This window comes from Seriola dumerili, unplaced genomic scaffold (assembly GCF_002260705.1).
Source record: "Seriola dumerili isolate Sdu_G_001 unplaced genomic scaffold, Sdu_1.0 BDQW01000040.1, whole genome shotgun sequence".
Classification (NCBI taxonomy): Eukaryota; Metazoa; Chordata; class Actinopteri; order Carangiformes; family Carangidae; genus Seriola; species Seriola dumerili.
Window position 1 is genome coordinate 293,216 of NW_019174295.1, and position 143,506 is coordinate 436,721.

Sequence of the window (143,506 nt, forward strand, 5' to 3'; positions counted from 1 at the left end):
ACCACAGTGGATATCTGAAAACGTCAGCACATAAACCTCAAACTGTCTGCAGTAAGTGAGATAAGAAAATTTGGCCAACATTGACCAATTTCTGTAATTTTGCAAGGTCTTTTCTAAATTTTTGCACAAGATTTCTCAATAGGTAAAATGAAATGAAAGGATTTGTTCCACTTGTCAGGTCAGTAGATTTAAGCAGACACATTTTTGCTTGTTTACATCGTCTCTTTTGTGGGGCAGATGTGTACAATAAAATTAAGCTGTGGTGGAAGAAGCAGATATTTTATCTCACTAGAAATAGTAAAACCGTATTGTCGAAATACTCTGACCTGCGTTTAAAGTTTCACTTAAGTGAAAATAAATATGCAAAGTATCAAAAGTAAAAGTGAAAAGCAAAACTAAAAGTACAGTACATTAGGGTGTTGAGTGGCTTAGTGGTCTAAGCAGGCGCCCCATGTGTAGAGGCTACAGACCTCGCTGCAGTTGGCCCCGGTTCGAATCCTGCATTGGACGGCCGTTTACTGCATGTCATTCCCCCTCTCTCTGCCTCCCCACTTCCTGTCTCTCTATACTATCCTGTCCAATAAAGGCACAACAGCCCAAAAAAAAAAAAGTACAGTACATTTACTCAAGCTCTGTTTATATTACACATTCATGACAATGTTTTGTCTGTACATCATAATGTATTTGTTTATCATACTATTAGTTATAATAATCTTAATCTGAAAAACCAATAACTTCTGCTGTAAATGTAAATGTAAACAGATGTAATAGTAAAAAGTACAATACTTCCCACTGAGATGAAGTGGAGTGGAAGTATAAAGTGGCATAAAACAGAAATACTAATATACTTAAGTAAAAAACTTATAAGTAAAGTTCTCAAAATTGTACTAGTAGTTGAGTAAATGTACTTAGTTACTTTGTGATGCTCATCACTTTACATTTCTCTGAACAGCATTTGTTAAATAAAAAGTCCTAAAACCTTGAATCCACTGCAGGTTACCATTTCAGTTTCTATATGGTGGTTTTTCATATATACATTATATATATATATAAATATATATATATATATATATATATATATTATAATACATCATAGAGCACATTTTTGTCTGGATACAGTTATAGAAGATATTAAGTGCAGGCGTCATGATTCCAGATTTCCCAAGGAAAAAGTCCCAAAAGTGACCCCAAGGAATTTTCCCACATTTTCTGTACACTTTATTACACTTTATATTTATTTAACTCACCTGCTCTGGTTATGCACTTGTTGATGAGAAAGAAGATGAAGCCGATGACCAGACTCACAAAAAGCATCCCAAATATCACCCAGAGCCAGATGTATTTGCGTAAAGGATCCATGGGCACTCTTCTCAACACCACAGAAGATTAAAGGCAAAACAAAAATATCACATTAAAGCCGGAAAAAAACGAACTCCTCACACTTTGCAAACACAGAACACATCTGAACAGCTGCTTTTTAGTATACAGCCCTGTGGATCGGAAAGAAGACCATTCACCACTTCCCCTTTTAGTGTGTTGACTAAGTCCCAGGGTTATTTTGGTATTTACATTAGCATTCTGAGAATCAAACAAGCTTCTTGACAATCTCTAGGGACATTGTTCTCATGAGGAAGTCTGTCTTCTGCACTGGCAGCAATTGAAATGTGATAGTTTTTATTTTGAGTTGAGACGTTTACAGATAATTCTCTGCTCAGCTGAGGCGTCTGAGCCTGAACTTGATGCGATCTTGAAACAGGAAGGCAGCTTTCAAATGAATTGTCTGTGTTTATTTCCTTATCTTTATGAACAGAATGATATAAATATAATTTTTTTTACTTATCTTTGTGCCCCACATCCTCTCTTTGCAACAGCTTCCTGCCATTTACCGACAAGTCCCACAAATAAATGCTGATTCAGGATTAAGTCTAGCTGGATATTATGATGGTTCGTCTTTGTTTTTTTTTTTTACACATGATGCAGATAATAGTGTAAAATCACTTATACTTTCTTTTTTTTCTATTGGTTTCTCTGTTAATCACTTAGCTTAAATAACACTACAATGCTGTTTATTATAAACAATTTATGATGATAGAGTCCAACATGTTATTTTACCACATATCAGCCTTTTCTTTCCAAATACTCAGAATGTGCCTCACCTTTTCGGGAAAACAGCTGACGGCTTAACATGGAGTGATGATCTCAGCGAATGGCAGATGAAAGAGGATGGTGAGGTATGAGACAACAAGAGTCATTTTGTGCTGTATTTGCATGACAGTTTCTAATTTTCTTAGTTAGCTAAAGAAAATTGAGGGCTGCGCTATCCCCACCCACTGCCATGCTCCAGTGACTACACTGTGTGTGTGTGTGTCTGCATCTGGAAGAGTCAAAAAACTTTACCAAATATGCATTAAGACTTAAAGGTTGAAATTTTGTCATGTGTTTGTGTGGGGTGGTACATCCCCACTCAGTCTCTGTAATGACTAATATGTCATGTTTGTTTAAAATAGGTATCACTGAACTGTTTCTATGTCAAAAAAAAGAACTTCAATTTGAAAGTTGAAATTGATACTTTCTATTTGTCAGAAAAAAAAGAATTTATTGTAAATTGCTTTTATTTTGAAAAGTGACGCCGGAATTTTCAAAGCTACCTAAAATTAGTAGGAATATTACAGGAAAAGGCACGTTGCCTTCAAAATATCAGCGCAAAATATTAAATTGTGAAAAAAATGTGGCTGTATGACGTTATAATTGAATTTAAAATGGTTGTTTGTAATGGTTTATCCATTGTTATGCTCTTTATTTTTTATCTTACATTGATACACTTTATGAGCATAGATGGATTATGAAACAAAGGGCCACACATGACACAATTTTGTGTTTCCTTTTCCTCATTTTGTCTCTTTGTGGTTGTGTTTCTTATTAATCGTTGTGCCTCTATTTGTTTTCTATCTATTTTCAGTCCTTTTGTGCCTCTTTTTATGTGGCTTGAGTGTCTTTTTAGACATTTTACATCTTGTTGATCATTTCACATCTATTTCTAAACATTTTGTACCTTTTTGTGTCATTTTATTTCTGTTTGTGGTGTTTTTGTTTGTCCTTTCATCTATTTTCAAACTTTTTTGTGTATGCTGTCAATTCTTTTGTGTCTCTTTTGAGTTGTTTTGCATCTCTTTGTACTTGTTTGGCTAATATTCCATCAACAAATGTTAACAATGGCTTCATAGAGAGCCTCTGGTTCAGGGGCCCCTGTCCCCTTGGGGCCCCTGGGTCTGTGCCCCTCCAGTGATTCATCCAAGGCCAAAAACAGACCTTGGCAAGCTGGCTATAACAATATGGATTTTATTTTGAAAACCCAGCCGGAAAACGCCCCTCTTTCCCCTCGCTAGCTTAACACACAGCAGTTGTGATGTTAGCCTGTTTTCTTGGACACTCCTAGCTTCTTATCCCACTGCCCTGGTAATTGCTTCAAGCCCCCCCTCAGGAAACCATGGCCGAGCAGGCCTCGGGATCCCCTCTGTCGTCCCAACATGACGGTAAATTTCTTGTGTCTGTGGAGTTTTGTGGAGGGGGTGTTGAGGGCTGGGAGCACCGAAGGCAGCGGCCTCTGCATCCTTGACAACATTAGCTAGTTAGCATCATCAGGGCGACGTGTCACTGGCTGTCACTGGCTCATATTGAGCATTTAACACCACGCTAATTTGTTACGAAAGCTTTATGTTGCCGAATTATTTCATACTCATATGACTACGCTAACGTTGTTTTCTGTTTACCATTCGCACCACTTAGCAGGTTAGCTCGTAGCTGAGGCTAGTCTAGACTAATTTGAACTAAAGGTCGGCTCTGGCCTCTGTTCGCCTGGCCCAGCCTGGTCAGACTTTAACACGGGTCATATGGGTCTTATCAGCCCATTACTATGTGTTGTGTGTGTGACCTGCACACTCACTCAGGGGCTGGACCATAGTACAGGAGGTTGATCCGGCAGGAGGTCTTTCCCTCTGGTTCTCAAACAGCGGTCCGGGGACCATCCTGGGGTCCTGCAGGGAGTAGCTGTGAGTGACTGCAGATTTAATCTTATGGGAGATAACAAGAACCAGATTACACTTCTCAGCTGGTACCCATAAATATAACTAATATAATCGTGTATGGATTTTTTGGTGGGCAATTATGCATTAAGTATAATTATAGGATGTCTATGTATAAGAATTAATATTTAGATTTTTAGTATAATCGTTTATAATAATTTTGAAGCAAAAAATGCAAAAACTCTAGATGGGTGCAACCTCTCAAATATAAGGATTTGAAGCCTTTCTGTGTCAAACATGACAGTGAATAGAATATCTTTGGATTTTGGACTGATGACCCTGCAAAACAAGATGCCTGAAGATGTCAGCTTGGGACTTAAGAGAGTACAATGGGCATTTTAACTATTTTTAAGAGAAAATGATCAAAAAGTTATTTGAAAAAATGATGTGCAGATTAATCGATAAGGAAAATAATCGTTAGTTGCAGCCATATTTTGTTTATAGGTCTAATTTTGGTCTCTGCTATCTAGATCTAGATTTACAGACACTGCTGCAGCAGTAAAGATCTTTGCACATGCATCTGTGGGACTAAAGTCCTATTTTCATCCTGCAATTTCACTGCTATGGAAACACAGAAGAATTATGAGATTATGTGATTTTAATGGTGACTTTTCATGCATACTTTTAATAGTAGAAATCACATTTTCAACCTGCTGTGACAGACATTCTTCATTTGTTAGTATCTGGGGTTGTTAAACATTTTATGTCATGTACAGTTTCTCCTTTAGATCATCTGAGTGTCAATCTTATGACTGATTCATCACAGAGTTTTATCATCACATAAACTTTGACAAACCTAAAGCATCCGACCCTTGACTTATTTTGTAATCGCTTACCTCGACAACTCTGGAGATAGAAGGAACTTGAATGAAAGGGTATTGGATTTTTGGCCATTCAGATCAATATTTGGAACTGGAGCTTGTTGTAATAGTAGAGTGTAATGCACATTGTGAGGATGTGTTTGGTTATTCAGTTTATAAATTTAATGATTAGTCCATCAGTCAATTGCCAAAAAATACATCTAAAACTGTGCTGATACCCGTTAAAGTCATTTATCCAGAAAAAATGCAAAATATTTTCTTCTTCCAGCTTCTCAGTTTCACAGATTTGCTGATTATGTAATTCTAAATCAAATTGAATGTTTTTAGGGTTTGAAGTGCTGTTTTGGGAAAACAAGCAAGTTGATGACGGCACCTTGGGAATGGCAATTAGGAGTCGCCAATTAACCTAACGTGCGTGTCTTTGAACTGTGGGAGGAAGCCAGAGTAAACCCAGGAGGCAACCCACTTTCTAATATTTAACTAAACAAATAAAATGCTTTTTATGCATAATATTTTGTAGACCCAACAAATAAAAAATTCTGCAGATTAATTAATAGAACGGTGTTAGTTCCCGGCTCTAAATGATCTATAAAGGTTTAAGAGTTTTGAAATGATGCTGCAGAAAAAAAACTTGCACTATGTTTCCTCTTTCCAGATGATACTGCAGAAAATATCAGCATAGTTTGCAGTTGTATTGCACATAAAACTAGTGTTTAGAAGTAAAGTCAAATCTTGATCAACTGTCAATCAGCAAAAGAAACAGTGGAAGTGTCTGCACTGACGCTGATGATATGTGTTGATCTATATCTTATCTAGGCTTCTCTTATTTGGTTTGTCCATTGTCAATAAGATTCAGCATATTGACCCAAAATGTTGCCACATTTGAAAGAGGATTGAGATTGTGCTTCATCCATTTTTGCATCTTAGGTGAACTAGTGTTGACACTTTATTGATTAATTACCAGCTTTGTTTACATAGTAATTCATGTGATGTTTGTGCGTTCCTAAACTGAAAAACTGAGTATTCTTTAGGCCAAAACAGACATCATGACAAATTATCTTGTTTGCTATTATTTTGAAACTATTACAATACCATAAAGTTGTGGAAGTGCAGAAGAGCTTAACATACTGGATGCTAAAATTCATCTGGAAAACATTTGAATATGTGTTGAGCTTATGTGATGGTGGAATTTGTGCTTTAGAGTCTGTTGAGCTGTCACATGATCATGGTAGTGTTGTGCTGAATTGGCCTGCTGCTCGTGCTTGTAAATGTTTCCATGCATGTTTTTGGATGTCTTTGCTTAGATTTAGGAAAAACCTGTGACTTGAAGCCAGTTTGGAAGACTTGAGTGCATCAGTTTAAGCTCAGGAATGATAGGAAAATAGGAAAAAGAAATAAAAATAAATAGATATTCTTCTTTATGCCTGGTGGAATTTAGATTTCCACCCAAATCTTTAGTATTTCTTAGGAAAGACTGACAAGTACTCTGTTATGCATTGTTATTACAAATGATATCATATGACTAGCTCTTCTGTCAGCTTTTACATTGAGAAAAAATGATGCATGGAATGAAACAATGATACATACTTTTTTTTTTGTTTTACCCCATTGTATATTTATTTATTTATATCTGTCATTTATTTCCCCTTATTGTATCGTATTTTTCTTCACTGGGCAACAAGTTTTGCTGACACCAACTTTACACCTGTTTCTTTTGTTTTTTTTTAAATGTGTAACTATGTCCATTGCAAAGCAAAACAGTAGATTTCGAATGTCTTGTTTTGTCCAAAAGTGTTTTAATAGTTCGACTTGAAAATTTGCTAAAATTCATTGTTGTACTTTCAACATACAATTAGTTAATTTCTGTGCTGTGTTATTGATTTGTTTTTTTTCTTGATCATCCAGAGGTGCTCCAGCAGCGAGTGGCAGCTCTGGAGCAGGAGAGGGCCGAGTTCATTAAACTCAAGCAGCAGCTGGAGGCCGAGTTCAACCAGAAACGAGCCAAGTTCAAAGAGCTCTACCTGACGAGGGAAGGTATGGATCCCATAATCATACAAGCTGTAATTTTACATACTGTAGATTCCTTCGCTCTATGAATCATTAACTGCAGCGCTCAGATAGGCAATATGGGCTTGGTAAAGATGGAAGTCTCTATCTGAAATGATCATAATGCACGTCTAAACCTAAGCAGCATTGTGTGGCTTTTTCTTGATCTGTCCCTTCCAATGCTGAGCTTCTGTGTGTATGCTCTTTCGCCTGCTTCCTTTTCTTTCTCTTCTTGCACATTTGCTTCCCCTCCATCATTCATTTCATCTCTGATCCGTCTTGTCCCTCTCCAGAGGAGTTGAAGAGGCAGACCATGGCTCTGGAGGGCGCCCAGTCTGAGCTGAGCTCTGTCCAGACTGAGCTGGCTCAGGCCCGGGCCGAGATAGAGACCATCAAAGCGGTAGCCACCGTGTCGGAAAACACCAAGCAGGAAGCCATCGACCAGGTCCGCAGCCAGTGGCAGGAGGAGGTGGCCTCGCTGCAGGCCATCATGAAAGGTAAAACCAGCGGCTCTTAAATGTGCTGTTCAGTGAAAACGTCTGTTCCTAATTCTACAGTATCATATAGCAAAGACCATTATTAAGTTATACAAAATAGCAACAATTTACTATAAACATATGAGTGCTCTGATTGCATTGTTAATGAAGTTGTCTAGAGCCAGACGAGGCTAATTTTGCAGCAGTGAACTGACTGTTTCCATCCATTCCTGGCAAATGCTGTTTGCTCGTAACGTAATGTAGCGCAACGTAACGTAGCATAGCGTAGCGTAACACAGCATAACAACATGACATAACATAACAACATAACATCCTGAACATAACATAACATACTGTAATGTAACAAAATATAACAACATAACATAATAACATACTGTAACGTAATGTAACGTTGCTTGATTCACATGGACAAGAAGAACTGGTCTGTATTTGGGTGAGTGAAGGAAGCAGAGAGAAGGGCAGAGTATTATGATCACTCTAGTTCGTTTTATTTGATGTGACATGAAGAGAGCAGAGAAGTGGCTGAGTGGAGGAAGTAATGGAGAGTGAGACACAGACATGCGTCACTGAAGACATATTTACTTGCTATAGTTAACAACAACAACAACAACAACGATGGCTGCGTTCGATTCAGGCCAGCAAGACATGACACTAAGTGCATTTCCATGTGACAGCTTTTATGCAGTGTGTTTTCAGTGTGTGTGTGTTTGTGTTTGTGTGTCATCGTGGCAAAATGTGGTCCTGGAGAAACTTACTGTAGCAGGAACCACCACAGAGGAGGTTTTGTTTACTTTGGCAGGTGTTTAAACTGTGTGTCTGTGCATTAAAAACCTGAGTGGGAAAAAAAAATGTTGAAATTAATAAAAAGATTTCACTGGAAAAAAATTGATAAAAAGAAAATAGTTAACTGGACTGGACTGCTGTTTATCTTGACATGCCAAAGTCCTAGTTCTTTAATTTGCATTTTCTTTTACAGATTCTCTGGAAATTTGGTTCAAATTTGCGCTAAATTTAGACAGAGGCTAGGCTAGTGTGACAGTGAACCAGCATGCACCGTACCACATCCCTGAAACCAAAGCGGCTACTTGAATGTCAGCCATAATGTTATCACTTACAGCTGTGCTTCTCCTACTGTGAAGTGTCAAAATGTCTTCTGTTAAAAAGCCTTTTTAACAAACACTGTCAGGATCAGTGTCATTGCCTGCCAAGTCTCCTCTCCACTTTGGCATTTTAGTCCGTCCACGATGAAAATGAACAATGACAGAAATACTGGTTGTAGATTATTAGAATTCCACGGTGGTTGAGTTTGAGCGTCTGCAACCAAACACACGCTGTTTAGACAGTGACATCTCTGCTTGCATCTGTTTCTGTCTTTCGCATTTACTCCGTAGCGCTACGATCCACCAGACGTTCATCGTACCATCTGACATGGATTAAAGTAGATACTGTGATCTGACGCACATTCAAACCAAGATTAATTTATTAGATTAGATTAGACCAGATTATTAGACCTATCTTGCACAATGTGACATGCAGTGAACTTGTATTAGCACAGTCTGTATGTGCCTTCATCAAAAAACGAGATGATACTTGTGTCTGAAATGAGTGCAACATTTTTTTTTTGGATCTTGTTCATTTGAAACTTGATGAAATATAATCAGATGCAATTTTGATAATTAACTAATCAAATAATTCCACGTGGAATAAATGGCAAAAATATGATGGATCCAGCTTTTAAATGTAAAGATTTCCTTCTTTTATAGGATATCAGTAAGAAAATTAACTGAATATGTTTCAAATTGTTTTTTGCATAAAACAAGCATTTTAAAGAAATCATCTTGGAGATTTTAAGCATTTTCTGATAATTAATGGATTAATCAACAAAGTATTTGACAGATTAATAATAGTTAGTTTAAATAGTTGGTGAAACTTATACACATTTATTCATCTTGCATATTGAATTGTATACACTGTAAGTGAGTAATATTCAGGTATAGACGTCTGCAGTGAAACGTAGCCTCAACGATTTGTTATATGTATATTATATGTTCTTTGTTTTATCATATGCTTCCTCTCCGTCATCCCACAGAAACAGTGTGCGAGTATGAGGTTCAGTTCCGCCAGCGCCTGGAGCAGGAGCGAGTCCAGTGGAACCAGTACCGCGAGGCAATGGAGAGGGAAGTCGGTGACCTGAGACGCCGCCTCACTGAGGGCCAGGAGGAGGAAAACCTGGAGGACGAAATGAAAAAAGTAGGCCTTGTTTTATTTTACGTCTGACTTCAGGAACATACTTGTATCTTGTCTGCCGTGTGTGTGTTTTTGTTTGTTTTTTTACATGAAGCTGTAACAGTATTCTTCACTACTGTACTCTGGCAAATTAATTTTCTACGGTTTGGTGGAGCTTTTTGTTGTGAAGCTGATATTTTGTGCTGATATGGAGTCTCAAGTGTCTAGCGTCTCCCCTCGAATTTCCCCCAGCAAAAAAAAAAAAAACAAGATGAACGCCAGAGAACAACTCACAATCTGCCAGATGATACTTGAGCCAGCTGGACCCCTTCCTAGGTGTTGACCAATATTGAATTTTACAGGTTGATGCCAAAATTCATTTTGTAGCTTTTAAGATTTTGGCTGCAGATGGCTGATACTCACATTATACTAATTTTAATAACAATTTTAATGGCCAACAATAAGTATAAAATGGATTTAGATTTCTCATAGAATTGAAAGCAATAAACATTTTCCAGCCGAACTGAGCTGGAGATGTGAAGAGCCACCAGACTCTTTTACTCTCATAGTCCCAGAGAAACAGCAGTTGAGTGTCTTTATCGTCTGTAACGTGACATATTTCAGATTTCAGATTGAATACAAGACGGATTTAACTCAGATCTTTCAGATTTGATTGGTTCGTTCAAAAGTTTGCATAGCTTAGTGAATATAAAGCGAATATATAAAGCAATGAGCTGTAAAGGACTGTTGGCCCCCCTCCTGCACCTCCCTCACCTGTGATGTTAGATCAGGACGTGGAGGTCGATGGAGAGATGAATAAATCGGATTGAAATCATGCTCTTTGGAAATGTAAACAAAGCTTTTCTGACTAAGATGATTTATATGACGGAAGGATAGATTGGAGCTGCACTGACTAAATTGATTAGTCATTCAACAGAAAATGAATCAGCTACATAATTCCCTGATTTCAGCTTCTCACATGTGAGGATGTGATGTTTTTTGTCATATATGACAGTGAACTAAACATCTATGAGTTTGATTGGTTGAATTAAATAAAACAAACTATATGAATACCTTGAGCTGCCAGAAATTATAACGAGCACGTATCACTATTTTCGGACATTTTATTGACCAAATTATCAATGGAATAATTGCGAAAATAATTAAAGCCTTAGCCTTAAAATGATTGTACAGTTCAAGATAAGTCATCAAAGATATTTTTTATGTTTTACAGGATATATTTTGATGTATAGGTGCAAAATGTCAAAAGGATTTTGACAGAATCCAAGAGATAACTAAATGATTATTATATTGACAAGGATTGAGATTTAAGATTTTGTCTTTAAAGAGATCCCCTGAAAGTCTTGTCTACTATGCAGGATTTGTCATTTTGTACGAGTCCATACATTGTTTTTCAGGAAAATCCTGCATAGTTATACCTTTACCTTCTCACCTTGCTGAATTGATGCGCAGGTATACCCCCAGCACCCTGTGATATGAAACTGAATTATTTTCATATACAGACTGAATCATACCAGCACAAATCTCCCTTTATTTGAGTGTTATCTGACTATAATTCAGTCTCAGTCTCTGTAAGAATGTTATATTATGTTGTTGAAACTGTAAAATGAGAAAAAGGCACATAAAAGAATAGTAATCTGTGTATCTATAGACATGTATACATGTGTAATGAGGGTGTGTGAAAACCCTTTAAAGGCCCAGGAGGATGCAGAGAAGCTGCGCTCAGTGGTGATGCCCATGGAGCAGGAGATCGCAGCCCTGAAAGCCAAACTGACTACAGCTGAGGACCGGGTGAAGGAACTGGAGGCGTCTAAGGTCAGTCTGCACTAGATCAATGATTCAGTGTGGAAACTTAATGCTTAAGATGTTTAACTGGCTGTGATATTGACCAGGCACGACAGCTGCTCTTTTCAAGTAAATTGAATGGTTCATTATATTATTATAGTATATTAGAAAGCCTTTCTTTCACTTCAAATCTTCTATGCCACTTCATTATTACATTGCACATACAGACTGCAGGAGTAAAGGTTTTTTTATGCTATGTCATGATTATGGAAAGACATTCAGAAAGTACCTTCTACAAAAGAAAAACAATCTTATGTAAAACTAAGAGGCATTAGTATAAAATATTTCTGGCTGCTTCATTTTTAATCAGCTTCATCATTTTCTGAAAGCAGGGCATGTGCAGGTCTTAAAAAGCTTTTTATTCTGTTTCCTTAAAAAAGAAATAGAAGTTATTAAGAAGTCTTAACTTTAATTTACAAAGGTCATTAATAGGTTTTCTTGCCTTTTTAAAGGTCATAATGTTGGTTATAAAAAGTTTCAGGCTCTCTGTAGCTTGTGACGTACACATGTTAAAGATTGGTACAACAGTGGATTGTGTTTGAACATTGCCAGGGTGATTAAATATTTACTGTCAGTAAAAAGTTAAAACACTTATTACATTTCTGTATCACTTGTAAGAGTTTTATGGTTTTCTTACAGTATTAACCCTCCCAGTCAAATAAAAAGTCTCGTAACTGGGCAGAAAATCCCTCAATCTGGCAACTGAACACGAGTCTGAATGAATGTTAATGTCCAGTGTTGTGATTACAACTTCTTCTACTGCCCCCGAGTTATAAGGTGAAAGAAAACTCATCAGCGTTGCGTGTCTCCGGTTTTCTTTTACAGGTCAAAGAGCTCAATCATGTGCTTGAGGCGGAGAAGTCGTGTCGTACAGACCTGGAGATGTATGTGGCCGTGTTGAACACCCAGAAATCTGTCCTGCAGGAAGATGCAGAGAAACTACGGAAAGAGCTCCATGATGGTACTTTATGTTTTTTTATGAGAGTGGCAGGGTGGGGGGGGGGAGAGATGTCAGAAGAGCAGTTTGTGAAGAGCTCCACTCTCCGCTCTGTGTTATCTGCCTTAATGTGATATGGTATGGGGCATCTTGTAAATTTGACATGTTTATAATCTGCCAAACATTTCCTTTTTAATTCATTTTTCCATAAATATAAATCGTTTGAACTTTAACAGCAGCTCCCCAGAGTTATTTACATTATTGAAGTAGACCACTTCAACTGTAGACATATTTACATGCGGTGATGTGTTACTGTTTCTGGCACATAGCTTTACTACACTACGGTAAACCACAGCCTCAACCTTTGCTCTCTCTCGCCCCAGTCTGTCACAAGCTCGAGTTGGAGCGGCAGCAGCACAATCAGCTGAAACACACGTGGCAGAGAGCCAACGACCAGTTCCTGGAGTCTCAGCGCCTCCTCATGAGGGACATGCAGAGGATAGAGAGCGTGCTGTCATCTGAACAGCTCCGCCAGGTGGAGGAGATGAAGAAGAAAGACCAGGTACACACAACAATGTAACACCACTCTAGTTCACTGTGTTTTGGAGTGAGAAGGTGTCTGCTCTGGAGAAACTATAAAATGTCGTTGATTTTTTTTTTTTTCCAACTAAGCGTTATGATCTTTTATTTTCTATCTCCAATTAAGAAAGAAATCCCCACAATAATGACGATAAACCAATAAGTAATTTTCAATAAATGTATCTTCTACAGGAATAGGGTTACATAGCGGACACGTGTAGGGGAAAGAAAACACATGCTCAGTGTTGGAAACGTAAGAGTGAGCGACCATGAGGAGACTCAGAAGTCTGCGCAGGATGAGGGAATTCACTGATTTGGAAAATGGTTCAGATTTCCACAGCTGGATAAACATTAACAGCTGAGTGATGTATGTTGCATGCAGGTATGAAAGGTTCCATCAGAACGAGTCCACAGACCGGCACAGTCCCAAACTGCAGCACTAGCAGCCAAAATTAAAGCATCATGTGGTGATGTTGGTACAAACCCCAGCAGTAGTCGAGTCTTTGATAGGAACTTTTTATTTTTTATTATCATGTGGCTGATAAAAGTAAACACAACTTGTAGTATGTGTTTAGTATAATACGTTGATCTTTTGTGTGTTTTTGCTGTATGTTCCATGGTTGTAATGGATGACGTGTGGTGCTCAGAACCAAAACATTATGAACTCCAAAATATGATATATTCCAGTTCAACACCACTGCAAACTACATCCTCCTCAATAATAAAAATATAGTTAAATTAATACCTCTCTGAGGGTGTCAATCAAAACTGAACATTATTCTCTTTGTGAAAGTAGAATTTGTGGCTGATGAAACATTTTCTCTCTATCCAAGGAGGAGGATGAAAAAGAGAGGCTGAGCCAAGTGAAAGAGCTGCACGAGGACGATGGGGGAGACAACACCGAGCCTTTGGAGGATTTATTCCTCGGGCTGAGCGTTGAGGAGGTATGAGCATAATGTAATTCAATACGTCCCTCAGAGAGAGCAGAGCAGGCTATTATTGTCTTGCATCATATTATATTCCCTTTGAGTAAAGCAATCTTCAAACAGGAAACATGGCACCTTCACTTTTGTCCTTGTGTATCGTGTTTTTAACAGTCATAAACTGAAGAGCAGTGATGATTTGAAATATATAATTGTGTTACTTTGAGCTGTACCTTAAAATTTCAGATATTTAAATCTTATGCTATTTTGTCTTTATCTTTAAGTAGCTGGGATTTTATACTAATATGCTTTTAATTGAAAAGCTGAATGGGAGAGGCAATTTGAGAGTTTTTCAATATTAAATATACAATAGTACAATATACAATTTAAGCTGCAATCTTAAGACAAGAAAATGTTCAATTACACTTTAATTTGTCAAATTTTACCGTGCACACAGTGAGGCAACTATTTAATCTTATCACTAAATATTGCAAATTATGTTCCTGGTTTCCTGTTGCCTATAAAGTATGTGTTTAGCAAGACTTATGACTTAAATCTTATGTATAAAGGATGTCATAATTTTATGACTGATAGTTGCTTTAAGCAGAGCAGACACTGTACAGACTAAGCCCAATGGTCCCCTTTGCCCCAGTTTGAGGGGGGTCACGATGCCTGATGAATTTCCCGGATGATCGACAGTCTGGCTGTCAGACAATCGTGATCAGTTGGGTTTCTGGCATGTCAGAGATTTAGACCAGCTGTCTTCAGTTTGAGCAGATCCACGGTCCAGTTTCCCACATGGCTTTTGTCTAAAGAACTGCTGCTATAAACTGCAGTGAGCTGGTTTTAATATTAGAGTAATATTTTACACGTTGTGTCCTCCTGTAGTCTTGACTCCGACTGTGCTGTCATAGAAATAAACCTGAACTGTGCCGCAGGACACGCAGTCGACATGTTCCAGCCATCTGCGGTTCCATGCTTTTCTTTTCCTATTTCCGTTCTTAGGAGAGTTACACAAAGTAACACTGAACTTTCTCTTTTTGTCAGCATCGTTGAGGACATGTCTATTTGAATGGAAATATATAGGAACGGTCATTGGACAAAATATGTTCAGTTTGAGCATGTGGTGATTGGTTAATTGATCTGGATCTGTACAGTGTGAGCACAGAGGTTGTACATTTGGACTGTGCAGAAAGAACAAGCCAAAGTTACATTTACATTCAGTGTTATTCACCACTGTGATTCAGTGTATTTCCTTCCTCACAAAACATCTTCAGTCTGCATTTTTTTCCCATCCATGTTGAATAGCTTTCCTCTTCTCTGCTTTTGTTGCCACATTGTTGTGTTCCTTGGTGCGTTACCACCACCTGTAGATCATGTGCTCGTGTGTGAAACCACTGGCAGGAATGTGTACTGTCACCCATGTGTGTGTGAGTGTCCTCGTTCTTGTGTGAACAAGTACAAATAAGGCGAGGATCCGCTCATCGAACAACTGCTCGATTCTGCTACTACAGGCTAAAAACTCCACAGGCTACCTTTTAAAAACATGTACTGTTTACTGAATGCAGAAGCACAGTGTCTGCTCAGCTTTTAAAAGAGGAAGCCCTTCTGCTTTTCATTAAGCTCATTCTCAACATGAATGTGAAATGTGAAATGGTGATAATAATTTCTTGTCTTCTCAGGACTTTATTTGCTCTTTCTCTTTCAGCCCCACACCAACCACAGCGCCCATGGCTCAATGCACTCCTTAGACACTGACGTGGGGGCCGGGGGCCCCATGGACCCCTACAAAGACAACCTGCGAAGAGTTCAGTCGACAGACAGCCTGGGCTCCTCGCTGTCCGTCCAGCAGGGCCTCGGCGGCCAAAACCACAAGGCCAAGTCGGCCAGCCACCTGGACGAGTCGGACTTTGGGCCCTTGGTGGGGGCCGACTGCGGCGGGACTGACAGTAGTTTTGGTGAAACTTCGTCCATCAGCTCGATCAAGCTGACAGCGAGCCACTTCCTGCTGACTAAAGACCAGGAGAAGGCCATCAAAGCCATGACGCCTGAACAGGAGGAGACGGCGTCGCTGCTGTCCAGCATCTCCCACGCCCCTGACACCGCCTACTTACCGCCTGCTGGCTACCGACTGGTCAGCGACAGCGAGTGGAACCTGCTGCAGCAAGAGGTGCATCCTCCAGGCTTTTTCAGAAACATTTAATAGGTCGAACACCCTGCTGGGGTCAAATGTGGCTCAGAGCATTTACTGGTTATGGGAGGACATCACATTTATACAGCACTAAATAGGTGTTAAAAGTTTTGTTTGGGTTTCTCGCCATAAATTAAGTTTGATTTTAATAACAGAACCTCAGATGATTAATCATAAAATGAGATTTATTGTGGACAAATTTTCTGATTTGTTCGATTGTAGTAATATTTATTTAATAAAGCAACATTTTTTCTTAAAAGTACACTTATGTTTGAGGTGGCACCAACCTCATAGAATCATTTGATCCTCTTGTTTTCCAGCGTCTCCTCTTCACAGTTTTATGTCTGAGCAGCTCTGTCGCTCTATCTTTACTGACTGTCTGAGTTTATTATTGTGTGCAGTAACAGGGAAGGAAAATCCATCACATGCAGCTATTTTTGCACATTATTTTGTAGTTTGAGAAACGGGAGCATATTGTTTTTATTGCACTTGACTTGATGCTTCCCCTATTGAATGAGATCAGATATACCGCTCTGATTTGGGGGTAGAGGTCTGCGTGTTAGATTAAGCCTCTGTTAAACTGTGCATAGTTTGCATTTACAGAGTTTATGCTCTGCTGCGTTGACGTAATCTAAAAAATATTTTGCCACCCAGCTGAATTGCAAACTGCCAGCCTAGCTCTAAAATTAATTTGAAGAAGTTTGTAAAAGTAGATTCAGCCGTTCATGTTTGGACCGTATCTATGTTGTCAGAGACAGTGGAACTATTAATGAGGTTTGGAAATGGCGTCTTTTTTCCTTGGAAACAAGACCAGGATTCCTGGAATTCAGTCCTAGTACTAGAGGAAGAAGAAATATTTCATTTCATTCATTGATGATATTTTACACATAAAGATTAGAAAATGGAAAGTTAAGAAAAGTATGAAGTTTCTGTTAATGAACATGCGATTTAGCTGTTTTAAAAGGTCTTTCTGTGTGTGAGAGAAATCTTAAACCGAAAACTTTTCATTATTGTAGGTGTAATACGTTACATTATCAAATAGTTATCATCAAGTGTTAACGTGGTTTTCTTTTTACGTCTGACACCAGGTGAAAAACGCTGGCAGGAAGCTCGGCCGACGTTGCGATATGTGCTCCAATTACGAGAAGCAGCTGCAGGCCATCCAAGGACAAGAGGCCGAGACACGAGATCAGGTTTATGCCTTTGCTTTCACTTCTTCACATGATTTCAACTGATCAGAAGTTTGACCAAAAATGTTAATTAGCGGGATTCCTTCTTTCACTCTGTTCCAGGTGAAGAAACTGCAGGTGATGCTTCGTCAGGCCAATGATCAGCTGGAGAGGACGATGACTGAGAAACAGAATTTGGAAGATTCAGTCAAATTAGGCAACGAGGAAACTGCTGCTAAGGTCTGGACACAGTGAATGTATTAATAACCCCAAAGGAATGAAAATGAAATTCTTATGTTGATTCACATCTCTGGTTTAGTGCTTGATGTGCAGCTGTGTGGACAACTTAGATTTGATAGTATAGAACAATTGCAGGAAAAGAATTGGTAATTAGGTTTATTATTTTTTCTGTTGCTTTCCACACAATGTGTTTATTCTGTGTCTCGCAATGTTTGACAATGTCAAAATCTGACACTGTGGGCTCCAGCTCTGACATTATTGAGATGACTGCAGTGGTGGAACTGCTGTTGCTTAGGTTGCAATGCTTTTGGGGGGGATGTACACAGGAAGTACAAATATTGTCATGGGATTAGTGAGCTACAGTGTGGGTTACAGCTCGATTGTCATTGCTGGTATCATTTTCACTGTGTGTGTGTGTGTGTGTGTGTGTGTGTGAGAGAGAGATAATGGCAAAATGTAGTCCTGCAGACATCTACTGTAGCAGGATATACCACACAGTCTCTCTGTCTAGTTCGAAGATGGGTGTTGTCTGACCCATGAAAACTGAGTACTGTAGCCTGTATTCGTTTGCATTTTGGCAAACTGGAACCATCAAAAGCTGAATGCGTCATTAGCTGTTCCTATTTTTAATGCACCATTGGATCTACAGACATCTGTCACCAGATTATTTTGATAGTGGAAAAAAAACTTAAAACGTGATGATTCTGAGGGAGGTTCTGCCTTTTTTCTGTGATTTCCAAGCAGATTTTTGGGAGTGTGTGTTGGCATCAGAGATATTGATGCCTAACAAATAATCATGTATAGATGTACTGTATAGTCCCTGACATGTGGCTGTTTAGTTCAACACTTAGTTTTAGTGTCATGAACCCTGGTTCCTGCTTGGTCATTGTTCATTATGCTGCTGTCTGCAGCTTTATCCTTTTAAAGGCTGTTTGCCTATGTTAGTGCAAGTGCAAGTGCTGACTCAGTGGAAAGGAGAAGTCATCTAACAATATTTTGAAAGTACTGAAGGTGTTGATTTCCTGTTTCAGAGTGTGTAGGAAAATCAATGCACAGGTGCATTACCTTAAGTGCAGCTTTGCACCAGAATAGGTTCACTGAGTTTCTGCTTCTCCCCTGTGCTGGTTTGGTATTTCGGTAAGTTGCTGCAGCGGGTGGAGACGTGTACTGAGAGGGAGTTTAACTGGTAATAGAGCAGTGCAAAGCAATTTGGTGGTAACAAGATTCAGTGTTTAGTGCATTCGACCATGCCCCCACTTGAACCAGCTCAACATTACATTCTGCACAGAGCATCCATTCTCTGTGCTGTTTTTGTCAGTGCAGTTGGTGGAAATCCACATAGGCCTCTCCAACTTCACACAAAATCCTTCTTATGTATGCTCTGCTAATCTAGTCAGTTTCTCATTAAATTTTAAACCAGTTGGTGTATTTAATTTACAGAAAGAATACAGTTTTATTCCAGTTATGCAGGGATGCAAATAGCATTTATTTTATAATATATATTTATATAATATATGATATCGGCAGAAATTTTTCTTTTATTAATTGTTCTGTCTAATAAATGTCAGAAAATTGTGAAAACATCCCATTACGGTCAAAGTGACAGTGAAAGCGAAAGTCACATTTGAATAGCTTATTGTGTTCGACAGTCCACAAACACAAAGATATTCAGTTATATGAATATCTTTGTCAGTTATGACAAAGAAAAGCAGAAAATGTTCACATTTAAGATGCTAAGAGCAGAGAGGTTTTACTTGAAAAATAACTGAAATGATTGATCATTTATGAAATTTGTTGCTGATTAATTTTCTGTCAGTTGACTTATTGTTTCAGCTCTAAAGTTATGGCAGTAGAGTAAAGATTTACGTTGTTTGGCGGCCTTCTCTTCAGCTGATTAACTCCCTTTACAGCCATCTGAAAGCAAAAGGTGTGTGTTTCCGCTGCAGTTTCTAATTTCAGTGATTTGTAGCATTGTGAAAGTGTTAGTACTCATCTGAGACCCACTGGTTACCTCTATTTAATCTTGAGCAGCTAGATCCAAAATAATTGCAGAGTGACCCTGCAAACGTATGTTCCTTTGTAGTTGTAAAAAACAGGATTCACAGGGAAAAAAAATCATAATATTAATGAAAAAATCACATTACAATATAAAATTGTGCTTCCTCTTTACTGTACATCACTCATGACCATCCATTCCCATCAGTCCTCCCTCCTTACGCAACAACAGCAGGTTACCAGGGCAACAGCTGCATGAATAATCCTCTTTCCAACATGTCTGACAAAACTTTAGCCTGAAACATCACATATTTTATTATTAGACCTGTGGGTGCGATGATGAGCAGAATCATGACTGTTCATAACTGTGTTACTTTATTGTCCCACTGTTTTAACCAGAAACAATAATTTGTTAGAGAATTATTTGTTGATGGTTAACAGGCTTATTATTATGAGAAATTGTTATTTAATGCAGCTGTGCCACACCTCACAGAAGTTACTTGATTTTGGCAGTGAGTGTTGCAGTAGTGATATTATTCTTGCATAGAAACACAGCTTGGCCTGCAGCTGGAAATTATTATTGATTTGTCTTCTTATAATTTTTATCAGTTGACCGATTTAAACTTTGGACTATAAAATGTCATAAAATAGTGGAATAATGCCTTCAAATTGCTTGTTTTTTTCTGAGCAACTATTCAAAACCCAAAGATATTTAGTGAAATACCACACAAGACATAGAAAAGTATCAAACCCTCACAGTTCAAAAGAAGGAACCAATTCATTTTTGGTATTTTTGCTTGAAAAAATGATGAGTTAAACCATTAATCGATTATCAAAATAGATGCTGATGCTGATGTTTTGCAGTAAGAGAATATTACTAGACGGCTGCTCTTAAATGGGATGAGCGGAGCTGATGTGATTTGCCCTCATTTTTAATAGTCCCTGATAAACTGATACCGATACCGATAATGGATTCCTCCTCATCCCACACTTTTGCTATGTGCACCCCGGGTGCACTGCAGAACGCTAATATAGCAAAAGTGTGCTGCCATACTTGATGCACTTGTCACTCTGCACTTTGAATCATGAAAATACAACCCAGTTTCTGCTTAGGAAGGTGTTTTCTAGGTCTTACTTCTGAAACCTGCACAGTGTGACACCCCGTATAAAGCAGCAATCTCACTGGCAGAAATGAGGAATGAAATAAATAAATAATCCTTTATGATGCTTTATGGACTGATATCAACCTGCAAGGACTCTGCAGTGCACCTGAGAGCAATATGTTGGCTCTGCAGTGTCAAATCATAAGCTGCATTATTTTTTTGCACTTTCACATTGAGCACAGACTTTTTCAAAAGTGTGAAAACACCTCATGTCAGTTCACACACGTCAGAATAATTATGGACATATGTGTGTGGCGTGTGACCCACAGCGTGCAAGAGCTCTCACAGTCACAGTTTTCACCAACAAAATTAATGTCATAGAGCACAAGCTCACACAAGCTGTATACTAACATTTCTAGTATATGGATTAAGACGTGTCATCACCCGGCTCCTACGCCATGACAAATACATGAATCCACACAATAAGATGACGGTAAATTAGGATATTTGTTATACTAAAGTAAACAACAACATAACGTACATGTGTGAGTGTGATGGGATGTGGGGGTGTTGTAAAGTGAAAGCAAAACAAGAGTCAAACAGGAAAGAAGCATGCAAACGCTGGCGGGGATGAGTCCAGGTGTGAGACGGAGCGAGGGCAAAGCCTGGCTGGGGCTTTAATCCTCCAGTAGCACTTGGTCCAGGTGCTCCAAATCCAGCTGGCTGCGTTCCTCTGTTACCTTAAAGGACACACAGTAAAACCACAACCACCCACATATGAGCAGGTTGGGTGGGGGCCACAGTGATGACCACAGTGTATGACCAAGCATATGCCCTGAAGCCTTTCTCTTGTCTTAGTGATGTTTTGCTTTGTGTTGTCTTGTAGGTGTCTGCTCTCATGCAGAGAGTCCAGGAGTCAGAAACGCTGCTCAGCACACTACAACAAGCCTTCGGTGACGCTAAGAGGAACACACAGGAACAGATGGTGAGCAGCATATTCTCCTGTTCGCCTCGTGTTGCCTGTTCTTGACAGCTGTGTTTGGCTCTCTTGTTCCTTCTAATGCCGCAGAGTCTAATATCAAACAGGGTTTTGGTAGTGCCGGCAAGAATTTAGCTCTTCAAATAAGCATATCAATTTTGTTTTGACAACAGGCTTTCGCTCTGTTATCCGACATGCAGCCCATCTGAATTGCAGCTCATGCCTCTGTGGCAGTAACATCACTGTTGCTCCCTGCCCCCAATATTTGTTAATACAATGATGAGGAGTTGTTACTAGAAAAATTAACTTAAATATGTCCAAAAGTTGCTCATCCGCCACAACAGAAATGTACAGATGTGCACCCTGTATATGCATATGCACTGTAGTAAAATAAGTCTAAAGTACTATATTGTGAAATTACAAGTTTTGGGACTGTTGAATTATATTGCATTATACTGACACGTGCTTCTAGTTTGTCCGTCCCATTTGTATTATTGAGGTTGGCTGAATAACATAAGCACCTCTCTGTATGATACAATACAGTGCAACAGCACCACAGACTACATCTGAGTTGAGTCAACACCTCTCTAAAGCAGTTTCAACAAACATGAACAAGAACATTATATTCCTCAAGAAGGATGATTTTTTTTGCAGGACTGTTTTATTAGACTGCATTCGTTTTAGCTGGATGTACCTAATAAACTGACAATGAGTGTATATCGATTATATAATGTTATTGATTCACTTTCTGTTGGTCTACTAATTGATTATTTGCCTAATTGTTTCAGATCTAGTTTAAACCTAAAAAATCGTAAAGTGGAACCATTACATAACGTCACTGTTTCTCATTACCACAAATATTTGCTGACACGATGGAGCTCTTGGCTGCATTTAAGTTAAATATGCTCAAAAGTTGCTCACCCACCACAATAGACACAAAACAAATGTACAAATGTGTAAACTGCACATCACTGCGGTGCATTGCTAATTACTCACTTTGCCTGGCAGATTATTGCCCAAATTGAGAAGTCAAAACAGGAAGATGTGAGACAAACACTCTGAGTAATGGATATGCAGCTGCAAGCTTTATCAGCACATATGACTTCAAGATCTTTGCAGACAAACTTGTTTGCCAGAGCAATGAGACATTCCTTTTGCTACATGTGGATTTGATATAAAGAGGCATGAGTCTTAATACTGTCACGAAATGAGTCATATTGCTGCACCTAGCAAAACTAGCTCCACAGGGAGAAATGGATGAAGTGTGGCTCAATAATGAGACACTGGCTGGTGAGTCACTCCTCACCCTGTTTTGAAGTGGTGCTGGTTCCATACGACAGGAGGTTAAAAAAAAAAAAAAAAAAGGAGAAACAAACTGACACATGATGAGATGGAGTGATTCATTCATTTATTTATTCTTTTTTTTTTTTCCTCTCGTTTCAGGCGGTGCTCGTGAAGTCGAGGGAGCAGGTGGCAGACGAACTAAGCCGACTACAGAGAGACAACGAGAGCCTGCAGGGAAAACACAGGCTGCACGTAGAACTACAGCAACAAGAGGATTTCCACATGCCCAATACTGTGCAAGTATGTGGAGCCTCAATCACACCTCGACCGCAGCGTTAGCATCAGTGGTAGGGCTGCTATTGAGCCTCAAAACTTCCCTGCATTTAACTGAAGTCACTGGTATCACTGTACAAAAAGCAGGAATTGAAACTCTGGCCAGCTCCATAACCTCGTTTACTTATTATTTGATCAGATCGTTCCAGATTTAGATGAAAATTTTTGCCAATTTTAGACTGTTTTTGTAAAGCTTCTCTTACAACATTTGAGATCTTTGTCTTCTTTTGTTAAATGTAGTTAATGTATAAATTGAGGTTTGATTGGGTAGTAAAAGGAAGCAAAAATAATACAATAAAATAAGAATTTCAAGCTTATTATAAGATAAAAGTATGATAAAGTGCAATAAAACCAGGATTTGCTTAGCTAAGTGGATATCCTTTCCAATGCAAATCTGGTCACGTGCCAGTATTCACCTCTGGTACACATAACAATAAAAGTAAACAAATATTATCCTCAAACTGTACTTAAAGCATAAATAAATGCAGAAAAATGACCCACAAGTGTCATATTATTATATATTTCCTTACTCAATCATTATTAGTAAAGCATTAATTTGTACGTAGCATTTTATTGTCGTGGTTGGTCGGGGGTAGAGCAAATTTTTATGTTTTTTTTTCCAAGTATGTCTTAAAACAGTATTCACATGACATGTCCATAAAGCACTGTTGTTCTCTTTAATCGTTCCCTCTGTCCATGCTGAGAGATCCCTTCTTAAGGCGATTTCAATGGAAGTGATGCAAAACAATCCTCATTCTGTGCTAAGATTTATTCTTTTACATACTTTATATTGTATTTGATAGTTTAATCTACATCATATTTTCATGTTTAGGTTGATGGTAAATTAAAGTAAATAGTAACTAAATCTGCCACGTAAACATAGTGGAGTAGAAGTGTAAAGTAGCGTTTAAGTGGTGCTCAAGTGAAGTACAAAGTTGTACAAATTGTACTTAAGTACAGTACTTGAGTAAATGCACATTCCACAACTGGTCAACAAACATGGGTGATCCAGGTTCACAGTGATACAAGTGAATGTGACAAAATAATCTCAGCTCGGTACTTAGTTGCTTTGCACAGCATTTCACAGTCTTCTTCAGCGACTCGAACACAATGTATTGAAAGCTGTAAAGAAATGCTGAAAGGAAGCATTGAAAGGTCGAGCTGGAGTTGAGATTATTTTGTCACAGGCACCGACCCCAAGGTCGAGCATGGACGTCCATGCTCAAATTGCTTCAGTTTAATATGGGTTCATTAGAGGACATGCTTCTGGGTGTGCTCCATCTGTCACTAAACAACCCGCTGCTCTCCATTTATAACCTATTACAGCATGAGCAGTGGTTATCCCCATTCATGCCACATAGAGAGTGGGGGAAACTGACACCAAATTATAGAGAAAATAATCTCTGCAGCGTCGCGGTCAGAGGCTAATTGCCTCAGTGGTAATGCCTTTGTGACTCCTCCAGCTCATTTTCAGTGATTATTGGCACCAGTGCTCATTTTTGAGCCAAATGACAAGGTGAAAATCCTATGATTTTTACAACTTTATTCTGTTCTCCCTGTTTAGGAGGTTCCCCTCCAACACACACTTCTCCTCCCACACAGTGTTACTCATAGCCTCTTGCTGAAGTGTGCTGCTGCAATGGTATAAAAAAAAGAGTGGGCCTGTGCTTAAGTGGAGGTGGAGAAACAGTGACATTTTCAACTTGTTGGTGGTTAAATAAGCTGCACATATAACATTTATATCTGTATCAACATGCAGAAATCATTCTAATATGAAGGAGAACAGATACAGTGTAGCTTCTCATTATTCTCACTTACACTTTTGGATCTGTATTCGATAATGTATCGGTAAATACTTTGTGTATAGTGTAACAAACCTTTATTTTAGTTTGAATTTGTTTCTGCATATACATATAGAAGTGTGTGTCATCAGCGTACAGATGCGTTTTCACCAAACGTTTAAATGAAGAAAGTCACAGCCCTGTCTGTGAACTGCTTCCATATTGAGTTTCTTTTGCTTTGTTCTTTATCTTATCTATACGATGATGATGATGATGATGATGATGATGGTCCCCCACATTGATGCCTGTAATGTAGTTTGATTCTTCTTCAGGAGCTCCAAGGCCTGGTGGTGCGGTTGCGTGAGGACATGGTGGCGTTACGGACGTCTGCTGATCACATGGAGGAGAAGCTGAAAGCTGAGATTCTGTTTCTGAAGGAGCAGATCCAGGCTGAGCAGTGTCTGAAGGAAAACCTGGAGGACACTCTGCAGCTGGAGATCGAGGGCTGTAAGGAGGAGATAGGTGAGACTCAGCGTGAACTGTCGAGTTTAGCAATTGACTAACCATTGATCAGCTATGTGGTAAATATCTAACCAATCATTTTTAGTAAAAGTTTAAGCAAACAAACTTTTCAAAACTCTTGAATTCTGCCAGCACACAAATTTTCTGGACAGTTTTTACATTACTCTGTTTCTGCTTTTGTTTCTTCTCCATTGATCACTGTCATTCAGACATCTTGGAAGGTATGACGAACGCCTTGAACGAGCTCACTTCAACTGCTTTTATGTTTGTGTGTTAATGGCATAGTTGTCAGACTAATAACTGTAGTGAGTCTTCAACATAGCGCTTTCCCTCATATATGTTTGAACTGTTTTGGAATGGCTAAAATGTGCATTAATAGATAATTCACCTCATTGTATGTTGTCCCACACCGCAGATTAGTCGTCATGACATGTTTCACTGTAAATCCAGATTATATCAAGGATGTCTGTGAAGAATCTCTCTCACCCAGGTCATGGTTATCTAAGAAGAGTTAAATCAAGGGCAACTGGACTTGTTTGTAGATACTTGTTTAAGAAATGTTTAATCTGTCATTGAAGACTACATCCACACTACTACGTTTTCATTTCAAAACGATCTCCGTCCAGACTATCACACCTGAAAATCTGCAATCGCGTACACTGGCATGCACAAGCCGGTGTGAACAGGAGGCAGATTATCTACTCTGCAGTTGATTAGTTGCAAAAAAATACTACAAAATAAGGATCAGTAAAGCCAGCTGCAGTGTTAAAATGCAGAATTTAACTCCTCAACAGCTGCTAGCAAAGACAACAAGGTCAGTAATGCTTGTGATTTGTTATCCATGTTGCTTTCACCACCGGTAGTCGAGGCAGATAAAACCCAATCAGGGAGTGACTGTGGATGTCCCCGTCATCGTTTCCAAAAGTCTCTGTTTTTGCCCGACCAGACAACAACACAAACTAAAACGAGGCCAGCAGTGTTTCCAAAACACTCAGAGTAATGTGGGTGAGAGGTGAAAACGTAGCAAAAAGAGATGGCGTTTTAAAACGAAAACGTAGTAGTTTGGACGTAGCCCAAGAGGCTTCTTCATTTGCAACTGACTGGTGAGGAGTTCCAGGTATTTAACCTCTGTGGGGCTGTTACCGAGGCCATCCACATCACTAGGGTCATTGTTTGTTGTTGTAACGACGGTTGTTAGTCACTGAAATCACCTGAGGCCAGGTGTGAATGGTTGTTAAATCTCATAAGAAGGGTTGAAAGAACAGCATCGTAGGTGGGGGATAAGTGGTGTCGTAACGACTCTCTTGGGTGAGGGGTGAGAAATCTTTAAGTATCTACAACCAAGTCCAGTTGCCCTTGATTCAACACTTATCAAGGATGATTGTGTCCTGCTGATGAGTAACACTGTTGTCACATCCTGGGATGGGGTTCAATAGCATTTTCAGTTCCCAATCCCTTATTGAATCCCTTTTAGATTGTTTGTTTGGTGGAAAATTAAGACATCTTTGTTTAAAAAAAAAAAAAAATGTACAGTTTTAATTTCTGGGATTCTGCTTTGTCACTGCTCTGTGACATTCATTAACCCTGCCCTGAGTCACCTTTCCTTTTCTACATTTACTCCTCAACGCAGGGCTGTGTTTCAGCTACAGAAGTGCGCTTGTATGTATCACAAGGGTTTTGTTCTTTGCCGATGCTTGTAGTGTCACAAAGAGGCAAAAGAGAGAATGAAAGATTCGATAAGGGATTCAGCTTAACGAATCTGAGTGTTTCACCAACTTGTAACTGCATCCAAAACAGATTCAGCCAGCAGAACCCGTCTCTATGGGCAGCTTAGTAAAACAGTATTGTTTGTACGATTTGATGTATTTTGCACTCAGAACCTAAACCTTACGAATGTGTTGATGTTTACTAAAGAGCTACACTCACTTGTTTGGAGCTTTAGTTTACTGGTCACCTTCGCCAGTACGTGAGAGACTTGGTGTCGACATCGTCTCTACTTTTGGTTAATAGTTCTGTCTGGTGTAACACTAACTTAATGTTTGACCTATGGCTGCAACTAATGATTATTATTATATATTATATATTATTTGTTATATATTATTAATATATGAAACTCTGATGAATTAGAAAACTTTAACATTTTAGAAGCTGGGACTAAAAAGATTTATAATTTCTGCTTGAATAAACAACTAGAACATACAGTATATTGAGTATCAAAACTACCAATTAATTTATAACAACCAAATAATCGATTAATCAACTGTTTCGGCTCTAGTGTAATCCATAAATAGTTGCTTTTTGGTGGTTAAAAGGAATGGGAACGTTTAATTGTGGAAGATTTCTCTTTCTGGGGCCAGAGGAAGAACATAGTTTTTCCATTTACAATGAAAAATGTACCATGTTTGTATTTCTCTGCTTGGTACCTGTTCTCTCGTCTAATGTTTTAGCGTTTGATGGTTGCTAGTGTTCATCTTTAAGTTCAACACTGGTTTGAAAGCTGTCAGTCTGTTAGTTTTTAGAGTTTGTCGTTTAGACCTCGTACTGTCTGTTTCACACGAGCCAAACGCGCACATCGTCTCAGAAGCAGCTTCGCCTTCACTGAAGGTGCAGCTTTGTTGCATTATTCATAAATTGTCAAATAATTTTCAAGGTAGCACATTATCGTTCCAGAGGGAATACGTGGGCTTTGAGATTCAGATGAGCACTGTATGATCCTCTAATGATGTCTCCTTCCCACAGCTTCCTTCTCCAGTTTGAAGACGGAGCTGGAGCGAATAAAAGCCGAGAAGGAAAAGGTACTTACTCTTTGCTATCATGCAGTATGACACCGCAGTGAGGAAAGACAATTCAGTTAGAGTGCCACTAAACATGTTTAAAACTATATTATACATATGTAACCGATGTATGAGCTTTTGTTGATATACATGCCTTTCATTTCATCCTCTGATAAGAGGATGAAATGAAAGATTCTTGCTCCTGATTCTTGCTCCTTATCCTGTTTTTCACTATTTCACTATTTCCTTTATTATGCACACTCTGCTACTTACTACAGATGAAACTACAAAGTTAGATTTCACACACTTTTCAGTAGCATTGTTATTTTTATCATCGCTGTAGCGGTGTAAAGTTGCACAACTGTAATTTTCACATTCGTAAAAAAAGGGACTTATCACTTTGTGGGATTGTTTGCAGAAGTTATTGTACGTGCTGTGGACACTACATTTTTCATGTTACTATGGGAGACACAGTATAAAGAATAAATTTCACAGATCATTTCAGAAACTGGACACAAAATGGTGGAAAATATACACATATAGTGCATTATATAGTAAATAGCTGGCTGGCTTTAAGTTGTAAACTCTTGGTGGTATGAATTACTTGTAGTGCCTCTGTGTGCTGATCTGTTTTACCTTGTCTATGTAGTTGGAGAGAAGTCTCGCAGAGAAGACTGAGACACTGGAGAGCATCCAGGGCCTGAGGATCAGCCTGGAGCAGCAGCTCAAAGAGCTCACCACTGCAAAGGTCAGAGTTTGACGCTGTCTCACGATGCATTTACCTGTGCCACACAAAGCTCTACCCAAACTTACTTTAACGTGGCCAATCATATCAGAGCCGAGCAGATGTCTTATCAACAAATGCCCCAGTATTATTTACAGTAGCTCTTAGGGCATTACTTTCTGTTTGTCAGGATCTACCAGCTTATACAACATCAAATCCTCCAAACGGCTCATATTTCCACAATATTTTAACCTCACTTCATCGTCTGTCACAACAGTAGATTGTACAAAATGTTTTAATTAACGTTATAAGAGTGAGGGATGTAATATTTGCTGATTTAAAATGATGAAAAGATGATATCGAGCATTGAGGTTCTTTCCATGCAAGAGAGTTCACATTCTGTATTTGTTGTAAAAAAAAAAATAAAAAATATTACAGCCTTTTAGAAATATCCAGAAAAGTCCAGAACCACTTGTAAACCGCTTTTTGATGGAACTAAACCAGTGATTCAGTCACTAATGCACAGTCTACATCATTTTGAATTATTCAACAAGTGAAGCAGTGAAATATTTATTCCAGTTCTTTAGATTTTTTTCTTGCAATTTACTGGCTCCATTTAGCCTTTCTAATCGAATTCGTCTGTGTGTGTGTCTGTGTGTGTGTGTTCGCTGCAGAGTGCACTAGAGACTCAGGTCCTTGACGAGAGAGGCAAAGCTCAGCGGCTGCAGACAGAGCTGGATGTCAGTGAACAGGTTCAGAAGGACTTTGTCAAACTTTCTCAGACTCTTCAGGTAAGAAGGAGTTGGGAGGTTCAGAGCGAGATACGTTATCTAAACTTTATAAACAGCGCTCTGCTTCATTTATGGTTGAATGGAAACTCTGATATTGTTGTTTTCTTGGGGGGAAAAAAAAAAAACAATTTCTGTTGCCAAACATCTGTGTTTGTGAGAGACGAAACAGTTTCCATTAACCGAGCTAAAGCTTTGGAATTGAACTGTTTGAATTCAGTGGGACCTTGTTTTTCCTAATATTTACCTGTGTTGTTATTACCTAATCTTCTGATAATTAATTGTTCAAGACTTTTTTGTACAAAATGCCAAACATTTCAAATGTTTTTTTAAAAATCTTATATCTAGTTTATTTCTGTTAATTTGTTTGCAAATACACATTTAGAATAACACGTACAAATAAAAATAAAAACATAAAATATGCAGGGGGGAGGCAAAAAATTCTGGTAACTAAAAGATAAATCAAAGTTCAATTTAAATTAATAAAAGGTACAATTACAATAAGCAAAGTTATGGTTGATATTTATGTGGTATTGAATTGAATATATCTGAGTTTGAAATGCTGATCAGACAAAACGAGACTGATACACCTCTGTTGGTGAGTGTGTGTTCTCGTAATAAAATCATTTGACTTCATCGATGGCTGTCTGTCCACGTCCTCAGGTACAGTTGGAGCGAATACGACAGGCGGACTCCTTGGATCGAATCAGAGTGATCCTCAACGACACCAACTTGACTGACATCAACCAGCTCCCAGAGACATGATACCACTGAATGAAAACTGCCTTCAGTTTCATTCCCCTCTTTCTCTATCACTGGCCCAATAACATTATTGATCTGACCCGACCCTTCCTCCTCCCCATAACCACCGTGGAAGAGTTTGGAAGGACAAGGACGGACGTGGCATGAGGAGGTCATGTCCCTTTGTGTACATTATAAGTCATGGAACACACCGCGGATAGAGTAATGAAGAAGAACACTACTAAAAAAAAAAAAAAAAAATGTAAATAACTAAATGTCTGACTGTGGACGGAGGGAGCGGAAGTCCATCTTTGTGTGGGTCTGTCTGTGTCTTGTTTCTACTGTAGATATGACTGTCTGTATTAGCTCAACCAAAAAGGTTTGTCGTCTTCTAAAGCACTTTTCATCTGCAACTTCTCTCTCCAGGTAAATAGAAAACAAATGGATGCATAACCTTTCTCTTTCGGTTCTCAAAGCGGTTGATAATCGCTTCCTTGTTCCACTGGCTTGTTCTTTCCCTGTGTTTGTTTGTTTTTGTTTTGTTTTTTCCCCTCCCATTTCTGGCTATTTTTCTGTGGCGTTTTCCACCATGTTTTGGTCATTTCACCCTGTGCAACCTATGATAAAGACACAATGAAGGAACTAAAATACTTGCACATAACTTAACTGGGATAAAAAAAAAAAAAAAAAAAAAGGAACATAACACACAGCGAGCAATACCCTCCATTTCTTAAACATCCTCTACTCTTGCTTTGGTTTTTGCTCTTAACTTCTGACAGAAATCTTTTTTTTTTTTTTTTTTTTTTTTTTTTTTTAAAGCTGCAAAAATACAGTGAAGAAACATTGACATTAGTCATGTTCAAAGTTATGGGTTTTATTTTTTAACTTCCCACTTGTTTTTTGATTGTCAGGAAAACACTAGTTCAGAAAGGAAAGAAATAGTTGGAGGAGGAGAACAGAAGGATGGGTTGTCAACATTAAAATGTAAATGGAAAATAACAGATTTTAATACAGACTTTGCTCCTTTTATTGATTGCCTTTTTGAATTGACTTTCTTAATGAAATTCTAAAGCTCTTAAATGACAGTGGGCGGCTTTTAAACTATAATGGAAGAGCACACCATCACAACGCTGGCACAAGGTGTTTCTGTCCCATCGTTCCCAGTGAGGTCAGAGGTCAGGTTCAGGTTTAAGCCGTGCTCGAGGACACCTCAGGGTGGTGGGAGGTTTGGAAAAAACTAGCCTCTAACTAACAAGCCACCGTGCCACTCTCCGACAGGTGAAGAGTGGAGTCTTTGAAAAAGAAATTTTACCTGCCTGAGTAGGAAGTCACGACTCAAGGAAAACTGACTTTTCATATCTCTGTGAGTCACAAAGCGGTTCATTCATCACTACAAAATTGTTCTGCTGCGAAGCTTCTGGTGGATTTTTAGAAATAACCTGAAAGCGTCAGGGTCAGTGAGTTATGGACGCACCCCCTGAAAACGCAATCCAACATTCACACACACTCCACGCAGTGATTGGCGCAGGGTTTGAACTTTTCTTTTCTTTTTCACGTCGTACAAACGAGCATATTCGAGCATAATCCAATCCTAAGTGTCGACCAATCAAAGTTTTGGACAGTTAAAATGCCGCAAAGGTCTTGGTATGAACCAGAAACAAACCAGGGTGTCCGACGTGTCATCTAACCACGTCTAAAGGCGCAAGCGTTCATGTACCTTTTCACGAACTCTCTCGTCTTTTGGGTGTCTCTGTCGTCTCAACATGATAAATTGTACCAGAGGGAGAAGACAGAGAAGTTCAAACCTTGCCTACTATCACAGCTTTCACTGTAAAGGAAAGTTTCGCAAAATTACAAAAATCGTTGGATGCAGCAGAGGACGCAGATGAAAAGGGAGTTTCAGACTCTGTTAGATGATCTGACAAGGGCTTTGTTCGAAGCTTTGACTGATACTAAAAAATTGGATCTGAACCCCAGGGTGGCTGGGAGAGGCAGGAAGACACAGCAGCGACACTGGGACTTTTGGTGCATCAGTGTTTTGAGGTGTAAAACAGGGCTGCCCATTCCCCTGAAGACCTTTTTTTTTTTTTTTGTTTTTGAATGGAAAAAATAAATGCAAGAATATTCATAGGAAGTTGATTCTTGATCAGTTTGAGTATGTGGCTTCATGTACTGTGTCAGGTTTTTATTACATATTTGACCAATTGAGGCAACCACAACTCGAGAGGTAGTTCACTATCAGCTTCCAGCTGCCACTGTAGATCCTAGAAATTAATTAGTTTGATAAAAATGAGCCCAGAGAAATATGATTTTGAGTATTTATACGTAGAAAAACACAAACTACTGAGTGAAAAATTTGTCAGAAATGTTAAGCAATAGCACCAGAGAGATTGCACCAATTGTTGTGAAACTTTCTACTTTGCTTTGTAATGTACAGATAGAGAAAATGTATGATTTTTGAGAACCCCAATTAGTAGTTTCAGTGTTTTCAAACTAAGTATGTGAACCATCTCCCAGGCACTGGCAGCCACAGTGTGCTCTGAATAAAGATAGTGACTCAGAGTTCTGCGCTCATTTGAAACAGTTGGACACACCAGGCTGCAAACATGGTTTCATGGAAAATATGAGGCTGAATGAATTTTCTCCTGTTGTAAAAAAAAAAAAAAAAAAAAAAAAAAAAAATCCTCAAGGGGAGGGAGGGATTGTCTTTGCATTGCAATTCAAACAATATACAATATATATATATATTTACTGTACATGCATACAGCAGCATTGTATGGTTTAAGGACATGTTGATCACTGATTGTTTGTTTTTTTTTGACTTGCATGTATTACATTTCCTTATGTTGCATATGTCTATACTGTAGATATCTTGAGTTGATATTTATGATAGATTCATGCAATGTGTTATGAGATAGTGTGGATGTGTGGGCAAGCCAGCCTGAGTTGCACTGACAGAAAACTGTATGTCTTTTGGCTTGTATGATTGCGGGCTGACGGGTTGTGTTCGGCCACATACTGAGAACTGGTGAACTCAAAGTAGAAATTCCACAGTGTGAATCCCGGACACTATTTTCTCGGATGGCCTTATTGCATTGGCTTGGTGTGTTTTTAATTTTGTGACATTTAATTTAACGTCCCCCTCCATCACTGTAACAAATTTTACTTGCCGCCCATTTGGCATTAACGTGAGGGTTCCTCTCTGAAGATTCTCCCCAGTCACCGCAGACATTCACTCATTCACTGTGGTCATGGTCAAGAGTCGAATTTTATTGAATAATTTCTGATCTAACATCACTGGATTGTTTGCAAAATGTATGATGATACCCTAAAAATGATTGGAGCACATGTTAAAACGAGATGAATGAAGAGTGTGCTCTGAAAGCTCTCACTGTGTACTACTTACTACTTGGTTTTTAGTATAATTACAAATTCACTGCAAATAAAGCACATTCGAAGCCCAAATCTGTTTGTGCAATCTAAATATTAGGTGTAACTATTTGTTTTTGAAGAGGATGACCTGTGGAAATTTTTGTAAATTTTGTAACCCATGTTTACTGAAAACACAACTGTAGTCTTTTTAGCATCTATCCATGAAATTACACAACCTACAAAAATGTAATAAGCTGTAATATACCGTAAGTTCTTGCATCATGCGCATTGACAATAAATTACTTTAAAAGTTGTTTTCCGATAAATCAATATTAAAAATTCAACTGAAAAGTGAGATGAAGGAGCAATGACCTGAAATGTGGGGAAAAAAAAAAATATATAGTTTTTACACTTAATTATTAATTAACATTTTTGTTGCCACATAATAACTGACTCACGATTGCACAGTTTGAGCTTTCAGAGGCAGCTTTTATCGTTTCATCTCACTGTCATGAGCCAAAGCATTGTTCCGATATGTTCTTCATTCGATCTACACGAGGATTAGACTGAGATTTTCTTTTGATATTTAGCAAAAATTGCAACATTCAGTTTAAATTCCACAATCCAGTTAGATGGAGTTTCTTTAATATACTGATATTTAAGCGTTATAATAAATCAGCTAGAGGAGTTGCAGTTAGATTAATTTCTGGGTTCCAATTATATAATTTAGTTTTGATTACCAGTACTTTCAAGGGCTTTTATGCCATAGTGAAGGTTCAGTGCTGAGTATTGTCTGTTAGCGCTCCAGAAATGTCAGCATCAACACTCAGAAACTCGTATCAGTCGAATCCTAGTAATGTGTATACCTGAAATTCCACTTGTCACATTTTAAACTGTCCAAGAAGAAAAAGGAACTGTAATTTTACTCATACATGAAAGAGAGGCATGAGCAGCACGCTGAATGATGAATACCATGAAATTTAAACAATATTTGCTATAAAGTACTGCCCACTGACTTTGTGTCCTGACTTCCCTTCATGTTTTAACATCATGACACCGGAGGAGGATTCGTGTAACACGCATGGCCGTTTTTAACAAACCACTGGTTCTGCACATGCAGGCGCATTTTGAAAGATTTGTTAAGATGATTAGAATAAATCATAGATTTAAAACTTTGGTCACATATGCTCTTTTAGGACTTCACTGGAAAGCACATATTGCACGAATGACATCAGTCAGGGTACCACTCACAACAAGTGAAGAGATTATTGCAGACAATAATTGTCAGATGTATTGATTGAAAAATGGAAACAGTTTGATGAAACACACTTTTACAATAAACAAACTAAAAATAGATTTTGATGCAGGGACCCTCTAGAAGACAGATGGAGGATGAGGACCTGTCACAGCTGATCTTCTACCTAAGTGGTGCAAATTGGACAGTTGTCCACTTTCAGTAATCACAATCAGTAATCCAACCCTGCAGCAATCATAAATTGATAATTGACAGGATGCCCAATTTGTCAATGTTTATTTATTTAAGTCCATGGTGCTAAAATATCCGGTTAATATGATACTAAGAAGAGGGCCCCTGGGATCAGACACCCCCTGTCTCTCCTTCATGTTGGAAGAGTAACAATTTGTTTTGTTTATGGTTGTTTTGCATCTCATTTGTTAAACTGTCTAACAAGAAACTTCATATTAAGGCTCCGTAACCCCTGACACCTTGAGGCCCCTGGGCCTTTGTTCATTTGGGCCAGCCATTCATTTTTTAATTTTTTTTTTATCAAGGAAATGTACAGTAATTAAAGGTGATACAATGGCACAAAAAAACTAAATTTAAATGACACAAATACAACAGGTGAAAATAAAATGAATGAAAATGTAAATTGATAAATTCTTTCAAAACAATTTAAAAAAAAAGGACAGGGGTACATAAATACTCAAATAGTTATTTATTCAGTCGGGGGTCACAGGGAAAAAGTTTCTTGCCGGCCATTAATCCGTCCATGTGCACTGTGCTGGCGCTGTCACGGCACCTGTAAACCTGCAGGGGGCAACAGTCGCACAGAACCGCCGTCGAGAATTACCACGAAGAAGAAACGACTTTAGACGAAGGAGGGTGGAAAAAAAGCAGAGGAACTACTCCTGTTTACAACAACATAATGGAGCCAAAATGGTCAAATACCATCTGCAAGCGTGTTCTACTGACTGGATTTACGCTATATGTTGTATTAGGTGAGTGTCGACGCCCACGCTGGGTTAAGTTTCAATTTGGAAATGTTTGATTTTGAGCTCATTATTTTAGGTAGGATATCAGGTTAGCTAGCTAGCGATGTTATCTCGCATCTCATGTACGGGAGACACCTAACTACACCCCTAACCTCTATCCACGATCTTTCTAATTAATACACCTTTGTTCACCCTCACAGCTACGAACGTGATTCAACTACCGAAAACATTTTTTTCTCTCGGGAACATTAGCTCGACCCTCTTTGTACACACACACCGATATAACGTTAAAGACAATTTATTAAAGAATGGTTAAATTGACTAAAATCTGAACAGGGTTTGGTGCAGAGGGGTGGCTGCCGCCCTTGATAGTGCCGCTCTGTCGGAGGGGTAGGTGGGACAAACCGTGGAGGTAGAGAGGCTAACCGGCTGATACACGTTAATATGTAGCTGAAATGCGGATCACTGGGTGTGTTGGATGTTGGCCGATTTGAAGAATATCCACTAGTGATACAGAAAAACGTCCCCACATCTGTACTACCCTGCAGCTGCTGTGGGCGATAAACAAATCGACGTTAAAGTGCCAGACTTTACAATAACGGTTTCGTAGTAGAGGCGTGAGTCTCTACTACGTGTCGCCCATAGTCATTTGCTAAGCTGCCTCGAACACAAGGTTACAGTTATTAACAGTACAGTGTATCTTTATCATTTACTAACAGTTACTATATATTTTTTTATTATTACACACAGTGGCTTTTAAAATCGTGCCAACGCATCAGCTGTGTAGATAGCCAGACTTTCCATCCTGCCTAGCTTAGCGTCCACTACCAAAAGACAACAACTAATTTCCTCGTTGGCTAACCTTTTACTGACCCAGATTGTAATATTACCATCATATATGATTATGCACTTAATGATCAAAGTAGCAACACAAGTACATGCATGTGATTTGATGCAGAGTCTGTCTCAAAATAACCAGATTTACTTTAATATTTTGGCAGTAAGCATAATAATGGCCTTGTCTTTTAACTTAGTGTTACAGCTGCTGTCACTAACGTTACTGCTAATGGCTGGCTTTTTTCATAATATAGATATACATACTTTTTTTTTTTTACCTTTGAAACAGACTAAGACCATGCAAGGATCACTCAGCTACTGTAGAATTAGCTGTAGACTCTTATAATTTAGAAAGGAACTGCACAATTTTCATAAACACACTGTCACAGACCTGTTGCTGAAATAATACAAAATTCTGCCAGTTTGAAATAATGGGTTACAATATCCTGAAGTTTGGAGAAGTGGACTGGACTGGTGGTTTTCTGCTTTGAATCTCAGACTATAACATCTGACTGGAGGAAATGGAAGACATACGCTTCCTTCTGTTTTATATTGTGAAATTAATTTCATGACTGGCTACTGTCATATCAGTTTCCCTCTGTTTTTAATGTACAATAGTTGCTGGAGTTTAAATCTCTGTCACTGTTCATTAGATAGAATTAGATCTCAGAGGACAGGGGGTCTGTCTCTGCCTCTTGTTATTGGAGTAGATGTTAAAATAAGGTGTGTGTATTTGCCATGGTTTTTCAAAGATGTTTATAATTTTTTTTTTTTAATTTAATAAGGCAACATAAAAGTGAGTGTAATGTCAAACATTCCCCATCCAGAGCTTTCTTGGAAGTTATAAGTCAGTAAGCTGAGCAGTTGGTACTTTTATTTATAAACCCAGTCTGGTAAGAGAGGGTCTTTTTCTGTCTGTTGCACACGGTGTTGTTAGAGCTAAAATTACTCAATTAATTGTTTAGCTGATCAACAGAAAATTAATCTGCAGCTATTTTGATGATAAAAAATAAATGTTAGCCTTTTCTTAATGCAAAAAGCTAAACATTTGCTGGTCTGACCTCCACTGTGTATTTTGCACTGCACTTCACAATATGATGCATGCATTTAGCACACAGCCGGCCAGCCGAGAGCAAACAAGAATTACAAAAAGCAAGTCTAGATCAAACCCTAGTGCTGTATATGGGTGGACCGCGTATGGTCAGTGTATGAAATTGAAGACATAGTTGAAAACTGTAAACAACTGACATCATCGTGTCCTATTCTGCCTAGTGTCAGCCAGTTTATCACTGTGGCCTTGCTGTGGCGGTTCAGCCAGAAACATCCAAGGCAGCAAGAAGAGACGAGGATAAATGGAGCAAATGCAATAAATGAAATATTAATTTGTAGGAATTAATTCATTAATGCAAAGTCAAAACAACACCTCAGTCCTTACCGCTGCAATAACTTAATGCTTCTTGTTGGAGGGAATGAATTATGTAATTTCAGTGCACATTTTAGTGAATCAAGGCACATGTTAATAATTCAAGGATATGAATTATTAATCTGTGCAGACAGATTTTACACTTGTGCAGCTGTTTTGTTCACACTTGGTGAACACCATTAAACTGAGAAATGTTCATTAGAGCTGAAATGATTAATTGATTAGTCGACTGGCAGTAAAAAAAATATCTATTTTGATAATGAAATAATAGATTTAGTCATTTTTGAGACAAAAATGGTGAAAACATTCTCTGGTTTCAGCTTCTCACGAGAGGAGTTGCTGCTTTTCTTTGTTGTTTATCTGTAGATTTTGGACATTTGCTTGAACAAAATGAAACTGTTTGTCTCACTGAGCCCTGGGAAGTTTTGATGGGAATTTTTTCACTGTTTTTTGATGTTTCATAGGCTAAAAGATTAATGCAAAAGTCAGCCGGATTAATTGAATGAAAATGATTGTTAATTGCAGCCCCAATGTTGATTCATCTCTTTACTTATTAGTCGGTCAGTTGATTGACAGAATCTGCAACAATTCTGATAATTAGTTGATAATTTAAGTGAAATTTTTAAGCATATATGCCAAAAATCTATCCATTAAATTCATTTCCAACACTTTCTTCCACCATTATTATTTCAACTTTTCTAGTTTTAATCTCTGCTGTTCAGTCCTTTCCGTCCTCCATGTCTGTGCTGACCGCGACCCCTCCACTCGCTCACGGACTCACTTCCTCTGTCAAGATGTGACATTTAGCCTGCAAACGTCTAGGGCTTATGGGAATTCTTTTTGGGAATGAATCAAATTGTTAAAGGCCACTCAAAACACAAATCGTTGTTACAAATGTCAATGTGATTTTGAATTAGGTTTTCTCGCTTCTGCAACAAAACCCAGAAGTTGTGCAACAAACCATTGTGCGGTGTTTTGGTGTGTGATAAGCGTTAAACACATTCATCTGTTTCTCAAACTAGACTCCCTGGATCATATTTCATGGTCCCCCCCGCCAATGCAGCCCCCTGCAGGGGCTGTTGTAATACGTTGAGGCTGCATTCACAGTTTTGTTGTATTGCATACTGTTACGAGGAACTCAGACCAGGGTGCATTTAAAATTGTAACTTATTTTTATTCCAGTTACAAAACCTACATCGGCGATCGACATATACGCCGACTCCGAAGTGATTATGCAGAACGGCACCACAGGAATCCTCCGATGCACCTTCAAGTCCAGTGAAGTGGTCAGCAGTTCCACCTCAGTGACCTGGAGTTTTCAGTCGAGTCAGCCCGACAATCTGTTCTACAAAGCTCCGTACGTGGTAAGTCCTCGCCGGTCGTATCCGCTCGGGGGAGATTTCCCACAGCTCCAGGATGTTTTCCTGCGATTGTTTTATCTGCACTGACAAATGAAGAAAGGCCTCAGCTGCTGCCCGGGGTTTGTGCTCATTATAAAGACATGGTTTCAATATACAGCAATCCCTGTGCCAGCCATTAAGTTATACAGTGTATTAGATATTTTAATGACACTTTTATACTTCTCTATATATTTGTTTTAATTTGTATTTATTTTGTGTCTCTATCTTGCTTGAGCATTGTAATTGTATCTCATGAGGTGTTTATTTCTTACTCTTGTAGCAGACTGACAACACAAAGCTCTGTGTAAACACTGGGTTTCAGATGAGAGCTGCAGAGTCTTTGTACAGTATTTATATTTGACTCGCCCACTCACAGCGAGGAAATCAATTTGTTTCTGGCAAAATGAAAAATGTGGCTGGCGATTATCACAGATGTAGTTTTCAAACAATTGAAATGAGCTGTCAAGTGCTAAAACTGTCTCAGCTTCAGTGAAAATTAATAATTTCGCATGTGAGTCTGATGCCACTAGCCAGTACTAATCTGAGACACTTGTACTTACTGTATCTGTATAATATTTGATATATTAATAACAGTAGATGCTCTAAAAGTTTTGTGTTTAACTAAGCTTCAGATCACATCTAAGGATTTCTTTCATTGTGTTAGACTTGGAACAAAATGTAAACAGTCTGTAGAAAGCGAAGCCTGCTGTACCGAATCCAGAAAGTTTGTGGGGCGTGGAGGACTGCTGATCATGTCCCGTCCACAGCGCCTGATCCTTTTTTGTTTAGGGATCAGTCTTGCCGGGCGGGGGCCCACTGTACCTGTCTGCTGTGATCTTCTGCAAACAAAAACGACAAAGCCTCTGGGTTCTTAATTTGCAGAGCAGTCATGTCACAACAGACACATACGTTCAACACTTGGCGTACGTCCACACTGAGCCGGTTAAATTTCATTTTCTCTCAGTGTCGGTCCTTCGTCCCGACTTAAACTGAACTTTTCCAAAATGTTTTCTTGTGAACAGAGAAAAATGCAGAGATTTTGCAAATAGGACGACGGCAGCTGCCACTGAGCGACTCAGGGAACTGTCTCTGTGAACTCATTTTAATGTCAATATATCTGTTATTAACCTGGATTTGTCATGATCTTGTCAAAGTCGCAATTATAAACTTCAGGTTAACTCATCATTAAATCACTGTTTCAGTTTCAGTTCAGCAGCCCTGAAAACAGACAGAAAAATATGTAGATGAGAACAACCACATTGTGCGTTCAGCTCAGTATGTGGCAGTGTGTGTGGCAGTGAAGTTAAGAAGACAACTTCTCGTCTCCAACTTTCTCTGAGATCACACATGTTAAATAACATCGTAGCCGATCGTACGGCGCAGCTGTGCCCATTAATCTGCGTTTGTGTTGATTTTGTCAGACAGTGTCACGACCATGAAATAATGATTCACTCGGCCGGACTCCGTCTGTCTCACTCCTCTCCAGAAGTTGGCTGTGTTGCACAGTTTTGCTGTTCGCCAGCTGAACAGCTGACGAAGAAGAAGAGCGCTGTGGCTGTGTTTTTGTTGTTCAGGTGTGTTACTGTGGACAGAGGTCTTTACAATGACGACCTGGAAATGCTAATTGTTTTCACACAAACATAGCATTTTAAAATCATCATTTTATCCTCCTCTACCTTCTGGTTGAAGGGGAAGTCCGCAGTTTTCCTGACGACCGGCGGCTTTTCTGGGAGTTGTGGACGTGACTCCTCCGTTCTCCTCTCTGTCGTTTGCTGCAGTGGTGTTCGTAGTCTTGTGTGTATGAATATGTGGTAGTATGATATCCGGCACATGAATAAGGCACTTTCACTCTCAGTATTCTCCCTGTTACAGTATTGTGAAAGTGATATGGAACCGCTTTGCTGACTATAGTTATCCTCAGTCTGTGGGAAACAAACGATGACAATAGAAGTCGCTCTTCCTTTGGAGTTGTGTTTACACAGCTGACACTGCATAAAGTAACAAGACCGCGGCTTCACAAAAACTCTGGCTTCTGTCTCCACGTATGAACCAGAACCAGATCACTCTTGAGGACAAATCAAATGTTTTTATTTTTAACCGGCTCACTCACTCGGCAGCGGTAGGTGTGTGAGAGCGCTGTGTAGCTGTGTGAGAGCGCTGTGCTCAACTAGTTCAAAGAAGAAGGAAGAAAATTCTGACACATGTTTTTTTCCCAACAAAATGTAAAGTCAGCCATGTCACTTGACTTTCATGTGTCTGCTGTGACTCTGCTAGGTGTGAGCAGAGATCAAGAGAGGATACATACGGCACGTTTATTTTATGCTAAATTTTCTTGATTTTAGGGCTGAGCAATTGAATTAATCTAAATATTATCCAACTATGACCAAGTGCAAGATCCAAATGGCAGAAGGTGCAGTTGTTTTGATAAAGGTAAAATGTGTTAGAACACACTATGAATGAAGCATTGTGGTATTAGAGAGACTACCAGTCCTACAAATCATATTTTCCACACGTAAGGCAACATGCTCATGTGATATATTTTTTTAATGTTTTCATTTATTTTTTTATACAATTTTTTCAGTGAAAATCAAATGCAATCAATCGCAATATGATCTTTTTTTTTGCACATCGTTGATTCCCTACTTTGTTTTGAACTTTGTTGATGACGTCCGTGTGTTTTTGAGTTTTTGGGAAGGATTTAACAATTCGACACGTTTGGGAGGAAACTGGAAACTGGCTTTGATGGTTCCTCGCACAGAGCTGAATGCTGTCGTGTTTTTCAGCTTTGACATTCTGACACGTCGCAGCAGGAAAAAGCCCTGGTGTAATCATGAAATTAAACATGGCGGACTTTCTTTTAGCTGCTTCAGTTCAGTTTCAGGGTCCTGGTGTTGTGCATGCTGTCACACTGTCACACTGTCATGACTTAACTGGGACACTTGAATAAAATGGAGCCATTGTTAAAATGTCTGCTATAAAAAAAAAAAAAAAAAAAAGCAGGTCCATAAAGCCAGAGCCTGATTGTTTTGACTGTGACAGTATAAGAATATTTTCATTGTCCAGTGAGACTAAAATTATTAATTATATTCATGATTAATCTGCCAAATATTTCTTCGATAAATTTTTGCCACAGAATAGTAAGAAATGAGAGAAATGTTATAATTTCTCACAGCGTGAGGTTATGTTTTCATATAGTTTGTTTTCTTTGAGTTTACCTTCATATACGACAAGAAAAGCATCAATTTGAGGAGCTGGAACCAGGGAACTGGTTTGGTGTTTATGCTTGAAAAATAATGAAAAACACTTGTCAGTCGTTGGACTTATCTTTGCAGCTCTAATAATAAATGCAATGATACAATTCGTCATAATAATTTATAACTATAAATATTTGTTCTGGCCCACAAATCCAATTATAAAGTCATTAGGGAAAGTTGAAAATATAAAGTAATTAGAAATCCTGTCTGCTCAGTGATCATGCCACTGCGCTGTCCATCACAGATTCATTACACAAGACGACTATCGCACTGACCACGGTGAGTTATATGAGAAGTGTTGATGGTTCATCTCTGGCACCTGTGTCTTCATCACATCATCATCCTCACTTGAGGTCGGAGCTAAAACCGAGAGACACCAGATCGCAGCGTGGGTTGACTTTAAAAGTTTCAGAAACCAACTGTGAAACAGGGAAGACTGGTTTCCAGAACAATGCCCCTCACTATGGAATGAGCCTCTAATATTAGTGAGACAAAAATGGTGACTTGTGTGTATGAATAATGTGTGAATTATGCTCTTCGTTTGGAGTTTGGAGTTTTAAGCTTGTAGATGGTTAAACCTGATTTTCCATCCTTCCGTCCTTCCTTGCAGATTTTCTATTTTTCCCACGGGAAAGGATTCCCAGGACCAGTTGAGTTCAAAGAAAGAGTGCAGTTTATTGGAGACGTCAACAAGAGGGACGTCTCGATACAGCTGAACCCGGCTCAGTTCAGCGACAATGGCACCTTCTTCTGCGACGTGAAGAACCCACCAGACATCATGGGAACGCCGGCTCGAACAGAGCTCAGGGTCGTTCTGAAAGGTGAGTTTTTTTCTATGATGAAAATCAGTTTGAGGCTGTGTGTTAAGAGATAGAGGAAGAGTTAAGATGCTTTTTTTATAGATGTAGCTGCTTGCTTGGCCTTGACCAGCCTCTTGTCAGTCAGTCGTGTTCATCCACCCACTGACTCACTGCACACACAGCATACGCTACACACACGCTGATTGGACAGTGTAAGAAACACTGTAGAGCAGTCAGTCAGCGTCGACAGTCTGCCTCTGTGTGCTGTTTCCAGGCAACTTTTCCCTGTCAATGTGGCTTTTTATTCCAAGGTTTATTATTCACTAACTACAATCAAATGTAATTGACTCGGACACAGTGAGTGGGTGGCACCATTTGGGATGAATGAAAAGCATAATGGTTTATTTTAAAATGCTGCAGCGGCACACTTTAAATCTATATGTAAGCCAAAGAGGATTAACGTTAAATCTTCCTTAAATCTCAGTTTAGTCATCTGTAAACTGAGATCTCGAGGTGTGGAAAAGTGACAGGCCCACATCTCCCAAAACTAAATGTCAAATGTTGAAAAGAAAAAGAAAAAGAAAAAGAAAAGCCGTGGTTCTCTGGCAACAAGTCAGTAATAATCTTTTTTTATTTTGGGTTGAGACACTGTGATTTTGTGATGCTCGAGTATCTGCAGGTGTTGAAATGAAACGCTGAATCCAAAGACTTTAAAGGGTTTTAAAAGGTATTTAAAAAGCCTGAAATCTAATTTATAAAAACAGAATATTAGCTCCATCTTGAGCTAAATGTTGCTGTCTTTTCCCACAGTTTATTATTTCCATGTTAATTTTGAACTGCAGACAAACACCTGTGCCATGGTGTCTGCTTATTATAAATTAATCCGCACCTTCCAGCCAATGAGAACTTAAAACATCTCGACTCCTCACGCACCTGGTGGTGTAACGGCACCGTGAGATCTACTTTCCACAAAATATAAAAGGCGTTCCAGCTCACAGAGGTTGCACAGGTACATTCTTGTTATTTGTTTTCAGTTACACGAAGCCCATGTCTGCATGTCACGGCTTGTTATCTTTTGTCCCAACAGTTGTAGCTCCGCCCCTTCAGGTGGGAGTTCGTTCCGTATCAAAGATTTATGTCTGGAAAGTAGTGCAGTACCAAAATAAGACACGTTTGTGTGTCTGTCAACATTTGTTTGACTATGACACACAATTTTCTTAGTATTTTCCCTTGACTGGCGGACGGCCAGGTATCAGTGACACTCCCAGCTGTGGACTGTAATTGGAGGGGGAAGATGCCTCATACCTGACCGTGAACTTAAAGTTCCACTTAACCCTTTTGTCGATGTTATTATTGAGGTAACCTTATTTATACGGCATGTAGAGACAAGCTTAGGAGCCTGATTGAAAGTGCTGATGTGGGGCTTTCACACAGTACCTCATTTACCGTAAAAATGTATTTTGAAAGACATTTTTTAAAATGTAATGATTAATATTTTCAGTAATTCACAATGGCAGAAATACACTTTCAATGAGAAATGCAAGAAAACGTATTTGGTTAAAATCACTGTACCTTTTTAAATTGACTGTAATTGATTTTTCTATTATATTTAAAACACTAAAAACAGTGAATATTCTGAGTGATTATCACTGATTTGTAGGTAGGTAGGTGTCTGTGTCGTTTTTCTTGTATTTTGGGTTTTGGTTTCTGGCAGCTTTACACTTATACTTTAGTTAAATTGAGAAAATGATCAGTCAGACTTATAGGTGAGTGTTTTCAAAATAAAATAGACCATGCATTTGCAGAATGGACAGTTTAAAAAGTGTCAAACAAAGACACAAATGAAGCAAAATGAACACAGACTCCAGAGAGTTTTAAACACATAAAATCAGACGGTACGTGCTCTACTTCAACACAGCAGTAACTGCTCCTTGCTGTTTGAAATGTCAGCTCGTTAATTAAAAATTAACCCTTGTGTGTGTTTGTTGTGTTTTGTCGTGTCTAGAATCGTTTCCTCAGAGCAACACTGCCCTTATAATCGGAGCAGTGTGCGGTGCTTTAGTCCTGCTCGTCCTCGTCGCTGTAGGTGCCTGCGTTGTCATGAGGGTGCTTCACAACCGCCATGATTATGAAGGGTGAGTGTCCTCTGACTTGTTTCCACTGTTGCTGATTGCTGACATCAACACTGCTACGGTAACACCCCAGCAGAATAAGAAATGGGATTCAGAAAGAAATTTGACGTTCACAAGAAATTTGCCGACACTTTACTTCAACCCACTTAGTGCACCATTTAATGAATGGTTTATAACACTCTGTAATGTAGGTATAAGCAGATATAAGTCTTAATGTGGATGTTGAAGTATAAACAGATATAAACGACAAAACACAGTCTTTACATGAGAAGTTAAAATTGTTGACAACTTGTTAGTAAATTATTATTATTAAACACTTAAAAATGCCCCTTATGTCTGTGTACAAGTACAATATAGTGTGTTATATAAACCATTTATTGAATGTTTGTATACTGCGTACAAATGCGTAACAGGAGACTCAAAGTTAGACGTTACCAGAACCACTTTCTAAATGTTTTTACTGCCATTGTAATTATTGTAATATTTGTTCCACTGTTAAGAAGGCATTCATTTCTAGATAACATTTTGTATCTTCCCACTCAGAAAAAGCAAAGTGGTGTTGTGTAAAAGGTTATGAGAATCCACTGTAACTGTGCTTACTGCTACCAAACAGGCAAAACTGATTATCATTAGTTATTTCGATACACGAATTAAGAGGAAAAGTTCACAGCAGTTACAGTGATCTAAAAAAAATAATAGAAATAACACACATTAACTAGTCTGATTAGTGGAATTATTATTATTGTTATTTATTCTCCAACAAGTGCATGAAACCAAGATGAGTAACATCTAAAATGAGCCTTTTCCTGAATGATGAGTATTGAATTAGAAATGTGATGAGGAGGCTTCATCAGAGAGCTGTGCTGTTTTCTGAAAGTCGAAGTGAATCTCATGTAGAAAAGATGTTTTTGTTGTTGTTGTTGTTGAGATGTGAGGTAAGTTCCTCAGATGGATTTTTTTGATCAAACAGGTTTCCTGAATGTTTTTTTTTAATTTTTATTTTCCAGTAATCTTTTAGTCCTTCAGAGATTCAATCATCCACCTGTAACACCTAGCTAACTCTTTCTGCATAGGAGCAGGGTTCACTCTCTCTGTCTCTCTCTCTCCCTCTCTCTCTCTCTGTGTGTTTACCTGTGGTCAAAAAGCTTTGGGCTCGTTTTGGGCTGCTTGGATGACCTAGTGTTTTTACTAATTATTAACACGTTTGTCAAAGACATAAACTAGACTGTGTGTGCTCGAGGTAGTTTGACCGTGTCTACCTCGTCGCATGCTCCAGCCACTCTGTTCATCTCAGTGAGAAAACCCACACGTAGAGCCGTGAATACTGGAGGGTTAGCATTAAGACGCTGGCAGCTCCCGCTTGGCTTGTTTGGATGGTTTGAGCCTGTGAGCCGTAGAAGCAGCGGTCTTTGGGGTTGCTGTTTTTCACTGGTGCCAGTCACTTCCCTCCATCACAGTTTGTTAACACAACTAATTTTCACAGCATCACTTTGTATTAACATCTGTTAGCTTGTTGGCAGATTTACAGAATGTTGTCTGGTCATTGTCCATCGTCTTCTTCCACTAACACCCAAACTAATCACTGCCTTCCTCACCTGTTTCTATCAGACTAATATAACCTCCATCACCAGCTTTTATTTTTATTAGTATTATTATTATTAAACATATTCAGTCAACAAAAATGTGTGGAGGCTTTTTGTTGACCCTGTTCAGTCGCCTTGAAATGACAGAACAAATATAGCCAGTTTCTCAGGTGAACAGCTTCTCTCACTGTATATACTGTTGTAACGTGTCTTTAGTAGAGGTGCACCGATGGTAGAGTCATGAGCAGATGTTAACCAGCTGTTAACCAGCTCTTTGTTATGTTACGATGAATATCTAAACTCTTTTTAACCCTTTCACGTTTATTCTAATCAACAATTCTTAATCATAAGTCTGAGATCTCTTCGTTTTTTTCTGTTTGAGGCATGACTTAATTGACTGGACTCCAGGTTTATTAACTCCTGACTCCAGTTAGCTTTATTTATTAATGCTGATGTCTTCAATATGGAGAAGAACGAGTCAATGCTTATTAATTAGAATAGATTGTTTGTTCATAACTGTAACATGGACGAAGATCTGAACATACGTATTTCAAGAAAGAAAAACCCCCTGGTTCTCTCCGCCAGTATTTGATCATTTATGTTAGATTCATTTTATGATTTGAGAGCGAGTACTTACAAGCTGCATCAACGCCAGTTTGATATCACTTTAAATCCTGCCGGTGCACCTCTAGCCTCCTCCCAGGGTCGGTAACTGCTTTCATTATCTCTTGACAAACCGCCGGGAGCTGCCATTCACTTTGTTTGCATCCAGTGCTTTGTGTGCTCATCTCTCATTGTTTTATTTTTGTCTTGTGTCCCATTATTTGTGTTGACTGTGCACCAATGGTTGCGGCAAATCGTAAACCTAAACTAGATGTACGTCCTTGGAAAGCGTGAGCTCTCAGGCTCCGCAGCCACGAAAGAAGGTGGAGTCTGGCCGGGAGGGCTCCAAGAGTACCATTCCCTTGGGTCCACTACAGGTAGGAGCTGGGGGACGGAGAAATCCACTGGCTGCCACCATTTTACTGGGAAACTGTTGCATTTCTGTGGCCCTGTTGTTTATCCAAACACACCTGAAGCATTCTCCTCTATCCCTGTGCTCTGATGTGATGTAATAAACAGTATCTGGTTCGGATCAATCATAAAAATAAATATAAAAAAAAAAAAGATTATGTATTTTGCAAACATGAATAATATAATAGAAAAGATAATAATACAATAGAACGAGGAATAAGAAATGAAATAGAAATAGCGCAGTAAAAAAACCAAGGGGAATATGAGAATTGACTGCTAACGTTAGCTTCACGCTGCAAACCAATATGTCGCAGACGGTGTGATCCCGCTCTGTCTCAAAAGCTAACGCAGGTCGTCATGGTAATTTTCACTGTTTTCTGAGTGCTTTCTTACTTTTAGGCAAGTCGACTCTTATAAATTTTAATTCCCGTTTAATCGACAGGGAAATCGTCCCTTGATGTCATGCTGCAGAATGACCTTGGGACCGATCAGACGGTCCTGATAGTTTTACATGATGATAAGAATCTAAACATCCAAAGTGTTTAAACTTCTGCACAGTCCTGAGCTCACGTTGCACAAGGTGTGAGTTGTTTTCCACGGTAAAAAGCGGAAGGAGGTTGACAACTTTTTAAATGTATTTTAAAAATCCATATGAACATTGAAACAGGTTTTGCTTGCTTGTAACCGGTTGTCCTGTTCATACTTGCCTCCTAATGCACTTCCAGTGTCAGAATCGGAGACGAAATCCACAATGCAGGAAGGAGAAACTGTCCAGGGAAACACAAAGGGGGAAATTCTAAACTGAAGAGACGATAACTTTGGCAGATATCCATGTTTAATGTTGGAATGTATTTTTACACAGAAAGGCAGCTGTGGATTTTGTCTTATCTCTTACAATGAAAGCACAATAAGAAGGGATCTTTAAAAGGAGAGTATGAAGAGGAAGAAATGAGTACATTAGACATACATGCGTGCTTTAATGGTCGCATTAAATGGTAATATTACTTCTTCAGTAGACAGTGCGGGATCAGAAACCAATAGGTGGAGATTATTAGTGGAGATGACAAAGATAGACGGACTGTTATACTACAAATTTCCACTTCTCAGATACTGTTTTACCCTCCAAGTTGTTTTTTTTATGCTGCACGTTCATGGAAACATAGAAAACTCAAAATAATCACAAATCTTCACTCAAGTTGAAATGCATTCAACTCAAATGGACACGTCTTTGTCTCGGCTTATGGCGCCACATGTTCGTCTCTGTTCAAATTTGTAGATGAAATAGTAATAAATTGCCAAATACAGCACATACAGTACACGTCGACAAAGATTTCCACAGACACGAGATGGACAATTAATATCTAATCAAAATAGTTGCCCATTTATTTTCTTTAATTGACTAATTGATTAACTAAACTGATTTCTTCAGCTTTACACAATCCCCCGTGTGCATGAGAAGCTTAATGAAGTTACACAACAGAGTCGAACTCTCACTATTAAAAACTCTTTCATTACATAAAATTGCAGAAATCTTCAGTTCAGATGTTTTACTGGAAAAACACAAGCTGCTAATTATAGACTCTAGATATATAATTTATCAGCAAATGTTAAACCATGAGTTAAAAGATGATGCATCTCTTTGTGTATGAAGGTTCCTCTCTGTCTGATTTATCTGGACGTATTTGTGTCTTATACTGACTTTTTATTTCTTTTCCATTTTCTTTCTTCTTATTTTCCAGGGCCCGGTGATATACGCCCAGTTGGATCACTCAGGCAGCAAAAACTCGTTCCATAAGATGGAGCCAGTGGTCTACGCTGACATTCGTAAAAACTGAAGAGGAACTGGGGACCAAAAAAGAAAAATAAATAAAACACAGTAAAGTATCAGACCTCTTTATCAGCTGCTCTTGGGATGGGTGGGATTATTTCAACAGGGACGTAATTGATGCAGTTTTATTTTTATTTTTATTTTATTTTTTTTTCATCTCTTGTCCTCTGAAAGCATGATGCTGTTATGATAAAGTAATGTCTCCATGTACTTTATTGTAAAGACAAAAAAAGAAACACCTTAGTGAACACAACAACACTACATCATTCCATCACATCAGCCTTGAAGTTGTTCTGCAGCACAGGGATCAAAGTAAAAATAAGAATGCCTTCATAGATATCATTCCACGTGCAAAAACACTTCTCCTTAATCATTGTAACTTTGTGCCTAAAAAAAAAAAAACAGAAAAGGTTCTGCAGGCTGTTGCACCAGCTGAAGTTTGATCGTAACGCCAAAACGCAAACTGTCTCGGCTGCAGGCGTGTTTAAAAATAAGTAACATCACACGGGAAGATGTCGACGTTGTCAACACGTGTGAACAAGCAAACAAACATTTGATCATCTTTGATGACAGTGCAAACTACGGAAGCCCAGAGAGGCAAGTGGGGAAAAAAAACTGTTTGTTTTTGTAATACTCATTTTGGCCACAAGAGGCGGAAGTGCATCGCTACCCCGGTCTCTACAGGACTAAAAGCATTAATGTTTTCTTCCAGGTGATTTTAAAGTTCCTAATGTACTGTAAACACAAGGTGCAAATATTATGTGTTAGCAAGTTATGTAACGGTACTGTTGTGTCTTTCTTGTGGCTAGAAATGTATTTTCTATGTATTACAAAAACAAACACAAATACAAACTGACCAAATAAAAGTTTTTTTTCACTTGCCTCTCTGGGCTTCCGTAGAGACACTGTATCAAAGGTGATCCAATGTTTACTTGCTCATATATGTTGAGAAAGTCGACAGTTTCCGCGGGATGTTACTTCATTTTTCATGACTGTAATTGTGTCTTAACAGTAATTAAAGCATCGTTGCAGAGCGCCACTCAAACAAAATGGGAGAGAAAACCACTACTAACGATAGTATCCTATCACATGTGAAGTCGCTACACGACGGGACGTGCATTTGTTCATTCATCAGTCGCCTCTGCTGTAATTTGGCGTTTTTTATTTTACTCATTAAGACAAACTCTACTAATATCAACACGAGCAAACAAAAAAAACTTCTAAGATATTCAACTGACACCTAAACTTTGACAAGTTCCCGTTACAAACAACATGTTGGTGGCGGCGGAAAAATACCCCCAAATACCAAGTATGCATTTGAAAGAAAGAAGAGTCTGTCAAAATTAAGTTTTATATTTGTTACAGCACAGTCTCAGTCAAGACTACAGTCATCCACAACCACATCCCAATACTATTAAAACAAACTCACTTCAGTTATTGTCAAAGAAAAGAATCGAGCTCACCAGATCTCCGTGTCTGTCCAGCCCGAGGACGGTGCGTATTTGAACTTATATCTTAAATCTCGTAACTAACTTAGATGTCGAAGCCTGTTGCAGCTCCGACTCTTAAAAACACATCCCGACGTTTTGAACTTTACCTGCAGCTGGTGCAACAGTGAGCTGAAGCCACAGGTCATCTCCACCGCGGGGGCACTTCCATTCGCAGAGGCGGATTAACGTAGAGTTAGATTTCACATTGCCTTCAGTAACTTTGCATGTAGTTTAGTAACATCTACGAGCTGAACTTGGTACTCGTCAACTAGTTGTGAAGCAGAAGAAAAACAGTCTGACGTTGTGTTACTGTGAATGCTTCAGTTCTCCGTTAAAAACAAAAAAACAAAAAAGAAAAACAAACACTCCTGGCATGTTGTTAAGGTACCTTTTTAAAGACACCGCCTCCATTTTGAGTTTCACCTCAGTTGAACATGTTCTTTTTCTGCCTATATTTTTTAACTAACTTTTAGTTGCTCTGATTGTCTGTATATGTTTAAAAAAATAAAAATAAAAATAAAAAGAAGTGCAGATGAACACATGGTCAGTGCAACCCAGAGAGTTTTTTTTTTCTTCTTCTGCTTGGTTAAGTGTGATTTTAAAGATCAAAAAAAGCAGTTTGCCGCCGGTGAAAACTACCTGGGCAGTTTATTTTTCATCCTAATTTTGAGTAATTATGAATTATGCATGTTAAAAACAAAATGTTCAACTGAGGTGAAACAAGTCTTCCTGTGAAAACACGGGAGCTTTTCATTGTTGGACAAAAGAAATGCTAAATACACTGTTTGCATGCAATTTACTAACATAACACTCATTATTATGAAAATATCCATCCTTTTTTTTTTTCATCTATGTATTATGTAAAGCTCTTTTTCCTTCCAAAATAATGGGCCAAATATCTAATATCAACAGTAATATTAGGTAAGTTCTTTTTCAGATGCTTTTAAGCTTTAACATGCATTCCACATTAAAAAGCCAAATTTATGTTATTATTTTTGTGAACGGTTCGGTTACCTATGAGAATGATAATTGTGTTGCTACCAGTCTTAAAACAAAACGCCTTCAGCTTCAGCTTGTGATTTCAAATGCAGTAATTTTTCCACGTTGACCAGTATTTGTATATATTTCTTGCTCATGTAAGATATAGTGCTGTTTACTGTAACTCATTCCAGTGTGGTATGGCTGCGGGTGTCTTTCCAGAGAAGGAAAGTAGTTTGCTGTAGAGGTCTAGAAAGTTGGCGGCATGCGTAAATGTTCTCTCTTTTTAGTCTTAATTATTTGTCACCGGACACTATCAACGTATACGGTGCCTGCAGGAAGTGTCGAGCCTGGTAGTTGAAGATGGCTCGAATTCAACTTTTCTTCAGTCGAAGGGTTGTACAACAAAAACAGTAAAATAATGTGACGTTTCTTGAGCTTTAACTCCATGTTTGTTTCAAGAAACGACATGATAATAGTTTTAAAAACAGTCTTTATAACACAAGCCACTCGTCCTAAGGTTGAGTCATTGTGAATGTCACTGATCATGTAGATTTGCATTGCCTTTGTCTGCCTGTATCAGTGGGTTTATCCACTGCTGTGCTCACAGTTTGTACTTTACAGCTCTAAAAGTCTGTAACTATAATGTCTGTAAAGCCTGAAAATGCAAACCAGTGAATAGAGTGGAACTTTATAATCACCACCATGACAGGAAGTATGTCTTCCTCTGATCAAAGTCCATCAAGAAAAGAACATAAAGTCAGTAAAAATAATAAAATAAAACAACATGCAGCACAAATAAACAGCCATTATGTGCAAAAGTTGATAAATAATAGATGAAAAAGGAAGAAAAAATCTTTAAATCCTGTAGATTTTTCTCCGTATTCTAACGTCATGGTGCAGCCTCGCCGTGCGTTACATTACTAAACAAGAATGTGAACATGCTGACGCTGATGCTGCATTCACGTCATATCATTTAAACTGTAATTACAAGCAGCGGAGCGGGGGAAAAAAAAACCAAAACAAAAACCATTCACTTCACCCTCCGACGTTTTATCCCGAGTCTGGGCTTTTGGGACTTTCTGACACATGATGTTGTCATCAACAGGCTGTCGGCAGAATGGCTGTGAATGCACAACTGGACACGATAAAGTCCAACAGTTAACACTTGCACAATCCTGTCAGCTCATTTTATAGGATGAAGAAGAAGCTAATTCAGGCTCAGTCAGAGTATGGTGCATTTATCCTGTTTAGTGTGTTGACAAGCGCAAAGAGTAACTTGATATCATGACTCTTGACTCTTGTGTTGGGGCGTGGTTGCAAATGTTGCACCTGTAACCACACCCACTGCTGATGTCACGGTGTACTGGCACACCCTGGAGTACGCGTCCACATCGCTGCAGCGAGATGTGACTTTATTTTCAGGTGCTGCTAAATACCACGTGCAAACTACACGACTACGTGACTCTCATGTCCATTTTACATCTACATTGTGCTTCTACATTGTGACTGAAGAAAATTTGAATTCAGTCCATTTTGACCTGACCGTGGCTTCGACACCCGATACTGCAGGCGCCGTGTGCTCTTCCATGTCTGTCGTCTCTTTTAATGTTCGAGCCTTTTCTGTTGGTTCATGTTTGTTATTTTATTAGTTAGCATGTATTTCAGTGTATTCAACAAAATGAAAAAGAAAACAACCTTTATGATACCGACAAACCTTTACTGCTGGTGGCTTTGCTCCTGTTTGTGACGTGTTGCCGTGTTTAGTGCTGTTGTAGAAATCGTGATGTAAACTATAAATTATGAAAGATTTCCGATCCGACCGAGCTTCACGCGCAATGTTTGGTTTGTTGGGGTCTTTAAAATGTTGTGAGTGAGGGCGGGCTGCGGCGTTCACTCCACTCACGGCGAGTCTTAAAGTGCGTGCTTAGTGTTTTTTGATGGTAAATAGTTGTGTGTTATTTGAGAATTGTTTGGTATGTTATGTTGTAAAATCTGCACTATGTCTTGCATATCAAAGACAACAAATGCCCTGTGATTTTATTTTTTTTTTTGTTTTGTTTTTGTTTTCGTTCATCTCTGAATGACCTTTGGCCTCTGTTTAACGTCCTTAAAACTGGAATGTTGTACATTTAGTGCCTTTTACATTTCATCAGCTAACTTGAACATCTGCTCAAAAATAGAAAAAGATAAGATTCATTTATTTTCCTTTTATTGTATGTATTTTTTTATACACATAATATCGCCTCTGTATCCACTGTTCAAATTTTATATAAAACTTATTCCTGGCCAATTATTCATGTGTTTGTTCTGATTGTTGTATTGTAGTAACCAAGCTGAGAACGTTTTCTTTCCTTTGAATCAGACAAAGACTGAAACATCTGCTGCATTATTACCTTGTTATTATGATTTAACACGTAAAGACTCTGGGAAGAGCTTTATATTTTGAGTCATGTTGCATTTCGCTGAGTATTATAATCTTCCTTTGTCTCCTTTAATACATCACATTAACAAATAGTCTAAAAAAAACAGATAAAAGTTTATTTTGAAAATTGGAAAAAAAAAACAAAATGCAGTGGTGGAAAAAGTGCTACAAATGCTACAATGTTAAAATACTCAATTAAAAGTAAAAGTCCTGTATTCAAACATAAAAAGACATAAAGTATTTATTAGAAAAATGTACTTAATGTGAAGTTGAATCTTTAAAAACAAGTCTGTAACTCAGGTACCGCCAAAATAAACTCTTCCTGGTCCTTTAGCTTCAAATCTACAGTCGACTCCTCAGCAGCTGGACTGAAGGGAAAAGTAAAAGTACACAGGTATTATCAGCAAAATGTACTTAAAGTATCAGAAAAATGGCCCCTGTGATTGATAATATACATGACATCATTAGATTGTTAATATTGATGCATCAGTGTGTGGTGGAGCGAGTCTTAACACAGTTGTCTGGTGTGTTCCAGTGGATCCCGGCTTATTGTTTCAGCTCTACTTCTTTATCCTGTTGAGAAGTTGAATTTATTACAAAGCATCATGTTTTATAAGCTCTTTATATGTTTTGTCTGCAAAACTTTAAATATGTAAAAATACTAAATATGATACAATATATTCCCTCTCGAATGTAGTGAAGTAGAAGTATAAAGTAACATGAAAACAACACCTCCGATTAATCCTTAAGGGCAGAGCTTCAATAATGTTCTAGGTTATTGTTTATTGTTTATTGTTTATTGTTTATTGTCCACCGCTGCATAATAACACGTATAAACAGGCCGCGAGGCAAATTACTGGAAACGCTCAGCTGCTGGTAAAAAAAAAAAAAAAACAGAAATGCTGCATTGTCTGTGTGTGAGCAGCAGGAGGCAGAGTGGGTCTTAGGTTGAGATGTGTATCATCATCCCTTCTCCTCGGCTCCCTGGTTGAATTACTGATTAATGTGTTGGAATAATATCTCACTGATCTCACTGTTTCCCTCCAGGAAACAAAACTCTGGAAACAAACCATGAAAAAAAAAAAGAAAAAAAAAAAGAAAACAACACTGCACGCTCTCAGAGCTGATGTTGAGCTGCATGGAAAGGGAAACAGAGTCTGGGAATCCCGGTAAACAAAAAGGGGGCAATCCCCCAGGAGAGCATCATGTGGTGTGCTTTGTTTGTAATATGAAGCGGTGAGGTAGGTGTGTGTGTGTGCGTGTGTGTGTGTGTGTGTGTGTGAGAGAGAGAGAGAGGGAGAGGGAGAGCTGAACATGACACCACTGATAAACATAATGAAGGATGAAACGATGGTGAATGTGAAACCAAACCTGCTACGAATGTACGAGACACTGGAGACAAGAGACCAGGTGAGGCTGCTCTTTATTCACCTTCTTTATTATTTACAATATTCCTTTTTCTTTTTCACCTGTTTCTAAAGTAACTTACTTAGATACTCGTACTTCTTCCTGCACCACATGTATTTGACAGTTACTCTTCTGAATTAATATTTTATTTGAAAAAAAAACAAACAAACATCAACATTAGGACATATGGGGAATTATTATGGATTAAACCAAACAACTGCGTAAAGTAAAGGATCGAATTCACTCTTGGCAACAACGTTTAAAAAATGTGGAAATTTGCCCAGTTGTCATGGAGATGGATCTGTTGACTGAAAAGTTCAGTAACTATTCTGATTTGGATCCACAACGCTTTAAAAGATTTAAATGTCAGACTTCATTCTTGACTGTCCCAACTCAAAGTCCTCTTACTAGCTTTTACCAGAGCTTTCATCCATATTAAACAGAAATGGAGAATATCTTGAGCTTCAGTGGGATGTTGTTTAAGTTTAAAATGAGTGGATGGAGTATTTTTTGTTACCTGCAAACAGTTCTGAAGGGTAACGTAGTATATATACTCATGTACTGTACCTACAGTTTGTACTTTTACTTTACTTTTACTTTAATTCCTCCTTCACTACAATTCAATGACAGATTTTTACTCCACTACATTGTACCTACATTTACAGCTGATTTTACATTTAAATACACTTATAAAATATGATTTATTTAGAGATTAAATACCCAAATAACATGTAGAGAAGTTAAAATTACACTACAACACAAAAATTACTGCTGATACATTAGTAATAATTTGATAGTGTAATATAATAAAGCACCCTGACACAGTTCATCCTGCATAACGAATACTTTTGGTACTTTGAATACTTTTGTTCTTTTACTTACTGGTAAAATTTTAAAAGCAGACTTTCAGCAGCTTGTAGAAGAGCATTTTGTTAATTAAAAGTTAGGTTAATTAAATTTAAGTAAAGGACTTCTTCCACTACTGGCTGCAAACACATGTTCATTATTGTGAACCTGCCAATATAATTGAACAGGACAGAAAATCACTTTAGACTTCTTGTTAAAGACATTTGACTAAACAGAAAGTCCATAAAGAGTCTGTAGATCATGATGTTAGTGAAGTAAAAGGTGAAGTGTTGTGTTCGTGGCCTCCCGCTTCAGATCCGCACAGTAAAGTCGAACAGCTCCACTGAAGCAGTCAGAGTTTTACTCATTCACTCTCCCAGCCAGGAGAGACATTCATACACTTGTACAGTGATTTAAAACTAATTGCCTGTGTGTGTTAACTGGCCTTAGTCATTGAAGTTACAGTGATGTTTGTTTACAGCAAACCAGAGAAGAAGCCACATGACAAATCCAACTGCACTCCCACAGTCTTGAAAAGGATGTGTGAATTTTCAACACGCCCACATGTCTCCGATGGGTGGACTACTTCTTTCCAAATCCATCAATAACTGCTGCTGACATTTTTTTGTTCTGTCTGGGTGGAGATGTGGAGAATGAAAACATTGTCTCTTTTCAAAAAATGTATCCATAAAAGGTTGTTTAAAAAAAAAAAAAAAAAAAAAAACCCCAAAAAACTTCCAGATTCAAAGATAATACAAACATGGAGAGCTGAGATCAAATATATTAAAATAACCCACATTCCTAATGGAGATTGGCCTGTGAGAAAATTTAAACTATTTCTAAAGAAATCATCCAACTTTAGGATTAAAAGGGGGAGAGGGGGGGGGGTGTTATGGAGTTTGGGGGTGGTGTGTGGGGGAGGGTGTGCGTGGGAGTTGGAGGGGGCGACTGGACTTCCCAATCCCCTTATAAGGCATTTCCCTGAGAGCAGTGGGAGGGGGGAAGAAGGCCGAGCGATGCAGGATATTCTCACAGGATGTGATGGCTGGACAGCAGCCGGAGCTGTGCGATGTGGAGGGAAGAGTCAGCTGAGGGGAGCCTCTGGCCTCGCGGTGCCTCGTTTGGTTACTATCTACTTATCTGTGAGTGTGTGTGTGTTTGTGTGTGTGTGTGTGTTTGTGTGTGCGCGTGCATGTGTGTGTGCGTGCTGAGGATGTGAAATCAGGATGATCAGGAGATACTGCCACATTAGTCATCAGCTGAAAGTGAGGTAAATGTTCAGCTTTACAATAAGTTTTAAAATGTGTTGCTTGTTGTTGTTGCTGTGGGGTTTTGGTCTGTGGGAGCTCTGGACTGGAGCGAGCAGATGCTGCTGTGTGTACATGGTTACAGACGGCAGAGGTGGAAGAAGTACTTAGATCCTTTATTGAAGTTCCAAAACAACAATATACAAAGTAAAGTAAAAGTAAAAGTACAAAAGTGTTCTTATTACAACTTTGCAGGGAATTTACATATAAAACATATGATGTAAGTGATATCTCTGGATGTTTACATTTTGTTATTGCTACTTTTACTTAAGTAAACAATCTCAATACTTCTGCTTATGGTTGTAAACACGTGTCTCAAGAGGATTTTGAAAAAATACATATATAATAGAAAATCTGCAGTTTAGAGGTAAAAAATATATATATTTTGTGTGCTCAGAGTGAAATGATGTCATGTGTAAACAGGATTTTTGACTACATGTTAAAATTGTTTTATTTTGTTAAGTAGAATCTTTAAAAACAAGTCTGTAGAGCATGAAACCGCCAAAATAAAGTGTCTCTGGTTCTCCTGCTTCCAATCTGTACAGAGCAGTTAAAAAAACCAATACAGGCGTTATCAGTGAAATGTACTTAAAGTAAACGTGTAAACATGTGCTCTCTGACTGGTATATTATTATATATGACATTATAAGATTAATACTGATGCTTCAATGCTTCAGTAGCATTTTCCTCTTGTAGCTGCTCAAGATGGAGCTAGTTTTAATACTTAATGTACATTTCAGTTGTTTAGTCCAGTGCTTCCCAACCGAGGGGTCGTCAGAAAGAAGAAAAAACTCATTTGAATTATTAAAAAAAAAAAAAAAAAATCCCTAACTTTTACTTAATTTGAAATATTGGATAATTTTACATATTTAGGGGCTCAAACATTTATTTAAATAAAACCACGTGAGAAATTTAGAGGAAAAACTCAATTAAACTTTCAATTCTGAAACTTGACCAGGTTTTGTTCTATTTTTTTGTGCTTATTGTTTGTTATATTTTTATAAGTTTATCACCTTTTTAATGCAAAGTCATAATGTGAAAAGTAGCCATTGCTGTTAAATTCATGTTGTGGGGTAAAAAGTACAATATTTACCTCTTAAATGGCGTGAAGTGGAGGGAAAAACCTGAATTTAATTGGAAATACTGAAGTAAAGTACCTCAGTTGACGGACCATTTTCCTGCTCCAGACAGACAGAAAGAGTGTTGAGCTTTCTGGCTGCTGATGAAAAACCACAGTGTTTTATCAGATTGTAAATGTTTAAAAGAGTTCTGCAAGTAACTTGTGTGATAAACCTCCGGTATTTGCCTTTGGCCATCAGTACAAAGAAGCCAGGCAGTATCTCTGATCACCCAACGAACTGGCTTATTGAACAAAATGTTTTATTTTAACACTTTTTTTTGAAAAAAAACTTTTATTTGTTGATTGCCAACAAACCCAAAAGCTTTTCAGAAGCTCTAAACACATGATGTTTGTGTGTTTTATGCAGCTGCTTCGAGTTGGCATTCGCTCACAGACATCACAAGGGTGCAGTGATTAATGTCTTTAGTGAAGCGAGTTTGCTCTTGAATCTGAGAGAAAATGTGTGTAGTGAACATTTTACATGAGCTGGACTCAACCTTTGTCACGTTTAACACTGAACTGAACAGCAGGTGAGTATTTAGGGGCGACAACTTGTTGCATTTCTAATTTAAAAACCAGATAGTTTTTTGTTTTTCTCTTCACTATCTGCTTCACTATCTTTTTTGTGGTGCCATTTTTGTTTCACCTAGATTCCCACGTGCTTATCATCCCCATGGGTGTTTACCATTACAGTGATACTAATTACTCCCACATTGTCTGCCATGCAAGGCTGCATGTTGTTTTGTTCTGTTCAGGGGAGCCTGTCAGGAAATATTTTAGTTTAAGTTTCCACAAAATAACAGGCACAAACCTTGAGTCTCATAAATGATGACTCACGAAACAGTCTCTATGCTTTTTCTGTTTCCAAACAATAACCTACAGCAGTGAATCGATTGCATTTACCCAGAGCCAATGGAAACGCTTCAGCTTTGTTTGCTTAGTCATCCCCTCTCAGCCCCGCTAGTTCTGCAGCTGTATATTTTATCTGCATACAAATAACAAAAAGCCCCTTTTTGCACTCCATCACAGGGCATAAATAGTGCTGTCATAGGTCAGCATGTCACATAGTAGGTAGGGCTACTTCCCTCTTCCTTCCCTTTTCGAGTCATATCACCTCACAGCATGTTTCCTGCATTCATGTGTTTCTAACTCGAGTGATCTGGACTCCCTCTCTCTCTCTCTCTCTCTGTGCTGCAGCACCATGGCCGCCTTCCAGCTGCTCTTCCCGCTGTTGGTCAGCTGCGTGGTGGCATCCGCAAGTCCTCCCCGACACCTCCCTCCATGCCAAGTTGTAAGTAAAGCCTGGTAAACAGACACACACACACACACACACACACACACACACAGCAGTGGTTCAACAGTGACACTTTGGTATCTAAATTCATGTTTTATTTGTGGCTTCTTCTCCAAACATTCCTCACATTTCCACTTAAATAAATACAGTCCGCGTGGGTTTTTTGCACCTGATGTCCGTTTGTTTTATTATGGGTTGCCCACGGTAACCGAGATGAGACACCCTAATCCATCAGGTGCTTGAGGTATTTTCCGATTAACTTTAGGCAGATGGTTTATTTGAGCAGATCTGGTTTATCAGTTTTAGCCCTTGTACCGTGCTGCCAACAAAACTTAACAAAAATTTGGCTTCACTGGAAAGACACACTGACTGAGTGTTTTTTGTGACACACTAAACTGCAGAGTCACTTGTCAGTCAAGTGCGTAACTGTGTACAGTACTGTGACATCTTTTCCTCGGAGTTTGTGGTGAATCATGATTCAGTTTGAGCTTATCCACGCAAACTGGCTGCAGTGGTTCTTGTTTAGTTATGTAACAAACTGGAGACGTGACGTCCATCAATTCCTCTGTGCTGGAGGAGTTTTTCTTTTTCCCACGAAACACCAGCCAATATGTAAAAAGAGCTTTTGGCTGTAGGTTGAATCACGACAGAGCTGGAGCAGTTGGTGCGATAAAAAAAAAACAAAAAAACAATTAAGTGATTTTAGGTGTCACTACAAGTGTCCACAGACTCAGCTGTGGTATCTGGGTATATTACACACATCTGAATCCAGCCAGAGATCCAACATGACTGACACACGGAGGATGATTATAAAAACAGGAGCCTGGATATGAAACAGCCTCTCACTCTGTTTCAAGTCATCTTTCTTTCTAAAAATACCCTGATACTGAAACCGAAGGTGCGTCACTTTTCTTTGATGTGGTGGTTGCAAATGCTATAAATATCCTACCATCAATGAGAGTTTCGCTGTTGGAATCCGCTCTGTGTGGGAGGAGGTGTGTGTACCCTGTCCGTAATGTATTTGTGTGTATACATGTATTTTATGCATCACAAAAGACATGCAACTCAAGAACTGTGCACATATTCATTTAAAGGATTATACATTTTAGGATAGCTGTATTTGTTTCTTCCACAAAGGAAGTTCTGTTTTCACCTGTGTCGGTTTGTTTGTTATTTATTATTTATTTGCGGGATTACGCAACGAGTTCTGATACAGTTTGTACCAAACTTGGTGACAAGCCTTTAGATTTACTATGAATTTTAATCTTTTTTGTTTTTTATCTCTGAAGTCTGGTGTATGTTGTTTGACACTGGCCTTGGGGGAGGTACGCATACAGTACACTGGAAGAGTTATGGGTTGCTGTGATCGTTCCTCCTTTCCTTAGAGTATCTGAACTCATCCCTTCCTACTGTGATTCCAACGTACAGGATGTGGGAGAGTCCAAATCAAGTGTGTATCTTCCAACGATATTGTCTTTTTTTTTGTTGTTGCCTCAGAAACAGGTTTATTACAAACTCACATACAAGGAATTTGGAAAATGGTCAAAATATACAAAGTAAGAGAAAACTGAAAGGAGAGACAGGACAGGAAATGAGAGGACACAGATGGGGCTTGACACTACAGTAGTAAAGGTTGTCCAGCCTGTTGACCTTTGTTGCATGTTATTCCCCATATATATCTGTCATTTCTGTGCTTTCACTACCTAAAAAAGATATAAAACGGCCAGAGATAATAATAATAAGAAGAAGAAGGAGAAACAAACAAAAAACAAAGATCTCCAGCTGCACTTGAACCACAGATGATCCAGTTCATGGTTGCCGCCTTAAACCCTGAAGCCACTGGTTCCTGAAGTGAGTGCTGCAGCAAAGGCAAGGGGAAGGATTTCTTTCCCTTTATTTTTACTGCACATTTTAATAAAGTTTTACTGCATAAAAAACATTTACGTTCAAACGTATGAAATAGGGAAGACGTCAAGCAACAAAGGCTGAAATCGCCACATTAAAACACAGTTTAATGAAATGATGCTGCAGCTATGAATGAACATGAGTGAGAGAAACAGAGTAAGAAGAGTAAGTCCTCTCAAACATGTTATATCCATCTCCACTGTCCATTATATCCACTATGAATGTCCATGCAAATCATAATCATACAAAGTGTTGTACTAAAAACTTAAACTTAAACTTTGGCGGATGCACACTTGATGTGTCTAACTAAGCGTTGTATCACCCTCTGTTGAATTTAGGAATATATTTTGACTTGATTTGGATATGGATTTGTCCACCATCTTTAATCCTGGAGATCCAGTATGGAGAGGAGGAATGACCAGTAACTCTTTAACTGTACATACGGCCACGAGAGTGTTGTTAAAAAAAACAAAAAACATCCTGTAACTTTCAAATGAGGGTTTTCCTGTTTGTTTCCACCTACTGCACTAGTAGCCGTTTGTTTCAGTATCACTATAACTAAATGTGCCGTGAACCACTTCACGTATGAATCACATGTTGTGCACACTAAGATTTAGGTTTAGATTACCAAAGGTCTCAGGAATGTAAGCAGATGCAGACGGTCCACATGGGGCCGTGGAGATATCACTGATAACACCTGTGTTACCTGCAGAATTCACAGAGGAAAGATCATCCCTCCGCTGATGATTCTTCTTTACAACATGCCTGATCTGCTCCTCAGTGCCTGGCAACAGATTCGAGATGTTTTTGCCCTGCAGTAGTTCTTGAATAAATCAATGTGTTTGTTTACAACCGGCTTGTAAGCAACAAGGAATGCCACTTTCAGCAATTACACCAAGAAGCCAAATGTACACAAGCCTCGGAGAGAAAACAGAGAACAGAGACAGTTTTATGAGCTGTTTTTAGACAGGGGGGGCGGGGGGTCTCGTGGCCATGTGGTTTCAATTATAAACTACACTTAATACCTTAAATATTTGAATCTATTGGGGGAAAAGGGGGAGAAGATGATGAAAACTGTGGACTGGTGATAAACGTGTGAGGTGTGTTTTCTTCAAACTGAAAAATCTTTCTTTTAAAAGTTTCATCTGGGTCGAAGAGCTCGAGGAGAATGAGAGTCATGTAATTTTTCATTGAAAAGCAGTTAATTTTTCAGTTTAATTCAAAGAGAAAAAGCCATAGTAAAAGGTTTTTTCGTCATTAGAACAACTCACCATCATAAACCTCAGAGCACTGTCTTGTTGCCAAGAACATGCCGTTGATACACTGACTCATAAATCAACCCAATTTAAACATTTGGTCTCTGTTGTGTCATGGTCAGGCAATCCTGGCAGAGTGCCGACATAATCAGACTTGTGTGTTTGTCTTTGTTCGTAGGTCCAGATGGATGCGTTTTGCAGCGATCTCAGCCTCAGAAGTGCACCGCCCAACCTTCCCCATGGCGTCCAAATGCTGGACCTTTCTCGTAACCAGGTGCAAAACCTCACCCAGGAAACTCTAGCGTACCACACCGGCTTCCATCATCTGAATCTTCGCTCTAACAAGATCCACTTCATCCAGCCGGGGCTCTTCAAAGACATGACTGATCTAAGAGTTCTCGATCTGTCCAGGAATCACCTGAATGTTTTTGCTCTTTCCAAAATCAACATCGGGCCTCTTACAGCTGTAGAGTCACTTGATCTTTCAAGCAATGGGCTGTACACAGGGATGTCAGACTATTTCCTGGCTGATTCTCCGTCACTGGCGAACCTTTCTCTGAGCAGCAACAGCATCACTAAAATAGCACAAGATACGTTCAGTGGATCCTGGTCCTTGAAAAAAATCAGCCTCCACAATAACGTAATCTTGGAGATTGAAGATGGCGCTTTTGACTCCTTGCATAATCTGACCGAACTCGATCTGTCCAAGAATTCAATCACGTGCATCACAGACTTCAACCTCTATAATTTAAAAGTGCTCAATCTCAGCAAGAACAGCATGGAGCTTTTCCAAAGCGTCGGCTCAGCTCAGTCGTATCAGCTTCTCTCTCTTGATCTGAGTGAAAACAAAATGCCTTACTTTCCATTTCTGCCCAGACAGAACGTGCTTGAGTATCTGGATGTTTCACGAAACCACCTTCGGAGCATCAACGTCTCAGCAAGTTCTGAGAGAAGGACATTTTTAAATCACCTTAGATACCTGGACATGAGTTACAACCAACTCAAAAGCATACCAGAGTCCTTTTTCTGCTTCATGGGATCACTCGAGGTCCTGAATGTGAGTAATAACTGTATTGGCTCGTTTTCTATCACTAACGAAGGTCTTCTACCGAAAGTGAAGATTATCAATCTCAGCTATAACTCACTGCAGAGTCTCACATTTAATGAAAACATTCTGCAGTCGCTGGAAAAGCTCTTCTTACAGGGAAACGACCTCACCACCTTGGACCATCAAGTATTTCAAAGACTTCCAAGTATCAGATACCTGCAGCTCCAGCAGAACAACCTGAAAATCTGCGCCTCGGAGCAGAAGCAGCAAGAAGCAGCGCTGACAGACCAAAACCACCAGCATCCTCCCGGTTGTGTGTCCTTTTCTTCTGTTCATAGCTTGCGCTTCCTGTACCTGTCTGAAAACAATCTTCAGACTCTGCCTGCGAACGCATTTGCCAACACCTCTCTGAAGTTACTGGACTTGTCCCTGAACCCAGGCTTGGACATGGACAAAGACTCCCTCTCCGGTCTCGAGCACTCCCTGGTTCACCTCCTCCTGAGGGAAAACAACATTTCCAGGCTAAACACAGATCTGTCCTTGCTGAAGAGTCTCAAAAACGTTGACCTGTCCACCAACCAGTTGACCTCTCTACCTATGTGGGACAAAGAGTCCTCCATTGAGTCCTTAAACCTGCAGAACAACAACCTGGTCACCGTGGAGTACAGCACCATGCTCGCTCTGGAGCGCTCACTAAAAACCCTCTACATGGGCTCCAACCCTCTGAACTGCTGCACCAACCTCGGCTTCCTCCATGTGGTGCAGCGCTCAGCCGTGGTCGTTCCCGACATCGAGACCGTGACCTGCGTTCACGAGGACTTTTCACAGCCGGTCAACATTGAGAAGCTGACTGAGGGAATGTGTCAAGGATCGGGAACCCCGATGTATATTTCCATTGTACTGGTATTGTTAGCTGTGATGATCATGTTGGGGCTGCTGGCTAGATATTGTCACTTGAGGAAACGAAAGCGCAACAGAAGCTTTAGGGCGTAACATGAATGAACAGTACAGTGCACAAACAGGACCATGAAGAATTTATATATGGAACATGAGAGGGTTGGTGGTTTTTAACCAGATACACGAATGTAGTGTCTGTGGTGTCATCTGAAGGACAATTTGAAGCCTTGATTTGGGTTTACCATCTTTTTTTTTACTAGAGTGAACACATCCAGATTTCGGCAACGTGGAAGAAGCTGAGTTGGTGGTTCACTGATGGGCTGAGACACCTGTCAATCAAACAAACACGTGCCTTAATATCCTACTCAAAGCAATGGCTCGGAAGAAGAAGTGAAATGGACGAACTATTGAAACCAGAACTTCTGGAAAATATAATCACCTTGTTTTCTAAAGAGAAGTTTGGACTTTTTGGATGGACTTCTAAATGTCAGAGTTTCTTGCAGCATCTTGTGACTGTTTGAGAAACTGCAGCTTTGGATTCTTATGGTGTGTTCAGACAGAACATGAAAGCCAAATTTAAGAGGGGTTATTGCAAATATGAGTCTACGTTACCAATGTACAAAGACCAGAAGAAAAAGGAGAGCAACTGGAGGGAAATAACGGGAGTTTCTGGTGAGTTCAGAGATCAGTAAGAGGGAGTTATCTAAATACTGTGGTCACAGTGGGTCCAGTATTCAAAGTCCTGCAAATGAAGCGAGGCGAAAATTACTTTTGCTTTCTGTCTGAACACACCATTATGACAGTGTTTCATGCTTGGTTTTAATATCAAGCTGCATGCTGCACATGAGTTTATTGAATGTAAGGGGAAAATCTGCAGTAAAAAAACCTCATCACTGTTGAACATTCAGCCTTAATGAAATGTTACTCACTTACTTTCAACTTTATTTGTCCCTGGAGGGCAATCAGTTTTGTTAAAGTTATAGTTTGACTTTTTGGGAATTCCTCTCATTTGTTGAAAGTTAGATGAGAAGATCAGATGAAGATTGGTATCCCATGTCTGTAATGTAAATATGAAGCTACAGCCAGCAGCCAGTTAGCTTAGCTTAGCTTAGCTTAGCATAAAGACCATAAACATGGGGACATAGAAAACCTGGCTCTGTCCAAAGGGAATAAAATCCTTCTTCCACCACCTCAGTCAAACAGTCAAACACATGACATATCATGTAACTCGTACAACAAAACCAAAGTAAAAACAAGTTGTGGTTTTATTGGGGAGGGGGGGTCATGTGTCTGACTGTTTGTTGGCCACATGCAGTAACTTCAGGAAGCCGCAAAAAAAAAAACAAGCAAAATATAATTTGTTCATTTATGATGTTGAACTTTACAGTCAACACCTTAAACCTAGGACCCCATTGCTCATATTAAGAGGCTAGTTAAGACAGTGTATCTATTTTGGGTGAACTGACCCTTTAAAAAGAATCACGATTTATAATTAATCCGTACAAAAAGTGTTGATGAAATCAAGGTATAATGTGTTAATTAGTGGGCTTCAGAGGTTCTGGTACAGTGGGAGGATTTTGTTACTTTGGACCATGCCAGTCTTTATGCTAAGCTAAGCTAATCATCTCATATTTACCATGCATGTGAGTGTGGTGTCGATCTTCTCGTCTAATTCTCAGCAGGAGTATAAATAAGTTTATTTTCCAAAATGTTCAACTATTCCATTAAAGGTTGAATGAGGGGCTTTTAAGAAACAGAATACATCAGTGACAGATGAAGATAAAACTGACTGAAGGAGGGGTGGGTGGGGGTTCAGATAACAAACAGTGTAAGATTATCTGAGAGTGGAATTTTCCTTTAAGCTAAAACTAAAGTACACAGCACTACGAAAGGTCATGAAACAAAATGTTCTTTATTCTTGGATGATGAAGTGTGATTAGAAGATGAAGTAGAAGCAGACTGAGAGTCATCTGAGATGACGCCGCAAAAAAGTCTATTTTTAAAAGCAATACAAACCGTCCTTTACCCTTCATGTAGTTTGCACTTTATATTTCCCTTTATTTGTGTGACTGTATCTTGTTCTTAACACTAAGAAATGAATACTGCTAGAAGACCAAGCAGAGCATATGTTGATATAATTTATTATTTTTTTACTATAATAAAGATTAAGCTGGACATTTTAAACATTATGTTTTCTGTACTGATCCCAGGTCTGTGCGGCTCCCCCCTTGACACAATATTGATGAATTTGACATGAACATGTTTATATACCCTTCATGGGTGAAGTTAAAAGCTGGCCTGAGCACTGAAATTAATAACTGTGATACTCCGACATAGAAGTACAATATATATACTGTATTGTTTTATCATAAACCAATGAATATGAACTCCAGCGCTGTATTGTAGTGGGCTACACTGGGATCCACAGTTTCATACGATTTTAACGTGCCTGATCCTAAAACTATTATTGTTATTATTTTTATTATTATTTTTTATCTGCAAGTCAATTTAAGTGATTTGTAACTTTTCACGTCCTGTGAGCGATATTTTGTACCAAATGAAAGACTTTTCTACACTTAAACATTGTGTGAGAAATTATTTGTGTGACAAACAACATGTAAACCTCTGAACACTGTAGTGACACCAGCACAGGGTATAGGTTTAAACGCACATTATAGTAATATTTTACTTTACGTTTTGTGCTCTCTTGCTAAGAGTTAGATGAGAAGACTGACACCACCCACATATATAATACATTTGTAGCTAATCAGAGGAAACAGCTTCCCTGGCTCCGTCCAAACATAAGAAAATCCTCAAAAAATCCTCATTTTTTATCATCGTCATATTTAGATCGGTTTTCTCATCGAACTCTCACCGAGAAAGAAAACTAATGCATTTCCCAACATGTTGACCTGTTGTCGAGTGCACGAAAACACTTAACACAGGATTTAAGAGGTTTCTGAGAAAAGAAGATGAAGACATGACATTAAATTGAATGTCATTTTCTAATTCTTGCCCCTTGATTATTGAACAAATGTTTTGTCTGCCTCTATGTTTATTTTATATATGATTTTATTCTCTTACTGATAATGCACCATCTTCATCTATGGTTAATAAATTATTTATTAATGCTTTATAGATCAGTTATAAGATATTAGTAAGAGCAACTACTGGGTTGCCAGATTGTGGACAAATCCTCCTCCAGCACAAACACTTGGATTGTCTGTTTAGATTTGTTTGAGCTGGTTTGACGACTGAGCTGCAGGAAATCTGAGCCAAAATCCATTTATACAAAATATATAATATAATAATATAACAACTTTTTTTAACATTTACAACAAAATCTGAAGATAATGCTATGATATAAAACACATCTTCACATTTGAGAAGCAGACGCTGATTAATATTTAGTGTTTTTGCTTAAAGAAACAACTTAAAACAATTAATTACAGATTCAATCTGTCAATTCACTAATTAGTGAACACGCCGATGTAAGTGGAACACTATAATGATCATAATGATAATAATATAGAGTATTTCTTCATAGAAGCGGTTATAATTGCTGACAAATGCTGTGTGTTAATAAAAACACTTAAATATATTCAAAAATAAAAATGCTTACAACTACATTGTAGTATCTTATATTTATTAAATGTCGGTTACTGCTTGTGAAGGCTGATTAACTACGACACGTGCTTGGAAAAAAGCCTGAGTGTCACAGCTCAGTTCCACATGCAAGGATAAGCAATGCAAATTTTGACTGATACAGTGTCATATTCAGGACATGCAAAACTGATAAAGATCGGGATTCCCGATTCCTCACCCCTAAACTAAGCTCACCAGCTGCTGGCTGTAGCTTCACGTTTAACAGTGGTGAAAGACGTATTGAGATGTTTTATTCAAGTAACAGTAGAAAAAGTAATTTATAGATTTCTACCTACAGGTGCCCAGCTTTAATACTGGTTAAGAAATCAAGAAAATGGCCCCATATTGTTAAAATACCAAGGAAAGTCATTTGTTATCGTTTATCAAAAATGATCAGAAACTAGTTTGGAAAACTGATTAATTGTTTGAGTCATTCAGGAAAAAAAAAAAGCCAAAATAGTTCTGTTTCCAGCTTCTGAAAGATGAAATTTCTGGTTTTCATAGTCGTCTGTTACAGTAAACTCACCGACTGGATGGTTAGTCGGCTAAAACAAGACATTTGAAGACAGCACTTGGACTCTCTACTCTGTTTTCAGATATTTTACAGACTAAAAACTTCTATCTGTTGAACTTCACTATCCAGAAATTCTGTCAGATTGTCATTAAACTACTCAGAGCACACTGATGCTCATATAACAACATGTCAACAGATGGTGACAGATGGTGCTCTACTCTGTTGTACTTTCACTTCGTAACGGTGCATTCGTGTGGCCTCTGTGAAGTGGGAAATTTCTAATCTTACCACCATAAATTTGTCTCAAACTGTCAACAAAGTGGTGAATTCCCGAGGTAATTGTGGCCAAAGTTTATGGTACAAAATTTCACTTTAACAGGTGGTGAACATGGCAGTCTACCAGGTTATTAATAATTATATCTTCATATAACTTCCCCTTTTCTGTCATAATGTGTGTAAATGTATCAGTCAGCATAGGCAGAGCTACTCATACTGGCTGGTAACAAGAGCAAACATTTTAGGTAATACTTGAACTCTGTTGTTTGCGTTTTACATGTATATAATTATCACTGACCGATGACCATCCGAATGCAAACAGGTTAAAAATATGCAGTCATGTTATAGAAGAGGAGAGAATGGGCATAGTTCAGGCTGACAATTTGGGTGTATGGTTGTATAATTCAGGAAATATGCTTCTTTGCTCTCTGGAGTCTTATCATCTCGGTGAAGGCTGTTCTGCAACCAGCAGACTCCAGAGAGTCACTGCACCCAGCCAAGAAATAGTCTGATAATTAGTGAGATTTGGAGGTAGATGGATTTTGCTGTGTTGGAAGATGTATCTGGATCATTCACAGTAACATTAGAACTGTGCAAGAGTTTAGACGTTTCGATGTTTATCCATCAGGGAGGTGTCTGATCTCTTTCCAAATTCATTCCGGAGCACAGCCAGAGATATGAAGAAGTATCTTCAGAGACGAGAAGAACGAGGAGGCCTGCAGCAGATGGTCTGGCCTCCACAGAGTCTTGATTTCAACATCATGGAGTCAGTCTGGGATCACATGAATGACTGAATGAGACAGTTCACCTAAAATACAATAAGGCTTCTGTTCCATGCTTAGAAATTAGCTTTGAGCAGGGTCTGTGAAACTACCTGAACACACACACAGCACATTTGTTGAATGTTGTGTGAACTGAGCCCTTAAAGTCCACATGGTGTTGTTACATTTGATCAAACTCTTTCATCCAGCGCTGAGGCTTTTAATTTGATAGTTCTGACCTGAGCGCTGGTCGCCTGCTTTCCCCCCGTGTTTACGTTTGGATTAAGGCTTTAAGGTTGAGAAAATGCTGCTCAGCATGAGAAGCTTTATCTTCACTGTTTAACGAAAGCTTTTTATACTCAGTGAGTCAGACCCTCCATCCCCTCCTCCTCCTCCTCCTCCTCCTCCTCCTCCCGCTCCCCTCACAGTCAGTGGAGCTAATTGACTGTCCTGGGTGGTACAGGAAGTTGTCGACGGGACGTCCTGTTTGACATCAAAGGGGAAAAAGCCTCTTTATCACTGTCAAGACAGAACGAGGAATCTCACGGATGCTTGGCAAAATATTCACTTAGAAATGGGCTTTTGTCTCAATAATGAAGCAATGCAGTCGTCTTCTTTATTTTTTAACATGTCACTTGGTGTTTGTGTTTAACTTAAATCCTGCCCCCGAAGCTCACTGTGAAGCTCTTTAAACACAGTGAAGTGTTCGGTTAAGTTAAGCAGATCCTGTCAAACTTGACTTTTCAAGAAGCTCCTCCATGCTGTTAAGCACGTATTTGCTTGAATTATAAATATATATCTTTGCCTATTTTTGTTCGGATGTAGTTTAGGCTGGGGTGAACTCCATAAATAAATACATAAAACATTATCTTAAGACAATGAATCATTAAAAGACAACCAGCTTCTGTCTTTCGCAAAAAAAATTAACTGCAGTCTTTGGATTTATAATTGAGAATTTGTTTATTTAACCTTCGCTCTATGGAGTTTGTAGTTAGCGGAAACCCCAGAGGTACTCTACACCATTTTTTTTTTAATCTAGAATCTGAAACTGATTCCTACGTCAGATAAGTACAATCAAATGTCTAGACTGTGTTTATGTTGGTGAAAATTATGTCTGCTTAAACTGCTTTAATTAACAAGTGCAGTTCTTCTGCTGTGTACTTCCAAGTTACATAACTGATGAGAGTGAAGTGTGTGTCTGTGTCCCCGAGTAAAAAGCAGCATTTGAATTATCACATTTTGATCCTTAAATGCTGATGTTACTGTGTATTAGTGAGATATATTTTCAGGGTCTCTTATTACTCACAGTTACAGCAGTGGTCTAGGATGTTTTCAGGTCAAAGTGAGAAGTTCCTCAAAATGATTAAAAATACATAATAATATAATTATTAAAGCAACAAATTCTCAATTTGAGAGGCTGGAATATTTTGTTTTTTTCTGTCAATCGACTCATTGATTAATTGACTAATCATTTCAGCTCTACTTTGTGATAAAGCATCATATTTTATAAGCTCTACATATGTTTTATATGCACAAATCTTAATTTGTGAAGTAACTGGTAACAACAGCTGTCAGATAAATGTAGCGGAACACATGTACCTCAAAACTGTACACGAGTAAATGTACTTGGTTACTTCCCACTGGTGAATTTCAGTTAAGTTGACCCTCGAGGCTCATGCAATGTGGAGAGCAAATCTCATGGCAAGCCGCCTATTAAATTATGAGATCTTGTGCGCAAAGTTGAGACTTTGGCCCGATGAAGCCCCAGAGAAAAGCTGCAGTCTCTAAAATGGAAAGTTTACATCCTCTAGGGAATGTGAATGTACTCTGCAAAGTTCATGGAAATCTGTCCTCACCAGAGACGTGGCAGAATGGTCATTGGATGAAAAAAAACCTTCCTGACAAGCAGCCATTGTGTCCATGCAATTATCCACGTATCAATACCGTCCTCACAAGAAAGAAACGACAGCATCATAAATGCCCAAGAACGACAAATGTTACAAACATCAACAAATAACATTAGTTACAAACATCTCTAGCAGATTGTCGGTTGGGAGCAAAGGAAGAAATAGTGACGTTGTTGTAGAGGCAAAAAGGCCACAGAGGGAGAAGGTCACAGTGAATTAATTGGTCAACAAAACATCTGACATTGACTCTGGAGACTGCTGTTTGCTCCTTATTTTCTACCATGACCTTTCCCCAACCATAACGGAGATGTGTTTGTGCCTAAACCTAAATAAAGCAGTGCAACAACAGAAAACTGCTTTAGTTTTGCAATGTGATTTGCAAGACTTTCAGTCAATGACAAATGACATCCTTAACCAAGTAGTTTTTGAAAATAGAATTTACCAAACTTGAACCATAGAGGTGAGAGATCACAACCTATTTTGACTTCTGTTGTTGTTTAGGCAGAAGAACCCAAGGGCGGAGGTACTATACTATGATGTTTTTATGACTTTTTATGCCTTACTATACTTTGACTTTTTTATGACTTTTTATGCCTTACTATACTATGACTTTTTTATGACTTTTTACGCCTTACTATACTATGACTTTTTACGCCTTACTATACTATGACTTTTTTATGACTTTTTACGCCTTACTATACTATGACTTTTTATGACTTTTTATGCCTTACTATACTATGATGTTTTTATGACTTTTTACGCCTTACTATACTATGACTTTTTACGCCTTACTATACTATGACTTTTTTATGACTTTTTACGCCTTACTGTATTATGACATTTTATGCCTTACTATACTATGAATCTTTTTATGCCAGTAGCAGGGACATACTTCCCCACTTTTCAAAAAGGATAGCCAACTACAGCCGTGACAGTCTTTTCTTGCCAGTGTTTATTTGCAGTCAAACAGTCGGTCTACTGATCTGGCTAAGAATGAGACCACACATATTCAGGTCTGGATGGATCATTGAACACAAATTACAAATGACTGAATTACTTAAACACTCCAAAAATTCCCCCTTCACCTACATGGTTCCAGGAAAGTGCTCTCCTGGGAGACTACTACTCTAACTTTATTTATTGTTTCATGGTATCGCCTCTCCACAGCAAGGTAAATAATAGACAGTAGTGGAAGCTTCTTTTCCTCGGGGAGAAGTGGGGTCAGGATCGTTCAGTCTCAGAAGGGATACTGGTTTCCTCCCAGTTCAAATCGATGAAGTCTATGTGTATGCACCACATTGTAGCTTCACCCCTTCTCGACCCAAAGACAAAACAATGTTCTGGTGGACTCCTGCCAGCCCTCGCAGCTGTACCACCCTGCTGAAAGGCATCATTTCCTCTCAAAGACTTTTCCTGTTCTCCTTTTGTAAAATTCCACCGTGTTTTTTTTTCTTGTTTATGAGATGAGCACAGATAGAACCAGTGGAGGGCTACGTGGAGTGTTTGCGGTTCCTTAATTGGAAGCAGACCTCTGTCACTTTTCCTCTTCTCTGTGACCAAGCAGTGAGTCATAAATGAACATTAACCTGCGTTTATCATAGTTTAGTCACACTAAGATAAAAGAAAAGTTTTTTAAGAGGAGGCTTGACCAAAATAGTCACTTAGTCATAGAGGAGAAATCAACAGGTTTTGGAAAAGAAAGTGAAAAGAAGGGGAAAACGATATTTGTCCTGTATTGTCTCTTCCAAGGGGAAAGTCAAATATAAAGCCTCATTCCCAAAACATGTACATATTGCTTTAATGAAACTCTTGAAAAACCCATTGGCCCAGTCACAGAAATACAGGGTTTGCAAGTTAATGTTAAAGCTGATTATCTAAAATATTACTACACTGTCAGATGCAGATATGAAGAAGTGAATATGCGTGAGTGTAGGACTTAACAGTAGAAAAATGACCTTTACATTTGCTTTAAAAACTACAAATAATCCAACCAGAAATAATTCTAGAACAAAAATGAAACATTATTTTTAAAAAACCCAATTTAATAGCCATAATACCTGCAAAGAGTAAATAGGTTATTGATCAATATCACTGACTTAACGATTACTTGATCAAGGCCTAAAAAAAGTAATGTGATTTCTAAAGTACTGAGCTAATTTAATAATTGCCTCAGATTATCCCAATCACAAAATACAGTATATTCTAGTCTTGATATTGTTTGTGTGAAGTGCTGTTAAACATATATACAAAAAGAAAGAAATAAACAGACTTTTTGGGAAATTGTGGTTGTAAATAACTGTTTTTAACTGTTTCTTAATTAATCAGCAGGTCAATCAATAAAGGAAATAATGAAACAGCATTTAGAGAAACGTAACATTTACAGACACTATTATTGAACTGTTAAATTAATGAACATAACATGATTAATACTCAGAGTCTACACACCCACAGTTGGCAGGCTAGTGTCGGATAATGACCTCTTCCATTTTTCTGCTGGATCTGCGATGATCTGTTCAGACGTCATACTGGACAACTATAATGTAAACACATGAGTGATAGTGATTCAGCCCCGTTTCCATCTGTTTCAAGTCAAGAATCTGTCTTCGGGAGAGTATCAGCAGAGATGGGTGTGAGTTCTCTGCGTGATTGGCTGTGCTTTGCTCCGTGAGCTCCAGGTTGGCAAAGTGAGAGCAGACAGCATCCTATTATTCATCCACTGTAATCCCAGCGATCCCACACACTGCTCGCTATCCCGATTTATCGCCAAGCACCATGGGAAAGGTCAGAGGTGACTGTTTATTTTCCGTAGTAACATGAATGTGATGTTTCTCTGTGTATTCCACATTAAACTTTCTGTTGTCGTTGTTGTTATATTTTGAGTCATAATACCACTAAACAGCTGTTGTGCTGTACGTCTGTGTTTAAACATCGAGGAGGGCAGCAGACAGCAGAACACACACACTCAGGACAATGGTATCAAACATCCTGCATCTGCTGTTTGTAAGAAGAAACAACAGGCATATTTACTCCACCTGCTTTGAGGTCTTTCCAATAACACTGTGTGTCTCAGAGGCCAGGTTGTTTGTGTTATGAACAGGACAAGATCTTAGGCATATGGCTGTGAGATAAACACAATGTCAGGCCAAATTTCCTACTTTATTGTTCATGCACATATGAGGAGTTTATTTATTGACTGACGTTAGGCTGCGATTAAAACTAAAGGCGAGAGGATAACGTAAGTTTGCTTGGCAGTTGAAGAGGATTGTTAAAGTTTCTCTCAGCAGGTAACCTGAATGTTTTCTGGTCTTAAAGATAAGGTTCACACACATTACAACTACTACTAATAACTTTCTTGATTTTTTAACTTTTTGTCTAATGGTTTTCTCACACTCAGCACCAAACGGCATAAAAGACCAAGTGAGCAGCTAGCTGGTGAACATAGTGGAGCATTTAGCAGACTAAATAAGGAAAGTGAATGACGGTCTCATATTCACCAGGTGGCCAAAAACATAACTCCAAACTGTTGCTTCATGTCTTCTGGACGTGTAAACAGTCAACTGTTTACTAAAACATTCAGCATTTTAACTTTATAAGGTGATAATATGTCCATGTTTTGGTTTTAGCACTCTGCGCTGCCCCCATGTGGCTTAAACAAACAAAAAAAAAGAATCAATTAATGCATGTTTAATTGATCACCACTGAATTCCAGCACCTGAACTCCAGCTGCTCAGGTCCAACAAAGAAGCTTTTTTTTCCGACTGATGTGCTCAGGAAAAAAATTCTCTTCAGACTTTCAGGTTGTGGTTCTACACTGAACCACAATGACTCAAAGAACTCTCCGATTTCATACAAGCTAATCAATCACAACAACAGCTCATTGTGGCTCTTCTCTGGCAATGGTTAAAAAAAAAAAAAAAAAAAGTATTAACCTTTGGGAAACATTTCCCGATGGTTTTATTTTTTAAATAAACCCTTTGTTCTGTTCAGACACTTGTATATATATATATATATATATATATATATATACATATTTTCTAGACAGGAGGAACCGGTTTCTGAGGAAGACTGTGAGCCTTCCAAAAAAAGAAACATTCAAAGCGAGGAGTCAGTCTGACTAAGGGGCAAAAAGAAATGAAATCAAGTAAACTCAAGCTCAAGGAATGCTGCTCCAGCCCCCGTGATAGATGACAGACATGTTGGAGGAAACTCCTCCCCGGCCCTTCACACCCGTAATCTCTCCTACAGGGTTCAACCGACTTTAGAATAGTTGACAACAATGCAAACAAACCACCAAACACAACGTCTCTGGGTGTAATGCGATGAGGAGTCTTAGTCATCGGATCCAGGTCATCAAATATCTACTCTCCAAGTCAAAAGCAGCTGGCCTTGCTTGGTTTTGGAGGATGTTTCATCACTCACCCAAACGGTTTCGTCAGCGCTTTTTCTCCTGAACCGATGAAGGATTGATGAAACCTCTAGATGAGAGCATAATGGTAAAATCCAGGAATATGTGACGGCTCACCAGCAACTACCCTCTCCTGAAAATGCTGCACTGCAACAATAAATCCTCCTTGCTTTTTTTTTGCTGAAAGATGAAACTGAGGAGGCAAAGTTCAACTAAACTGAACTTTGACCTCATGTATGCAGAACTCCGACCTGATTCTGGCATTAAAATCACGCAGGCAACAATTTTACTGAACAGAATAGTGACAGAAAAGTTGGTGCTTTTGTGAGTCGGACTTGGTCACGTTCTGATTTCGTGCAGTTAAATTTCTTCCTTGTGCAATTTGATGGAAATACTAATTAATTTAAAGCATTTAACCGTTACAAGTTCAAATCAATCATGAAACGCTGTTGAATTGTACAATGACAAGAACATGGAAGTCGTGTCATTGCTCAAGACGACTGCAGACAGTCGTATGGTTGCAGAGTGGACATGAGCAAACTACATTCGTTTGGTCAACAGGCACTTTTGTGTTTCAGAAAAATCCCTGATGTAATAACGACCTGGATGTTGTATAAACAGCTTGTAGAAGCTGCAGAATGGTAATTGCAGTAACTCAAATATGACTTGAATCTCGCTACTGTATAAAACATCAGAGGTCATTAGGGTTCATACTCTGGGGAACGCAAATATCTGCTTAGTATTTAAGATATTTCACTCTGAGTATGAGGATTAAATCTTCTATCTATACGTAAAACACAGGGGTGATACGACCGTTCCTCTCTCAGTCAGGTGAGTCAGCAGAGCAGGGTAAACTGTGCTATCCTGTGGGACTCTGACACCATTATCCAAGCGGGGGTGCAGGGTGGAGGGACGGTAAGTCAGCACGCTCCTAAACAGAGCCACATGTCCTTAGGTCGAGGCCAACCAATCAGACTCCATGGGCTGGATCTGCGCCCCCCAGGAGCCCGCTGGATCACTTTCAACATGGGGAGGAACAGCGCCAGTGTGGAGCTGGACTCTACCAGGGAGCGAGCATTAAGGCATTTACAAGTGTGCAGAGCCAACAGAAAAACCTCCAACACCTCAGCACAGTGTCCTATAAACATGAAACCTGGCTCAGATTCTCATTATAATGCAATAAATATGGTTTTATACTTGCCAGTAGGAGCCACCATAAATTCCAGACATGTTTTTCTGGCTGCCTGAGCCAATGTCAGGCCAAGTGTAAGTAAATATATAATAGTTGTACATGGCCAAAAAATAGCTCCCAACACTCATAAACCCCTGATATATATGTTTTTAAAAACTCAATATGTTGTAGTTCAAGAGCTGTGCAGTAATGTAACTTTTCTTTTTTTTTTAAGTGGACAAAAAGCAAGTTTGATCCCAGTGACAGAAGAGTCCTGTGAAATATTAAAAACACGCTACATACATCATCAATAACAGTGACTAGAAGGGCTTAAAGACCAAAGCTAATCTGTATGACATGTAAACTACAGAGGAGGGTGGGCTGATTAGCAGTTACCAGAACATACAGTAAAAATTACAATATTATAGTTGTGAATTAACACGGGGGTTTACTGATGATTCCAGATGTTGTTCCGTTTTTTTTTTTTTTTTTAAAAGGATGAGTCTGTTTCTTCAGATATTCTACACGTTTATTTTTGTCAGGACATTTTGTGAAAAGACTGAAACCAGCAATGACTTGTTAACTTTGCCATTGTCGTCCAAAAACTATAAAAGACACATGGATGAGCCCACACAGTTGCACCGGGTGAACACGGGCACCTTCACCATCCTGCTGCTGGAAATACTCACTGGAGCACCAAAGCCAGATGTTCACTGAAAACTGGGAAACTTGTTTAGAGCTGAAAGTCTCTATATTTCTGTCCTGTTGTTGCAGGATTTACTCCGTCAGTGGGAACAAATGAACTTGGAGCCAAGTGCCGCAAACACAGCAGGGAAAGATAAAGTATTAACAGACAAATTAAAACACTGTCGGTTTCCGTCTTTTCATGGGATCGTTATGACGATAACAAAAATATAGAATCTTGCCTATGTTATACTTTAAATAGGATCATTTGGGAAGTTCACTGCACTCATGACACAATGCTAAGGTGTAAGGAGGCCAGAAAAATACGACATAAAAGCGGCTGACAGCTTCAGGTGAATCTGAGTATAAAAGTACATGGTGGCTTCTTCATTTTCTCTTTCTACAATTCAAAGCTTTTAACCAATAAAACTATATAAACTGACGTTTCTACTCAGCCTCAGATTTATTGTGTAGATTAAATGATTTCTCTCAACTAGTCCTCTAGTTTGAAAAGGTATAAAAGAAATGCATAGTTTAAACACACTATGACATTGTTAATGTTTCTTAGTGAAACTCCCACAGCAACTTTTTGAACTCCAGAATATATCTTACAAAAAAAAAAGTTACATTGCTTAATTCATTTTTTTTTTTTTTACATTACACTTACAATGAGCAGTAACACATATGTTGGACTCCATCCTTCCTCCAGGACTCTATGTTTCACAGAACAGTTCAGTCTGCTCCAGCTTTCTTCTCTCTTCTCAAAACTTAAATCCCATAAGCATCTGAGTTTTCTCTGTTACAAAGTCGATCAAAGGCGAAACAAAAACAGTTCATCCGACGATAAAACCTTCAAGTCATTAAAAGACGTTCATATGCAACAGGAGAGTCACTCTGTACAAAAATCTGTGTGACCGAAGTTACTGGGAAACATGTATTTGAAACGCTCTGGACAAGATTCAACATATATGCAGGCCTGTAAAAACAGTGTGTTTTGGAAATGCAGTACAGCGGCACAAGGCACAGTACCAAAACTTACAGATAATCTATTTCATAAATGTGTAAATGTCTTGCAAAGTCCTTTAAGTAACAATGTAAACATACTGGAACAATTAAAGATGTTTTGAGAGGCTGCTGTCCAACTGTCTGGAAATGGACTACAACTAATCCTTTCACCTCACTCCCACATTTTACATCCAGCACTCCTCGCTGGCAATAAAAACCACATGTGCCATTAGTTGTGGGGAGGAAAAAAACACTAGGTATATTATGAACAAACTAATATTTTACACAACTGAAAACATTCTTGCTCTTGCTCTGTAAAAAAGCAACCAGAAGGTCTTTGTCCGCTGGGTCCGAGGCCTCGAACAAATCGCTACGTCTGCTCGTTCTGCTCCCGTCGGTGTCTCTGACGTGGAGCGGCTACGGCTGGTCGGGGGGGCTGGCTGCCGCCGCCTCGTCGTTGCTGCTGTCCACCTCCTGCTCCATGGGGCTGTCCTCCTCCAGCTGCTGGCTGGTGTAGTTGGTGATCTCCAGGAAGCCGCTGGGCTCCACCACCACGTTGGACTGGCTGGAGTCCGGCAAGATGGAGTACTGAGGAATCACCTGCAGGTTGTTAGTCACATCAGGTTTTCAGTCAGTTCACCTTTCACTAGCGTTACACGTGTGAACTGACTATAGAGCTGAGCAAATTTGATCCGATCACAAGTGGTAATCTCTAAGTTGTTGGTGTGAACGCACCCAAGACGCACTGAGGAGGCATTTGAGATCCATTCAGAGGTGGTCTGGACCACATGTGTCCACTTTCTTTTAGCAGTGGCCATAGTGACAGTCTGAATAGTCCCAACACAGTTTGATAATGAACCCAAAATACAACAACAACACATACTGGTTCATTTGCAGATAAAGCGGGGAAGTGAGATCCCATCACAAGTCGTCAATCGAGAGGAGACGCATTTTAAATCCAGGTGTGAACCGACGAACTTAGAGCTGTCCACTTGTGATCGGATGTTAACAGCAGGTCTGAACAGATCATGTTTGATGTGAACATTAACTGAAGCTCCTGACCTTTATCTGCACTGCTGCCACATGTTTGGCTGATTGGATAATTACATGAATAAGCAGGTGTACAGGTGTTCCCAATAAAGTGCTCGGTGTGTGTATATTACAATATAAATGAAGCGAATGTTTCTGTTCTGCTTAAACATACTGTTCACCAGCTAAGATCTCTCGTTTTTGAGTGGTTTGTTCCGGGGATGGGTCTAACTGCTGGTATTTGAAACTGCGATGTGCTTCAACAGGTGAATGTTGGTATTTTCCATCTGTGTTGAGACACATTTTCAGCTTTGAGTTTCAGGAATAGTTTCACTGGGGGAATTTGCTTATTGTCAAGGGACAGACGAGGAGATTATTAATACTCTCATATCTGGAGTGGTGCCATGTGAACTGGTTAGACAGAGCTTCATTTCTGTGACGTGATTGGTTGTGAGTGCACCGTCGAGCGATGAACTTCAGTCAATATATCAAAGTTTCTCATTTTCTTGTGTCATGTAAGGCTGAAAATGAACTGTTTAGTTGACCTAGGAATATTTAAAGTGAAGGTTATTTAATCTAAATGTTTATGTACGTCTATGTATGCCTTGTATATTATCAGTGAAGTGTCATATATCTGTAAGCTACCATCACATTCAAGGTTCACAACAATGATTTATATATTTTAGATTTTCTATATATTGTTTTAACAAAGAGGTCAATAAGTCAGAGTCATACTGACGAAGCTCTGTGATTTATTACCTAGATATTTCTGTAATAAACATCTTACCTCAATAACCTCCAGGTCTTCTTTGCTCCTCTGTGCAGTGAGGCCCTGCATGCAGCTGAACTGCTGCGCCTTCGTGTGGGAATGGTGCATGGCGGCCCCGGAGCTGCTGATGAACTGGCCAGAGTCCAGCGTCCCCGACACGGCCTGGACCTCCAGAGCTTTCCCCAGGGGGCCGCAGTCGCTGGAGGAATCCACCACCATGGGCTCCGTGCTCGGATCGATCTCCGCCTCCATCATGGAGATCTTCAGGATGTCCGACACTGAGGGCTTGTCTCCGGGGGGCCCAGAGCTGGACTCGGGGATCAGCTTGGCGGCGGCCTCGCCGCTGCTGAAGACTGGCGACGTGTGGTGGGAGCTGCCGAAGGTGATTTTGGTGACGGTAGCGCTCTGTGTGATGATTGGCTGCTGAGGTGAAGATATTTTAATGAGGGAAAAATGCAAATTTAAATTCAGAGAACTAATGGAAATCAAATATTTGACATTATATTTTATAGCATTTGCATGTGACTTTAAATACTTCTCAGGAAACAAATGCCAAGTTGTTTATTTCTTGCTTCCTTCCTGTCGTGTTGATGTTGAACCACTCACCTGGCTGGATGCAGTCTTTTCAGTGCTGATGGGGTGGTGCGCCTGCAGTGGAGGAGGGTGGGACATGGGTGTGTGCAGGGGCCTGTGGTGGGACGTGGGGGCTTGCTGGAGCTTCGGGAGCTGCGGCGTCACAAGGTGCTTGGTCGGTGTGCCCGGGGTCGTGACCTTTGGCGCGGCCTGCACCGGTGCAGCCAGCGGTCTGTCTTTGGGGCTCTGGGTTAAGGCCTGGGGCTTGGGCTGACTCTGCTCTCGTAGCTTAGGGAGTTTCTTAGTCAGAGGTGGAGTGGAGGGGAAGGCGGTGGAGGAGGAGGAAGGCTGGCTAATCTGAGGTTTGCTCTGCAGCTGTGGTGGTGGCGGTGGCGCCTGGGTGGGGGTGGAGGTGGAGGTGGAGGTGGAGGTGGAGCTGTGCCGGCTCTGCTCCGCCTCGGCCTGACTCACAGGTGGTGGCTGAGCGCCCGCGGAGTGGGTGGTTTGCTTCACGGGATCTGCAGCTGGTTGGGTGGAGCGGTAGAACAATCCCGTCTGGGGGTCCAAGGTGTCGCCTTCCAGCTCGCCCGCCTCTAACACGGTCTCAGTTTTACCAAGGCTGTCAGACGGCTGAAACAGTCACAGAGGACACCAACAAGGGAAGTTATCAAGAGGAGAGGAGGACACTTGACTCATCCACAGTGAGTTAAAGGAGCAGAGGGAGGGAAACAACAACACAGATACTATCACATTATTTCTGTTCAATATTTCTGTTCATCTTTCAATAAGTAATATGACCTCATGCTTTGGCAACTGACTGTATGTTTCTGTCTGCTTGTGCCGACGAATGAGACTGGAACTGGGGAAAAAAAAGGTTCTTATAAACAGAAACTTCCCTGTCATCACTGGACGAGGTACCACATTATATTACCAAATTATCTCGGTGATTTATAAAAGGTGATTTCAACCAAATTCCCAAAAGAACAGTCTCTCTCCCTGTGTACAGGTGCTGATGCAGAGACCTCGCTGTGAAGGGTTTTCATTGAAACTACGCTACTTTCGACTAAAGAATTAGTTCCTGTCACAGCGTGTTTTGTGGTACTGGCCCTTTAAGGTTGATTCTTGCTTTCAGCAACACTGTTAAGATGAATAACAAGGGTCAAAATTTTAGATCCGAGTATCAGGAGCCTTGGCAGACTCAGAGAAACAGATAAAAACAAAACTGACACAATGTGATTTGTCTTATCTGTATATGTGGGCTGTGTTTGGATTGTGCGCAGCTATCTACTGAATTTATTTACTTATCGGCTAATGTGTCGGAGCTAATACTGTCAATTATAGAGAAGGTCAACTACTTAAGTTAAGAGTACAAGAGTATTAAACTGAATCACCACTTGGCTGACGTGAGAAGCTGCGGCTGCAGACGAGATGGCAGCCGGTTTGTAGGGCTTCCCCAGCTGCTGACTGGAGGACATGACCACATCATCATCCTCCGAGGACACTCCCACTCTGCTGACTTTACCTGGCAGGGGAACCACAGTCATGCTGTCAGATAATCATATCACATATAGTTCAGGCTGAACAAACACACACACGCACGCACACACACACACACACACACACACGCGCGTACACACTGTTTTTCCGGTCGAAGTAGCAAAAAGAGAACCGTGTTTCATCATGCCCAATTTGCGGTTTTAGTGTGAATTTAAGTTACTTCCACTGAAATTGAGAGCTGCCAACCAAAAACAGGAAGTGCACAGTGTTGAGTCATTTACATGTCACACACAGTAGGTCAGGTAACAGAGCGGAGAGCCGTACCTGCCGTGATGTACTCGGTGCTGGGTTCAGCCTCTGAGGTGGAGGGTCTGGGGGACTCCGGGCTGGGCTTCTTCTCCTGGGCCAGCTGGATGGGCACGGCCAACTGGCTCAGGTCAATAGTGTGCTGCCTCAGTTTGGACTCTCCTTTCTCCTTAACTATTGGGAAGGACAACACCCAAATTCAACATAACGTATCAGATCAGCCATAAACTCACACTGACAAAGTGACTATATGAAGGCCCCTGTAGGATTTGTTCACTAGTGTCACAACAGAGCAGTGTTTTTAAGACCCACAGTCCTGCCAGTGGTTTCCCATAATCACATCCTTCTGCAGCTAGCGACAAAGTGCCAAGAGACGCTACAATACATAACCAAAGGCAGAGCAGAAGAAGACCATGGAGAGTAACCATGGATGTAAAGAAGGTAGGTTTCAAACTGTTAAAAAAATAAAGATAAATCAGCTTTGTGTTTTTTATGAAGAAGGAAACGCATTCAAGGATTCAAGGTTTTTTTTTTTTGTTTAGGAGAAAAAACAAACTCCACGTTGCACCTTTACATTTCCAGAAGATGTTAAAAGTGTTTCAGGAAATGAGGGATGATTCCCTCCGAGTCGCTGGTTTTTGACAGATCAAAGTAGAAGTGGATTATGAGGCGGCTCTGTTGTTGTACTGGTGGAACTGGTGCTGTGAAAATGTACATTACCCTGAATTTACCATGACAACAGGTAAACATGGAGGAATTTCCATCAATAGCAAATTAAAATGGGAGCGGATCAGAAAACAGGGAAACCTTTAACCAAATTATGATAAAATATACAGCACATGATACATGACACGATAAAATTAGGAATACACATCTGGCACTAATATAAGCCTGTTCCAAATAAATGACTGTCTCTCTCTGCAGCTGAAATAAACCACTCAGGTTTCACGCACTGAATCACAATCATCTCATCAGGGATTTTACAGCCGGCGAATCCGTCTAAAGACTATCACCACCCTCAAATATTCCATCCCACATGTCCACTCATCAACCTAGTTCCACAGGTTTCTACTGTGAGAGCAAAGCCTCAGGTAAAATATCATAATCACTGCTGGCTGGTGGCTCTTTGGACTTCAGTGGTTCCAAAGAAGTCATTGATATTTGCTTCATGACATGTTTTTAATAAAAAGTTTAGATCTTCTTCGCTAAAACTATCAAAGCAAAAGGCTGAGGAACAGAAAGCGTGAGGACCAGCTGCTGAAAAGATGGAACAAAGATGGATCTGGATCCTGGTCGTTTACAGCAGGAATATTTTCAGTCAACGTGTGTACAGGTGATAATTTTCCCACCCGCCTTCCATCTTTCCGTCCACCCCTCCCTTTATGGTTTTCACGTCTGCAGCCTTTCAGTGACATATAGGCTCACCGGTTGTCTGTTGTAACTCCAGCAGGGCTTTGATGGTGGAAGTGGCGGACTGGGATTCCCCGGCAGACACCTCCTGATAGATAATAGTGGGGCTGGACTCCACAGCTACTTCCTGCTCGGTCCAATCCTGCTCTCTGGAGGACACCACATGCACTACAGGCTGCGGCTCTGAGGAACGATGGAAACAATGTGGGACAAATTTACATTTTTATGGAACCTCACAAGGTTATTTTCACATTCAATTACAGCAAACGGCGGTTAATGTTCTCACAGAGGCAAAAGAACCACACAGAAGCAGTGACAGCTAATTGATCCGACCTTCCTAACTCTTGGCTCTTTGCCCTGGAAAGGGATAAGAGCAGTATACCTTGAGCGCTGCCATGGGAGACCTCACCAGCTAAGCTGCTAGTCTCCGTGAAGCTGGCGACCTCGTCCTTTGTGGAGCCGTCCGAGCCCGTGGTCTGACCCTGACTCAGGTCTGCGGAGCGGGTCACCTGCTGCAGCGTCTCGGTGACCAGCTGCCTGGTCTGTTCGCTCACCACCGCCGTCTGGAAAACTGGCTTCGGCTTGATGAGAACCTGGAAGGAAACATACAGTGTTCTGTAAAGCAGCGATCCAGGGATGTTTTGGGCTTATAGTCTCTCCTACTACAACCACTTGCATTGGCAGAAGCTGGATGTTTCAACTTTCCATCATTACTTTTTAGGGATTTATTTCACTTTTTTGCTTATATATATATATATATATTTTTTTAATCAAATCATAATTTCTGCTTTTTCAAATCGAGCTGAGCTCCAAAATCTCTCTGGCAACTACAGAGGCACCTGAGGGGAGTGACTGCTGATAAAAGTAGATTTCTAGGAGTCGGCACGATGACATTAGCTGGGGACGTTTTCTTCAAAAGGTTTCTTATTCTTGAATAAGATATCTGAGTCATATTTCCGTCTGCTTTGTTACATCACCAAAACTTCTTCTTTATTACTGGAACAAAAGTTTTGTAGACAGTTGCCATTTTCGTCACTTTCCAGTTATAAAACTTTGCTGCCAAAGGCGTTGACTTTAAAGAAAAAAAAAAAAAAAAAAAAAGTGTTGTTGCAGTTGTGACTGATCTACTTTGTGGTTTTACTGAAACTGTCTATCATCGCTGTGGGTGTTAAATACAGTATGTACTGTATGTGTACACTACGCAAAGCTAGATGATCACTGATCTCAATTTCCCCTTTCACGACTGAAAGCAAAAACTGAATCCAGACTAGATGAGTTTGATACTGAAACAATGACATCCTGTCTGTGGATGAACATGGAGTCTTGATGGAGTCTCAAGACAACACACTCACTCTGACCTTCATAAAAGGAACAGATGATGCTTTCACTTTTAGGTCCATGACGCAGCAAAAAAAAAAAAAAAAACATCTGGAAACTGGCATGTTGGAGAATATGTTCTGACACCTACGTTTTAAATTCTAATTCCCCAAAAGATAAAAAAAAAGAAAAAAGAAATATTGCGGAAGATTTGGGTAAAGAATTTGATCAGCGGGTTATCTCCGATATATAAGAATTTCTACAGAACCGATCCTTCCTTGTTTACTCTTCAAAAATAGACGTAAAAACCCCCAGAAACAAGAAACACCTACAGTGATGTCTGGTTTCATTGTTCAGACCCACCACACCTTAGAGATCACAGAATACAAAGAAAACACAAGAACATCACAGTCAAACCAACCGACAAGATTTTTGAATCAATTCTGACTTTACTGTATGTTTTAGTATGAAAAGCTCTACAGAGCTTTTGAGCTTCTAGCAGCTCGTTGTTCTTCGCTGTTCTGCTTCAGTCTCAGTGACGTTGTCAATGTTGCTTCAATGTTTTCAGCAATCAGCCCTCCAACAAACAGCAGACAGACAACGTTACCTACAAGCTGGTGAACACAGTGCAGCATTTAGCAGGTAAAGAGCCAGTTATTTTTTGTCAGGTATAGGCGGAGACCGGACTAGAACTAAAATGAGAATACAAAATGTAATTATATAGTAATGTTTGAATGTCCAGGAAGTCTGATTGGTCCTAGATTTCATTCTGCAGCACGAGTAAACAAGTTCAAACACACAGCCGGTCATACAGAGCTACAAGAAGAACAAGGAGTCCTGCAGCAGATGGTCTGACCCCCACCGACTCCTGATCTCAGCATGATGGAGTCAGTCTGGGATTATATGATCACATTTTATTTATCAAGATAACTGATAAACAAAAACACAGCATTATTTCTGAAAGCATCGTCACTGTATTCTTGACAGGAACGTCGCTGACTGACTGACTGACTGAGTGACTGACTGACTGACTGACTGACTGACTGACTGACTGAATGCTGTGCGAACTGAGCGATGAGGTTACACTCTTGGTGGGCCGGCTGACAGTTGGAGGTTGGTTATTGCTCTTTCAAAATGATTTGGCACAGTTTCTATTACGTCTCCAGGAAGCATTGAGAGGTAGTGTTGCCAACTTAGTGTTGCATGTTTTTTTTTCCCTCAAAAAAAAAAAAAAAAAAGCACCTAGCAACAAATCTCCTGACATCTTGGACAAATATAAGCTACTTTCCATAGAAGAGAGTCACCTGTGTTGCCATGGGAGCATGAGGTCGGGCTTTCCCTCCGCAGACACACCTGAGTGCACGGCAGCTGACAGACGTGAATGAGCTTTGAGCTCTCTCTCTGAATGATTATTTTACAAGTAAACACAGCTGAAATCACAGCACAGTCTTCGTCTTTAACATGCGTGTTTGGTGATTTTTATCAGACGACGTCCCAGTTATAAAGCGGAGCAGCAAGCTTACAGACAAAGTGCTGAAACAGGCTGACTCTAGGCTGAATGCAAACAAGATGCAGTCCGGCCATATACGTTTTGACATAGTCTTGTTTCGACAAGTAGCTCAGCGGTGTATTTGTCAGGTGACGTAACTCCATACGAATGCTAATGTTGCTCCACGTCGGCTGGATGTGCACATAGGAAACCGACCTGATGACTGAGTCAACTTTAGAAGGTGATATGTGTTGTGGTTACAGCCTGTCGCTCTGCCCCCAACTGGCCAAAATAATCAATTAATGCAGATTTAATATCATATGTCAGAAACATGATCAAGCTGCTTTAGTCTACAGCTGTTTGACAGCAGTCTGGTCTGTGGCTCATTCAGGTCAGTCAGTCAGCCTGGCTCACAGACATTTAGATTCATTTCTCTCCCTGAATGAGGGAAGTAAAGGGAGGAAGAGGAAAGGTCCGTGTTAAAGGCCCTGTATGTATTTTTATGCCTATAGAACAGGGGATTTTTTCTCTTTTGTTTAAGCTGGTGTGCTTAATTAAAAGCTCTCACTTCTCTGGAAAATATCACATGTAGTTGTCACCAGATTAATGACTGAATGCACAACCCAGAAGACAGAACTAACCTTCTTCTGGAGAAGACTAAAGTTAACAATTTGTTCTCATTTTCAGAGAAATTCCTCTTCTGTACTGACTTTACAACACACATGTGCAATACAGATTTTGGTTTTGGTTACTTGACATGTCAGTCAACAGGTCGTATGAATGTCCACTTGATGTTTGTGAATAATCATATGATACCCTCACAGGCCTGTGGTTAGCCAGGAGCTGATGATGATATTTACAACATTTTAATTTCATTTTAACTGAATTTGAAAATGGAAAGTTTAAAAAAGTGCCTTTAAATTTGGATTATACCAGAGCTGTAGATTGTTGGAATAACTCTATAATAAAATAAATAAATAAAAAGACAAAAGCAGAGGCACATTTGATTAGCTGGTGGAGAGCCGGTCTTTACCTGAGTCTTGCCCTGCTGGCCGTACACGATCTTGGTTGGGATGATCTTGGTGGCGGTGGACTGGGATCCAGAGCTCATGCCTTTGGGCTGGGTGACAATCATCTTGGTGATGGGTCTGGAGGCGGTGATGATCGCTGGTTTGGTCCCCTGAACGGCCTGTAAGCCCTTCTCACCCTGAGGCACAGCAACACACAGTTTAGGTTTAATACAGCACATCAGACTACAAGCAGCAGCATGGGAGAAAAGAAAAGAGATGTACAGGAGATATGGTCAGCGAATGATCACTGATGATCGAAGACCTCAGTGGTAGATACCAAATTGCCGTGTTTGACTGACCCCAGCATTTAAAAGCGTGGTGACCACGTTCTTGCCCGGCAGTCCTTGGATAGTCGCTCCTTTTCCTGTTGTTTTCTGCACCACGATGACATTTGGCTTGGAGGTCATGGGGATGGTCGTGATCTTAGTTGTCGTGCCTGCGGCAGAGGGAAGACGATATTTCATCAAACAATAACTGATGACGACAATCGCTTCTGATTGACGTTTGTGTGATAACAGCCGTCCATGCAGAACTGTTACAGCACGGTGTCCACTCACCAGACACGATGTTGCTGCTGATGATTTTCCCGCCCAGAGTGGCCAGTGACTTGGGCACAACAGTGATGATGCTGCCGCTGGTGGTCTTCACGTAGGTGGTGCCGCCACTGGAGGCTGATATTCTGGCGCCGATGTTGGGGCCGACAGTGGGTCTTGTATAGGTGGCCTGAGTAGCTGCATACAGAAACCCAGAGTTACTATTTAACAGCTAGACCAGGGTACTGTACATCAGTCATCTTTAAGTACTATTCTGCAGAAATAAATTATTTCTATTATTAGATTGTTATTAATACAGGTGCATCAATGTTTAAGCAGCATTTTATTGTTGTAATTGCTTGAGGTGGAGCTGTGGTTCTCAACCTAAGGGTGAGGCCCCTACAAAGGATCACAAGATAAATCTGAGGTGTCATGAGGAGAAGAACAGACTCTTTCCCTAATCTTTGCTTTTCTGTTAGATATTGTACAATTTTACCTCTTTGAGTCTGAAACATGCCAAAACGCCAAAAATTTCATTCACTGGATTAGATTTGATTTTACAGCGTGTAAACTGCCACGAGTTTCCGTTCACCCACCTGTGGGCTGAGTGACCAGTTTGGTGGTCATGATGGCTCCGTTGCTACTGACGACCATGATGGGAGAGGAGCTGCTGCTGGACAGAGCCACTGATGAAGGCTTGGGCAGGATTTTGCTGGGCTGAACCTGCTGAGTGATGATCTTCACTCCTACATGCACATACACACACAGGCAATGTGTTTATTCAGTGCAGAGGAACAAACACACTGAGACACTGTCTCCTCAAGTTATTTCTTCACGTTGTATATGTTTTTAAAAGTGACATTATGAGGTATTTTGTATTTGAACAAAATACATAGAAGTATAGAAGTAAACAGTTATTTCATTAGAAGAATCCTAATATGTACATTAGCCATAGCTTCCTGAGAACTACAATGAAATTTAAAAAGAAAGAAAGAAAGGAAGAGAGTAGGAAAGATAAAAAAAACAGATAAAGAGATGAAGAACGAAACACCGAGTTAGGCATCCTTACCGGACTCTTGTTTGATCTGAATGGTGGGCTTGGTCCCAGGGGAGGTGGAGGTGGTCTGGGTCTGACCGACGCTGGAGACTCCTAAAGGTGAGCTCTGCTGCAGCTGTTTGGGCGACTGCTGTTTGGGGAACTGGGCCAGGATTTGAGTGGGTGACCCCACCAGCGTCTTGGGTGAAGGAAGTCTGGCTGAAGCGACCTTCACTCCAGCTGAACCACCACCTACAACAGTGACACACTGAAGGTGAGGCTTAAAGCCGAACGAGACGACATAGGAGAAGCTGATATTCTGGTTCTACGCTTAAAAAAAAAAAAAACCCCTCCCTCATATCTGCTGTTATGTTAGCATGGCTACTTGCTCAAACTGACACAAACAGCAAATTATTTAGAGTCTATTTGCACTAATGGTCTGTATGAGAATCTTAGGAATACTTATGTTTACCGAGGAAGGACCTACACGGTGCGACTGTCGACATGACCACTGAGGGAGTGGAGGAGACCACTGTGGTCACGGCGACGGTGTTGGGGTTGGTGGAGGGGCTGGAGCTGGCAGGAAACACCACTGTCTGTTTCTGGGTGGGCGTGGTCAGCATGGAGGTGGAGCCCAGCTTGGACACAGCTGCGTTGTTGTGGGCGTGAGACTTGGACAGGATGTTGGGCACAAAGTTGGAGCTCGGAGAAGTTGTCACGATGATCACCTGTGAGAAAAATAAGACGTTTAAACTCTCAAGTGTTGCGTAGAGGGATGTGTTCAAGAAGCATCAGAGCATGTGAGGGAGCGTCACTCACCTTCTGTGTGGTGGTGTTGGTGGTCTGGATGGTGGGCTTGGTGAAGGTGATCTTGACGGGGGACAGGTGGGGCGGCAGGGAGTTAGCGATGCTTTGCATTATGTTGCTCATCTTGGGGCTGCCGCTCACCGGCACCGTGATGTTCTTGGAAACCGGCGGAGACACCTTGGAAACCTCCTTCAGCATCACCGGCGACGAGCTGGAAGAGTTGGTCCGCCTTCGCTTGCGAGGCTTCTCGTCTTCATCGGAACAACTTACACCTGAGAGGAAAATGGAGGGTAGAAACTCAGGATATCGCTGGAGGATACTGCTAATTCTGTGTAGGGCTACAACTAACGATCATCATTTACTCTGTCAATCATTTCCTTGATTAATCGAGGAATCGTTTGGTCTATTGAACGAGAAAATAGTGAGAAATGTCCATCACAGTTTCCAACCAACAGTCCAAAACCCAAATATATTAAATTTACTATAATATAAGACAAGGTAAAGCTCACACTTGAGAAGCCGAAAGCTGTAAATGTTTTCCGTGCTCGCTTGAGAATGTAGTAAACCATTCATTGATTATTTGAACGATTGCCGATTAATTTTGTGGCGATTGACTAATCGATGAATCCTCGTCGTGATGTACATGTGAAAAAAAAGTGGCAACGTTTATAGAGTAAAATCACAGGTTGGCAACAAACATTTGAAACATCTCCACTTTAAAATCCAGATTTTGCAAGTTCCAGCTCAAGTTCTATATATAAACCCAGGAATCCAACAGATGCAACTTTAAACCAGTTTTGCAAGTATAATTCACGTTACATCTTTAGTTAATAATGTTCAGACACACCCCATCGTCTCAAGTCTCATGCCTTTCCTAAATTAGCCTGCCAGTGACACTGCTCATACCAACTGTTTAATATGCAGGCACAAATTGGCAGCAGATGCTCGTGGAATTGTCAGATCCAACCCAACAGATCCTACGAGACTTAGAAAATCTAAAACCCAGCCTGAGTAAAATCTGCGTTGTGGGGAGAATTTCTGAATCAGCTGTCATGTGGAAAGCCTGAGCTGTCATATACTGTGAAAAAAGATGAGTTTCCATCAAGGCATTAGATACATTTGGAGTGTTGAGAAATTGCTGTTGTTGACTAAGACTGATGTAGAAATCTGTCAGTGATGAGTAAACAGGTCTTGTAGCGCCCCCCTCTGGCTGATCAGTAGATTTCTTTTTTTGACAATACATTTATCTATAGTAAATAACTCTTTCAGCTATAAGCTCTGTTGGTTTTATTTTCTTTTCCATAATTGTTACAGTATGTCTGTCTGCATTTAGTTTTTCTGTCATTTCATATTTGATGATGTCACTCACTTTTTACGTAGACCGTGCTCCCGCTGGGCAGCACCACCACGTTGGATGTGGGGCTGGGTGGTCGTGGGGATTTCACCGTGGCTCCGATAGTGCCGCTGGTCGCTGTGGCGCTGGTGGAGGTGCAGGTGGTGCTAGTGTAGGAGTAACATACAACCACTGCAGGGAGGAAATAAAACATGTCATTTAATGTCTAATCTGTTTGAAAACACTCTCAGTGGAATACAAAGTGCTTCTGGTCTACCTTCTTTGTTTCCTGTTTCAGCTGGCAGCAGGAGGGAGGCATTCTGATTGGCTGTGGCACTGGCCACCGCGTTAGCAGTGACAGTAAAAGCTGTCTGAGGGACCAGCCTCGGCATCAGGGGAACGAGGCGGCGTCCTTCGATGGACCATTCAGACGAGCTGTTAGGACCGGACATGCTGAAAAAGATAATATGCACCACTCAGTTCAGTCACTGTTTTTAAAACTACAATCCCCAGTCCAGTGGTGTACAGTGGTACAGTGGTGCAATAAAATACACAAGTTATTAAATCAATCTGCTTATTCCATCTGTGATGTTACTCAACATAAGGCAACGTACTGCACATGGTAAATGACACTCAAACATCAGCTCTATACTCACTGATATGCAATGGTGGTGAGGCGTTCATCATTGACAGCCCTGCGGACTTCTGCACGATGGCGCTCAGTTGAGATACTGGGTGGATGGGGGAGTGGTGACAGGTGGACAAAACAAAATCAGTGTGCAAAAACTGAACAAATTGTTCCTCTAAATCAATACATTTTAGAATATGTGGGAAACAATTACCCAAGGATTTTAGTGAGTTCCCCCAGGAGATCCTTCTTGTCCTTTGTCAGGTCTCCTTGGGCTCGCAGGGCGCTGATAACTCCAGCATAAGCCTCCAGCTCTGGAAGACACAGACACACACATCAAACACAAAGCAGCAGGATCTTGTTCATCAAGTGGAGCAGTGACACCAATAAAATGTATGCTGATCTTTTTCTAACTGTCGTTTTGAGTGACACACATGAAAAGCAGTGCAATGTCCAACTATTCATGTTCAAGCCAATTGTTTAAAAAAAGAAAATAATCTTACCCAGTTTACGGAGAATTCTTTTGCACTCATCCCTGCCCAGGTCAAGGATGGTGGGCCATACCACTGGCATGGTACCAGTCAGCACCGGTTTCTCCAGCTGAATCATGGGCTAAGTGGAGGGATGACAATAATGCATTTATGAACACATTTCCCATAAACCCCACTGCTGCTTGCTGCTGCCCCTCCCAGACACTGCGCTGTGTGTTTATTTCAAAGAGCCTCAACAAGGACGAGAGCCAGTGGAAGCTCTTGACAACAGCAAAGTATGATGCTATAAAAGTCTACACTGAGGAAATAACATTTGAGCTAATAACTGTGCAGGAGCAGTCTGACTGACAAGATAATTATGATTCATACATAATTATTGCATGTTGAGTGGAGTAAACACAGTGTGTGCACTTTTATTTTCTGAAGTGGGAACACTGACGTACTTTAATACGTGCACTTGAATTTGATTGAATCTTATTCCTCATAAAGAATCTTTTCTGTAACTGCTAATTAGCATCACTCATGCAGCTTTCAAGCAAAGCATGAATAAAGGTCAAAAGATAGCATGATGAGATGTTTATGTGTGGGAGGTGAAGAGCACAGGAGAGGTATGTACCACAGATATTATTTCATTTTTGTCACTGCTTACAATCTCAGGATACCAACATTTTTTATCTTTTAATTGTCAAACTGAGTTGAAGAGTCTTTAGTAAAAATGTTACTAACAAATAAAACAGTTATGACATATTCAGTTCTGCTTTACACTGCATTTAAATTAAAAGTCAGTCAGCAAAGACTACATCTAACTATTGAGTTTATTGTTTTGGTTGTTTCCAAAAGAACATGATTAGACCTAAAAGTCTTATACACCTCATACGGTGCATTTATCAGGGCACATTTTCAGCAACAGATTAATATATGTTTGGTGCTCTACTGACAGGTTACTCCAGCAGTTCTTTATGTCTCTGGGTGGAGGTTTATTTTGAGGTTGTTGTGATGCATCAGACTGAACTTTGGAGCAATCAGACGCCTCCTAGAGAGCATTACCTGATGGATAGGAAACTATACATCTAAAGAGCTGAAAACTTTTTCACAGTACTGTATGTGGTATTAACTCAAGTTACACTTCAGTGACCATGTTCATGGTAATGAAGACGCATGTCATCCAGTTTGTGTAATGCACAGATGTTTTTTTGTAAAGCAGCTATTATAAATTCATTCATCATTGGTTCAGAACTGCATTAACAAATCTAGCTATTTAATCTTAGTTTTTAATGGCACAAACAATATAAGAAGGCAGGATAGGAGCATGTTACCTACACGTCTGTTTGGCACATAGAATATATTTCCCCAGGCTCCCATATATTACAATAAAGTCTTGACTTTTCGTAGTTTGCACTGACAGTACCGCCCACCACTGGGCATCTCAGTAACTACAAAACACTGGGAGCAGAAGGCCAACCACACATGAAAAACTGGATTTTAGTTAGTTCAAATGCTGCTTAGAGGTCAATCCCTATGTCGGACACAACAGAGAGTCCTAACTGTTACAAACGCGTATGTGTTTATAATCTGGTTCCGACATTTGACATGCAAAAACACATATAGGTTTTCATATTTTCTGGGTCAAATTCTGTTGGTACAACGGGAAACGGAACGTCCTGCTGAGTGTACGCTTTCATCAAAATACCCCATCATCTACCGCCCTGCAAAAACACGCAGTAACATCAAAATACATCCACAAAACGTTCAGAACGACAAGAGATGTCTTAGCAGGGTGAACCTCCAAAAAGTCACAGAATTTTTTGGTTTATTGAAAACCTTTGCGATGGATGATGTTAGCTTAGCTAGTTAGCTAGCCCAATCAATGTCTTACCATCCGTTAGCAGGACAACTTCAAGGCCTTAGAAAATCCGAGATCCAAACAAACATGGCTGAGCACAAAGCATTTAGCTTAGCTACCGCATCCTGTAGTTATTATGCAGTAAACTGGGATTAAGAAAACAAAAGCTAAACCATTAAAACCGCCCTATCTCCCCAAAGATGTACCAGTGTTTACGTTATCTGCTAACTAGCTGCGGTTGGTCTGTGGATGTATTGGTCTCTTCTTCTTCGTGACAAATATGAGGGTACTAGATGCGTTGCTGGCGCAGTGCTGCCACCTATAGGCCGTTTAGCCAACCACAGCTTCCAGATAGATAGATAGATAGATAGATAGATAGATAGATAGATAGATAGATAGATAGATAGATAGATAGATAGATAGATAGATAGATAGATAGATACTTTATTTATTTATTTATTTACCACCTGTGTGCTTAAGTCCAAATGTCTGTTGTGAAAAATCTCTATCAAGCTCTATAGTTACAATTAAATTAGACCCAACTTCAGCAGCTGCATCATTAAAAGTCATTTTTACCCATGACTGCATCAATAATTATAATCAAATGATATAATATTATATACTGTACATTGTTGTGAAATGGGCCATTCTACATAATGAGTACTTTTACACTTTTAGGAGGCTGTATTTTGGTGTTTGTACTTTTACTTAAGTAAATATTTTAAGACTTTTACTTGTAACAGAGTTTTTCTATATTGTAGCATTGCTACTTTTACTGAAGTAAAAGATTAAAAGTGCTTCTTCCACCACTGTTTGAAACAGACATTTGCAAAGTACGAGGAGCTCTTGAACGCAACGGGATGGAAGGTGGGTTTTCCTCCTCTTTTTCACTCTTTTGGGGGGTGGAGGGGGGGCAAAGCATTTCCTTTTTTCCATTTGCATCACAGTACGGAGCAAAGACCAAGGCTGCTGTGCAAAATAGTGGCGATTAAAGCGAACGGACGTGGATGAGGATGCTACAGAAACCGCAGCGCTTCCAGATCAGCTCAGTGGACACTGGACGCCGCGGAAATAAGAAAGTTAAAGTTCATTTTAGATTCAGCAGCCTAAGTTTGACGTAATTCTTCCTCGGGACATCAAGGAGCAGGCTGGAGTGTCATCATGGAAGTATTTCCTAAGGAAAAATAGAGAGTTTCTCATCTTGGAGTTGGAGGTAATTTGAGAAAGTGCAAGTTGGGAAAAACATTTAGAGCAGAAAGTTTTCTCCGGTTTTCCAGATGTCTCCTCTGATGCAGACAGCGGCTGGCGAATTAAATATATTCACACCCCATAAAAGATAGTTGCACTTTTCTTTCCCACTTCCTGCAACTCTGGATTTCATGCTTCATTGTCGACGCTGGTAATAAATATATAATCAACTTTACTGTCCTGGTATTTTTCAGCAAACACTCCCGTAAGAATAACGGGATTTAAAACTCTTCATTCAGGATATAACGACTCGTCGACGTTTGAGGACATGGACCGACACCGAGAAGACAAAATAAAGGAGCAGCTTTAAAAAGTAAGAGTTGGACGTTATCGTGAAAATGTTATTTGGGTGAAGTCCTTGGAAACTCGTCAGGGAAGCCCAATGAGTGGCACACAGTCAACACTCACTGACAGGTAGGCTGTACGCTTTTTCTTTTAAGTGTTTATTCTTTGTCGTTTTCTTTATATGTGTGTGTGTGTGTGTGTGTGTGTGTGTATGTGTGTCTTATCACTAACTGGTCCTGGCCAAAGTGTGTGAAATGTAAAAGAATGTACGCGTAAAATATCATTACAAAATAAAACATCATATTCAATATTAATGTTATTACTGTGAGGACTTTTCAGTGTGGAACAAAAAAACAAACTCATATCATGCAATGTAACGCTGTGTGTTTGTGTGTGTGTGTGTGTGTGTGTGTGTGTGTATATATGTTTGTATGTGTTTGTTGACGATTTTATCAAGTTAAAAGGTTTCTCTGCTCTGTTTATGAATGGATAGACAAAACTAACTGCACCAAACCAAACTCCATTAAAAAAATCTACTAATTTAAGGTTTTGTTGCTTGTCTGAAAATACATATAAGTACTTGAACGTGATATACGCTATACTGACATTTAATTCAGTCTCCTTGTAAATTCGGCAATAAAGTTATTCAACAAAAAGCCACAAGTTTCCAGAAAGTATTAGTATTTTAAATTGGTCTTAATAGCTTTCACTCTTGACGCCGAATTGTGTTTAGGCGACGATGGCGTCTGGGGATACGACGGGATGCAAATTAGAAATTATTTGTTTTAAAGTAAAGATAAAGGTGTTTGATGCACGCCGAAATGTGTAGAAGGGTTTGGTGTTTTTTGCGTGTTCTCTAATTGTTTTCTATCTTCAATGGCTTATCTGGGAAATTGAGGGCAAGTTAAAAGTTAGAGATTTCTCAGCGGAGTTCGTACAAGTCTCCCCTCTATAAAAACCAAAAACGGACCAGAACGTGACTTGCTTTTTTCCTGGTCACTCACAGGACTATGTGATTGGCTTTCACTGTTGATGACAGCCACATCTGTCAAACCAGCAGGGGGCATCTTGCTGGAATTAGTCATTCTTTACTTGTGGCTCCTGAAAGGCTCCAAAACATGTTTCTGTTCCTAATATACAGGTCAGGATGCTGAGGTGCACGTAAAAGGTTTTGTACCAAGAGTCTGTCACAGTTTCATTGTTGTCTGTCTTTACTGAAGATTGACTAATTGAAGACTCTTGGACACCTACACAAGTTTCACTGACACTACAGTCACAGTGTCAACAGGGTTAATCCAGGATTTTTACTCACAGCATGTCTTTACAACAGGCTGATGCATCGTGCACAAAGTAAAGTTGAAAATACCTTTAACCTGCACATGTCTATAAAAAGGCTTGCCCTTTATTGATCACATATAACACAGGCTAACATAAGGAAAAACAACATTTGTTTTGTGCCCTTTTTTGTCTGGTTCTTGGCAGAGAAATGAACCCCTGATAATGTCTTGATAAAGTCATGATAAAGTCTTGCAGCTCTGGAGTTCGTTGGTACCAACCCGAAACATTTTGGGCATTTTTCCACGTCTGTAAGAACCATATGAGGTGAAATGTTGTAGGAACATTAACGGTTGACTTTCGGCTTTTCAGATTCCATCCCACATAAGTCACTTGTATATTTTTACACTCGGCAATCAGGAGTTTCCTCTGAGGAAACGCCAAAATAAAGGCACACATGACTGCCTCGGAAAGTCAAACAAAGTCATTTGATTTCTTGACCTTCAGCCTGCAGAAAGGACTGAGCCGTTCGTCTGCTCGGCTGCCTTTTTAGAACAATGGGCCTTTTGATTCTCTGTAATGTTTCCATCATACCCTCCATATAAAGATCTTATATGGTCTAAAACCATAAACAACGGAAGGGACAGACAGTGGTAATTATGTGTCTACAGTCGCATTTGGATTAAATACTGAATGTAAACAAGAACTGGATGACATCTATAACAAAATCATTGTCACCTGCCCAACCTCCAAAAAATGTCATCTAGTGCCCACATGACCTGAAAACTAAAGCACAGCTGAGCATAAAGACTGGGAACACACCTCACTCACTCATTAACTCTCTTGTATCTGGTTTGTTTGATTCTTGGGTTGCCAGATACAGAACCCACAAAGACACCAAACCTGGCAACCTCACAGTGAAGATAAGACTCCAAGGAAGCTGCGTATGATTAGATGATCTCTGTGCTCTGCGGTGTTGATTTGTCATGAAATAGTTCCAGCTCATGACTCCCTCGAAAACCACAAATGGTCATCTTTACGTTTTTTGTTGGTGTAGAGATTAAACAAACCAGATACAGGATGTTAATTAGGGAGAATTAGAAGTGTGACGTTAGCCAAATATTTTCCGTCCCTGACTGAATTCTTTTAACAGTGACGGTAAAATCTGATCCACCATCTACAGTAACCACTGGGTGTGTGACCTTTGACCTCGCTTTAGTCCAAGCCAGTCCACTATGCTAATACTCTGTCCTGAAGGTGTCCAGGTCAAACAAAGAAAGTCCCTTCAACATTGAATTAAATTAACTCATGTGCTGGGAGTTGTCCTCCAAATGTTCAGACACAAACAAACTGATGATTACGCTTTAAACACAGCTGATCCTCTCATGTGGCAAAACATTAAAGGTCTCTTTGTACAACAGAGGAACAGTAGGAAGAGGCTCCTTCATCCAAAAGCTATAATTTATCCAACAGTTTATATTTCAGAGAGGGAAGTGAGTCATCTTTACTGTGCAGACCCAGCAGAAAAAGCCCTGGATCTTTTTTTATTTATTTTTAATTTTTGAAAATACGACTTCCTTTTTCTCTATCACATATTAAGCCCGGAGGCGATGGTGCTGTGATGATTTTAACCGTTTAAACAATAGAGTCATTGTATGAAGGACTTTACTAATTGAAGTGATAATGATAGAGAGAAGTCACCCACTGTAGTTCCACCGTCTCGGCTGATGCCAGGGAAACGTCCTTCTCTTTAAATAATAACTTCTGCCAATTTATGATTTTTGATGGCATTTGACTGTAACTTCAGCAGCTGTTGCTTGGGAACATCAATTTGGACAACACAGGGAATGCAATTCAAGATGATTTTCATTATCGATTAATCCGCCGATTAGTTGTTTACTTTATAAAACAGCAAATAGCAAAAATTAAAAAAATAAAATGAACAATCGGCCCCCACATTTACCCACAGCCCATATTGTTGTCTTCAGTTCAAATTCCCACATTGGAGAAGCAGGAGCAAGCTCATTTTAATAATGAATATTTGCTAATTAATTTTCTGACGATCGATTAACTGAGTAATTGTCACATCAGCTCTAGACAACACAAACCTTTCAAAACAATAACATGATAAGATTGTAACATTCAAATATGATCCTGCAAAAGTAAATGCACAATAAAAGCAGTGGAGTCAGTGGATGGACTGTCTGTACACTGACCACATTTAACATGGGAAATGTGACTCTGATCACGATCCTGTGTCTCTTTATTCTTTTCCGGCCCTGAACAGTAGTTTAATGTACAGCAGATATAACGCGGCGCACTGTATCTTGGATTCTGCTGTCTTAGTTTGCACTGTGAATGTTTTCACTGAACAGTGGTTTCACTTGCAAATCGGTTGACTTTGAATGTCACTGCTGCTGTCTGACCCCGTCCTGTCTCTGAGGCCGAACCCTGCGCAGGCGTTACATCTCTCGGGTGCACGCCGAGGTTTGCTGCTCTTTCGTGACAAGGTGATGTTGTTTCGTTATGTAAACGACACGCTCGTCTGCGGATGTTGAAGGTTGTTGCTGGAGGCTGTGCTGTTAAAAAAAAAAAAAGAAAAAAAAAAGGGTTCAGTTGCCAGGCAACACTTGTGCCAGCTCCAGCAGTGGGTAGGTCACATGTTTGGAGGGTTTCTCAGTGAGAAGAATTCGGTTTGAGCAGGCTGCTAGGTTCCTCCTAACGTTTGTGATATTTTACCGTCAGGATGTGACAACCCCCAGCATGGGACATGTTCTCCTGTCTGCATAGCCTCAAGGGACTAAAACCTTCCTCTCTCCGGAAGAATACTGTAGGTCTCGTTGAGCCCACAGTTCCCTGGAGGTTTGTGAAGCAGCAGTAGACTGTTCGGCCTTTTAAAGGAAAAAAAAAAAAGGTTTATTACGACATTGGGTTTTATTTTCGTAGGCCCTTGTTTTTATCAGTTCCAGTAACATTGTAGTCACCAAATTGCTGAGACCTGAGAGCACAGAAACATTGCTAAAAATGGGTCCAAGGGGGGAAAAGAGCAAACAGTCAGATGACCAGACAAGTTTTAAACAAGCTGTCAGGTGAGTCAGAGAAAACCAAAGGCAAACAGTTCAATTATTACACAAACGCCCTGTTATCTGTCACAGTTTATGGACTGACTTTTTGGATCAACTTTGATTTACCGTAGTCTACTTGCCGTAGTTGTGTGTGATGAGGGATTATAAGCAACATTTTATTTTTACAGCCTGATCATCTGTCTGCATGTGTTTCGCCCTGCGGACGTATTCTTAGCAATGTCCTACTTTTTAACATCTCTGAAATAACATTGGGGGAGTTCAATGTTTTATTTTGTCCAAAAAAACGTCTGACAGTCAGGTGTGTGGAGTTGTTGAAAGTCAACAAGGTTTGAACTCTCTTTAGTTCTCTGCTTTTTGATTCTGCACAAATCTGCTCGTCACTTTTTGCACGTCCAACTGAGAGCAACACCATGAACGTCTTCAGGAGGAGACTTCTGAAATTGTGTGCTTTTATTCCCATCGTATGATTCACTGCATCAAGATTACAATGGCACGTAAAAGACTCATGTACAGGGGCTGGTTTCACAAAAGACAGACGTGGACTGTGGCTTAGAAATGGCAAATACTCAGACTTCAGACAGACCGGTCTAAAATATCTTTGTGAAAGTGGCCCCAGATTTATGAAGGTAGTTGACCTTTGTGTTCATTGAACTTGAATTTAAACTTGATAATCACTGACTGTGAAATCACTACAGGTAGCAACGATGCTCTTCTTTCTTTTCATACGACATTTACCTCAGTAATAACCTCCATATCGACACAATCCCCACCTCCACCTGCTCTGCTCCGAGCTGCTCGACCCCTCCTGTTACACCACTGGAGATCAGTCCCAGGTGCGATGCATGAGCCGACTTTGTAATGAGCTGCTGTAGTAGCAGGAGCAGAGGCAAATGCATGTGAACGAGTCCCTCGGTGTTGTTTCAGAGAGAACAGGGAGGCAGTGGGATGCAGCCAGAAGGAGAAGGAGGCTGTAACAGCGGGCTTCTCACCCTGTCATTGAGTGTTTGGATCAGATATGAATACTTTTGCCTTTTTAGTTGTGGTGCGACAGTATGATGTATTGTATGACTATAATCACTGTTGTTCCTTCCCTTGCTGGAACAAGAGTTTCTCTCAGTCGTCCTCCTCAGTTTACTGTAAATACAAACCAAAGCCGCCAGACTCATGAAGAGCACTGTATGATAAACCTGAATGGTTACAGTCTGTGGTCCGGCTCTTTTGCTCTTTGTCGCACAGTTTTGCTGATCTGTGTGTTTTTCCCGCCCGCCGACCTCCCCCTCTGCCCCCCTCCCCCCCTCCCCCGCTCCACCTTACCCCGGGCTCTGACGGGAAGTGGTGACATCACTGTTAAACAATGTCTGTCAGGCCCACCAGGCCACCGGCCCTTCCTGGCTGACTGACAGTGCCGCTGGTGACACATCGCTGCAGGATGGCTGCCGACCAGAAAGAGCCCGCTGTCATGTTACAGCCTGACACTGAGATCAGCAGTTTTTACCCAATAGATTAAAAACACTGTTATGCTAGTGTGCATGTTTGTGTATCTGTATGATTGCAGGAGGCTCCTTAAATGTAACAAAGCATAGTTTCTGTTTTCTAGGCCTGAGTGGATAATCAAATGCGCCTGTTGGTCAGGGGGCCCTGGGCCACAACTTCTGCATGAAATGACTGTCAATATTTCTTGTTTAAAAGTTAAAAAACACAAAATTACCACTAAAAGATGCAAAACAACCTCGAGGAGATACAAAACAGCCACACACAGACTCAAAAACACAAAGAGATGCAAATCAACCACAAAGACACAAAGATACAAAACGGCAACATAGAGACTCAAGAGACCATAAAAGGGTTCATTTTCTTATTATCCGTCCATGATTTTAGGTTTACTTCAAAGATGATGATTAAAGTTAGATAGAAGACAGAAGGTCTCGTGTGCTGGTATGTTACTACTGGCAATTGAGGTAGAATGGAGGCATTCCTGTTGCTGAAGATGGATTTACTTCTGTGTTTTACTGCCCCTGTCTGACCAGTCCTGATTTGTGTTTGTTGTGTTAAGATACCGATAATATCTTCAGTTGGCTTCTATTGAGGATAGATTTTTGTTTCAGCAAGATTTATACAAAATGCAGTCAATCAATACTCAAACAGAATAGACCAAGTATGAGATGCAGAGCTTTACTGCGCCCAATCTTGAAATAATGTTAAGTAAAGTTAGAATTACTCTCACTGAGCACTTTATTAGGAACACCATACTAACACCTGTTAGTTCCTCCCTTTACTTTTAAAACAGCCTCAGTTCTTTGTGGCATTGAATCTGTAATATATTGGAAATATTCCTTTAGACTCTGCTCCGTGTTGACATGATTGCATCAGCTCCACCACTTCCTAAAGGAGTTCTTCTGGATTCTGATGGGGTGACTCAAACAAAGCCTTATCGAGCAAAATCCCGGCAGGTCAAAGAACACATGTTGTGCAGTGAGCAGCGGTCTCAGCTGTTCATTCATTAATGTCAGTCACTTACTGATGAATGACTCCTGGTCAGACTTTAAGCTATGTCTGAGGGGTTTGTTATTAAGATCTCTGATTGCTGGATAATGAACATACAGTGTTACGTAACTTTATTCTGGGATCTTTTTGATCTAAATTACTTGTTGTCACGTTATCAATAAAAGCATGATTTATGAGCCCAAAGAGCTTATCAACACATCATCTGGTCAGGGAATTTTATTAGAAATGAAAGCTTTATTTATGTTACAGACTGTCCTGCATGCCGGTGATATAATCCTTATAGCCGGTGGTGGGAGAGGGATTCAGTTTTTAGGTTGAATAAAATCAAGATTTAAGTTTTTTTATACATTTGAGGTTAATTGTACAAAACATTCACTCAGTGTTATTTGGATGAGTCTTATATGTTTTACTGCTACTTGATTGGATAACTTATTGGAATTCACAAGCTAATATTGAATTTGGATGTTTGTGGTGATGTAGTGACGGGAGCCAAGTAATGTCAGAGGGAAGTGATTCATTAATGGAACAGACATAAAAATATTCACTCTGGAAAGCTCTAATAATCAACCAGGGAAGTTGTTGTTTATTGACAAGTGATCAAGTTTAGTGTGTGTTGCCAAAGTGTGATATAACTTATTCCTCTGAGCCATAGAGCGCCATTGTCTCCAGAAACAGATTAAAAACACATTAAAGAGCCACACCGTTGCACCCGGTGACATGTTCCTTCATTACCACGAACGACCGCACTTCAGTTGATTTTGACTCAGTTGCACGTACCACCATCCTGCCGCTGGAAACACTCACTACTCACTAGAGCACTGAATGTGTATCAGTCCGCGGCTGAAAGTAATCCCCAAACAAATGCACTATTTACTCCTGTTTGAAAGACATTTGCTAAAAAGAACAATTGCGTAGGAACCAATGGGCTTGGGGGTGAGTGCTGCATTAAGGGTAGTTGAATAACACTTGACACTGAAGCAGAAGATGATCTACAGCATTTATAGAAAAAGGACTTAAGTTTCAATCATTTGGTTTTGCCTGGATGATTAGCAAAAAGTCAAATTATGATATAGAGATGATAGAGTCTGTATTACATGTTTATCCATAAAGCAAGGAGAAAAGATATTTTTCCAGTGTCTTGTTTCTAATCCATGTTGTTGTCTTGTGCTACCACTGCATTGGTGGAGTGTGTTTATGAGATTTCAATAAACTTAGAAATTTCAAAATATGACGTCATATTCAACGTACTGAGCACTTCTCTAAGTAGATTTTGAAAAGAGGACAAAAGTGGAACAGACTCAGAGTCACAGAGGCATCACTGGACTTTCTGAGAGGAAATATAGTTGTGTGATCAAAATCAAATGAGCAATTAATTATTGTTAAGGCATACTGCATTAAAAATCTATTGATTTCTAGTGTATTTGGAGTTCAAGCTTCTTTCTTGTTGGGCTTTTGTCTCCAACCCTCTGGAGCTGAGTCCTTAGCTGTTATCATCCCAGTGGAATTGTCTGGTATTTTTGGCATCCAGTGAACCACTGCATGTTTTTTTTTTTTTATCTTTGATAACTGTGCACGAGGCAAGTAAAGAAAGTCTGAACAAATTAGCCAGCAGACATGTATCGCAGCTGAGCGACACTAATACAATAAGTAAATTAATGATTCCCTTTTATCGCGGTGCCAGTAAACGTTTGGACACGATCACTTTTGCTTTGTAATCCTGTGTTTGTGAACTTGTGAACCTGTGGTGCCTCTAAATCTCTGGGCAGAACAACAGAAAAGTTCACCAGGTTTTAATGACCCGTGTCACTGCAGTGTCGGCAGCTTGGCAAGCTTGTGACATTTAGCCACTTTCCCACTGTGTTCTCTATAGAGCCTGGAGGACTTATCAAATATTATCAGCTGATATTAGTTTATTAAATTTATAATGGCATATGTCATCTGATAAGTGAGAAGAAACTGCTGCACGGTAACAAGATTATTTGTTTTGTAAAATGTCCTGCAGTATCAGTTTTACCGCGTCATGGAGATGAAGTCTGCTGATCTGTGTGGTTTAAAATTTCTCTCACCGATAATGTAAAGATCATCCAGGTTTATGTTATGGCCTCAACTTTTAATGAACTCAGCTTCGACACAAACACATCATATTGTTTCCATCAGTTTGTCTTCGGGACGTCTAAATATTACAATAAAAATAAAAACATCAGCTGCCAGAAGCGAATCCAAAATGTTTTCTCGCTGCAGTCGGGATGAAACACGGCGCCGTGGTTGTTGAATCTGTCTAAAATAAAACCCAGAATTAAGAAGTGAACAGAGTTTCTTGCCACAATGCACCATGGGAGTTGTAGTTAATTTATGAACACATGTTTGTACTGTTTTTTTTTTTAGGAATCATCTAGAGCAGTTGATTGTCTCTTGTAGTGATGATTCAACCTCTGTTTTATACTGATCTAAGCCACAGATTAGCTCCAGTTGTGAGTCACTTACATTGTCTTTGTGACTTTTTACTTACATAATCGGGACACCCAAAAATAGCTCCTCCAACTCTGTTCACTTTGTTGTGTCTGAACAAAGCTTGAGTCATTTAAAATGGGGAGATATACAGCAGCAAGTTGCGTAGTGGGCTTTGATCTGATATTTCTCATTATTGTACACACTTTAGTTGTTGTTGTTTTTTTTAAATTCTGATACTTAATATGTGAAGCTGAAAGCTGAATTCCTCTCTCTTATCCAGCAGCACTTACTTAGCTGCCACCCACTGAGCAGGATGCAGTCTGTCCTTGTCTCGCCATGTCTTATCAACTGCTAATCTCCTCCAACCACAGCAAGGAGGCTCCCTAAGTGGGCTTTCTAAACCAAGAGAAAAAGACAAGGTTTTCACTCTAATACTTTCCTATTCAATGTAATTTCACCATTTTGTCACAGTGTTGTTGTGTCTAGGAGAGTGGGATCAGTTTCAGCTGTTTAGTCTGGTTCATTTTTCTCCCAGGAGCTTCGACACAAAGAAAAATATCTTTGGTTTTCTGTCTTTTTTTTTTATTTACCTGAACCTGATATCCCAGGATCTGCAGCACGAGGACAGTTTAGACCGGACTGTTCACACACTCTGGGAGCTAAGTTGAGATTTCCTTCGCCCGGCCCTCTGTCTTCCCTCAAAGACACTTGTGCCCCCCCCCCCCCCCCCTGTTTCTTTCCCAGCCTTCTCCCACATTCAGGAAACTGGAGCAGAGCCAAAAACCCCTAGTCTCCGTTTCCGGGAATCTGTCCCACAAAGCCACAGTATAGTAAGTTGGCCCTGACGTGGGAGCCATTGTTAAAAGCCCAGGGCCCCCATTGTCCAAGGGAGGAACAGCAGCACAAACAAAACCCCCTCTTGCGGAACAAGTAGGAGGTGCTGAGGGCATGGGGGGGGGCGAGGAGGGGGAGCCCACGCTATTAATATATGAACTAGCCCCATCAAGCTGAGCTCTCATGAGGGAAATGCATTTAATTCAGACCGACTGTTGGAAATTTATTCAAAATTGGACAACAGCAGCTTTGTCGTCCCACTTTGCTAATATGGCATTGATCGGAGAATACTGCACTGGTTGTCTATGATGTTTAATGGATCATACAGTAAGAGTTACAACTGATGGTGAATATATGCTGTGTGAGTGGCAGAAAACATTATAACATTATTATTATTATTATTATTTATAACATTACTAAGGTTCATAATCAAAAAATAAATCAAGTTTTTGTTTTGAATATATTAAAACCTGCATCGTTCACGTCTCCTACCTGTCTTCATCCCTTTACCTTTACGGTGCATTGGCTCATTTCTCAGTGTTTTACAACCACCAGTTGTTTTCCCTCATATCCCTGATATCATGGATTCTGATCCAAGCAATATTTGTTGCACCTGTCGAGACGACTTAAACCTTCACCATTCTTGTTATGGCATAGTTTCGATTGACCAGCTTTAATATGAGCAGAGCTCTAATCTGCCGACACTTTAAAAATGTAGATTTCAGAAAGTAAAGTACAGTGGATTAAACTGGCAACACCCAGTCGACTCTTTCTGTCTGTAGTTAAAGTCATTGTGACATTTCCAATAATATCTCATCATGGACATTATATCTAATATAAGTGGTTGGACAGTATTTTTAAGACCTCACTGTACCCTGACTCTCATTTTTTTTAATAAGATATTATATTTTGTGTTTATAGCCCCCAATGGTGGCTGTAGCTTCTCAGTTTTTAAAAAGTTGAATTTCAAAAAGGAAGGAAATTTGTGGATTATGGGAAAGGTATTTATTTATTTGTTTTGAAGTGTTTGAGGGTTTATATGTTGTGTGTGTTCTCACTGCTCTAGGACCCCAAGCATTCTCAACAAGGAGCCGACAGACAAGAAACCTAAGAATGAGAAATCGTCCGTCTCCCTCAAACATGAATTTGATCCAACAGGTAAGAGACGCACAGCTTTATCTCTATTCTCTGATTTTTTAAATTTTTAGCGCTGGCTTTACTCTTATGTACTCTTAAATAAAGTTATCTGTTAGCTATGGTGAGGGGGGAGAACAGGGATGGCGTGGATGTAGGCAGCGCTCAGAAACAAGTTGTTAAGGTGGTTGCCTGGGTTGCAGGGTCGACATTAATCCTTCCTGCCCTTTTCTTCACCTTGGCGTCTTGAGGCTCCTTCATGGAGGCCAGAAGACAACCAATTATCCACTCAGCTCCCTCAGATAATTCTTTGAAGTGGGAGAAGGAAAAGGACTCTGAGTCGCTACACTTCCTCAGTGGCTACAGGAAGAACGTCCCTTGATCTGGCAGATGTTCTTTGCAGATTTCAGCGCGTTGGAGACGGCGGAGTGTAGGGACATGGCTGACACCGCTGAGTTTAGAAATGGAGTCACTAATTTCACAGGGTCACAAGGATGTGGCAGATTCACATGGGTACTATTAGCTGTGCTCCTGGCACATGGTCGAGGGATTTTTTTTTTTGTACGCCCCTTCCATAACATTCAGTTTTAATTTGATGTACAGGCTAGCTGTCCAAAGTGTCACATTTAACTAGTTAACAGAGTAATAGATTAGACCATCCATCATATGTTTCATATCATTGTTGATCACAGCGTATTTACTATTTTCTGCACAGAGAATACATCTAGAAGCCAATGTCCTAAAATTGGTTTTTCTACTATACCTTATCTACTGCTACTGCTCATAATAATACTAATAATCACATTGTTGGAGCATCTTAATTTATTTTTTTTTCAAATCCTAGTGTCATCTGCATAATTCAAATCAATTCAGTTTTATTTGTATAGTGCCAAATCATAACAAACATTATCTCAAGACCTTAAAAATATTATAGAGAGAAACCCAACAGTTCCCACAATGAGCAGCACTTGGTGACAAACAGAATATTAGAGGACCCAACATTGACCTCTGTGGAACACCATATTTTAAGTGAGCTGTTGAAATGTAGTTCAGGTTTGTGTCCCCTCCAGTTTTCCAGATGATAAGACCACGGTCCTCAGAATGAGCTAAGCACATTAAGTCTAAAAGTGTACGCACCTTTACCGGCAGGGTAGAGGTGGTCTTTTATTACCCTCAGAGGAGCAGACTGCATTGTGGGTAGCAGACATCTTCACAGATGCTGAGAGCCTATTTTTTTCACCACATCTCACCTCAGCATTGTAAATGTAGTTGTTGTTTTTTCAGACAAGTTCAGGTAATGATGTTTTAAATAACAAAGGACTCTATACCCAGTCATTTACAGTGTCAGCTCTCCTTTAACACAGCGAGAATGAGCAGCGCTGCACCATGGTTGTATTCGTGACTTATCAGTGATGGGGGACCATTTTGATTTTTTTTTTTTTTTTTTTCTTTAGCCTTTCCATAGATGATTTTCTACACAAAAGCTCTCAAAGAGACACGAGAGGAAAATGGGTCTCTTGTTGTTGTGTCCAGTTTTCTTGGAAAGAGAACTGGCTGCTATTTAAAAACCTTTTTCTGTTCTTGATTTGTCACTTCCTGTGTGGAGAAATTTGACTCCACAGGACGACCAGTATTCCAGATATTCTGTGCCAAAAAATCTGAGGCAGAACTTCATGTATAAGTCCCTTTTGTCAACACTTATCACTAACCGGTCCCGGCAAAAGTGTGTGAAATGTAAAAGAATGTACGCGTAAAATATTGTTACAAAATAAAACACTATATTCAATATTAATGTTATTACTGTGAAGACTTTTCAGTGTGGAACAAAAAAACAAACTCATATCATGCAATGTAACTTTGTGTGTTTGTGTGTTTGTGTGTGTGTGTGTGTGCGCGCCGACAGGTCTCGTCCAGCGTTGCGTGATAATCCAGAGAGATGAAAATGGCTTCGGGCTGACCGTAAGCGGAGACAACCCTGTGTTTGTGCAGCTGGTCAAAGAAGGTAAGACTCGCACACAAAGTGAAAAAATCACCACGCACCTGTAGAAGCACCATCTCTGACTCTGCTCCGTCTTTCGTCTTATAGATGGAGCTGCGATGCGAGCTGGTGTTCAGACAGGAGACAGGATCATCAAGGTGAGTCTTGGTTATTTACTTCTTATTTCCAGGATCAGCAGCTGAGAGTTAAAAGTTGAAACTGATATATTTAGCCTTTGTATTTGCATTTGTTTAGGGATTCAACTTTGTTCTCTCCTGATACCAGATCAGATATATAAACTCTGTATCTGCTGAGAGACCACACAGTTTAAACACATTTTAGTTTTTGTCTTTTTATATGGTTTGTTGACAATAACAAAAATAAAAGCAACGTTTTCCTTCCTGACAGGTTAATGGGACCTTAGTTACACATTCAAACCACATAGAGGTTGTGAAGCTGATAAAATGTAAGTATGCACTTCTAATTAGAGCTTCAATATCCTGCATCACATTTTAATTTTCTATTATTTTCATGGCATGTTAAGAACATAGTTTTAAGTTGGCGATAAGGCTGAAGCATCTACGTCTTTGAAGTGGAGTTGCTGCCGTTTGTTTAGTGACAAAAGCCGTAAAAAAAATCCAAATTTGAGCAAAAGGGAAGGCAAATCAACTACCACAGCTGCGTATGATAGGCTTAAACACCTGTCAATCAAACAGACATGTCCCCAAGCATACAACTCTTTGCAATTTATTGTGGAAAATAAATACAGAGATTTATTTTCTAGAGAACAGTTTGGGGTTTTCCCACTCCCTCCTCTGTGTGACAAAGCTCTCTGTCTCCCTCTGAGCTGGTTCTGTTGACCAAATCTTCACAATAGCTCGGGTGCTTTTATACATGTATCAGTATTATTCTTTCCCTTCACCCACCCCTCATTCCTTTCCCATGACTCCTCTCTGGCAGCGGGCTCCTATGTAGCCCTGACAGTCCTGGGGAGGCCTCCAGGGCTTCCTCAGATCCCCCTGGAGGAGGATGAGAAGGAGGAAGGGGCAGAGGTCAGCACACCCTCGTCTCTCTCAGTGCCTCACTCGCCTGCGCTGCCAGGTGGGGAGCACTGCAGCCCCCAGGAGCACCTCACCTCCCCTCCGCCCGATGGGGTAAGGAAGAAATGAAGAGCATTTTTATGCATGTGCCACATATATTATCTACTTTTCTCTTTAGTGAGGGACGGGAGCACTTCACCACATAACATTTAACTCATATTAAATATACATTTTTATTGTTAAAAATACTTAAACTGTTTCAAACCTAGAAAACTCAGTGGTAAAATCTGTTACAATCCTATAACCATCTGCAAGACCAAATAAGACATGACAAGACAAGTTTTTTTCTTTTTTACAGCAAGTAAAGGAGCTCATAAAATGTGTTTCCATTAATAGCGTCTTCCCCATTTTGTTTTTATTTAAGCGATAAGCCGCGATGTTGCAAAATGGGAAACTTCACTGTAATAGTCAGATTTCATTGTGCTCAAGACTGATCCTGACTATGTTCAAAGTGATCTCACTGTTAAATTTATTGTCTGTGAGTAAGAGTTTCATCGTCTGATGTTTAGAAAAATGCAAAGTCATCATGGTTCTTCACCGATCCTGTCGCTGTGCGTTTGTTTGGAGCCAGGAAACTAACAATCAGCTGCAGATGCTTAAAAGTTAGATTAGTGCCAGAGGAAAACTGCATAATGACTGAGTTTGTGTCTGCAGCAATATATATATATATATATATATATATATATATAGATCCCATATATATTAAGGTCACTGTAAAGGCACATCTCTCCCAATAGGATACGTTGCAGGAGTATTATATGGACCCTGACCTGATCAACGAAGTAAATTTAGTCAATACAACAACACTTTATATAATATTCTCCACCTGCGTAATGTAACATGTTGAACAGGTGATAAAGTTGATTCAGTCCAAATAATCCACCGGTGGCTTTTTTATTCTAAGTAACTTTAGAGTAAATTAAATTGTTTTAGGAACCCATCACCTGCTTCCTTATAACCCAGAAATTAAACCTATCCAGTTCTATAAGAAAAAGGAAGTGTAACTCATTAAATATGCTGGTTTTTTTTAGATATAAAATACCGTGTTTCTGTCTTTCCCCTGAAGCGCTGCACAGGAGCTTTATGCCCATTTCCTTTTTGTGTGGATTCTGCTGCTGGATCTCAGCGGTGAACTGAAACCAGAACACTCTGCGTGACGTTGTTTCAAACCGCGATAAGGTTCATGATATCAGAAGCTTATCTGGCTGGCACAACCCACGCATTATTATAGCTCATTATTTTTGATTGGTCACATCGTTCCAGTCCATTACTGCCGCCTTTTACCAAAACTGCTGCACAGTGTCAACAATCTCTCCTCTGTCTAACACTGGATGTGTCAAACTACAGACTTCAGTTTCATAAAATCTGGTACAATGGAAAATAAATTCTTCCTTAGAACTATCAACCGTGACGGTGCAGTCTCTTGCCCTTTCAATGTATCAATTACTCAATTCATTTGATTTAATAATGCTCCCATGTTCCCCTTTTTTTTGCTTTCTCACTTTCAGTCTGATTAGAATCACTTCTCTCCTACTATATGTGGGAATAATTATGTAGTAATGTGTTTGGCTGCGTGCTTCCCCTTTATCTTCTCTTTTAGGAGGAGAACAAAGGCATGCACAGCCAGAAGATCGACAGCCTCCAAAAGATGTTAACCAAACAGCAGCTGGACTTACAGGTATGTGTGTGTGATATCGATCGTTGTGTTTCCTCTCGCGCAGTATTTATGAAGGGGATTGTTACCTCAGCTCCTGAGTAATGCTGATTGTGGATTGTTTATTTCATTTGTGGCTTATTTTTCTATCACGCTGGGATTTGTTTATTTGTGTTTAGGCAAAGGAGGAGGAGTGCGGCAGACACCCACGACCTAAGCTAGTGAAGGAGATCCAGGAGCAAAAGAAGTACATTTCACTGCTGCAGGAGCAGATCAGCAAAGCAATAGCAGCAATACAGGTGCTGAAGCACACACACACACACACACACTGTCACACACACACACACACACACTGTCACACACACACACACACACACACTGTCACACACACACACTGAAAAAATTAAGCATGTTGCTCCAGTTTCCATATTCCATAGTAAAGACAAATCACCATCCGCTTCAGCAGTTATTACAGGAAAGCTTCGTGTTTTTATCAAAGTTAAACAGCAGTAACTTTGTCGGCAGAGAAAAAAACTACAGCTATCATGAAGAAAGTATAAGCATGGGCGCTAAAGTCATCGTAACTTGGTTTCAGTTTCGTTCATATCCATAAAACTCATTGTCTGCTGTCTAAAAACGCCTCCTCTCTTAAGCCGTGGATCCATGGATTTAAACCTAGCATCATCAGATGCCCCTTTTTTACAGTGGACTTTTCCTGCTTAGTCATAAATAATAAATACATAAATAATCAAAAATTAAATTACTCAATAAACGCCTGGATGACCAGCCACTGCATGTAGAGTTTCCTCTGAGGACAATAATGTAAATAAACCTCCTCTCCTGTGTTTGAAATGATTCGTGTTTATTTGGAAAGCCTCAGCAGCCTCACACTGTTCGCCATGACAGAGAAGCATTTCCTGAATCTCCATCACTATCCATCATTAACACGGCCACAGTGATGAGAATAAGACGCAGGCTGAGAACAACTGGCACATGAAAGAAGTTGATTTAACCCTGTTCATCCATACATCAACTGCAGTTCTACTGGAGGTTTTACTCAGTAAATTCATCCTCATCTAATCACAGCTGCTCGACACATAATACAACAGCAGAAAAAAAGCAAAATCACCACTTAAAAATATGTTAAAGCTCTCGACATTTATTCTCTAAAGTATGAATTAAACTTCAGCTCCTCCCGCAGGTCACTGCAGAGCTCTTCAGTCGACGCGACCTTTGTTAATTGTTGCCGATAAGATCACGAACAAATTCTTATGTGCGTGTTTCAGGATGGAGTCACTGTGTCCAGGAACGGTGAGGCCGAGCAGGGGGACGGCGAAGCGACCTCGTCCTCGCGGGGTGACGGCGGTAACGACAGGCCCTCGACTAACAACAACTCTGTGGGTATAATGACGGAGCACGGCAAATAGTGTGGTGAACCAAATAACCCAGACGCACTTTGTACTTATGTGTGGTTTTGTGGCAGATTCCCGAGCCAGCGTTGACAGATTCGGTCAGTTACTTCGTTAAGTGATGAACAGACAGCAGTTTTGTAACTAATTAATTGTTTATCAAGCAAAAATGCCAGATACTCTCCAGTATCAGCTTCTCAATTTTGAGCATTTGTTACTTTTCTCTGTATGTCATAGTAATTTTCATATATTTGGGAAGTTAGGGGGAAACAATAATTAAAAGTAAAAAGAAAAATGTTTTTTTTTTGTATTTAAATTGATCTAGAAAATAACAAATTAATTCAAACTGGTTATTTTTGTTTCCATAATAACAGTAGTATAACAAAAAATAGAAATGCTATGAAATGCCTGTTAATGCACCAATGATACTTACAGTAAATTCAGTTTTAATTTCCTTTATAGATACCTGATACTTTCTGATAGATAATGCTGTATTTACATCTTCACTGTGTCTATTTAAGAGAATATTAACTATAAATAAGAATCTAGGTAAAATGATTCTGAACCCACAGTTGGTAGTAGGTTATATTATAGTATCTACAGGTGTTCCTCTCAGGCTGCCTTACTGCACCAACATGTCTGTGACCTGAAAGACAAAACTCAGGGGTAAAAAAAACCAACAAAAAAAAGCCCATGCATCACTCGCCTCATGACTCACTCCTGCTTGTTAAACTTGGAAACATGGAAACAACCGAAGGCGTCTCAGATGACCGGATCAACATTTTTATCAGCTCTAGACTCTGGACTGGACTTTAATAAGAAACTCAACCCGACACAATAGACTAAAAGTGAGGAGGGGGGGGCGAGGGGGCTTATATCCGCTGTCCCCGAAGGAAATGACGCCCCTTGTCAGACAAAACAAACAATCTGAAGATGTTGCCTTCAGTTGCATTGGGAAATTCTCACTATTTTCTTACAGTTTTAGAGATTGAACCATACACAAGTGAAGGGGAAGGGGCACGAGCTCGACGCTCTCTCTCTCTCTCTCTGTGTGTGTGCTTTGTGTTTGATGTTTGTTTTTAAGAAAGGAGCTAATGAACCGTGGATCAGGTGCTGCTGCTGCTGCTGACTGGGAAATGTTGTACCCACGGCCTGACGTTAAACACAGACAAAACAGAAAGCCCCTCTGAAAATACTGCTTACACAGACTTCCTTGTAATAACAAATAATCTTTTTATCACAACTTCTATAAATAGGGATGAAATGGTCTTATTTTCCAATCTCTGGGGATTTCCCAGTATTCAGCACCAGACTAAACAATCAATTTGGCTTAAGTGCTGTTGTGCTGCTGTGTGTGTGTGTGTATTAACGTGTATGTGTGTGTGCGTGTGTGTGCGTGTGTGTGCATGTGTGTGTGTGTGTGTGTATGTTTCGGTCTGGGTGTGTCTTTAGATGCACAGCAGCCCCCTCCCAGAGAGTCCCGGCAAAAGAGAGACGCCCTGTCAGAGCCCGGACGTCAGCCGCCGAGACGGACTCAACTCCTGCTCGTCGCCCGACACTGAGGACAACACTGACACTGTAAGACACACTCTCTTACACACACACACATACACACACACCTAGAGACACTGAAGTCAGGTTTTTTTTTATTCATTTTGATTTTGTAATAATTCTCTTTAAAGACATTTTCCAGCTTCAGTAAAAATTTTTCTTGAATACAAGTAAATGTAATTTAGAGCAACAATTTGTTGTTACTAAAGATGAGGACACACACAACGATCAGTGCATTTAACCCTGAATCTGTCACTCAGGACTCCAGCGCCCAGTGCATTGTGGGTAGCCCTCCCTACCTCCTCCACCCCCAGATCATTGGAGCGGAGGATGACTACTTTGACTCCCAGCAGGAGCAGGTATCTTGAGAAGTTTCTGATGGAATAGTGTGATGAGAAGTTGACTGGGTGCCACATTATCAGCATCAGCAGCGTTAAATTTGAAAATATGGAAACAATGGAGAAAAATACGGAACAAACAATGACGCAGTCACCGAAGTTCAAAAAAAGATTTGTTGTTTTCGGGCTGATTGATTCACACCAGAAATTCTCAACCAAAAACCAAGTAAGAGGAAATTGGAAGTTAAATTATATAGTTAAGAAAGAATGTTCAAAATTTGCTGTTTAGATAAATCATTAAGTTTATCAGCCTTTTCTGTCATGTGACTCTCACTCGCTCTCTCTCTCTCTCTCTCTCTCTCTCTCTCTGTCAGATTAATGGACAGTGCAGCTGTTTCCAGAGTATAGACCTGCTGAAGTCTCGGCCGGCTCACCTCGCAGTTTTCCTCCATCATGTCGTCTCGCAGTTTGACCCTGTGCCTCTGGTACACACACACACCCCCACACACACACACGCACACACACACACACACCCACACCCACACACACACACACACACACATACAGTGCTTCTTTAAACCATCAATGTACTGGGCTGCTTCTAAATACTTTCCCACTTCCCTTCCCCTGTCTGAGGCTCCTGTCTCAGTCCATTGGTCCATCTTTAAACACAGCTCATAAATATATAGTTTTATTTTATTTTAAAGGCTCAATAACTTCCTGTAGCAACAGATCAGGGCTGGTGTTGTATCTCATTAATGTGTTTTAAATAGTTTATGGACTTGTCAGTAGGATCAATTCAGTGTCGCCTTTGGTCTCTACATTGATTTATTGACTATAAGAAAAATACAGAATATTGAGTCATGTGTTTTTACATTATAGATGTTCAAATTCAGTCTGAGTACCGCTTCGTGTGCACAAATAGTTTTCCTTAGTGTTGTCATACTAAATGAATAAATAAATAATGCACTGCTGCTGAAAACAAAAAGACATATGAATAAGAGTCAGCAGCTTAATATTGTGACGAGATGATGTTCATTGGTTCATGTCTCTCCCCTCCCCTTCGTAGCTGTGTTACCTCTACGCCGACATGCACAAACAAACCAGCTCCAAAGAAAGCCGACGCTTCTTCATGGAATTCCACTCACTCTTCATGGATCGAACAGCCGTGAGTTACTGCGCTCTCTTGTTTTTTTTCTCCCTCAGTCCATTTCTTCTCCCTTTGATCAAGTTTTCTGATTTTTTTTAAAAAATTGTTTTATTGCTTTTTTTCCCCCCAGAATCTCAAAGTACCGGTGCCAGAGACAATTGCGTCTGAACTGGGTATGAAATAGAAAGAGGCTTAAATGTATCTCTGTAACACTGAGTACCACAACATCTAAATCAGTGGGCTACAGGTGCTAGTGTCTCCAGTCTGTTGTTACCTGCTTTATGATTTGTATTGATATGAGTTTTTCCAATATAAATTTTCACTATATCATCCTTTTGCTTTTTAAAATAGATATAAAATAAATCTAGATTACAAATCTAGTTCACAGTGTTGGACAGATGCATAGATGAAGTGGTTTGTTGAAGGTAAAAGTTGCAATAAGACGTCCCTAGGCTGACTGTTTTTGTGTGTGTGTGTGTGTGTGTGTTTGCGTCCACACAGAGAAGCGGAGGCTGGAGTTAATCCCGGAGGAGCTGTGCAAACAGTACACCCAGGTGTTACAGGACACACTCCTACCTGACCTGCACAAGAACCTGGAGGACTTCAGGTGAGAGTCACATCACTGTTGAAAACGACCGTTGTCACGCGGTTACATCTCTGTGAGGTGTAACTCGTGCGTGTTGTGTTTACAGACAGAAGCGCAGCATGGGTCTGACTCTGGCTGAGGACGAGCTGTCCAAGATGGACGTGGAGCGAGGGAAAGACCAGCAGGCCTTGGAGAAGGAGTGCTCCTGTGCCGAACACATCATCTCCAAGATAGAGGACATCCTGTGAGTCTACATTAACACAAAGACATGCGCATGGACTCGGATATTCAGTTCCCATATTCCTTGCATGGTTGTGTGTGTGTGTGTGTGTGCTAACCTGGAGTTGCCTGTTACAGGTTGACGTCACAGCCCTCAGAAGACGAGAAGTGGTAAGAAGCTGTAGAGCATCCAGGGTGGTGTCTGTTTTTGGAGAAGTGTTTTAGTTTCTGTTCAGATATTTTAACTTCAGAAAAAAAAACATCTTCTGTTCTTAAATTATAGGTAGAGATTAATAAAATGTAGAGTTGCACCCTACAGATTTGTAAATATTTTGTTTCTGCTCCTGACTGCGTGTCCTGTCATGTCGCAGCCAAACGATGCAGTACGTGATCCTCACCTACATGAAGCACCTCGGGGTGAAAGTGAAGGAGCCTCGCGGCCTCGAACACAAACGAGCGCGAATCAATTTCCTGCCCAAGATTAAGGTGCGACGTCTTCTCCAGAAACACGCAGACACAAACACGTTAAATCATCTATTTAGTTAGCTGTCGAGCTAATTGTGTAAATGTAACTTTGATTTTACATTATACTGTGATGCAATATAAGCGAAAATATAAAAATAATAGGTGTATGACTATGAATTAAAGCTGGGCGATAGATCCACTGTGCCTGATACATCAGATAAAATACCTCACACAGGTAGAACAAAAATGTAAATAACTGATTTGATTACTTTTCATCATCAATCATCAGTTTGAATGATAGCACAGTATCCACTGCGAGTCAAATAACTGCTCTTCCGTGGTCTCACGGTCTGTTTGAAACGCACCACGATGCCCTTTAAGACAAATGTGTGTCGTTTTCACGAGCAGAAGAGCATCAAGCCTGAGAAGGAGGGTGAGGAGAAGGTGAAAAAGCCTCGGTTTCCCAACATCCTCGGCCCGCCAAGGCGCCTGAGCAGAGTGGATTCAACTTCAGGTGAGGATGAAACTGCAGTTTTAACCCTTTTTAACTTTTATCATTTAATGCAGACTGAGGTTTTGTTTTGTTTTTTGCAGCTGTAACAAACCAGTCCTATCTACTGAGTGTGTTTTTACATACATATTATCAGTGTTTTGTGATTTCAATATTTGTTTGTCCGTGTTTCTTCTCTGCTGTTGTACATGTGTGTGTTTGGGTGTGTGTGTGTGTGTGTGTGTGTGTGCGCAGTCGGTAAGGCCGTGGAGCTGAACAAGCAGCGGTCTCCAAAGCAGCTCTCCCAGCCGGCCTTCGGTATCCTGGAGCAGTCTGACTCCTCTGCAGCGAATTCTGGATCACGGATCCGTGGAAATCAGCTCAGCGAGGGATCGGACTCTGGTGCCCAAGTTTTGCCTTCCCCGACACACAGCTCCCCCATTGGTCAGGCCTCAGATACTAGCGGACAAGACTCAGACTCCAGTAAGAAATTCCTGTTTCTCTTTGATCAAAGTGTTTTTTTTATTCCCAAAAAAAGACAAAAAAGACATATTTTCAGTCCTAATCCCCAGGTTGGGAACTACTGTCCTAGGTAATGTCACTCGTTACTGTGAGGGAGTATCAGGGCCACGATTACCTACTGTTTTTATTTAAAAAGTAACATCATTCTCAAAATATTATGACTTTTTCTTGTTATTGCAACTTTTTTGTCTCATAACATTATGAATTTTTACTTTATTCTTGACATTTTTTTTTCTTAACAGTGGACTCTGTTGTAGTCGTAGGATCATGAGACCACAGGAGATGAACACATGAGCAGAACAGATGCACTAAAAGTCACACTAGGAGGCAGAGAGCTGTACCACAGCAGGTTTTGATGAAATACAGTCAGGTTACTCCGGACTAACTCCTAGCAGAATAACAGTAGTGTGATAATAAGTTATTATTTTTTTTACCATTTTCTTATAACAGTTATAAAGATATGGAAATACAGGTGTATTTGCAGAGGTTCTAGTTCAGCAACTGTGCAAAAGTTAAAAGGTTACATCTTTGTTTTTCTGTTTTTCAGGCTGAATTAATAATAAAATGAACGGATGATAAACGGAACCATCAGTCAGACGTTTTCTTCATGATCTCGATATTACTACTGTTCTTCTCTTTACTCCACAGATGTGTCTCCGTTCTCCATTCAGCCCAGACCGGGCGAGGGTCTGCCGTCCGGCGACCAGCAGGACAGCGTCTTCAGTCCGACCAGCATGCAGTTTGACTTCAGCCCCTCCAACCTGGAGCAGTTACAGGAGGAGGATCAGGAGGCGTTCAGGTATTTACAGCGTTTAGATTTTTCAGGGACACAAAAGAGAGGAATCGAAGTTGGTGCACTGAGAGAAAGTTATTGTTTATTGTACTACATGTCGAGCATGTAGTACAATGGGCTGATGTCTATTTTCAGAAATTTCAATAATACCTCAGACCTATTTTAAAACTGCACAACAGAAGGCAAGAACGGACATTACATATTTGTCATAGCAGCTGCAGCAGAAAAACAGAACATTGAACAAATAATCCATCATAGCAGGAGAGAATGTAACATGAATGTTATCAAAATAATTAATGATAATGATGATTAATATTATATCACTTTTCTTCTCTCTGTTTAATGCAATAACTAAAGATTAACATGACAGCAGTGGCTGGAAGAGGCTGTAAAATCCCCAAATCTTCCCCTTTCTGCTTCTCCAGTAATCTTTTTTTTTTGTAAAAGTCTCTCTCCCTCTGCGTTCGGTCGGCAGCAGGATGGAGGTTCAGTGTGCGGCGACTTCGGGCGACACCCAGAGTGAAGACGACCAGGGAGGTGAGGTGGAGTGTGAGGAGGATCCTCTGAACTGGCAGAGTCTGGTCAGCCGAGGCGTCCTGGCAAGCCTCACGCCGCAGGAGATCAAACGGCAGGAAGTCATCAACGGTGAGCGGACGACACTTTTCACACACATTTCAGAGTGCGACACGAAAATGATCAAACCGTATATATATTCACATCATACGCGTTCACCCCGTCCGCCCCTCAGAGCTGTTCTACACTGAGCGCGCCCACTTACGGATGCTGAAGGTGCTGGACTGTGTCTTCTACCAGAGGCTGAACAGAGACAGTATCCTCCCCGCAGAGGACATCAAACACATCTTTATCAACCTGGAGGAAATCATTCAGCTGCATGGTAACTTCACTTTACTGCTCTTCATGCCACAGACGACTGAGCTTATCAGAAAATGTATTTGACTTTAATTACTTGATTTTCTCTCTTCCTGCTTTTCCATCTTCACTCACAAAATTGAAATAACCTGAAAACATATCTGATCGTCATGATGTACCTATAACCAAATACAAGTCGGCGTCAAACCTGATACAGATATAATTTAATGTTTTCAATAGAAGCTGCTGAATTTCTGTGTTTTTACAGTGTGAGATTCTGACGCTAAAAGCCTGTGGACTTGAGCTAACTGAAGGTTATTTTCAGAGCCACAGAGCTCGTTATAAAGATGATAATGTGATATAAAAATGAATGACCAAGGCCACCAACCCAACCAAGCTCATTTGCATATTGAGATCTGATCACAGTGAAGGCAGAATTTAGAATAACGTGAACGCTTATCAATACCAGGTGTAAATTTATCCAGATAATGTTTCCGGACACAGATTGAATATTAGTACCAGGTGTAGTCAGAAGCTTAGGGCACAGCTGCATGTCATGTCATCATAACATATATGTGTAATGTGTAGAAAGTGACTGGAAACAAACTGGGTCGGATGTTGAAATCAGAGAAGGAGGAGGAGGTCTGAGCAGAAGGGTCACATGGTTTGATATTAGTGTGTTTTATAAAAGTGTCACAAAACATGAACTTTAAATCTAAGAATTGTCGTTTAGGAGAACAACGAGGTGCTGAAAGTTGAATTTCTTCTCACTGTTTCTCAACAGTTTCTATAACGGAGCAAATGACAGCAACCAGGAAGAGGAGCGAGACATCGGTGATCGGTCAGATTGGAGATGATCTCCTGGCGTGGGTAAGACCGGTTTCAGTTCATGCACAGGAGGCAAATGAAGGGTACTCTTATTGTAAAGTGGTACCACTATCTCATTTTATTTTTTATTTGTTTATTTGACAGGGACAGTATTCACTGGTCAACAGCCAGTATTAGCTTAAACATTTTGTCATAAACTTCACATTAAAAACATAATAAAGATGCACAAAATTGTAAAGTGCACATCAGCTAATAAATAACTAAGCATTTACTTGACTCTGGATAAGAACATTAGGAACAGGAAATACCTCAAATGTAATTCTCGGGTGTAAATGTGTTGACTGCAGTTCAGCGGGGAGGAAGAGGAGAAGATAAAAAGAGCAGTGGGAACTTTCTGTTGCAACCAACCGTCTGCGCTGGAGCTCATCAAGACCAAGAAGAAGAAAGACCAGAGGTTCCACTTATTCATGCAGGTCAGCACAACAGATTACACCACGCTCTGCTGTCAGGGCGGGAGTTTGTTTGTTTTGGCAGGACAATCCTGATAATTTGAGACAAACAGCAGATGATGACTGGTATGTGAAGAATCTGACCAGTTTATTTTTGCAGCACCGTACATGTGGATACAGTGAATTTATTACTGTAGTTTGGATTCTTCCATTCAGGAAAAAATATATTTTCCTCTTAGTAATGTGAAGGAGTTAATTGTATAATGAGTATTTAATTTCATTTTGACCTTGGAAATAACAGTTTGACAAAATAATCTAAATGAACCTTGAGCAAATTATTTTTTTTGTTAAACAATTATCAGCAAGATCAAGAATCCAGTTTGATGCTTAACTGTCTACTGTTGAATAATTTCACTCTGTTGTGATACATAAAGGGTTTTAATAAAACAACTAATATCATCACTGAAAGTAGAAAGAAGAGTCTATGTAAGACTCAGTGTTTTACAGGTTCAACCAATTTCCACCTTTTTTTCCCCCAAAACTTTCCTGCTGCAAGAAGACACAATCAACTATCATCACTTTAAGTCATCTATTTTTATTAATCTTCGGGCAACTTGCTCTTGCTTCTAATTACCATTTGAGACTTGGAAAGATTTTATTTTCCAGCCTGTAGGTGCATGTTGATTTATGTATATTGCTTCACATGGGTACGTGTACATTTATTGTACGTACTCGGCATCACAAGGGAACCAGTGGGTGTAGGAGTGGCGAGGCCTGGGAGAGCTTTTGTCTGTGTATGTGTGAGTGTATTTGTGCTGATTTGAATGATTGTATTTTCTGTATATTTGTGTTGTATCGTGCTAATAAATATTGATATATGTTATATATTATATGTATGTTGTATATATATTGTTATAATAAATGTTAGATATGTTTATTGTATTATATGTTATGCGTTACAAGCTCCTTATTCCACCTCATTGTCTTCAGGAAGCTGAGAGCAACCGTCTGTGTCGCAGGCTGCAGCTCAAAGACATCATTCCTGTAGAGATGCAGAGACTGACCAAATACCCACTGCTACTGGACAACATTGCTAAGTACACAGGTATAAACATTTTGGCATTTTTGAGTAATTGACCAAAGGAGAATGGCAGATGTTTGTTTTTTTCATCACCATTTTTGTTTGTTTGTTTGCTTGGTTTATCTTCCCACAGAGGATGGTGAGGAGAGGCAAAAGGTGAAGAAAGCTGGCGAATGCTGCAAAAAGATCCTCAACCACGTCAACCAGGCCGTGAAAGAGGCAGAGAACAAACAGGTGCAGGCATCAGGATCACAGTAGAACATATGTCAGTTAAAATGCGTTGGCTAAAAGTCAGTTAAAAGTGCTAATGACCAGTGGTTAACGAGCTGTGTTCTTTCTCAACAGAGACTGGAAGAGTACCAGAGAAGGTTAGATCTCTCGTCTCTCAAACAGAGCGAGAACCCCATGATCCTGGTCCTGAAGGTAACAAACAAACAAACAAACAAACAAACAAGCAAACAAACAAACAAACAAACAAACCAAACAAAACAAAACCAAGCATGATAAACAAATAATGTTGGATACATGGCAGTGTAGTAGGTTTTTATTATTGGCCACTGCGGATGAATATCCAGTCACGGGAGAGATGGCGAGATGCTGAGGTTATTAATGAAGCTGCGCTCTTTGTTGTATTTTTTATTTTTTTCCTGCAGAATCTGGACCTGACCAAGAGGAAGATGGTTCATGAGGGACCTCTCTCCTGGAAAGTCAATAAAGACAAGGCGATCGGTACATAAACACATGATAAACATGAGAGAATAACATTGAGGAAAACACAGTAGGAACTTTCCACAAGTGTATGAATAAAGAAGATTGAAATAAATATCAATCATAGAGACAGTTAAGTTAAACAGATAGTTAATTTGATAATGAAATGAAACCTTTACAAAACAACAGCCCAGGTTTACAGCAGTACCCTCCACACACACACACACACACACACACACACACACACACACACACACACACACACACACACACACAGTTTTATATCACCAGTGTTTTCCTTTCAGAGCTGTACACAATTCTCCTGGAGGACATTCTGGTTTTACTGCAGAAGCAGGACGAGCGTCTGATCCTCAAGTTCCACGGCAAGAATGTGGCGAGCGCCGCCGACACCAAGCACATCTTCAGCCCCATCATCAAACTCAACACTGTACTGGTTCGTCCCGTGGCGACTGGTGAGAGCTGCACTCACTTAAAAAATGTTTTTTAGTTTTGTGTTTTGCGCTTCGGTTTTATGTGCTGAACTTTTTCTTGGTTCAGTGAATCAGGGCAGAGATGTCCGTCTGTCTCAACAGCCACTGGATGGATCGCTGTGAAACTTTATTCATGTTCCCCTGAGGATGAATCCTAAGAATATCTGTGATTCCCTAACTTTTCATCTTCAACATGAGGTTCACAGTTTTAAATTTTTGGTGAAATATCGCAACAACTATTGTTGGGAATATTCCCTGCCCCCAGAGGATTAACTCACTGTGGTCATCCCCGCCCTTTTTTATCTGGAGCTACCAGCAGGTCAAAGTTTTCAAAGGGATATTGCTGAATATCTAAAACACTAAATTACTAAAACATTAACTTCATGTTTCCTTGGATTTGACTTTGATGACTTTTCATCTAGCGCATTTGACATTTGTGGTTTTGGGTGAAATCATTGGATCGTTAGCTGTGAAATTTGACACGTTCATGTTCCCAACAGGATGAACTGTAATAACTTTTCTCTTAAAATCTTCAATATCTTGCAATAGCATGCTAACAGGCTAAACTAAGATGGTGAACTTTGTAGAAATTACCTGCTAAACTTTGTCATTGTGAGCACGTTAGCACGCTGACATTAGCTCAAAGCGCTGCTGTACCTAAGCACGCCGTCACACAGCTGCTAGCTTAGCTCTTCTTGCTCCCTTAATGTTTCACGTTACTTGCTGTGTCTACGTTAACTATCATGTGATATGTGCGATAATCACTGCTGCATTTTCGTTCTCTTCAGACAACAAGTCTTTCTTCGTGCTGTCCATGTCGGAAAACGGGGCTCAGATCTACGAGCTGATGGCTCAGACGGTGTCCGATCAGAGAACGTGAGTCTTCCACCACAAACATGGCGACGTGTCCCCTGTTTGTCTTCTGTCTCATCCTGCTGTATCGCCTCTGTTCATCCAGGTGGCAGTGTCTGATCACACAACGCGCCGAGGCCATGAAGGCCAAACCTCACAGCAGCGGCACGCCTCCAGCTCAGTCTGAGTGAGTCCACTAACGCTGCTCACTGATGTTATTGCTAGATCTTTTTCTTTTCCATTGTTTCTAATGTGATTAATTCTAATTTTTCAGTGCTGAGCGGGACGCTATAGAGATCATCAACCGTGGGATACCCAGGCCGTGCAAAGACGCTAACGGGACATCGAGTGGAGGTATCCACTCGACAGGCAGCTTTCAATGTTTCTATCAATGCTGAAAAGATTAGTCGATTAATCGTTATTCATTTTGGCAAATTGGCACCAAAAGTTTGCCACATTGTGAATTTCTTTTTTTTTTTTATCTTTACAGACTTACAATGAAAAATTAATGAATATAAAAATTGAAATTAATTACTACTTTGTTTATATTCATCTGTTTCCTCAGCGGAATCTTTGAATTAGAAATTGATGTGCAGTATGTCATAGTTTTAATTATTTTTATTCAAATGATTAAATGTCTTATATACTTACAGTTAAAATGTTTTTTATTCCAAAGTAAATTATCTCCCTCTAAATTCAAATCTCAATTCATTCCAGATAAAGATGCCACCTCTTCTCCAGACATTCAAGCTCCGCTGGCGAGTATCAACCCCTTCGATGGCATGAAATCAGAGGACGAGGAAGAGGAGCCGGCTGTGGCCGACCGACGGGAGGAAGAGGAGGAGGATGAAGAGGTGGACGAAGCAGAACTAGAGGCCTTCCTGGATGGGCAGCTCGCGGACAGACTGCCCTTCCTGCAGCAGGAAGGGTCACGTCGGGGCATCGCCATTGAAAACCAAGAGCACAACGCGTTCGGCGCAGCCTCCTCCAAAGCTGAGGACGCTCTGCAGACATGTAAGTTCCACCTTAAAGGGTCACTTCACCCAGATTGTTTAAAAATATATATATATATATATATGTGTTCAGGTTTTGAAACTGTGTTCTTGGAAAATTGAAAAGCCACATCAGTGAATAACACATCTTGTGTCTGTTCTAGTGGCGATGCTCAAACAGGCTCTTTTCAACCACATGATGAGCAGAGAGGCAGAGGAGGAGAAAGAGGAGACAGAGGACAACAAGCAGAGCGGGGCCCCTGTGTGTCAGCTGAGTGCCTCCTCGCCTGGGAGCCCTGAGGGGGCTTCTGCTGCACGCGATGAGAGCCGAGCGTCTGCGAGTTCACAGAAAGACGACCCGCAGCTCCCTCCTGGACACACAGGCCTGTCCGAGACGACTGAACGCAACGGTGAGGGAATCTTTAAAAAGGTTTTCTGTGTGGGTCTTTAACTGTTGTACTGAATAATTACGACTTAGTTTCATATATATATATATATATACTGTATATACTTGCTGAACAAATCCACCTGCTGCATCCTGTCCATCCAGGTGGTTTTGTGGTTCTGGATTTCAGCGTGGGCTCCGAGGAGAGCAGCACTGATGATGATGTGGGGTTAGGGGGTGACATGGGGATCGACATGAGGAAACTGCTGTCCTCCTCCTCGCAGACAGGGGGCGGCGGCGGCCCCAACCTCAGCCGGCAGCTTATGACCCACCTGCGGCTCCTCCAGGCCGACCTGCAGTATCTGAAGGTACAGCACGCTTTACTGACAGCCAGGCTCCATCCCAACGTCACTGGCTCCTTTAGATTAAGGTAGACCCGACTGGTGACCAGCTAAATCACTATTTAGTAATTAATTATGATAATAATTGGCCTGAGCAACCGTGGTCTGATTTTACGCTGCACATGGCATGAGTCTGTGAACAGCAGGGCACAGTGAAAGGCGTTGGTCACCTGGCTGAGGAGTTGGAGGTGTGCAGCCTTTTTCCACGACTCCCTTCAATATTTCAAACTGACCCACTGTCAAAAAGGGCAGAAAAAGTTTTTTGCTTAACAATGGCAGTAAATGCTAAGCTCACTTAAATGCTTTTAATTTGAATATGTAATATTGTAATACTTTCATCATGGCTCAGTCGCCATTGTGTTACCTCATTCAGCAGTAGAAAGTAACGTAAGAGACATCTATTTAAATGAAAGTGTTCTTCAACATATGAACCACATTTTGTTGTAATGGTCTGTAATGTTCCAGGAGGTGGAAATGAAGTACAACGAGCTGCGACAAACACACACCGACGCGGCCGCCGACTCCGACGACAACAACGGTGCGTTTCACTTCTCTCGGTCACTCGGAGCAATCCGATCGTTTTTGTACATTTACCGTCTCAAACACTGTGTCTCTGATGTTTCTCAGATGGGATTCAGTGATGACGACGCTTGTCGCTCTCCTGGTCGCACGAGTCAAGTTGCTCCATGATCGCTTTCTTCTGGATCAATCTTCAACCACTGAACACTGCTGTCGCTCAATAATGGAGGCTTGAATGTCGAGTCTCACACTTCAGGCACATATGACAATCAGTGGAAGACTTTATCACAATGAAGGTTCCACTTTAAACTCATAATCCTTGAACCAACCGGGGGCAGACTCGCTCCTGAGAAGAGACGCTATGGGATTACCTGAGGATAATTCGGTCACTTGTTGCTATGACAATAGTAATCAACTTCATAAGTTATCTTAAACACTGGATATATGAAACGGAAAAGGGCGAGTCAAGTGTGCGAAGTCACGCAGATGCACAGCAGAGACACATTGAGAAATGAAACGAGACTGTGACGGTGACCAGACAGATTAAAAAGTAGACTGACTCGTTCAGGGCTCAGAGCACTGCTGTAAGCTTGATGTAAATGTCTGCGATAAGAGATGAGCTAAACCTCACGCTACAGAGTTGAATATGCTTAAAGATGCACTTCCTTATTGAGTAACAGCCCTGAAAAAACAACTCAACACACTGATTGTGTTTTTTAAATTCAGCAACATTCATGGAAATTGTACAAGAGGCTCTAACATACATTCATACCATCCCCCAAAATCTCCAAAAGTCTTTTAATGTTTTGTCTTTCGCCCTGTTTTACATGAAACTGGCCCGAGTCTGTCTAAATCTCACCACCTGACATGTTGGATATTTTTTTTGTTTAATTCATACAAACACAAAAGTTAAAATGACAGTTTGTGGTTTATTTGCTCAAACTATTTTTTTTATTTTTTTTTACATGTTTGAATTAAACAAATGCAGTACAACATTTTAATTATTGAGTTTACAGAGCCAGATTAGCTGTTTCCCTGCCTGTGCTGCGTTCATGCAACATCAACAGAGTGGGAAGAAGAGGAAAACCTCCTGTTTCCTCCAGCTCTGGAGCAAAACAGATAAACTTCCTAAATTAACCTCCTTCGTTGCGCCACATTTGTAGCTGTTTACAAACAAGTGAAATTTTATTTGGATGGGACTGCAGTGGATGCTCTTCAGCCATGTTGCTATCAGTTTGTTGACATGTCTGTTGGTTCCTTTCACCAGTTCTTCCGACTTGTAGGTTGATGTAAAGTTTTTTTTCTCCCAACTTAATTTCGATCTGAATGATATGACATGAACGCAGCATTAATGTCAATCGTCTTATCACGCTCTAAGAAAGAAAGCAAATGACCATATTTCTCAACATTGTGAATTATTCTTGCAAGCACCTGAAAAAAAAAAGCGTTAAAAGAGACGTGTACAGGCAGAAATCCTCATTTCTAGTTCAGGTTTATAGAATCATCAACATTTTTTGGGGGGAAAAAGCTGCAAATTTCCAAAGAATAATTGTCCTACTTGCGAAGCTACAGCCTCTGACAGTAACAGTACCTACTATTTGTTTACTGGCTGTCTTTAACTGCCCGAGCAAATAGCATACAAATATAATGCTGTTTAGCATTTGACTTCCTGATTTGAAACTTCCTATAGCACTTGAATGTAGCATAATATGGCAAACACATGAATAAGTAATGTTGAGATCGTAGATTCAGATCACTCTGTCTACAGTGAGACAAATTACAAATGACATGACTTGACATGTTGGTGTTTTAAAGAATCACCGTTGTTGTAATGGAGTATCAAACACTGCAGCTAAAGAAAAGAAACGTTGACTTTGTGTATAACTGCTGGAGCACATCACACTATATAACAGATACAAGCTTTTCACAACGTGTGCACAAAGTGAAAGCAATTGATCGAACTTCGTTGCTGAATTTATTTTCTATTTGTATTCCAGTCTTGTTTTTCTCTTGCTCTCCTCCATGTTAGTTTGCGCGGTGAGGTGACCGACTAACCCGAGTGACGTTTGTCCCCGACGAACGCTGAAAACAAACTGAATCTGTTTCCTCCTGAAACATTTTGAGGGCGTTTTTCTTCAGGATCCTTCATGTTTTCTGCAACAAGCTCTTCATAAACGCCATCCTCAGCTGGTGACGTCAACCCCGTTATACGTCCCTATGCCTTTAGGTACAAGCTACAGAAATTCACTCATCAGCCCGCTGCACTTCACTTTCATGTTTGGACTGAAAACACTCAAATATTCACCGGCCATAAGACTGCATAGACGACATCATGGCTTTGACTTTTGGACAAAATATAAAAAAAAAAGAAGAAAAAAAAGACTAACCTGAAAAGTATATATAAACAAAAAGGATTGTAATGGACTGTTTTAAATGTAAAAGAATATAATGTACAATTATTACTGTTTATCAAATGTTTTGTCTGTTGTTGTTGTTGTTGTTGTTGTTGTTGTTTTGTTTTTTTTACACAATGCAGTCATGTAATGTTTTAACACAAACTACTTAAAACAAGGGTAAAGTAACCAACTGCATTCATTTGTTTTACAAAAATGTTATAATTTTATTACATTGCTATTAACCCAGTGATCATGTTTGCGGTCTTTGTTGAGGAAAAACAAAACGACTTATTTTAAAGAGGAAAGAAGATAATTTGACTGAAAAACAAAAACAGAGTGTCACCTCATTTTAATTGGCCTCGTGTGGAGAGTTGAGTTGTAGCATTAAAGGAAGAATCCACTCTGAAATGAATAGGAAAGCATCAGTTCCTTTACAGAACCATGTACATTACACCTCATGGCAAAAATGTAATCCTCAGTGAAGTTAAGTTTTGATTGTTTTCATCACACGACAGTAAGATTTGGGACCACAGCTGTAGTGAGTCGTTACAGCAGCAGGACCGTGTATGAGGGATTCATTAAAAATAAACACATTCATTGAAATGAAGAAACATTTATGTACATGGCAGCTGTGGTTACATTTGGTTACTTCTGTGTTTTTAATACCAAAGCTTTATTTTAGGAGCGCCCCGGTGGCTCACCTGGTTTTTGTCAAGCATGTTATCTTTTAGCGCAAAATCAGACTGAGATAGAAAACAAGTATATGATGTGGTGAAAGTAAAAGTTCCTATTATTGGCTTATTACATAATATGGGAAAAAATGAAATGAAAGGAGTTTTTAAAAGTTTTTTAATGTTTTTAAAGATAATTTCATTTAAAACATTTAAAAACATTATTTATATATTCTTTTAACTTACTTTTCTGTTTTGCAAATAATTTGTCGACCCACTTGCAATACCTTCCCGACCCCAAGGTTGGGAACCACTAAGCTACATAATACCTGATTCTGTCCCAGCTAGAAACGTGTTACAGTAAAATACTGTTCAAGTGAACACAGGTTTGTTTGACTGAGGTAAAGTGTGGCTGTAGCAACAAGAAAAAGTGAATCACAGATTTTAGTCCTGGAGTAAATCTGGCATGTGTATCTGGCAGTTAAGCCGCGAGTACTTCTGCTGCTTATAGACAAATAATTAAGCTTTAGCGCATCCTTACTTTTTTGTTTTGCACATGAATGTCAGTGAAAACAACCGCTCCAAAGAAAACCAGAACATTTACAAAACACACTTGGTAAACAAGAAAAACTATCTGGCATATTTTCTTTTGTCCAGATGCAAAAGCTTTTTGAGGGTTTCCTATCCAGTGTTGATGCGATGCTGAAAGGTGCTACATTTTGAACATAAGTATATCATTATTATTGGTTGTTATAAGTTGGTATAACAGCCATGGAAATTATGATTAGTGCCTTTACTGCAGCAGAGTGTTACGTCTTTAAAGGACAAAGTTGACAGAGTTTCATTCTACTTCACTCTCTGTGTGTGTAAAACAGTTGAATAAGGCCATGTTCAAACTTTAGGTGTGAAAACACCCTAAAAGTAGCCCTTTTAAATGATTAACCTTCCTCTGATGAACCTCAGTTTATTTTCTGCAGTGCTCTGGAGGATATATCTTTTGTCAAACAGTTTGGAAATCCAGCAGCGGCCCTTTGATCGGCAGTGATTTTGAAAACTCCTCCTAAGCTCCTGGCTTCAAAAACATGTCCCCTGCAGTGCAAACATTGTACTGTAAGTTCCTATTTCAAGCCATAAAGCAAAGCAAGGCTGGTGCAAGGTGGTGATAAACATGTTTTTTTGGATATTAATACTATATATGATGAAAATATGTAGTAATGATGCTGCAGTATATAGCACCTTTAAAGCTGCAGAGGCCCATGTATGGACAGACAGAGAACACAAGTTGTGAGGCCCTTCACTCCTTCAGTCACTCTTGTCTGAGTGTCCGTCCAGTTTTCGTGTGTTGATTTCTTTGAGCTTCTGGTTCTCTATCCACCGTTTATACTTGGCTCTACTTTTCTTGTAGCCGAATCTGGCTATGTCCACCATGAACACCCAGGCCAGTCCGTACATGACCACGCCGCCGAGCTTCATTATCAGTGAGGTCCTGGGAGACGTGATCTCGCAGTAGAACATCACCGTGCCAACTCCCACGCGCACAGTGGCGAACAGCAGGATGAAAAGCAGGTCCACCGCGTCGCCCAGCAGGCTGTCGTACAGGCCCAGCTGGCGGAGGAACCAGCGGGTCTGCAGCAGGGGATTGGTGATCTCGCTGCCGAAGACAACCCCGCAGGTCTCGCAGCCCGACACTCCCATGAGCAGCGCCAGCAGGATGCCCAAGATGCTGGCGGCGTGGTGGGCCATCATGACGGGGCCCTCCGTGCGGTAGCATACACACCAGCCGATGTCAAAGAAGAAGTAGCCGAGGCAGACGGCCAGGGCGAAGATCTGCAGCTCGGTGTTCTCCGTGCCTGGAACAGACAGGAACAGGGTCGGATGAGAGAGAGTGTAATGTGAAGAGTAAGGGTTCAAAGTCAAATTCCTGCTTTGACCCATAACGCAGTTATTATTCTGACTGAGCCAAAACAGTAAAGTTGTGAGCTGCAAAGACAAAACAATGAGCTAAAAAATGAGAAAATGATCCACTGCTCTGAGGGAAGCTGCAGAGTCTGACGGCCTCTTTCACGTTGCATGTCGTCATTTGATCCATTGTTAATATACAAATATAAACAAGTGCAGCTTTAAGTGTGTGTGTAACACAAGGGAAAAACTCAGGCGAGATGTAAACTACATATTGTAAATAAACTGCGAAATGTGAAAAATTACAATGTTATCGTAGATTTAGATTTAGATTTTCAAGATTACATTATCATTTTGATAAAGTCCCCGACAGGCTTCCATGATGACTTTAATATTTGACTTTAATAATGACTTTAATACTTAGAATTTCAGTCTGTTATTTTTCTGCACTTTGAGGATGGAACACTGAGTTAAAGTCACAAAGCTGATCAGTGAACTGGTGTGTTACTACACTTATCACTGCTTTTAAATTGTTAGTTGCTCCGTGTCCCTGCTGAACATCCATGTGGAGTTAACACTGTGTTACTGAGCTCGATTAAACCTCGAGTGAGGACAGTAGGCCACTAATAGCACTAACCGTTATTTATAGCCTTTTTAAAGCACTTGCAGAATGATTTACAATCAACATAATCTCACAGAGTCATAACATTTTTTTTTAATATGGGAACCTAAGGTGCATTTAGTTTGTTTTTGTATATATTGCTTATCACCTGATACTTGCTTTACACCACTGACCTGCATGTGTGAAGGGCCAGGGTCCGTCTACAAAAACAACATACGCCGTCAGCATCACTATGACGACCCCGTGGCACAAAGTGACCAGGCGACAGCTCCACTCGGGCCCCCGCTGAGTGAAGGTACAGCAGAACAACAGGTAGAGACACAGCCAGCCAATCAGGCTGCAGATCACCTCCAGTACTGGCATGGCTGTCTGTGTGGAACGATGGGACTCATTTCAACATCACAGATCAAGCTCATATCCTCAGCCTGTTGTGCTTTCTTTTCATTGTGTCAGTTTTAATCTTCATGCATATTTAATTGAAACATATTTCAAAATAAACTAAGATCATATCACATTATTGAGGAGGTTGTTGTTCTTTTAGATTACATTACACTTAACTAAAGAGGCCTTTAAGTAACTAAACCATTAGCAGATTGGTTTATATTTTCAGGCGCTCAACAAATGCATTATCACTTGGATTTATTTTGTTATTAATGACTCACTGGGAGAATATTAATGTTATTTTTTTACATTACTGTTGCATTATTTACCTAAACTAAATGGTGTCTAATACTGGGTTATTTTGACCCAGTGTGAAACACAACAGGCTCAAATTTTACCCTAAAACTGTCACATATTTAGTGTAGAAAAAAATGTACATGCTGTACTCAAAAACTGATTAACCTGAATTGAAACACATTATTAAACCCCACCTATTAAGCATTAATAATCAGTATATGGTACAAACCTTTAATGAATACTTTATAACACAGATTAACATAGTGGTACACAGAGTGTGTTTATTAACACATTTGTCAACTATATAGCTCTATAACTACTTCTGTTGGTCAGAAACTGACAGAAACTGTGATGTGTGCAAAGTACTCTGCACTCACATACTGTGGATTACCTTAACGCCTGCTCTCCTCAGTTGTCCTCAAACTCAGGAAACATGCAGACAATGACACCAACAACCGTACACAGCCTTGGCCTCCATCACTGTTTATGTTCCGTAAAAAGGCAAAAAAAAAAAGAAAAAAAGCCCTCCACCAAAGCTCAGCACATTTCAAATAAACACATGTTCAGTCTGGCAAGATGACAGAAATGCCATGTGCCGGCTACTATAGACAGTTATTGGATCCTGTATCCCTTCCCCCTGGATCTCAGACTTGATCCTCTTAAAGGATTACAGTCTCTACTTCTCTACAGATACCTGCTTTTAGACGGCGCGGCTGATACGAGGCTGCAGACCTGCAGCTGTATCAAGTAAAACTAAACTGAAGTTGGATCATATCACTGAAATGTGTGTTTCCTCAGGATCAACAGCCACAATCAGTGATATAATGAGGACGGCTGAAATAGGCTTTAAAACACACCCAGCACATGTGTCAGACCCTGAACACTATACTGTGTAGACATAAAACCTGATGTCATATCTCCATCATTATTTCCTCATGCAAATTGGTTAATTTCCATTAGACAGTGAGATTCAACTAACTTCACCTGAACTGATCTAAAATTAAAATAACTTAGTCTTATTTTGTGGGAAATAAACACAGTTCAGTAGAGAAGAGTGTCGCAGGCTATCTGTGAGCAAATAGGTGAGTGACACATATAGGAGCACAGCATTGATCAAATCTATGCAGTGTACAAGGTCCTGCAGCATTAACCCACTTGCAGAGTGGCTCTAATCTGACCCCAGAGCAGCTTATTGGCCAGCATTGGACAGTTAAATCTTGCACAGATATATTCACTAAGTTGGCTTTTTCTTCTATTATGTAATGTGTATGACATAGCACAAGTCTAAGTGAAGATAAATGGATAAAGGAAGTTTATGCCACAATGCTTGTTTTGCCCCATTGTTACAGTAAATAGTAAATAGTAGATCTCTTTAATGACAAGTAAGATGATATTGATGAGGAATACTAAACAATAACAACAATAAAAATATTGATTGGAAAGGTTAAGTAGAATCACTGAGATACAGTCAAAGAAAAGGAAATACAGGAAGAGATACTGTATGACTTTTTTTTCTAAATTAACAGAAAGTCTGAGCATTTGTAATTCCAAAATATGTGAATATTTTCTGAAATGTGTTTCAGAAGATGTAGAATATACTCTGATATAAAATAAGAAATATTACCCCAATAAGGATTAGACAAAGCAGCCAATTACCCCAGGGCCCCAGATCTCTAAAGGGCCCCAAGAGTCCTGGGTCCATTGTGTGGCAGTTGGTTTTCTGTAATTTAATAAATTGTAATTTTTGAATGTGAAAGATAAATAGATTAAATACATAAGTACACAAATAAACAAATAAAAGAATAAATCTTCAAAAAACTTAATGCAGGTAATTAGATCTTAAATTATAATTTGTTGTCGTGCAATTGTAATTTTATTTGGGAATATACTCTCAAAAAGCAGTCTCACCTGATATCAAAGCAGTTATTAGGGTCCCAGCAGCTCATTTTTGCCGTCAAGCAGATTAACCCGGCCATGCAGAGGTCATGCTGTTACATCCTCCGGTACAGCAGGTGGCGCCATGTTCTTCTAAAACGTGGAGCGGAAGCGGAACTGTGCAGGAAGAACAGAGTTTTCCCTTCCGGGGTTAGGTTAATTTAAGGTAAATAAACACGCGCGATAATGACATTGAAATGAAAATATGTCAGTTGGTTTATCTCAGCGCCTGTACAATTAAAGTTACTTCTTCAGCAGGTGAGACACTGAACAACACTCCGGTCTAACGGGAATAAAAGGTAGGTTCAGTGTTGAGTTCAGTGGCTGCATGTGGGGAAGGAGACAGAACACGAGGAGAAACTGTATTCACATTACTGCCAATTTAAAGGTTCGCTGTATATTTTCAGAAATATTACTTTGATAAGACATGCTGTGGTATCTTATACGGATAATTTGGAGCTGCTCTCCAAATCGGCATTGATCATGCATACCGACCCTCACTTATTTTAGAATAATGTAAAGATACAACCGTTGTTTCACGCGTTATTTCGTTTGTCGGTGTCAGTCTGCGTTAGCTAACGTTAACTTGTTAACTGACGACATGAGTGATGCTTAGCTAAAATATAGAGCTGCTAAATAGGTTAGCTACATGCCGAATTTATCAGTAGGCCCTCACCACTCTCTAGTGTCTTTAAAGTCTCACAATATTAAATGTTTAGTGTTCGCAAAGCTAAGCTAGCGTTAATTTGACCGTGCAAGCTAACGGAATACAGAACGCACCAATTTAACAACGTAGGCTGCAGTTAATTTACGTTGTCCGTTAAAACTACAGCTGAAATGTTTTCACCATTCATAACCAGACAAGATATGTTTTTCAAAAATTTTAATTAATTGATTTATAAATTTTCGACATTTCTATTTGTCATATTTAATTATTATTTCTGCGGGTAAGGTAATGCAACCCATACAGAAATTTAATAAATGACGTATGTGTTCCTATACCAAGAGTGATGCAATATATTTCACCTTTAAGGGGATATATTGCTACTACATACAGTATATACATCCGCTGGATATATGAAGATATACGTTTATAACATATACAGTATGAAATACCCATAGTAAAATTTGTATATGTACATATATTAAACATATCTATGTGATTAATTTTTTTTACATATAACACATATGTTTTCTATCCCTGACTGACTTAATCAAATGAAAAACAACTACTAGTTAGTAATTAGTAGTGAATTCTATTCTGATATATTTTAACTGAAAATCATGAAAATAACCTCCCCTCATAAAAATAAATGTTTAAAATTGGCTATTCATGTTATAACTACAGTAACAGGGTTGCAAATGGGTTTGTGTTTTGTGGATTGTATATTTGTGATTTATACTGAATCTGTTTTTATGAACGTTACAGTAGATCCATCCATTTAATTAAACTAGTTCATTTGCCTTTTCCTGTCTCATTTTAAAGAATGGCTTTTCCCTGTGTGCGACTGTGCACTCAACACTTGAGGACAGGGATTCGAGTCTGTGGTTATGCGACACTCAGTAAAGCATCCAGACCGCAGGAGAAGAGCAGCAGTGGTCCGGTGTTCCAGTATGTCGGCCAGCACAGAAAGCCCAACCACAAAGTGTTTGTGTGGGGCTTTAGCTTTACTGGTGCTCTGGGTATCCCCAGCTTTGTAGTGCCAGACAGTGGCAGGAAGAAGCCCCGTAAATACCAGCTCACTCCTTACCGCCTGGAGACTGCAGAGCAGGTAAAATCATCTGTGGAAAACTGCTGTATTTGGGTTTTGTATTGATTCTCTCCCCACTAAATGCTGAGTCTGATTTATTGTCAGTAATAAGCAGTGTGGCTTGACCAATTTAAGACGTAATATACTTTGATTTTGTGAGCAATATTGCCTTTTTAATTATCCACGAAGTGCAAATTATTGATACCGTTATAGTTCTAGTTTGCAAAAATGATATCTTAAGCCCCATTTGGATTGAATGTTTTTCTTCAGAGGTGGTTGATATTTTAATAGTACGTTCACTCACTACTCCAGTAATAAGTAGAGCTCCATTTCCCTTTCATAATGAAGGGAAAAAAGAAAAGCATTATGAATGAGCTGTTCAAATAGTATGTTAAAAGTGATTCTTCCTTTGCTAGTATTCCTACAAAATTCTATATATTGTCAGCTACATATATTTAACACTGTTGCCTCACAGACACCGGTCCTTTTCTTATTGTAAAGGCATAATAGGGTGTAATGGATTAATTTACTGATAAATATTTGATTGCTTATATTACTAACATTATGGCAAGCCTGCTGGTGATGGAAGTCACTCCTTTTATACTGAACCAGCCCCAGTATTGTCTGAAATGATGATGAGGATAAGATTACTCTTGTTGAAAAACATTAAAATGAATCATCTGATGCATTGGAGCCCAAAGTCTTCATCTTCCATGTCCACAGAAAAGACTGTGATTATGAGAAGGTATGGACTGTTGAAATAGATTGTAAGGCTGAACTCTTCCTCTGTCGTAGATCTCTTCCGCTGCTTGTGGTTACGGCTTCACTCTCATCGCCTCCTCCACCAAAGATGTGTCCAAGCTGTGGGGAATGGGCCTGAACAAAGACTCTCAGCTGGGATTCCAACGCACCCAACACAGCCGCCGTAAGAGAAACTGGACTGTTTATACAAAAGTAGAAAAAACTTGTAATTAAGACATCAGCATGACGTAAACAATTTGGTGTCTCTCTGTCATGTTGGCTCTTTGCCTGATGAAGGAAAAAAAAGGCCCTTTTTTAGTCAAATATAGTTTTTGGGATCTAAAATCCAGTGTGTGGACTCTCTACTTTGTCCTGCACCTTGCCTAAATACAGTGCACGCAGCTACCTCAGTTAATATCACACCGTGACAGATCACGGCAAATCTGTTGGTTCATCAAATAACATGATTGTCCTGAGACGGTGCATCATGTACCATGTTTCACGTCCCTCCCCTGTCTGATGCCCTGTTCACAGATCAGAGTTATGACTACATCTTGGAGCCGTCGCCGGTGGCTCTGCCTCTCGTCGAGCCTGTGAAGACCAAAGTGGTTCAGGTTGCGTGTGGCCGGGCTCACTCCCTGGTCCTCACTGATCAAGAGGGAGGTAAGAGACTCGCACCTCATGCAGCAGCATGAATCCAGACCCGCAGTGATAATGGAGTTGTTCGCTTTTTGCAGAAAGAACTCGAACTTGAGGCTTTTTAGAGGCGACTTTACAGCCGAGTGTTCGTCACAGTTTGTGAGAAGAGAAAGAACACCTGGTATTGTGTTGTTAGCAACCACCTGTTGCACTGTGTGTCCTTTTCCATCCCCCACCCACCTCTCACTGAAAATTAATGATTATCAGACAGCTGCTAGATCTCAACTGAAAACACCCATTAGGGTCTTCTGGCACCTTCATTAAATTAACATACAAATGTTCTAAAAATGAAATCTGTTTACAGAACATGTTCGAGGCACTTTTGCTTTACATTATGATTTGAATTTTTGTGAAATTGAAGAGTGGCCCATCACACTGCATTTAAGGTCTTAACATGTTTAATCTTGCATCTACTTCGCTGTTTGGCGTTGAATACCCAGGTTATTAACTGTAGTTTGGCCAGATGAAAGAAAATAACATATCATATGTCTTATGGCTGTGACCCGGTAAGAACTTTTACTTTAAAAGGAAAAGATTTTTCGCTCAGGGAAGTGTAAATAATGGGACAGGGCTTGTGTAAATGAAACTCAGCAGCTGTTTCTCAGACTCTTTGATGACACTAGTTTATCACCTCATTCTTTCCGGGTATAAAATTTTCTCCTGTAAATTTTCTTTTTTATTTGACGATGAATAAAACCAATAACAATGTCATTGTGTCTATTATAATTCAAAGGGCGCTGTTCTGTTTCTCTCTCCCAAGTTTTCAGTATGGGCAACAATGCGTATGGCCAGTGTGGGAGGCGGATAGTTGAAGATGAAGTCTACAGGTGTGTCCTAATACTCTTTGCACACAACAGCACAACAGTTAATCGAATGTTTCAAGATCATTTTACTTGATTTTTTTTATATTATAATTTTAATTTGATGATAGAAATTATGACCAACTCTATGAAAATAAGACCCAGGTTGTGCATAACTGGAATTTCCCCATGAGTCCTTAAACAAAACTGTTTTATAATGTGTTTATTTCCCATAAGAAGTCAGTTCTATTGTTGCACGACCTCACTTCAGCTGGAAACAGTGTCATAAATTTAAAAGTCTGAGAAGTACTTGAATTTAAGCGTTGGGGTTCATTCTTGACCTTGGGAACACACATACAGTGATGCAAATTCTAAAGTCAAGATTTACTGACTTTGACTTCCCGAAGCTTGAACTGAAAAGTATGATTCATGTCACGGGCGTTTTGAATTGGATGTATTGTTTATCTGTGAGTTACGTTCTTGCAAATGCAAGCGAGGCGTTGAATGAAGGCTGAAAGAGAAGGAAGGACGTGACCTGTCTCTGGGGGCGCTGCTGTCCTCGAGTGATGGATCGGTTATTTCTCATGTCTCATGTTCAAACAGTGGCAGCCACATCATTCACAAGATAGAAGGCTTCGGCAGCAGGGTCACCCAGGTGAGTGCAGTCTCTTTGCGAACAGTAACGGCAGATGGTTTTTTGTTGTTGTATGTCTCATTGCCTCTTTCTTTTATCAGACCTTTGGGTGCACGCTCACCCAGATTATGTACAGATACAGTTGGATTAGACACCTGCCCAGTGTACACATTAATATAATGTGGCGAAATGTCAGTCTAACCACTTTGGTGTTGGCGTTTGCCTTTATAATCATGTGTGCAGGATGCATTTACATGTAGATATAATGTGGTTTTAACACCATTCAAATGGGATCTGATCACCGAAGATGCCTCTCTTCTCTTCCAGGTGGCGTGTGGACAGGATCACAGTCTTTTCCTCACCGAGACAGGAAAAGTGTTCGCATGTGGCTGGGGCGCAGATGGACAGACGGGTCAGTGCACTTCACAGAGAAGAACCAGTCCCCCCCTTAACCTTGAAAGCCAGATGAAAAATCTCCTGTAGTACACCACAGTAACCATTTCAGCTACAGTGAGGTTGAACACACAGACAGTAGCCAACTATTTTACATCTAAACACTGTAAAACCAAACCAGACTACTTTTGCATCATAATGTTTTAGATTGTTAAATCTTTTATTTAATCAGATAGTTTCACTGTGATAAAGATCTTTTTGTAAAAGAGATCAGAGTCTAGCAGGAGAAGTACAGCAGAGATATGACACACAACAAAGCAAACACTTACAAGCAGCATCAAAAATAAATGTTTTCATTCATTCAGTGGGATTAGACTTTCACATCTTTAAATCTTTTGTAATTTATTCCATTTATATGTTCAAAGTACCGGAGGGAATGATCAGTATTTACTCATGGCATCGAGAGGTAACCACACAAGAAAACAGGAAAAAGATGTTTCACAACCTGTCAAATGCAGATAATAGGATGAACCGCTGTTCTGAACTTTAAGATTACTTCAGATAATGTATTATTATATATTATTAAAAACATGTCTCAGAAGTTATTTGCCCTCCTCCCTCGTCATCTAGGATTTACTCTTAATCAACGAGAGCGATATTCCTGAGACCTTGTTACGGACTTAAGTCCAA

The 143,506-nt window shown here is 39.9% G+C and overlaps 7 protein-coding genes across 14 annotated transcripts in view; 5 read left to right on the forward strand and 2 right to left on the reverse strand.

The window, feature by feature from the left end:
• Positions 1-3,422: 3,422 nt before the first annotated feature.
• On the forward strand, positions 3,423-31,411 carry rabep1 (rabaptin, RAB GTPase binding effector protein 1). 2 transcript variants are annotated; one of them, XM_022738745.1, is made up of 19 exons: positions 3,423-3,533; positions 6,809-6,937; positions 7,243-7,446; positions 9,536-9,696; positions 11,389-11,508; positions 12,364-12,499; positions 12,859-13,037; positions 13,888-13,998; positions 15,686-16,147; positions 17,257-17,361; positions 17,461-17,577; positions 21,562-21,660; positions 23,098-23,238; positions 25,385-25,574; positions 25,784-25,795; positions 28,314-28,369; positions 28,998-29,096; positions 29,747-29,863; positions 30,524-31,411. In XM_022738745.1, exons 1-19 carry the CDS (start codon positions 3,488-3,490, stop codon positions 30,623-30,625), a joined length of 2,586 nt encoding a protein of 861 aa, XP_022594466.1. In that variant the 5' UTR covers positions 3,423-3,487; the 3' UTR covers positions 30,626-31,411. The 2 variants fall into 2 exon arrangements, with proteins under 2 accessions (XP_022594466.1, XP_022594467.1); XM_022738746.1 differs by lacking the exon at positions 25,784-25,795.
• A 4,132-nt stretch (positions 31,412-35,543) lies between these two features.
• Positions 35,544-55,168, forward strand: LOC111217000 (myelin protein zero-like protein 1). The gene is made up of 7 exons (XM_022738685.1): positions 35,544-35,605; positions 36,027-36,211; positions 39,648-39,829; positions 43,730-43,940; positions 45,925-46,054; positions 48,509-48,614; positions 50,388-55,168. The coding sequence occupies exons 1-7, from the start codon at positions 35,544-35,546 to the stop codon at positions 50,481-50,483; spliced, it is 972 nt and encodes a 323-aa protein (XP_022594406.1). The 3' UTR covers positions 50,484-55,168.
• Positions 55,169-56,762: 1,594 nt separating this feature from the next.
• On the forward strand, positions 56,763-67,792 carry LOC111217172 (leucine-rich repeat-containing protein 32-like). Of its 3 annotated transcripts, none has more exons than XM_022738925.1 (3): positions 56,763-56,779; positions 61,247-61,340; positions 64,683-67,792. In XM_022738925.1, the coding sequence occupies exons 2-3, from the start codon at positions 61,251-61,253 to the stop codon at positions 66,543-66,545; spliced, it is 1,953 nt and encodes a 650-aa protein (XP_022594646.1). In that variant the 5' UTR covers positions 56,763-56,779; positions 61,247-61,250; the 3' UTR covers positions 66,546-67,792. The 3 variants fall into 3 exon arrangements, with proteins under 3 accessions (XP_022594646.1, XP_022594645.1, XP_022594647.1); XM_022738924.1 differs by lacking the exon at positions 56,763-56,779 and adding an exon at positions 58,676-58,892; XM_022738926.1 differs by lacking the exon at positions 56,763-56,779 and adding an exon at positions 58,759-58,764.
• A 12,652-nt stretch (positions 67,793-80,444) lies between these two features.
• On the reverse strand, positions 80,445-97,194 carry emsy (EMSY, BRCA2 interacting transcriptional repressor). 5 transcript variants are annotated; one of them, XM_022738968.1, is made up of 20 exons: positions 96,982-97,194; positions 95,118-95,226; positions 94,829-94,928; positions 94,643-94,717; positions 94,264-94,439; positions 94,023-94,178; positions 92,666-92,925; positions 92,334-92,574; positions 91,880-92,098; positions 91,407-91,556; positions 90,835-91,008; positions 90,577-90,713; positions 90,241-90,414; positions 86,784-86,994; positions 86,417-86,584; positions 85,010-85,165; positions 84,580-84,710; positions 83,222-83,818; positions 82,634-83,035; positions 80,445-81,417 (listed from the first exon to the last, which is right to left on the reverse strand). In XM_022738968.1, exons 1-20 carry the CDS (start codon positions 96,982-96,984, stop codon positions 81,235-81,237), a joined length of 3,822 nt encoding a protein of 1,273 aa, XP_022594689.1. In that variant the 5' UTR covers positions 96,985-97,194; the 3' UTR covers positions 80,445-81,234. The 5 variants fall into 5 exon arrangements, with proteins under 5 accessions (XP_022594689.1, XP_022594688.1, XP_022594686.1 ...); XM_022738967.1 differs by having other exon boundaries at positions 82,634-83,038; XM_022738965.1 differs by having other exon boundaries at positions 92,319-92,574.
• A 1,124-nt stretch (positions 97,195-98,318) lies between these two features.
• Positions 98,319-130,540, forward strand: LOC111217069 (rho guanine nucleotide exchange factor 12-like). Its single transcript, XM_022738766.1, has 38 exons — positions 98,319-98,610; positions 109,699-109,790; positions 111,670-111,768; positions 111,853-111,902; positions 112,153-112,210; positions 112,705-112,898; positions 114,445-114,522; positions 114,678-114,797; positions 115,785-115,895; positions 117,360-117,485; positions 117,719-117,817; positions 118,171-118,281; positions 118,866-118,964; positions 119,077-119,119; positions 119,448-119,553; positions 119,639-119,776; positions 119,890-119,922; positions 120,123-120,237; positions 120,625-120,730; positions 120,962-121,189; positions 121,877-122,027; positions 122,497-122,666; positions 122,770-122,916; positions 123,676-123,761; positions 124,067-124,192; positions 125,159-125,273; positions 125,383-125,483; positions 125,595-125,672; positions 125,903-125,978; positions 126,263-126,430; positions 127,237-127,324; positions 127,407-127,487; positions 127,575-127,654; positions 128,018-128,314; positions 128,457-128,702; positions 128,843-129,045; positions 129,544-129,616; positions 129,706-130,540. Exons 1-38 carry the CDS (start codon positions 98,579-98,581, stop codon positions 129,717-129,719), a joined length of 4,338 nt encoding a protein of 1,445 aa, XP_022594487.1. The 5' UTR covers positions 98,319-98,578; the 3' UTR covers positions 129,720-130,540.
• Positions 130,541-132,915: 2,375 nt separating this feature from the next.
• Positions 132,916-136,343, reverse strand: LOC111217070 (transmembrane protein 136-like). Its single transcript, XM_022738767.1, has 3 exons — positions 136,255-136,343; positions 135,359-135,554; positions 132,916-134,514 (listed from the first exon to the last, which is right to left on the reverse strand). Exons 2-3 carry the CDS (start codon positions 135,546-135,548, stop codon positions 133,967-133,969), a joined length of 738 nt encoding a protein of 245 aa, XP_022594488.1. The 5' UTR covers positions 135,549-135,554; positions 136,255-136,343; the 3' UTR covers positions 132,916-133,966.
• A 1,626-nt stretch (positions 136,344-137,969) lies between these two features.
• rcc1l (RCC1 like) overlaps positions 137,970-143,506 on the forward strand; it is an 11,463-nt gene continuing 5,926 nt past the window's right edge. The window contains exons 1-7 of the mRNA XM_022738885.1: positions 137,970-138,097; positions 139,285-139,570; positions 140,345-140,474; positions 140,825-140,953; positions 141,750-141,816; positions 142,393-142,444; positions 142,751-142,835. Coding sequence (XP_022594606.1) covers positions 139,286-139,570; positions 140,345-140,474; positions 140,825-140,953; positions 141,750-141,816; positions 142,393-142,444; positions 142,751-142,835 — 748 coding nt within the window. The 5' untranslated portion in view covers positions 137,970-138,097; position 139,285. The remainder of the gene's footprint in view (positions 138,098-139,284; positions 139,571-140,344; positions 140,475-140,824; positions 140,954-141,749; positions 141,817-142,392; positions 142,445-142,750; positions 142,836-143,506) is intronic.

Excerpts from the sequence above, each read along its gene's own strand:
- rabep1 (XM_022738745.1), top strand. The coding sequence starts at position 3,488 with ATGGCCGAGCAGGCCTCGGGATCCCCTCTGTCGTCCCAACATGACG. Across the intron at positions 17,362-17,460 it reads AGGCCGAGACACGAGATCAG|GTGAAGAAACTGCAGGTGAT; the intron begins GTTTATGCCTTT and ends ACTCTGTTCCAG. Across the intron at positions 21,661-23,097 it reads GGAACACACAGGAACAGATG|GCGGTGCTCGTGAAGTCGAG; the intron begins GTGAGCAGCATA and ends CTCTCGTTTCAG.
- LOC111217000 (XM_022738685.1), top strand. The coding sequence starts at position 35,544 with ATGATACTAAGAAGAGGGCCCCTGGGATCAGACACCCCCTGTCTCTCC. Across the intron at positions 35,606-36,026 it reads CTCTCCTTCATGTTGGAAGA|GGGGCAACAGTCGCACAGAA; the intron begins GTAACAATTTGT and ends GTAAACCTGCAG. Across the intron at positions 39,830-43,729 it reads TCTACAAAGCTCCGTACGTG|ATTTTCTATTTTTCCCACGG; the intron begins GTAAGTCCTCGC and ends CCTTCCTTGCAG.
- LOC111217172 (XM_022738924.1), top strand. The coding sequence starts at position 58,849 with ATGATCAGGAGATACTGCCACATTAGTCATCAGCTGAAAGTGAG. Across the intron at positions 58,893-61,246 it reads AGTCATCAGCTGAAAGTGAG|CACCATGGCCGCCTTCCAGC; the intron begins GTAAATGTTCAG and ends TCTGTGCTGCAG. Across the intron at positions 61,341-64,682 it reads ACCTCCCTCCATGCCAAGTT|GTCCAGATGGATGCGTTTTG; the intron begins GTAAGTAAAGCC and ends CTTTGTTCGTAG.
- emsy (XM_022738964.1), bottom strand. Across the intron at positions 91,557-91,879 it reads TCAGATCAAACAAGAGTCCG|GAGTGAAGATCATCACTCAG; the intron begins GTAAGGATGCCT and ends ATGTGCATGTAG. Across the intron at positions 90,714-90,834 it reads CAGCAGCAACATCGTGTCTG|GCACGACAACTAAGATCACG; the intron begins GTGAGTGGACAC and ends CCTCTGCCGCAG.
- LOC111217069 (XM_022738766.1), top strand. The coding sequence starts at position 98,579 with ATGAGTGGCACACAGTCAACACTCACTGACAG. Across the intron at positions 119,923-120,122 it reads CCCTCAGAAGACGAGAAGTG|CCAAACGATGCAGTACGTGA; the intron begins GTAAGAAGCTGT and ends GTCATGTCGCAG. Across the intron at positions 120,238-120,624 it reads ATTTCCTGCCCAAGATTAAG|AAGAGCATCAAGCCTGAGAA; the intron begins GTGCGACGTCTT and ends TTTCACGAGCAG.
- LOC111217070 (XM_022738767.1), bottom strand. The coding sequence starts at position 135,548 with ATGCCAGTACTGGAGGTGATCTGCAGCCTGATTGGCTGGCTGTGTCTC. Across the intron at positions 134,515-135,358 it reads CTGGCCCTTCACACATGCAG|GCACGGAGAACACCGAGCTG; the intron begins GTCAGTGGTGTA and ends TGTCTGTTCCAG.